Source organism: Ostrinia furnacalis, unplaced genomic scaffold (genome assembly GCF_004193835.3).
Source record: "Ostrinia furnacalis isolate ACB-3 unplaced genomic scaffold, ASM419383v2 OfSCF2966, whole genome shotgun sequence".
Taxonomy (NCBI): Eukaryota; Metazoa; Arthropoda; class Insecta; order Lepidoptera; family Crambidae; genus Ostrinia; species Ostrinia furnacalis.
The window spans coordinates 32,611-176,789 of NW_021133205.1; the positions used below are offsets into that span (position 1 = coordinate 32,611).

Below are 144,179 nucleotides of genomic sequence, written 5' to 3' on the forward strand. Positions count from 1 at the left end.
CGCAATTACCCGGTCTGGCCCGGGCGCGACCTTTCGCGTTTACCCTTACGTGTTACTCATTTTGGGCTGTTAGGTTCCTTAGCAGTTTTTGCTAGGGAACCGCTTGTTCTTATTTGCTTTGGGCTGGCTTATTATGTGCAAGAATTTTGTATTTTGATGAGATTATGAAGAATGGTCCTTGTCATGTTTGATAACATTACTAATAATCCCGTTAAACCCTCGTGGTAAGTTAAAATATGCTGGTGTCACATCACAATATTTAGTCGAGCGGCGGCGATCGGCGAAAAAATATGATCGATACAGTAATTGTACGTTATCTGAAATAACATCTATTTCCTTTTTTATTTCTGTTTAATTCAATAAGACTGAAAATAAGAAATGAAATGTGGCTTTGTCGGTCTTGTCTGTTATTCATTAAATATTAAACTATTTAAAAAATTCTTAACTTAACAGCCAGTGAACATGACATAGTAAAACTTATAAGAATTTGTTCTGTTTGTTATCTACCGAGGATAAGCAGATACCCTATCACGCGAAAAGATAAATACTACCTGAATTATGTTTTTTATAATATCCTACTTTATTCATTAACTAGGTATTTAGCAAAGAATTCTCCTATTTTCCGCTTTTAACCAAATATGCTAGTTATCTCGACCAACCGTTGCAATGTTAAAGTTCATGTTAATTTGTTAATTGGTAGCCATCTGCAAAAAATCTTGAAGGTAGAGTCATGTAATAACATCTGTTTTAAAGAACTTTATTTAAAAATATTTTGCTCATCTTTTATATTTTATTCTGCAGATGAGGCCCAACTTATTAATGTAGAATTTATTTAACTAACGATGACTTTACTATAATCCTTTTGGGCTTTAATAAATTAGCCCATAAGTTTTGTGTTACACAATCTGTGAAAATTCAATTGTAATCAGGTTTGAGTCTTCAATAAATAAATAAGGAATCACCGTCATAAAAACATGCTTTGTAAGTACACAAAATTATACCAATAAGTAGTTTACTCTGAAGGCATTTTACTTAGTTGACAATTTAGTCGCCTTTTCTTTGTCAACGTTTCATCAATGAAGTTCACGGAAAGAGTCGCAAGTGATGGAGGTCTTATGAAAGGAGAGAACCCTTATGTCGGTGTGGTCCAGGAAGCTGTTACCAGCTTACCACAGATTATCGCTTATTTGCCAAAAAGGGGCGTTCAAATGGACAGTGTGTACGGTATTTAAGATGCCGCCAAAAGAAGACAAAAGAAGGGAAGAAAAATGAAGCTATGTTACATTGTATATTGGGTAATGCTATTAATAACATCATCCAGACAACTGAAATAAATGATTCCAATTCTTCTTCATTAAATTCGCTGGTAGGGCCCAAAAGATAAGGAGACATGTAAAGTGCCCCATAAGGGCTACCTTTTCTTTTTTTTATTATTTTCTATTGACGTTCATAAGTGCCACTTGTGGTCTAAACTGAATAAATATTTTTGATTAGATTTGATAAATATCTTTTTGGAGGAAGTCCAGATTAATTTCATCATTGAGCCGACTACAAGTTACGATTATTTATTAAGATGAAATTTAGTAACTAATTGAGATAAAATACTATCGTGGGTAGCCTCAATGATAATTCCATTCAGGTAATTAACGTTCGAACAAGTTTACCGTAGAACTATTTCATATCTTACAACCAACAAACTGTCTCTATAACTTTAACATTACAGCACTAACTAAGCAAACTTATAGACTTCAAACCGATAAAAAGTTCAACGACGACTACAAATTGCGGTTAAAAATGCAAATTTCATTTTTTCTATGCACCAGTTTGCTGCATAAAGTAGGTACATTGTTTAGCGCCGAGGCTGGTACTTCGCTAGTGAAGCTTGACAGTGAAAGGTCAAGCAGCCCTTCCATTTCACAGTCGATTTGACGGTGGCCGTGATTGCGCTGCACCTGTCCGTCACGGCGCGCGAACCCACTTACGCAACTCTTCTTCACAAAAAACAAACCATTTCTCCAGTTCCTTCACTTTTACTCGGCTCAAAAACCAAAGGATTCTTGCATTCTCATTCAAATAACAAAAATAATTACACGTTTCATTTCTCTAATCATCCCTAATTAGAAAGCGGAATACTGCTTCCATTTACTCGAAGGCAATTATAAGGAATGGTTGCTATTACAGAAGGCTTTTAAGGACTACCTGCAGGATTTAAGATGGATGGAATAGGTTAAAGCTTTCTCATCGCAACTATTCTAGAATACCGTTGTAGAACAACGTTAATTTTAAACTTATCACTCTCGTACAAGTGTATTGTATTTCATTTTCTAAATTTACACAAACACGTCTGCCACCTTTTATTATACCTCGCAGTAGTCTTAACGCAGCTCTACCTATCTCAGTGGAAAAAAGAGATTTATTCTATTACTTCGATATGCCATCCATTATAATTTAACTCACGTGTCAGCAGCCGCTCCTTCCGACAACACTCTCCCTTTTTTGTGAAACCTTGCAAACTTACCTGAAACAGAAAAAAACGCCATTAAACATCACAATAGGCTTTAGAAAAGGTCGCACACCGACCTACCAGATGGTGGATCTATAAAACCTATCTATATATGACACGAGAAAGGTGCACAAATCGATAGAAAGGGAATCCGCAACTGTATAATTTTGAGCACAAACATAAATTTAGAATTGTTGTCTCAAAAAATTCTCCAATTTGGATCATATTCCCTCAACTTAAGGGACACGTTAACTTTTTATCACAGGTTATGTTAATAGTTAATTGGAAAATAGACAAGGTAGTAACGGTATTGTTAGTGGCGCAAGATGTCTGACGATGCCATAAGCCCACATTATACTATAATTAAACGTTTTTTGCAATCGATACTTTTGCACGTGTATTCGATGTAGGTATGGTGGTTAAGAGCGTGTTTGAATAAGCACTGAAAAATGCTGAATTTTTTACCTTCGTATTTTTTTCTGTTTCGAGTTGTTGAACATGATAAAGTTCGGCTTGGATTTGCGATTCAAATCGGAACAGCGTATTGAGAAATTGAATTATTTTTTACAAGGAGATCATAGTTACGATTCTTATGACGTAAAACCAAACACGCGTGCGGTTCATTGGCATATCATTAAATCAGATTCAGGAGCATGTTCCGACATGAGCACACCTTGCCGCGTATCGTTTGTTCAATCATAACCAACTCTTAGGGAGCTTACGACTAAATATAATTCTATAGACACCCTCTTCCTGCCAAATATGTACTCTCAACTTACAATGTTAATTTTCAGTCACCAAGACCGTATCTCGAAGGAATAAAGTCTATGTTTAATGATATAGAACGGTGAGCGTGAACGTCTGGCAGTGCAGGTGTGCCACAAGGGTCCGTTTTAGGACCGCATTTATTTTAGATTCACGGAGTCGACACGTGGCGAGGGGTGAGTCTTGCAGAAAAACTATCGCAGCTTTCGACTTCCGTACGGCACAAATATAAACAGAATTAGATCGCCATAATGTTTTTCCGGCTTTGTGAGTTTGTATTGCTGATTTAGTAGAGTTCGTAAGTGGGCTTGTGCCAAATATACTTGAGGTCTCGGTCAAGATGTTTTTGGGGTTGACAGGGAAGTTTCGGTTCCTTAAAGTAAATAATAGCCTTTATTCGTATTACATATTTGTGTACTGTAACAACAACCTAGTAACTTGCAAACAAGCATGTTGATTTAAAAGTAACGTGTGAAATTAATGAAATGGGTCACGAATACTCCGAATGGTTAGAATTTCAGGTATTTGAACGATAACTGATTGAGAATGTTTAAAGCATTCCTTTGCTTCTTTTATTTAAATAGTTGTAACTAAAGCAATTATTGTTTCCTTTTAAAAATTGATACATTCTGAAATAACTTAGCAATGCTTTGAATTCAATCATTACATTGTGTGTAACCCTAACCATGCATAACCCTCCTTCTGGTGCAGTCGGGTAATAAAGTAATGCCCCCAACTTATCAGATTCTATTGGTCAATGTAGGTTAATCGTCATAATTATATCAAAAGCTTTCCTACGATTGCATGTTCAAAGGAGCCTAAAAAGCAAACAATTTCATAAACCAGGCCACAATTGAATTATGAACACAAAACCTTACGTTAGGAGAAAATTTCCTGATGAATATAAAGTTCTTTAGCCTCATTAGAGATTGTGATCACCAAATTCTGGTTTAATGGAAAACAGAAAAATGTCGCGTGCGGGTTTTTACCTTTTGCCGTAAATCAAAGGTATTATTCAAAGGGTAGGTTGGGGGGTAAGGCAAGCGGCTTACGTTGTGCGGCGATTTTATAGTGCCGGGACTTGCTATTCACCTAGTCAGGGTTTGATGGAGACCCCTTTAGTGCGTTTGCACAATATTGGTAGCTTTGAAAGTTATTGTGGCTATAATGTCAGCTAACGTGCCATTATGTCAGTTATCTCCATCAAACTTGCAAAGTCAATAATGGTAGGTCTCAATTATTTTCGTCTTATGTCTCATTTCCTAGTAGAGTTAATAAACCACATTAGTTTGCTGGATAAAGGTAAATAAATGCCGACAATAATGTATAAATTTCAAAGTCTCATCGTTATCATTAATTAGGTAGAGTTAATTAACTACTTTAATGTTTACTAGCGGCCGCCCGCGACTTCGTACGCGTGGACCTCGTTTTACTCCATTAGGGGTGGAGTTTCGTAAAATCCGCTCTTAGCATCTATAGCGCATACATTTAAAATTTTAACTCTCTTACTTTAAACACATAGGACTTTCATAATATAAACTTCCAACCCTCTTTTTATCTCCTTNAAAATCTTTTTTTCTTTTTAAACCATACTTTTCCGCCGCTTACCGCAGTGAATCTCAAGCTTTTACCACCTCTAATGCTTTACTAAGTCAATTTCCTCTCTGGAAATCTTCCTTACCCAAACTCTCGGTATCTACAAAAAATTAACATTAATAAATTTTCTGTTTCAACCGTACCCACAAAAAATGTTTCAACCGTCCCCAACCCCACTTTTGGTAAAATATACTTTATAGTTTCGACACTAATGATAACACATTAAAAATAGTTACTGGCCCTTATTCTACATGCTTCATTATAATCGCAAACGCACACTCGATACATTCACATAAAAAGAACAGGTAGTATAAGCGTTAATTTCTGAAGAAAAATACTTACTTTTGGGCAGTAAAAAACAATATGGCGTTTTGCACACAACGTCAACGCCTTAGGAAGTTTTAGGCACTAAATTCGTGTTCAGACCTGTTGTCCGCTTCTTTTTCCCCTAGGACCCCTAACTCCCCGTGGAACCGTTTACGAGATATTTGCTCTGTTTCAACCGTCCTTTGTTTCAACCGTACCCAGTCTCCCCTACAACATTTGCACCTATGAAATTCATGCCTCAAACATTGAAATGTTTCGCGAAGTGGTCGAAGAAATTTAGTATATAATTAACTTCTTAAAAGTTTGGTTGAGTTTAACCATAAATTAATTAAAGTACCATAAATATTTTTACGAAATGTTTTTAAAATCTCTTAAAATTAAACTTACTCTAAATCAAGATTTTTATCGATAACACTTTACACGAATCAGTAATACGCTTTTTGTACAACACCATAAAACTTTTAAATCGCGTTTTATGTAAATAATACATTAAAATACCTATTAATATTTTATTATTCAGGTCGGCACGCGCTCAGTGCCGCATTGCCTTCTCTATTATCGACCTTATGTCTTCCGTATGAATATATCAGCCTTAATCGCCTGCAAACACATTCGCAAGATGCGAGCCACCATTCAGAATAGTACTCAAAATTGCCGTAAAATTTTCAAGTCACTATGTCAATAAACGTAGGGGCTAATTTTGTGCGTTTTTTGGTGAAAAAGCGGCAAACTCAAAGGCATGCTGTTGCTACGGGGTGCGCCAACAAAAAAAGCTTTTTTCTTAAGTGCGTGCAACAGATGGCAGGGCATTGACTCCTCAAATATATTTCCCGTTCAAACGCGACCCCTAAACGCGGCGGGCATTACACCGGTCGGTTTAATTTGTTTTAAGTACCCCCATTGTGGTCCAGAGCGATTTTCTTGTTCGCCTCGCGCCGCTATTTTTTGGCCTTTTTACCAAAGAGTAAGATGTGTGTAATTTGAAAGCTAGCGTTAGTACCGTAAAAGATGGATCGCCTTACAAAAGTAATTTGGCATTTTTCCAGACTCACGGAATACTTAAACACTTTTTTACTACTAATTGGGCACAATTAGCCGCTGTTATAAACAGGTAACAATACCATAAATATAGAGAAAAAGAGCAATTATCAAATTAATAATATTTCGACGATGATGTATGGCGCAACGGATATTTTTGTATTTCATGATATCTCAATGTCGGTTCCATTGAAAACGCTGTTATACAGCTGGTTGCGTTTTTTTAATTAATTGCCTACATAGTTTCTTAATCGCTCGTCTTATGAAAACAAGCTACGATCTAGATACACATTGTTTGATTGAGTCTTCAAATGCAATTTGCTCTTTTGGTAGAGCTGTGCAAATGTTTAATATTAATTGAATTATTCTTTCAAGTTACAGGCTCTCAAGGTAGTATTGTATAAGTACTAAGGAGAATACGCTGCAAAACAAAAGAAGCCTAGTTGAAAAGTGGTCAAAACAATGTCTGCAACTGGAGCGACGCGTGCGCCGCGTGCTCACCTGCCAGTCGCGTGCGCAAGATGGTATGGCTCGTCTTTTTGCGTTTCATCTCACATCACAAGGTACGCCCTAGACCTCTAAATACAGACTTTAACTTTTACTTTGTTTTATCGTATTTTAGGTTTAAGAAACGCCTAGAGCTGTTTACGTACATCGTGGCAAGAAAACTTATTACTTTGTAAAGTGAGAACAAAATCTTTTGATATTCACAATTTCTGTATGCTCGCTCAACACTAATAAATTAAGTGAATCAGCTTGCATTAATTTCAGGCGATGATTATAAAATATGCAAAATATAAAACCTTATTGAAAATGCTGAAATTCAATTTCTTCGAAGTTGTTTCGTTAATACTTTTCGTAATATTCAAAGCACGCTGATTATACCCAACTCAACAAGACCAAAACTTACAATTTGCGAACTATTTCTCATTAAAACACTTCACATTTAAAATGCCTAAGATACCTAAGCAATTTGGTGTTTTTCCGTAATTTGGGGATCAGAACATCTCGTGCCGGGCGATGGGCGATCGCCCGCATTACGCCGCCGGCGGCTTTCGCGATATAAGGCAGTAGGTATGTAGTAGTCTTAATTTAGGTCTAAAAAGAGAACAATCAACGGAATTGTATAATTTATGTAGGGTGCCTAATCCAAACAAATAGAATAAGGATAATTTGTTTTACTGAAATGTAGTAAAATATCTCTTTCTATTTTAGTTTTATTGACTAACGCCCGATTCCCATATTCAATCCTTGTCCAAATCCGGATTACAACTGTCAAATTGAATTCAGTTTTAGATTATATTTCCAAAATTTTCGATGCATTTACACTTTAATATTGTTTAAATAGTCTTATAAACAATATAAAAATGTAAAAACATCAAAAACCGCAGTTATTTTGGCCAAAAACATATAAAAATTTGACAGTTGACAATCCAAATCCGTATAATTTGGATTAGGATTGAATATAGAAATCCAGCAAAGTAGATTGATCTTCAATTAAAAGTAATACTTATTAAAAAAAAATATGATATCATACCGTGATTGAGATGGGTATCCAAAACACATCTTACTTTGCACGAAAGGGAGGTTTGTTGTGGATCTATCACATCTTTGTTGTGAAATTGCTATTGAAAATTTTCCCTGAAAATAAACTTTCAGTGCAATATTACTCAAACAGATATTGTTTTTCAGTCATCAGTATATTCACTATCAGCATCTATGTTAGGGCGTGCGGTACATATAAGGCAGTTTATGTGGGGAGGTTTACTAGTGATATGAAAGTTTTAAATAAATAGTATACCTATGATATTGCTACATTGATAGTTGATACCCACTTATAAAACTTTAATACATATCCCCACCACTAATCTACCTGCATTTGCAAAACTCTCCCCTCAAAAACACTTGATGTATCAGTCTACATATTGATTCCTTCAATAACACGCATTCGGAACTTTGAAAGGTATCGAACACGAAACTTTAAAAGCAACAAAACTTTTAAGAAAGCTCGTGCACGTCGCTCCGACCTCAGCCAGCCCTCAGCACACTTATGTAACACACGCAATCCAATCACGAAAACAATACTTTTTATAATAATTCCAAACTTATTTTCACGGAACCTTACGTTTCGGTTAACTGTAGTAATTTAAACGCCATTTTTACGGCATGCTAAGATGTTTTGAAAACATACTAATGAGTCAATTTATTGCAAATGGGTTTTAAAATGCAGCCTTTAAACGGTTAACTTGACGTTGACAAATAAGCACTATACTTTAATTATAATCATTTTATCAGAGGAAATAAAGTTAAGACTTAGTGCACTATAAATTACACTACGGTTATTGATTGCGACTAAACCGTAAGGTGGAAGTAATGAAAAAGCATGTTCACAATGTTTTTAATCTCAATTAGAGCATAGGTGATTAGACAGAAACATTATAACAAAACAATTTATAAATTAATGACTTGCAATAATTCAGATTGTTTTAATAGTGTGAAAAACTGAAATCTCTCTCATAGAAAACCAATAGTGTGTCTATTTTAGTCTTTAATACCCACATGGTTACTGAGTATATAGTAATTAACGATGATTAAGTTTATGTTCGAATAATGAGTGGGTATAGAGACACTTGTTAAGGCTACTTATTGTTTATTTGAACTGTTATAAAAGTTAAATTGAGAAATGCTGAGGAAACTTTTAGCAGGCTATCCTACTAGCTAAATGAATAAGACATTGCATTTAATAACACGTTCTGTGAAGAACCAGAAACCAGCTGAGTACAGTAAGGTGCAAGCACGCGAATATGACACACTTTTACATCTTTTTGCGTCTAGTTTTGAACAAAAGGTGTTGACTTTTTTGCACCTGACCAATTGACCATGCCTAGGAGTTAACGAAGGTTTAAGTAATATACTAAAACAAAATTAGATAAAGAAACAATAATAATATACCCACAAATATTTACAAGTAACCAACAAATTAAAATAAAATATCCACGTGCTCTAGTTAAGTCTTGCCTATTAAAATAATTACTTGTAATGAGTACAATGTACACAAGAAATGAACGCCCTTAATGTAGTCAATTTAAAAACTAAAATGTTGCTAGTCCTATATCCCTTGCTTGTACTCGTACGTGTAATTCGCGTTTTGTTAGTCGATGGCAAATTACAGCAAATGTGAAACCATTCGGCTGTAAACGCACGAGCCTTCTTTTGTAGATGAAGATGTAAGCTATAATCTATGGGCATTAGTAAACGATGTGTTTGAACGAGACGTGGATGTGTAATAAATAAGTGCTAATGCAGTTTTATAAAAAAATGCACCTACTTGACTACAGTTAAACCACTTGCAACGTAATATAAAATTATACGTAAGCAAGGAAAATTTCAAGGAAAAGCTTGAGGTTTTCAAAGAATTTGGGGTTTTTGGATAGAGTTCTACATAGTGTTGATCAGCATCAGTTTCGTTTATCTTCCAACAGATAATACGATTACAACCGTACCAGAGCCACCAAACTAATCAACCTGATTTTCCGATAAGAAAAGTTTGTATCACACCCCACTCCCAAGAGTTAGAATTTTAGTTTCGGTGACAGGACTGTGTCACTTGTGGTCATAAGTGCCACTTGTGGTCTAAACTGAATAAATAATTTTGATTAAACCACGTCGGTCTTAAACCACGTGACTCGCTTAGAGAAGTTTTTAAAGAAATCAATATATTGACTGTGGCTTCGCAATACATATTTGATAACATTATGTATGTCCGTAAACATATACATTTATTTACTAAGAAAAGTGACGTCCACTCATTTAACACGAGACATAAGAATAAACTTGCTGTTCCATCATTTAGGTTGCATAAGATAGGTAATTCATTCTTGGGGAAATGTATTACCATATTTAACAAAATACCACACAACCTTGTCGAATTGCCAATAAACAAATTTAAGATACATATAAAAAATACCCTTATGTCCAAAGGGTACTACAAGGTTCGAGACTATATTGATGACAAGGATGCGTGGTCAGTTCAGTCTGCACATATTTGATGTACTTAAATTTGACTATTCTTACCGTTAGATAATTCCTGGCAATAAGTGGTGGTGGTGGTGGTCTCGAAGCGCTGGTAGGGCCCAAAAGATAAGGAGACATGTAAAGTGCCCCATAAGGGCTACCTTTTTCTTTTTTTATTATTTTCTATTGACGTTCATAAGTGCCACTTGTGGTCTAAACTGAATAAATATTTTTTTGATTTTGATTTTTGATTTTGATTTTGTGGTACAATCCACGAGAAAGAGAATCAGAAGATTCTTTACTTGAGAACTGATTATACTCTATTTCACCTTGTCTAAAGATTTATGTTTGCATAAGCTACAATTCTAATCTCTCTTTCTCCTCCCATCTATCTTTACCATTGTATCAGCGGTTATAGTACTTTATTTATTAGGTACGGATAAAACTTTAAAGAGAGCAAATTTCTGAATCTTTGCGTCGCGGTCCTGAGTACATATCGGTCTCGTCCCGCCACCTGGCGGGTACAGTTAGCGCAGATGCCGCGCTCGCAGCTGCGGGTTTTTGCGGCTCGCGTGCCGCTTGACACATTTGCATGTGAGAGACACATGCTGCACAACCTTTTTGTAGGTCGCTGATAAGATAAGATGAGTCTAGGACAGTGCGTATGCGCTTAGGTCCCTACAGGTTTTGGGTTGAGGGAAGAGCTTACACATTCTTTCCGAAAAAGCAGTACTTAAATGGGTAGACTACTGTTATCTAGCTCATTTTTGTGGCTTAACCTGTCCTCTACAACACTGATGCGTTCCAATTGGAAATCGCACCCAATACCTGGAGAGCGTGAAGCTATTCTGGGCTAAATTAATTCAACCCGGTGTGCATTACCGTCTCTCCTGGCCAAAAAAATCTTAGCCACAACAAAAACAATAACTGGAAGCTAAGTGGAGCTTGAAATTCGTCCAGAGCGCGTGCGCAGGGCCGCATCTGCCGCGAAACCTGACACGCTCCTTACCATATGAATTATGCCACTTCCGAAAAAAATACGAAAAACCACCCCCAAACTAATTTTAATCTTCAACCCATAACATACGACTTATAATCGCACCATTACCTTAATTTTTTTACAATCAAAAAGATTATCAAAATTGAATTCTAATGGTAAATATTTAGGGACGAATTTTGAATATTACTTGGGCGCGCACAGTGCTCAGCAAGCAAGTCATCTGGACTAAAAGACATGTGTATATTTCGCCAAGGCACCAGATGTCGGTCTAGTCGAATTTGAGATGTCATACACGATGCTGTTTTTATTATACGTAGCGGTTTATCTGATCGGAAAAAATATCATTGTACTGTTACTTGAGTGAGTTTACAAATAAAGTTGGGTCTATTTTTCTTTCGGATACTCGTACCGGGCTTATGGTGTGCGAGTATAAAGGAATTGGGTTCGATCGAGTTTATTTTTGATACGAATTGGTTTATTAAAGTTTTAAACAAATATTGACACAGTTCAAGTCGTACCTATGTTCACCAAATTATAAGAATTATTGTACAGCTATTTTCGGTTCATACAAAAGATGCAATTTTGTTAGGTACTTTATATTGATAAGACAACGCATCGAAAGGTCTAAAAAATCTCCATATAACAGCCATAGGTATACCATATAACACCAGTTATTAAAATATTTTTTCGATCCTTTGGCATAGATTTGTTATGAACTGACGAGGCACATTTCGTGTGTGGGTTCGTAACAGTAAAATCAATTATTGTTAATTTGTATTCCGTATTCGACGCGAGATCGTGTCACTACGCTTTCCGTTTGATTCCATATTGCTTTCGAAAAAATAGATGATCTAATCGTAATTCCACTAAAACAATAAGACGTCAGAAATGGAAAAGGTCTTTCATTATAATATTTAACCGTTACTCATTTATATTTATGTAAAACACATTATGATGTGTCAGCAGATAATGAACTTTCAAGGTAAAAATCTATGAATGGACATATTTATAGAGTGGATGAAGCAAAATGAGCCGTAAACTATAAAAGCTGAATAAAGCAAATATGAAACAGCCGATAAGTAATTAGAACGCCCACGGCTATTTCAGTCCGTCCGCGATTTCCTTAAAGAAAACGCGCCGTAACCTTCTTTTGTGTCTGCACTAAAATAGCCACGCACAGTGGTGCAACTTACGAGCGATAATATGTTAAGAATATAAAATAAAAAAGTAATTTTTCAGAATTAATTACTTATGATTTTCCAAAATTTTTCCTAAAGTTTTCAATTAATTGATTTTTTCCTAATGTTAATGCAGAAAATACCATTAACATTCCTACATTCGAGTCCTACATTTGAATAAACTTCAATTGGAAAATAAAATCCTTTTGAAAACCAAGAAGAGGGTTTTAATTAATAGGGGTAGATTAACTTTCTTTAAAGGTTCGTTTAGGTATCGCTTAAGCTTGTAACATAAATTCAAAGTTCTTTGACTGTATCCTAACTCGGGCGCATGTTCCACGGCTTTGTCGCAATTTTTGAAGAAGTAAGTTGAACCACCTGACGATTTTCAGTCGAAAGTGCCTTAGGTCATGTACCTAGTGGAACATGACATGACATGGTGGTGGTGTAATGCTTTTTTGTTATAATTTCTTTTGATGAAAAAGTTCATTAAGAAAGTATTTTTGGAACACTGTTTGAAAGAGTGTGTATGTAGGTAGCAACTGAATTAAAAGAAGGATTAGTTGAGTTGACAAGTGACATTAGTATGTTCAGAGTTGGATCGGAAGAAAATAAGTGTAGTATACTTTTGCAGGAATGAATTCCAAGCGAGGTATATTTTTTAAATTAAAAAGCATTGTCAGCGTTAACAAAATTTACGAACCTCATGGAAATTGACGATTGTTAAGACAACATGTAGATAATTAATTAAAAATAGAAAAAAGAAATAAAAAGGAAGCTTCTATGAGAATTTCAGCAATTTCATGGGTATTAACAATAGTTAACAAATTAATAAACAAAGATGATTCACTGCGTTTCAATGCTGAGACCTGCGTTCTAAAATTAGTACGTAATAGGCTCACAAAGAAACTGCTAACATGACAAGGAACAAACAAGACCGAATGGTTCTGTATAAATTACTCATCGAAGCCGACATAGTCGGATCGATCATTCATGAATATGATTTGATTCAATTATGCGGTGCATACGATTGTAGGCGCCGTGGAAAGAAGGGGGCAGGGGAGGGGAGGCGGGGCAGGAGTACGTCGAGACGTCGTCTGCGCATCCCGTCGAAGACCCGCTTTGATCTGCAAGCGCAGCCCAGGAACGTTTAGACACGCCGAGATATTTGGCTACCGCGCGGATGCAATTGGGTATTTGCGTGTGAAGTTCAACAACTTAGTGGAGTTATTTACTGAAATAAATGTTCCTCCTAATTATAGAAGATCACTGCACTCATTCTTAACATTGTTCTAGTTGGGACGATTGGATAGAATTTAAAACTGAGAAACCCCGCATTCACATGTTTCTGTTATGTATGCAAGTAACAATCTTGCAAGTTAGATTAATTTTCTACTTGTATAATACTTAGTAACAATCACATTTTTTAAGAACATAATTCAATAAATTAAATAAAATGACACGCAGAATTCGAATGCAATAGATTCTTGTGTCTGCGCGCGCCCAGTCTGTTGGGGGCCGCTGCGCCGGCGCAGTTTATTTGCCAGCGCTAAAAGCCGCCGCGTTTAGTGGAGTATCGAATGCTGACGCCGCCGGAATCACTTGCATGAGAATAGCGACACAAAGTAGCTATATTACCTAATAGGGTATTTAAGATTGCGAGACTGGAATGAGTCATTCCGTGTCGTTTTAAATATCTAAATAGAGCATCAAAGAATTCAAAATAGGTTACAGTTTGAAACAGCCCCTAATGTGATTAGAATCTATTGAAACTAAAATTGGATTAGTTAGATTTTTAAATTAACCCATTTTGTGATCATATCCGCATTTAAAAAAAATATATAGAAACATTTAACAAACTGTAGTGGGACAATCAAAGTTCTAGAATTGGAATAAATAGCCGCTTATCTGACATTGTAATAGGTAACGGTCAGAGTAATATTAAATTTTCCATTCCATATTTCCAGACATCAAAAATACAATATCAACTAAGTTAAACAGTTATTCCTTTAAATAGCTTCAAAGCACGAGAAATCATCATCAAAAATGTAAAGAGAGCAATAATTTTCTTTATAGAAGTAATTTATTTTACAAAAGTCGTAATTTAAGGGCTTTTTCTTGTAATTATTTTTAATTCTTCCACGGAACATCGAGATCGTGCCATAAAGATACAATGACAATCCCTTCGCACACGCAGGGCGTCACATACAAATACAACAACGAAATTAATTTCGCTTTAATCGTGTGAAGAAGATGCATATCTACGTTTCAACTGTTGTTTTATAATAAAACGTTAAATAAACTTTCTGACGAATGTTGTTTTAATTATTTTTTGTCCGGTTCTTTGAGGGCAGCCGCGCACTGTGCGAATGAAATAATTTTTTAACGACAATGAATTTAATTTCAGTTTTTCAATTGTTCTGTTCTGCAATTCCTAATTTCTTACATTTTCCTGAATGTGAGGACTGTCACTTACTTTTTCCTAAATAAAATGATTGTAAATGCATTAGTTTAATAATATTAATTAAATATTTATTAAATAAATATCAATAAAAATAAATTGTAAACAGAAACAATTACATCAATACCTATACATAATAAGCAATAGGGATGATACAAGTTACCTACTTTCACCTACGCAATTCCTGTTTTAAAACTTCAAACTTTTTAAATACCCCCTTTAAAATTCTGTCAATTTTCTTTTACAGGATTATTGTCTCGATTGATCGAGTGCTGAAAGTAGACATAACTTAGTCTAGACTTGGCGGGCAGACGGCCGACGCTCGGCGGACAGACGGGCATACATCAGCGTAAGTCGGCCGCGCGGCATTCAAGCGCCTTATTTAGGCGCGTATCTTTAGAATAGCTTAATTTTAGCGGCAATTTATAAAGTCACGCGACTGACGACATTTTTAACACTTGTATTTTCTGTCGCGGAATTGCTTTTGATGATAACTTTTTTATGACTGATAAAAAGTTACTATCAAGAAAACTATCACCTAATTAAAATTTAAGAACAGCAATACTTAATATGTAAGTTCTTTTATGAGAGCTCTCAATACACCTTGTTGTGGTAACTGACTCTACCACCACTTTGCAACAACGTCGTGTCAGCCAGCTAGTGAAGAGACAGTATTGTCAGTTGATGGCTACATGGAAGTACCTACAGCTAATTTTCATCATTTATACAACTATAAAAGCTCACATTCAAAGCTTCGCAGTGTCAGTATGAACCTGAAATTTCGTACGTCTAATCTGCTTCGTAAAATAACTACAATCGAACAGAAAAATAATGTTTCCGACATCAAAAAACTATACTTTATGGTCTCTCACTCACTCAGCATTTCCAATATTTCCCTACTCGTGTAATATCATGTCTATTCATACAGACTCGCCACAATCGCGGCGTCATCGGCCGGCCATCCTTCAGGCCGGACGGGAGAGTTATGTCTCATTGCCCCATGTCCGTATCCCGACAGAAGGCATATTCCTCACAATACGACGGAAAAGTTTCACGAAAATATGTTATGGCCCATTTCTTTGCTGGAAAACGTCTGCTCATTCTATTCCGAGTACAAAGATGTTGGAACTGCCTCACAAATATGTTTAGGCACATTTTGGACATGAAAAGATAGATACTTTTATCGCAAACCACACTAAAGTTGACAAAATATACAAGTTGAAAAGAACAATTTAAGTGATCATAACTAAAGGATAGCTAGTGATATCTTCCAGACTACTCAGGGAGAGCATAATGAGTTTGTGTCCTCTTTTTCGATACCTGCCTACCATATGATTGAAAAGGTAAGACAAAACGTCCCGATTACAACTTATGACCAATTTTTGATAAAATCATAAGAGAATTTGCTCATAACAGTAAAAAAATCATACCTAGAAACTAAAAAGAAAATTATGTTTTGTATGGTAGAGTCAATCAAATTATTGTAATTATCGATATAACATAAAATTATATGGAAGTCAATACGATCGGCCTTGATATTATCTTGTTATCATTGATAGAGACGTATTTACTATAATCACATCCCATACATCGGTAATGACATCTTGGAGAGTCTCAAGGCCGCATGCTGGGTTCAAGCACCCGCGGCAGACAATAATCGCCATAATATATGTTTTGGCAACAATTTTTCGGTTGTCGCGTATTTTCTTGAATAAATAACTTGGGCAGTTGTAGGCGCCTCTTTTGATCGGTAGAGATGTGGAAGATTTTACTCGATATCGATAAGAGAAGAGCACACAAAAGTCGAATCGTACTAATATTATAAATGCGGAGGTTTAAATGTCTGGATGATTGTTACTCTTTCACGCAAAAACCACTGAACGAATTTTGATGAAACTTTACAGTATTATTGTTTATAACCCAGAACCCATATAGGCTATAATAATTATGACGATCTCTGAAAAATTTCACGCGGGTGAAGCCGCGGGCAAAAGCTAGTGATTCATGTTTTTTTAAAGTAAATTACTACCTTTGGAAATGAAAATCTGACAATTTATCCTGATGCTTCTGAAATTGATCTCAATCAGTTGTTTTAGACCAAGTCTACAATAGACGATTATGATAATCTTGCATGATTCCAACCAAGTGCAAGTTGAGACATAGGCCTCAATACTGAAGAATCTTCATATAATGTCGAAGAAGAAAATCAAATCGATAATCGCGACAATGACATCGACTATTGCACCTCCCTACAAGGAAAAGGAACTACAAAGTGGAAGCTGCAATCGTCTGCCAAGGCCAAGTTGGAATGGGCCCAAGCGCAGTGTCGAGGACCGCGCTACGGCTTGGCACTTGGCAGCCCGCGCGCCATAAACCACTCGTTACAGCCTCGCCGACCCATCGGGGAAATGTGTTAGGTCGGATTGGTGAAGTCTGTTGCTATGCAAGCAAGTAACTAAAGTGTCTCCAGTTTATATCTCCGTGTCCAATGTTCCCTAATTTTGCTTAACTTACGAGTATCTAAAGCAATCAGTTGGTAAGGTAATGTGTCAGGGCTTATTGCTCGTGCACTCTGACACAAAGTTTGAGTAGAAGCAAGCTTGCCACTAAGGGCTCCCTGAACTACCTATTTGTTTTGGCTATTTTCTACTTGATCACTAACTACTAGCTGTTGATTTTTGGAAAAATATTCAGCAAAAACCTGGTTGAAGAAAAGCTCTACTTTGGGAATAAAAAATTGGGAAAATTATTGAAAAAAGAATCACTTACCACCACAGTTACAAAAAGTTACCGCCCACGTCACTTTAAAACAGTGTTCAACTGGGGTGTAACTTTTTATTAATAAGGGGGTTAGTGTCAATGTGAAAGTTCCTAGACTGGTTGGGTTCGAGTAAGCTTTGTAAAAGCTTAACTTAAGATGTAGTGCGGTGTAGACCGGCGGGGTGAACGCCAGCCGTGGGCGGCCGCTCGTCTGCTTTGATCATCGAGAGCCTTTTTGGACAATTGCAATTAAAGCTTGATTTGTAAACCGTAGTAGGCAGTGATAGCTGTAACTGACGCTGAGCAAACTTGAATGAAGCGCATGACTTAATAGCAGATTCAAATTTATAGTTGCAAGTCTGGCAATCTGGCTACAGGGATAACAGTTGTTGAATACTGTTAAAGGGGTTAAGAAGGCAACTTTATTGAATTATCTACCTTATATCACAATTTTTTAACTTTAACAATTAATCATCTAAAGAAAAATTGTAAAAGCATGGCAAGAAAAAACTTAAAATTAGGAAGATTTGGTAACATACATGTATAAAAATTATTAAAATATCTGATAAAATTGATAGATAAGCGATTTACCAAAAAAAAGGACTTAAACCTAATTTAAATTTTTAACAAAATGTACTTATAACGCTCTACAATCAATAAATTGAAAGCTAAATTGCCCAGTAAATTCATCCCCATCACGTCATTAGCATTTAATTACAAGAACTACGTGTCAACAGCGTTTCCACCCTTAGCGATCGTGAACAAATAATCGCTCATGCATTATTCAAGCTTCAAATTGATTGGCCGCACAAAAAGCTAATGTCAAATACAGTATTCCATTTTTTGTGACGTCGGTAACATAGACCAACTGGGGCATGGTCGCTTAGCGTGGTAGGTCTAATAAATATGTTGTCTGCAATCGGTAAATAAGGGTCAGAATCAATTACAGAATGTTTCATTCACGCTTGATAGTGTTTTAATGCGTTTCCTAACATTTTTTACCTCATTTTTCGCATCGGTTCAGTTTATCAAAGGGACACTTTCCAACTGTTTGTAAAATGTTTAATGACACAATAATTAGTGTTCTACCACCCTTTAGCGTTTTTGCGACTAATTCTTCGGTCATTAGTACCTACTCGCAATCGCAACCAATTTTGGGCAAAATTATCAGCAATCATAATTGGTTATACAGAATTTATAATTACTTATTTAAGTAACAATGCCCAAAATCGTGCAGTGGCAGTGACAGTATGTAGGTAATCATTTATGAATAAGTTATCAAATAAAATTGTCGGCCTGATAGCGAATGGAATGAGTTAAGTACCCGCAAGTTTTCGTCAATTACATAAAAACTGTCTACTTACTGTCTGGCTAACCATAAGAAACTTTCTTCGAAGAAAATGGATACAATTGTTAATGGAAAATATACCGATATACGTACCATTTACATACTGTAAAGTTTTAAGTTTTCATGGGATTTCTACCTCTATCGCCTAAGACTATTTCCCACCGCGGCTGTGAGTGTCAACAACTGTAAAACAAATATAAATAATGGCTGAACACAACCCTTTTCACGCGTAAATCAATCAACGACTCAAACCGGCCCAACACTTCGTAAAAGGGATATAACTCAATAAAAAACGAACAACGAATTAGAAAGTGCTAATCCTGCTGCGCCATTAATTAACTATGTTTAAGAAAGTTAAAAATACCTTCGACACCCTCTTGCGGTTATAAAATACATATAAAGAAACCAGTCGCAGTAAATTTTGAAAAAGAGACACGCGGCCCGACTTCGAAAGGAGACAAAAAACGGACGCTGTGCTACCCTAGCGCCTGTTTTTAACACCATGAAATTAATGTATGAACTGACATGATATGATATTTAAAATTATGTTAGGCGAAATTAAAAAAGAAATTCTGAAAAACAGAAGAAAAGTTTAAAAAATCATACTAATAAAAGACCTCATTGGACACTGCATTAAAAGGCACTTTAAAAAGTAAAAAAATGTGTCAGTGTTTAACAAAACCTCTTTATTCACTCTTCCAATCAGAATATTTAATTTCAGTCCAAATAATACCGGCTTGCTTTTTTTTACAATACGCTACTGGCCACCAACAATACCACTGCACTAAAAGAAAAAAAATAAACAAAAACCGCGTAATGTGTTCCTCGCCATATTTGAATTTCGAAATCGGATGTCAAAAAAATCCTGCGCAATGTGCGCACGCGCGAGCGCCATATGCGCTCTTGAGGAGAAAAAAAAGTTTTTTTATTCATCAAACGCCCTGATAAGTAAAAAAAAAGAAACATAAGCATAATATTAGTAGACGGTAAGTTAAATAAAAACGCCGGCAAAAACTCCTGAGGTTAAATAGAGGATGTACAGGCGCTTGCGACAGGGCTGCGCGAAATGAATTTATTTAATTAATTTCATATTTACGAAGTATTCTCACGACACATTCTGCAGTCGACAATACTTAGGTAAATTAGCAACATTATAAAATACTTCATCTACTCTACTGTTACCGCACCGTTCTGAAAACTATAGGTAAAGTAAGTATGTAATTTGAAAAGAATGTAGATTTGAAAAAAATATAGGTACCCACTTAAAATTAATTAAAAATACATGAGCACATGAAGAAACATGAAACTGCTTAATTACACAAAATTCCACCCAAATGAAGTCCGTTAAATAATTTACAGTACGATGGCTTTAACATTCATAAAATATTTACTCCAACAGACTGCATCCAAGAATATAAATGTTAGTCTTTTAGTTATGAATTAGTTTTAAATCAAACTTGCATCGCGTGAGGCACCCCTGACTGATATTAAGGCGCTTGCGCACGAGTCACGACATCTGTCGCGGAGAAATTTGTTCGTCACTAGCGGGCGACGTTTATTAATAGATTATTGGGTAATGATTACTGATATTATACACATCAATTATTTAATACAACAACACTAGGGAAATTTGAAATTCTGATGCCTTATAATATAAACGAGGCAAAACGAGGACGGACATACAAGTATGAATGGACAGTCGGTGCTTTGAAGATTTGAATTAGAAAGAAAACTATCTGACAGAAAAGTAAATAATAATTCTTGTCAAATAAGAATAAAATACTGAAGGTTTATTGAGACTGACTTGGTAACTCCTAACTGAACAGGTCGCCAGGTCGGTCGCATCTTGATAGAGTTTGGAATAATCAACATGATTTTTTTGCTGTTGTAGCGCATAAAAGAGAGCATTTCCCCTAATCTCCCACTGATGAAAACCACCCAAAATACTTTTGTCCCAAAAAAGCTAAAACCAAACTACATCGGTGCTCTACTTACATCCAAATGAGGAAGATGTAAATCAAAATTTATTCCCCTTTTTCAGCCCTAACAAAAACTTTAAGCTAAAATAAGACTAACTGTAAAAAAAATTTGTTGATATCACGAAAATTGAATATTTTATAAGCAAATCAATATGGGAACGCGCGAAAACTGATAGCACCCCTGGAATACGGGCGATGACGTCACACCGCTCGTTGGGCAACGACGGACGGGCGGCGCGGGTGCTAGCTGCGCTCTGTAAACTTATTTTCGTTCATTTCGATACATTTTTTATTTATATTAACCGTATCTGATGCCAACCAAATAATCTTCCGAAAGTAGATTTACTTATGGTTGTGGATACTTTCAGAAAACATGCAAAGTACCTTTATTATTGCAGAAATCCAAGGGCTAAAACTTGCAAGGTAAGTGAACCTATTATTATGGATGCAATAAATAATTGAGTATTTAGTATTTACGCTTTTTGTAGTATTTGAGGTAGATTATAAAAGTTCTATCTAGTTTAAAAGTAAAAGTACTAGTGCTGTCAGTCAGATTGCTGTGGGTTATCGATAAAAAATAATACCCATCAATAATTTAGCAACGTTATGTCTTAATATTTTATTTTTACAGAGTTGGACGATCACGTCCAGTCGTGTTATAGACTAACTATCCAACTATCGAATTATGGACATAATGTAATACTCGTAGGGTAAGTTCATTTGAAAAGACTATATCCGCAGTGTACAGTAAAAACAAGAGTTACTACACCTGAACACAAAGTTAGAGCTACGGCATATCATTGTACATTTGTTTGTGCTGAAGATAACGAATAAATTGGAAAATCTGGAATGCGGAGTTTGTGCAGCAAGCAATGAAGAATGCAAACATACAATGGCATTAATTGGTTTTAAGGTTATATGTATAGACGTAGTGAAGATCCCGCTTGTACCGAAGTAGCGTGCTATTGGAGGAAACCAAAACTGTTGTGCAAGTTGGATCTCAGTTAAAATTTGAACTAAACAAGGCAGTATAAAAATATGTATGTGTCAGTAGTACTACCACCATAACTATCTGACACAAAGATCAGTCCATCGGGCTTGATGATTTTTTCGTTTACTTTAAAAAGTTATTACTTTGTAACTTTCTATGGAATCAGCACAGATATAGATATCTATATCTGTGGGAATCAGTGTACGATCATGAATCGCAAGTAAGGTACAGTCAGTTTTGTCACAGTTAAAACTGGTTTCTAACTCTATCGAGAGTCGTCAACGTTTTTCCTGATTTTTATAGTTTGAGTCTGTTACGTCTTTCTTTTTCTGTTCTACTTGAATCTTCGTATCTCTCGTCTTTATTTCTATTGCAGATAACTCTATTCGGCGTACTACGCTACGTGCCCTAGCTGCCCATTGCCATTTCAGCTTGCTAATCCGTCGGGCTATTAATCGTTTGTCTAAGGTAGACAATACTTGTCAACAATCTCGAGAATCAAGCTCCGAAACGAAACTGAGTAGGGCGCAGTTCGACATAAGCTTCATTTTGTTCGTATTCATCCGAATGCCTACCTGTTCCGATATATTCGATTAAGGACTTTGAGCATTGTGCCGAGGTCTTCCAGCAACTCTGCCATGAGTGCCATGACCACAATATCGTCAGCAACGGTAGCGATAATTAATATGGCACCGCTGGAGAGACTGCAGCACTGCCCAAGTTTCGATCGAATCGAAGGCCTTCTTCTCATATTCCACGAACGTCAAGCATAGTGGCAAGTTATACTCCTTCCTTAGTTTTCTGTATAACCTGCCGCAGCTCTGCCCCAGGCAGAAAGGTTCTGGAGTGGAGGCCACGTACCGGAAAACACAGCGTAGGACGTCCACCCACAAGGTGGACCGACGACCTGATAAAGATAGCAGGGAGGCGCTGGATGCAGGCCTCTACCAACTGTGCGATATTATGTGGAAGTTATTGAAGGAGGCTATGTTCAGCAGTGGACGTCCTGTGGCTGAGATGACGATGATGATGACGATAACTCTATTCTAGAGTATTATTATCTCTTTGACTTCCACAGGCGGATTGTCACAAGAATGAGAAGTATGTGTTAATACATTTTGTTCGTATAGATTTTTATCGATAACTCGATGAAGCGACAACATTATTTTACCACCATAAAACATAGTCAATAACAAGGGATAAAGTAGGTAGAGAGTTTTTAGTATTGTCTTATTGTCTTTAAAGTTTCAAAGGATTCAATTTACTTTAAGTAACCCATCTGCGTGCGTACCTCGTGTTTTGTTTCTCTATTTTTTGTCCACTGTTTCAAATAAAATGCCACTAAAATACTTTATAAAAAATGTGTAATGAAAAATATACAATGGTAGGTGTTTTGTCTTTAGGTAGGTACTCGCATTAAAATGATCTTTGCAATAATATCGACTGGTTTTTGTAGATAACGCTTTCTCCCTTTTCGTTAACTTACACCATTTATGTATTTCTCAACTTTTCTTAGCTTTAAAAGTATTTTTCTGGGGCACTAACCATTGTATTAGTATAAAAGGGTTATTGTACAATATCTGCATGGTATTTTTTTCTCCATAATTCTATAAAACTCGAAATGACTGCACGAGTCTATGAGCGCGCGAAGGAGCAATGCCATCCCGGCGGAGGTAACGGGCGGTGTGACGTCACGCGCTAAACGGTCAAGTGCGAGTTGATTTTTAAAACATCCAACTTTGAATGCCCATAGAAAATTCAGTTTTTGAGATATCGAAAAAATTCTTTTACTAATATTTTTTATATTTTATGTTTGATCTTTTTACATTATAAAATAATTACACTCATCTTCCTCATTGCGTCGGCGCAACTCAAAGGTAGACACAAAAAACATGGCCGCGCTTTAGAAAAAGCTTAAAGCACCATGTACAAGGACGAAATTAGGCCTGATTACCAGGATTATGCGAAACTGCATCTGGATCGATAGCCGAAAGTAACTCGATAACCAAAATAATCGTGAACAGGCTTAAATTGATTCGGTTCAAATATTTTGTAGATACTCGTAGGTAAGTTAATAAACAAAACAACTTGGTCAAGTATTGAGTTTGTCTTCTACATTAACTACGTGTTACAAGAAATAGTCAATTTTAATTTAAAAATTTCTTAAAGTTTGTTACTTGTTAGGCTGATCCAACTCTGAAGTTATAAATGCATTGTAACAGAACTGAATGGTAAGAAACACGTGCTAGGCCCTCATTGTACATTTAATTTTCTTTTTTTATAGCCGCCATGGTAAGCATGAGGCTGTACTTTTGGGGAGCTTTTTCACAGTCAAGCTGTTGTCAAAAACTGGCGTTTTTTCCCCTCCGAGGCAGGTGTGTGAGGGCTTCTACCTCACAATTTGAATAAGATTTTTTTATCCGGAAAAAACACGACACGGGTGTATTTTTTTAAAACAGTGGGCTTTTTGTTGGGCTTATTTAATTTGGGGACGCATCAATATAGTTAATAGATAACTGATAAGTTTAATCGCTTTTATTATGGCTCGGAAGTTTCATGTAATGGGGATTATTGATAGTATGTAAAAGTTGTGTCAAGTTTGTTACTATTTTGTTAATTTTGTTCAGCGTTCAGTCAGTTCAGTCTAGATAATATTGGGTTAATAAATAAAGTAAGATTGAGCATATTTTATAATCTAAATTGGTAGTTTGATTACGGGTTAGTTACAATTAGTATAGATCGGTAAGCGTCTGTCCTAATATTTGGTCGAACCTACGGTGCTTTGCTTTCTTCCGTTCCTACAATGTAACCAAGACATCAATTTCCCTAAATCTCTGTGCACTAAAGTTAATTTAACCCTATACTTGGCAAAGACGGTTTTGGTTAATATTTGTGATTTACACTATAAATATTGGATTTAGGACGAGTAAAAATCATGTAAAAAATACGAAAAAAAATCTAAGGTATGTAGTTTTGGAAATATAGTATGTATCTTTAAGTGCACATTGCCAGCTTTGTAGTAAACTAAAAAATGGTTTAATTGTTAGTAAAAAATAGTTATTTAAATGAAAATTACTACAAAACCTTAAGCTATTCCTTATTTGAGAAATAAAAAATAAGTATATTTTACAAAAAACTGAAAACAAAGTAAAAATCCCACTTCAAAGTCTGTAACGCCTTGCAAGTAGGTATAGCTGCATTTGGATGTATGAGAACCACTCCATCAGCGTCGTTGGAGTACCTCCTGAACCTCACACCCTTCTTACCATCCAGGAGAAGCAAATGCAGAAAGGACACATAGGAATCCTGCAAGAGCATTAAAAAAATACGAGGGGTATTGATGCCAACTGGTACCGAACTGTGTTCATGTCTTCGATTGAAGATAATTTGATACCCAACTTACAGTGGAAACGCAAGATAGCGGAAAGGGATCTCTGGAACTCTCTGGGAAACTATGCAGCAGTCGAACTGGCTGAAATTCTTCAATCACCAGCTTTATAACCAGAAGCATGCAGCAGCCTGCATAGGCTGCTCGCTTTTTGGGGGTGATCTGGGTTGTTTGGAGTAGGAAGATAACCACCCAAGAGAATCAGGAGGCTAAGTGCGGCTTCTAATTCATCAGCTGAAGTGTCACCGCCACTAACTTTCGATCTGGTTCCAGATTTTGGAACCAGAACCAGCATTTTGCGCGCCTGATTTTGTTGCTGCAGCACAAAGTTGTCCAAAAAACAACATTCATTATTACATGAATTAAAACTCACATCGGCATATAATTTACAGCTTTAAATATTACTAACTAATAACATGATCCCTTTTTTATGCGATAAAATCTATGAAAAAAATCATAAAATAAAGTCGACGAGAACCTGGCAATGTGTCTTTAAAGATACATTCAAAATTGAAAGTAAATTATTACGTATCTGACAGTGTGCATTTAGAGATACATTCGGACAATCCGCATCGTACAAGAATAATTATACAAGTTTTGGGATGAAAAAACAGCACTATCATCAAGAAACCTTTATTTACTATCCATATTACTACAAATAATCACCAATATTCTTTAAAAATAACACCGAAAATAATTAAAATTATTAGCCGGTGCGTAGACGCCTGTCAATGGTCTGACATTTTGTATATTACTGATAAATCTGTGCAACCTGTAGCGATTCTATACTGTGTAACATAATCTGTAGTATTTGGGCTAATGTTATATTAAAAAAACAATTAAAAATAGTTTTTGGTTTCTCGCCCATATTTTTGTTTTGGTCAACGTATCTTTAAATGCACAATGCCAAGAAAAGGGATAAACTACCTTCGGGCACTGGCCATTGTTTTTCGAAGTTAAATGTATCAGAATCATCTCCGTTAAAACAAAAACAGTTTCTTCGTAACTACTGTCAGTTGTACGTCCCATTTTATAGCAGTCCTTCTTTGTTCTACACTAATAAAACGCCCGGCGCTGCCCATTGATGAGGCGTTATGAATGAACCGGGCTAAATTTAGACGTTACCGGGAACGCCAACAGTAAAGTGAGGAATCCAGCATTCCACAGCCACGGGAAGGTTGTGAAATATTGGATTGATATGGCCGGAGCGTAACTAAGACAATATTGCAGGTACCTACTTTCGGGTTTGACAAATCCATCAAGCTTCGTCATTGCGCAAATAGTAAGTATGCAAGTAAGTATATAATATTATTAATAAGGCCCACCTGTGCTGTGACTATTAACTTTCAGTGAATGTTGTATCTGTTAGATAGGTAACCACTTGTTTAAAAACTGAAATTGCTCCTTGAAGTGATCATGACTTCAAGTTTAGTTAAGAGAAGTCGAAGTCAAGCTTAGTTTAAGACCTCTTCTCAAATGTAAGACATACCTACTTACAACTTGCTCATCTGATTTTCATTTTTGTGCTTGGTTGGACCAGAATTAGGTTTTTATAGCTGCCCATTGTTAATTGGAGTCATAAACAAATGAACGCGAAAAATCATGATCCCTGACCATGAGAAGATTACGAAATCGACAACTGACCATTTAACAAGTAGCCCGCCGTACTCATTGCGTTAAACGACAGTTAAGCCATAAAGGGGTCATAAAGACCACAGACCGTCCGTTATCTAAGAGATGCGTAAGAAACGCGTCGGGGCAGCGTCTTTCCGTTCTATACATAGCCAGAACGCAAGGGTGTGAAACTAATCGAGTATAGTTTGGAGATGACTTTTTTTACTAAGCTCCTCCAAACTATACACGACCAGTACGCATATGCTGCGTACTGCTCGCGTATACTTTGTAGTGACTTAGGGCAAATATCTTACTCCAAAATATACATCGCCAGTACGCATACGGACTAATAAGTGCGTGATTACAATTTATACGCGAGTAGTTGCATGCTAGTCATTTTGTCTTATTGACCTCTCTTTCTATTACATATTAATTAACATTAGAGTACACGCGTGGCCTACTAGAGTAGACCAGGGTAACATTTTACGCTATAACTTTTTAAGAACTTGCGCCAGAGAGCTGGCATTCCAGGAAAGCCTCGTTTACTAAATTGCCAATAAGCCAGTAAAGCTTGGGTCGCTAGGCGTCTACGCACTTTTCTAAAATTGGCCGTCAAAACTGCGGATCTACACAAAATCCCGAAATCACTCACGAAAAAAATTATGGAAGACTTGCAAAAAATGTATTTACCCCATGTACCAGGCAGTAGAAAGTCTTGAATACTATGACAGATAAAAAACAAATCATATTTTTTCAATATATTTTTTTTTGCTAGCATGGATCTCAGAGTGCAATTTTGGTCCAAAAAATTTAAAATTTTTTAATCTGTTTATAATGTTTTATCCCAAATAGTTATACAAAGAAACTTTGATTATAAAAGAACTATAATAAACACTTTTATCATTTACATAGTCATTTTATTCATAAATTGTTTACAAACTGATTTACAGTGATTTTAAATTGGCTTACCAGAGTAGGCCGCGCGTGTATTGGTGTAAAAAAAGAGGCGCGTGTACTGCAGTGTTAATATCTGCGTGTCTACTTTAAACATTGAATCATCTTTCGACACGTATTCTGCCATAGAAAAAATATTTGTTTTGGGGCTGATATTTAATTTTCACCAATTCTCGAATAACTCTTAAATTAAGAATTATGTAGGCATGGAAATATGTCACAATGATTTTGTTCTTGAGATAAAAGTTAATAAATAAAATAAATAATAAATAAATATCCTTAGACATTTTACACTGCGCTTCTAGTCCCAAACTAAGCAAAGCTTGTACATGATACTAAGTATTAAACATACATACTTAAATACTTTTTTTTTTGTAAATACATACTATACATAGAAAACACCCAGTCCAATACAAACAAATATGTTCATGCACACAAATGTTTGTACTGTGCGGGAATCGAACCCGCTACCTCCGGAATAGTAGTCCGTTTCGAACCACTACACCAAACGGCCGATAATACAAACCTAGCATTTAAAGTCTCGCATAATGTATTAATAATGCACGTTGAACTTTCTTCTCTCACTCTCTCTCATTTTAAATGAATTTATGATTACACTAATAATTGTTATTTAATTTGAAATCTACCTAATCCATTTAATTTCAAAAACCACTTACAATAGTGTTAAAAATCTAGATTTATTATAGTTAGATTTAGTAAAATAATAATAATTTATGTAATAATATCGAATAAAAGCAATTTTAAATATAATTCCATATTTTACTAAATCAATATCAACTAAACACACTCTAGTCAAGTGTAAGTGGTGTAGTAGAAACTAATCGAGTATAGTTTGGATATGACTTTTTTTACTAAGCTCTTCCAAACTATACACGATCAGTACGCAAAATTCGTGTATAGTTTGGAGTCACAGATTTACAAACGGGCACTACAAAATATACACGAGCAGTTTCCTATGGGTGCGTTCTGGCCATGTATAGAACGGAAAGACGCGTCGGGGCAGAGTGGGCCAAACCTGTCCCAGTGATGCAAGCGGGCAGCCACAATAGCATCGTACACTTTACGACCATTCTACAACCACTATAATCTCCTACGAATAAATGAACGCCCGTTCTCACGCCCAAACAACAGAAAGGAAAAAAATCTAAGAACAAAAATCATTTTCACACCTTCGCGGAAAGGTCTCAAGTTGCTTTTTATTACGAATGTAAATTAATAATGCGTTTAACTTTCATTTAGATTTTTTCATACTAGGAGCGACATCTATCTTGTGACTTGAGAACTATTATAAAATACAGCGACATCTGTATTATGTAACTTGAACTAAAATGAGTGCAGCGCCATCTAGTAGTTTAGAGCAAAACGAAGTACAATTCCGCTGGTTTGCTTTTTGAAGCAAATCAGCATGGTGATAGTTCCTATGCATGTTACACAGATGGCAGCACCATACAAGATATGGTGATAGTTCTTGTGAATTTACAACAGATGGCAGCACTGTACAAGTTTTTCTACAAGGACGGAAAACTTGTGAAAAAGTAGTTTTTCCTAGGTATGTCAATTAAAATTATTTTTTTGGGGACACTTACTCAATATACTCACATGAAGAGTGGTACACATTTCAAGAGAGGAATTAAACATTTTGATATTTATAAAACACATAAAACATCGCGTAAAAAGCGTGTGTCTTGTTTACGATACTACAAGTGAAATGGAAAGCCGCGGCAGTTTATATCAATTTATTTACTTTTTCCAAGAAAAATCATCAGTGGTAATACATATAACGGTTTGTAGAAATGAAAGTGAAAATCAACTCTGCGGTAGTGGTTTATAAAATTACTTAGAGATACGGAGTAAATAGTTGGCAATGATTAGAAAATCGGCATTAATTTCGGCATTTCTCCAGCACAATGACATGACAGGTAGGTAAATAAATAATATTTGGGTAGAGGCACTAAAAAGTAGCGATCGTATCGCATTTATCTCTTGTTTTGAGAAAATATTGCAGGTAAAAGTATCTTCCAATATCATGATTTATCTACTTTCCTGCTGTACCTACTAAATTCATATTCTACCATTTCCCAAAACAAAACAAACAGCATTCCCAAAGTCTCGATAAGTGCCTACCGTGCAAAACACTTAACCAAAAACGCCAACAGTTATTCCCACTCACAAAAACAATAAACGGGCCGTTTATTAAGCGTTAACTCATGTTCGACGCGTAATAAATCCTCCTTGCAATAAACAAGTGGCGCCATCTGTCGCTTGCTCATTACTCGCGATAAATCACGCGCGGCCGACAGATGGCGCTGAACTTGCGCCGTATATCTTTCGGAGGAAAAGTCGGGAAACCGGGAAAGATTGTGTTTATGACGCAAAGTTCTGAGGTGCAGGTGCGAAGTAATGGGTTGTGCACGAGGTAAACGATGGATTTTATGGTAGTGACAGGATAATTTGGTAATACGGGACTATTCCCACCTCTCGCTCTCGTTCGAGAAAAGCAACCTGAATTTTCTATTTAAATGAAGAATAACGTCCATAGTGAATGAACTTTTGAAACATTACTTTTTAACAGTGAGTAGGCACTAACAAGTTTTACCTACATAATTAACGTATGTAACGTAAACAGAGAGATTAATGAGGGTTTTCGCGATTGAAAAATCCGCCAGATGGCAATACGTAGACGCGAGGTCCAAATGCTGCATGATTGGTTATTTTTGACATGACATTGACAGATATATCAAAATCCACCAATCACGCAGCATTTGGCCCTCGCGTCTACGTATTGCCATCTGGCGGATTTTTCAATCGCGAAAACCCTCATTGGTTCACAGTCCTATTACCTTTATGAGACATTGAAACAAAACAAACGCTGCCAACTTAATCCATTTAAGTAACATTTAACAACGGCCATAACAGGCAACACCTCTTCTTACTTAATTAACAATAAAGCGCCAGAAAACTAATCCTATCTCTTCCATGCGACGTCTTTGTGTTGCTGTCGTTGGAGAATTTGGACGTTCTACGATATGACTAAAGGAAAAATATTTAAAATAAACTCGTTGATTACACTAGTTTACAAGGTTTTTTACCCAGAGATGAAACTGATATGTATCAGTAGAGTTATTAACCCTTACTTAAAAACTGAACTTAGAAAAAATTTAGGACGTCATATTTTGTAAATATTAATTATATACATTTTTATCATTTTTATAAATGTATCTCTAAAAACAATCAAAAATGAGTCGTGTTACTCCTTCTTTTATACTGATTAGTATCAGTTTCCCTTATTATAGACCAACAGCAATCCGCTGACATATTTTTATCCCAAATTCCTTGATATCTTTCCTCAAAAACCTTCTAATCCTGGTGAAAACTTTCGCCATGCTCAATACTCACGCTTCCCAGGTGCTCAAGAAAAAAATCCTGGTGATAATGTAAAAAATGAATTTTTAACGACTTATTCACACCCATTCTTTGGTAATTCTTCAATAATTTGGAAATAATTTCTGCATAAATTCTCAGATAAAATAGTTTCCCAGAAAACTTTTCACTACTGCTTTAAATTAATACCAAGCATCTTTCCCTTACTGGAATTGCTGGGTAATGACGGATAAAGAACTCCTTCAGATTGTAGCACAGGTTTTGTGACTGATGCAACATCAGGATATTGTATGTTCTTGGTTTTTGTTGTTAAAACCTGTACTTTTAGTGCAGCAGAAGTAACAGTCATTAGTTTGATTTGTTGGTTCTCTCCATGACATTGGGGTGCCGAATCGTATATGTTTTCTTTTTCCTGCAGCCTAGTACAATAATATACTTCTCAAATTTTCGCACACTACACGAGGAACACATTTTTTATCAGGTTTGTTACCGAGATTTGAAAGTAATAGAAATAGGCCCGTTTTACGGCCTCAGTGATTGGTCTTTTCTTTTTTGACAATACAATTTGACCACAAACTCAGCAAAAGTTATTTGGGCTTAATTTACACTGCCTTGGTGATATTTTAAAACAAGCGAAAAAGTTAAAATAATACTTAAACGCAATTAAAATAAAGTAGAAACTCCGACACGGCTAACAAGACAGCTTACTTAGGTTACTGTGGATATCTCAAAAACTTGACGTGATAAAAATATGAGACATATATTTTTGTAATAAGGGGACTGGTAGAAAACACATCCAATTTGAATTATCTTTGGGTAAAAGAAAAACTTTTTTTTTGTAAACTAGTGATATTATAAATAAAATATATAAAACTAGCTTTCCGCCCGCGGCTTCGCCCGCGTGGAATTTTGTCTGTCACAGAAAAACTTTATCGCGCGCGTCCCTGTTTCAAAAACCGGGATAAAAACTATCCTATGTTCTTTCCCGGGACTCAAACTATCTCTATGCCAAATTTCATCAAAATCGGTTGCGAGGTTTAAGCGGGAAAGCGTAACAGACAGACAGACAGACAGACAGACAGACAGAGTTACTTTCGCATTTATAATATTAGTTGGGATGCTCTTGGGATACTAAAATATATAAAATGGTCATTTCCGCGCGGATTGTGAATGAGTTTTGAAGAACTATTAAACTACATTTAAGATAATCTGCTGTCAATCACACTCGTACACTATGTAGTTAGAAGCAAAACGTTACCTACATAGGTAGTAACTTGGTAATTTAAAATACCCTAACAAGGAGCATATGTGCTGAAACACGATAGCGGAAAATTATTTGAAGTTCTATTAGAATTTTTCTTTGAACTAAACCAAAGCTGTACCTAAAACTACGCCAGAAAAGTCTTGTTAGCGTTTACCAAACTCCCGTGTTATACTGCAACACCACAGATGTAGTGTAAACCACGCAGACATACATCACGGCTCCGGATTACGGCGGATAAAATGGCTGATTAGCATGAGAATAGTCGAGAAATTCAACAGGGAACTTACACTTGAATCCGAATTGCCGGAATAACCCAGCAGGTGGCGCTGCAGTTAATGAACATTTGATGGTAATCTATGTTTGTTATTCTGCTACGTTTTGTGTGAGCAAGTATTATAGCAGTGGTTTTATGAGCCCTCTTACAAACGTCTTAGGGGGTGCTGCCAAAATAGCTGAGGGCATTTTTATACCTTCCTATTGACGGATGGATGAGTCTTTAAGTTGTGTGGAAAGCACTTTGCAATTAAATGGACAATCAAGTGTACCTACCATTTAATTAATACTTAGCCAAGTGGTCACCACCAAATAGTAGACCTAGCTGTTTAAAATATTGACATCCATGAAAAGATAGATCAGTCATCACTCCTAATAATTAATTTGCCATTTAAAGATATTTAAATGAAAACATATCTTTGCTAGTTTGTTGTTCTTAATGCTGGATTTACACTATGCGGAAATTAGCCGAGTCAAGTCCAAAAAACAGAGGAGTGGGGATAAAATTCATTCATTTTTCATCCCCACCGCACTGTTTTTTTTTATTTGACTTGGCAAAGAAGAACGGTCATCTGTGACCCAGGCCCGACAGAAACGAGACATACCTCAGTATTTTTGTCATGTCTTAATTAGTTAAATTATATATTTTTTATATTCGAAATCTATGTATAACACCAAAATATTACCCTTTGTTTTTGTTTAGGCGTTATACAAAAACTAATACAAAATGCCTATTTATCACCAAAATTGGTAAATGTATGTACCTAAATGTCTATTACAGCTGCTATGGAATGTATCTAGGTGACCTGGAGATACAGCCATAATCCGGCTGTATCTCAGGGTGGAAAAAATAATAAGTTACAAAATCCAAAAATTCAATGTTACCAGCTTCCATAATCAGTACCCTATTATTGGTACCATTTGAAAGAGCTTGTGAAGCACTTTCAGAATCAGTAACTAGTTTTTCGATATCTTGTATAGTTTAGAAATAATCGAGTGAGATCACTTATCGTTTCATATGTATAACCATCCTGTATAATCCGGTTGTATCTCCAGGTCACCTAGATACATTCCATAGCAGCTGTAATAGACATTTAGGTACATACATTTACCAATTTTGGTGATAAATAAGCATTTTGTATTAGTTTTTGTATAACGCCTAAATAAAAACAAAGGGTAATATTTTGGTGTTATACATAGATTTCGAATATAATAAATATATAATTTAACTAATTAAGAGATGACAAAAAAACTGAGGTATGTCTCGTTTCTGTCGGGTCTGGGTTTTTTTGTATGGGGCGTGACCGTTCTTCTTTCCGCGCAGTGTAAAAGCAGCAGTAGATTGTATATTTATTTATTTACAGTTCAGCACGCTTAATTAGACTAAACGGTCGTAATGAAACACAAAGCATGCATTAGTATAATGAAGACCACTCCCTGACACTAACCACACACGTTACTGTATGCTCTACGACGGCGATTCCCAAACTTTTTGAGAGCAAACCCCAAAATTATTAACTGTTGTAGTTTCTTAGTAAAAGAGTACCTATCTACCTATTATGTCAAGGTATGTATAGCACACAAATAGTAACGTAGCAAACCGACCACAAACTCAAATGATAGATAATTGTATTGTGTACCACAGAATTTATTTCAGCAAAATTTTCCTACGTTTCCCATAGGAAACCGTAGACCAAAATAATGTTCAGCGATTCTAAATGAGCTGTTCGACTGCTTTAATATTATTTATAAATTAAAGGTCATAAAAATAATCACTATTTTCGGTAAGGTGTTGACTCTACTTCGGTTTCAGAATCGGGAACATTTTTAACAAACTTCTATGATTACCCCAGAGATTTGTGGACCCCAGATTGAAAGCCGCTGGTCTACTGAAATCAACATAAATGTTGTGAGCACACACCAACACCACCTGTTTGACTCATGCGTCATGAACGCACTTTATGACGTCACGGGAACTTTATGATTGCGCGAAAAATGGCGAACATTATTACGGAGAGGCGAAAATATGGAGAGGGGTTGGTATCTGGGGTTTATGTTATTTCGCAGATGTAACATATTTTACTATAGATTAACATGGTAACTATTCCCCTTTACTTAGCTTCACATAAAGCATTTCAATTAGAATATTTATAGTGAAATTACTGTAGAATAAGGCTTGCGAGAAAATGTTGTGCAAAGTGAATAATTTGGCAACAATAATTATTCTAAATTGCCTTTCAGGGTGCTTGTCTGAGAGCAGTGAAATACCTACTTGAGACTAAGTGTATAAGGGAACCAGATTTCTGAAGTTATAGATTTTTTTATTAGGTAAACAAACAGTAGGATATTATAGAAGCTTATTATTTAATCTTTGGAGAAAAAAAAAACAAACTGTTTGAAAATAGTTTAGATTTTACGATTTGGTTTGCGAGACGTACGGATTAAGACCAAACTATGTAATGGGAGCTAGTATATTTACAAATCTATATTCCATCCTGCTTGAACCCTTCGATTTTCCATACATTTCGCCCACTAAACTTTCCTTTCATTTCGGAGTGGACTATTAATTTCGAGTGGCAGTCTGCCTCAAAAAGGCAGAGGGTCGTTTGAGGCTCTCCGCGAGTGAACTCGGCCAAAGATCCTCGCGGTCTCATTAAAACCACTCTGCCGGTACTGACTGAGGATTTCAAGCACTCTTCAGCGAAACTGTGTCCAGTGTAACACGATATTTCATATAGACTTTTCAGTTTTCGTGTCAGTCACGTGTAAAAGGTGGAATTGCGATGACTTTTCTGAAAAAAGTAGATAGAGTCCACCTATCTACTCTTTTAGGTAAATATTTTACTGTTTTTGACCGATCTGTACAACAACTGTACTGTCGCTAATTAAGTACAAAAAAAATAATATTACAAAATATTTTACTATCTGTATTATGAGGCTTTATTTGAAGTCTCTACTTACTGAACTAAAAAATATCGCTGCCAATGGTTTTGTTTTGACGTTAAAGTAAGACAAGTGTAAGTTCCCGTCTGAAAGGCGTGTAATGGAAACACACAGCCCAAACCAAAGAGTGCAGCGGCAGACGACAATTGTGGACTAAAAGTGTTTCCACTACATTAATCGCTAATTGCCCGCGGGGTGCTGCCCCCCACCCTATCGGAATTTTGATGCTTTCATTTTAATAACCGCGCGTTTAATTTCACGCTGCGGTTGGTAGTGGAATGGCCGTCAGTTTTACGGCAGTTTTAAGTAAACTTTGCTTTATGGTGAAGGCGGAATGTAATGAGAATTAAGTTTCTGAGGAGTCGGATGATATCGATTTTTATGTAATATTAAATGAGAACTGACATTATGATGGAACTAGCAGTCTAGCTTCTCTGCTTGACCATGCGTATATGCTTTCAATTAGATGAAGAGGCACCAAAGTTAATGGGTATTTTGATTTAAAATTTAGCAGGCTTATCGAAGCTTGATTTCATTTTTATCACCCATAGAATCTCTAAGTAATGATATTACGAGTAGCTATTATTTAACTACATTGCATAATATCAAGTACTAAATTTTGAAAGTTTTAATAAGTAAATAATGACACCTGGGTAAAGCTCCCCCGCTCAGACGTGCCCTGAGGACATCGTATTCCGCCAACAACTTTACAAAGCTTTTAATTTTTAACTCTTTGGTGGTTGAAGTGAAAAGTTTTGAAAGCCAAGCTGCAGGTAGATGTACTTATGCTGAAATTTTCGTACAGATTCAAAAGTTTGTCATTTCTGAATTTTCTATTTTGTGTTTGAAGTTTTTGATTTGATAAAAAGTTAGTCTCTTCTAATTTTTGCTGTTTTACGGCACGTCAATCACACAGTGGGTTACAAAACACCAACTAGTTTTATGTTAGTGGCTAAATGGTTTTGCAACAAAAATTTAGTGTCTAAAGTGCCGTCAACCGGTATTATATTGCAAACCTATGAAACTTTGTGCAAACAATTTCACCCCACAAGAACTTAGAAACGATTCTTTCCTTCCTTAATTACTTAAGACTTTAATGGGCATATTTAATTTCATTGCTCTCCTTAATGAAACGCGTCCGGGACTCGAACCCCGGACGTCTGATCGCTCAAGTTTTATTGGAGGCGATTACTGCAAAATTTTACGCTTTTGTTAATTAGTGAAAAAAATTGATGACTCAAGTTCGTCTCTGGAGACGAGTTAATTTTTATAACGATGAAAAACGAGAGGTAAAAATTAAAATACTTTGATTAAAATTTACCGTTTTATTAGGGTACTTTATACCTACAGTCAAACTTATTTTTATTGAAGTATTTATTGATTGAAAAACGACAATTTGGTTCAGTAAACTTCTAACAAGATAAATTAAATTCTTTTGATGCCGTATTTGTTTAGATCTTTTTAAAAGAAGGTACCTATCTGAATTGAACCATAAGTTAAAAAATCCGCAGAGTAACCCCAAATATTCATACATTCCAATCCAATTTAAACAAAACCGCCAAAACCGTGTGTTCCAGACAAGGAAATACTACCGCATTAAATCTTTCCCTTCGATCCTGTCCCGAAATGCCGACTAGACAACGGTGGGTAGAAAAATGTTGTGTATCAATTGCAGACGGCGGGGGACTGTATGATTTATGTCCAGGGGAATTAAAATGTTACGGCGGGGTTGCAGGATGGTGACGAGCGGAGCGATCTGAGGGCATAGTGTGAGTTTACATCAAACGCCGTCACTAGCGAGCGCGTTAAAATGTATGAAAATTTTAGTTCTTGAACGTTTCCGCAAGGGGCGCTGTATAATCCTTCATACATTTAATGTTACTTTTTTACGCAGTCACTAGTGAAGACATTTGATGGAAACTCACTCAAAGCCCACTGACCGACGAACTAGAATCTAATTTATACAAAAAAACATAAAAGGAGAGGGATAGTGGGGATAGAATCCTCTTTACCCAAAGATTTTATAGGAGAGTGATAGCGATAAGGAAGATCCTCTGTACCAACTAGTTACTAGAGATTATACTGGAAAGTGTAAAAAAATATTACTCTATGTCTTTTATCAGCAAATCATTTAGTTAATTGCCATAGCTTCTGCTGTCAGAGGATTATTATAGGTAAATAGCTAAAATGTTAACAGAATGTATATTGTATTGGCTCTACAGTAATAACCTACAAACATGTTATTTTCAAATATTTTTGATACTTCTAAGCTATCCAGAAACGCTTTCCGCCTTTGCAAGCTTCAAGGTCGCACCCTTACATGATAGGGTGCAAATAAAAGAGTGCGAAGTTAACACAATATACAGGGCGCGTAAACAAATTACGCGGCTCGCACTCGACGGTCTATTAGAAACTTGACGGATGACCGACCCGTTCGAATATGCACCTGACTGTTAATTTATGTTGTTGGAATGTAAAGTAAGTAACTTCAAAAAAGTTTTCAAGCTATAATAAGAATGAGACTGGCCACTCTACAAATAAACTGTAAGAAACGTAAGTAAGTTTTATTTTCAGGATTCATTATTTGAGTTGATTCACGTTAGTTGCAATTGTTATTTCAATATATCGATGTTTTCTAAAATGTAATGTAAGCAATACAGCAAAATCAGTTTAACCAATAGTAATAATATTTAAATTATTTTCCTGATTTTGGCGGGCAAACCAATGATTTTCATCAACACCCACAATACGAGAACTATTAATTCAGATAATATGAACCGCACGCCCTTGCTGTCGATATTGCTGCAATATCACCAAAGAAGCCATTAAAGGACCTAAGATTAAACTAACGTCATATTGAATTGAATCCATCATGAATTAATAGTTTTAGATAGAAAAGAAAAACAAAAGACAAACCGTCCCGAGTTGATTTTTGAAATAAGAGTCTAAAAACAAAAGATAAAGAGCAGCTCGCAAAGAAAACAAAAGACTGCCTGCCCAATCATGTTCCTGAAACTTCCCGCCAAACTTCTGTCTAATTTAATAATCGAATTGCCCAACTAATCCCTATTCGCTACGTTTTCATTACCCTCCTTGGCACTCTCCTCACGTCCCGGCGTCAGTAACTCCATCGAGGGAGATGCGGTTAAAGTCATTCTGAACCGCGTCACGTAGAGCCAGCAATATGGATCATTATTGACGACATTTGTATAGCGCTGCCGCTGTAATGGCGGGAATAAATGTGGAAGATATTATTCTTGATAATAAGGAGACGCGTTTGACTACGAAACAGTTTATTTTGCAAACACGTAGCTCATCTGCTGGAAACTTTGTTCATTTCCTGGATTAATGTCCCAAGACAACGCTCAAAATTTGATTCAATCTTAGTTATTGCCTTGTTATTGATCTTTAATGCCAAATCTAGGAGCCTAGGAGGTAAACGTAGCTTTCTATTTTGTGAAACAAAAAATATTGGGATTGTATAGTTTGTCACCTATGAAATTGTAACTATGTACTACGTATTTTAATGCGATAACATTTCTCTGCTTGACCTGTGGTTGACTGATAGAGAATGCCACCTGGCTTTAAGTCCGCCACTATACCTACATCACTTTTATGTGCAAAAGTTTAAATAAAAAAACTGAGAGAGAGAGAGTTGATTTTTAGTAAAATTCGTTGCGCATGAAAATATGATGGCCACCGCAAACCTGGAATGGCAAAACTTGACAGCTTTGTTTACGTCTTATGTCACACCCCTCTTGCACCTAGGACTACTCGGTTTATGCGCTAGGCACACCTATAGTAAGCAGGGCCGTGTTTAACCTTCTAGGCGCCCTGGGCACACCTTATCATCTGGAAAAAGGTCTATTGAGCAGACGGGGGGTCCTGGGCAAGTGAGCAAAGTGCCCAGTGGGAAAGAGGGGCCTGGTAGTAAGCTGCGTGTTGTTTCAACGTGTCAAATGAAATCCACAATATTTACATAAGCAGTAGGGTACAAATTAGTTGACCACTCCTCACCCGCTCGCAGGGCGCCGGTGCATGCAAGCTGCCTCTTGCACCTAAAACTACTTAAGTAGTTTATACGTTAGGTACACCTAGTAGTGTTTTGTTTCATCATGTCAATAAAATCCACACTATTTCCATAAGCAATAGGGTACAAATTGACTTACCCGCTCGCACGGCGCCGGCGCATGCAGCTGACGCGCCTGACCGCGGCCCAGCGCCTCTCTCTTGCGCTGCGCACTGAACAGCCGCAGCTCCTTGCGCTCCTCGTCCGACAGCGCGTGGCAGTAGCGCACCTGGAAATATAAGGTGACGCGTGAGGAATATAAACAATGTAACAATTCAAATAGAAAAGGATATGAAACTGTTTTAAATAACTTGGAAAAATCGAACTGCCTCAGGCGGGAATCGAACCCACGACCTTTCGCTTGCCGCGCGACTGCTCTTCCATCTGAGCTAAGCTGAGCAGCCGGCCAGCGAAAGGTCGTGGTTAGTTTGAGTAGCAACTTCAAATGAAAATGTTCGTTTGGTAAACGGACGCAACGATTTAACGTGCCTTCCGAAGCTCTTAAGCTATTGGCCACCTGTGATTTGTGTTGTACAACAGAGGTGACTACCCTACAGCCCTGGTTTCTGTAAGGGGCGACTGTAAAAGGTTGTTGAATGATGATGAATAGTGATGTTAAGCTTCAACCACACCAACGCGGCAACGCGTGCAGGTCGCCATCGCCGCCGCGATCATAATCAAATGACAGGTCGCGCGACCCATGACAGTCCGCGCGACCCATGACAGTCCGCGCGACCCATGATAGTCCGCGCGACTTGGCATTTGCATGTGATCGTGCCGGCGATGGCGACCTGCACGCGTTGTTGTGGTTGAAGCATTCGTTCGTTTCAGCCAAATGACGTTCACAGCTGGACAAAGGCCTCCCCCAAGGTTTTCCACAATGAACGGTCCTGCGCTGCCCGCATCCAGGCTCTTTCCGCGACCCTTACCAGTTCGTCGGTTCACCTAGTAGGAGGCCTGCCCACGCTACGTCTTCGAACCCGTAGTCGCCACTCGTGGTGGTGGTTGAAGCAGTAGTAAAGAATGAAACTTACCTCATTGTCCTGCGGAGGCAGCTGCTGCAGCAACTGCTTGAGCCGGTAGCGCTCGCCCACGCTGTTCACGTACGGGACCTTGTCCTCCGGCAGCGCGGAGAAGTACAGGTGCACCTGGAATAGTTGACATAACTGGTTAGATACTTTAGAAAACACGGAGGGAATACGATGTAAAAGGTTTGGGCTAAAGAAAATTGACAGGCTATTAACTCCCGTATTCACAAACATTAATATGAGGTCTCATAGTGCACGTAGACGCCCAGGGTGACACACGAACCAATCACAGAGCTCTATTCAATGCTGTGCATTCGATTTGCTGCGTCACTTAAGCAATCGTCGTTTATGAATATGGACGTTAGTAAGTATCATACATACATTATCATGGGGTCATTTAGTTTCTATTGCAGGAGCACGATGGATATCACAATCACACCTATATAACTGGAGCTGGCTTTATTATAAAAACTAGGTGTACCTACGTAGGACAGACGACAGCACTTCAAGCTAAACACTGTCACCTTATTACAAAAAGTTAATACCGCGACGAATACCGGTTTAAAATCATTATTTCCATACTAAATGTCAATTTAAACCAGAGTTCAACCGGAGTCTAACTTCTTGTAATAAGGGAATTTGTAATACTTAATCATAATGTTAATAGTACATCGATCAAGTTTGTGAGTGAAAATTTTGCGAAACACCTACCCCAAAAATGCGCGTCCAATCCAATCACAAAATATCACAACAAAAACGAAAGCCGAACTAAACGAGACTTATTAAACGTAAGTCCCGGACACGAACTACATAAATACAATAACCAGTAATCCTCCCCATCCATCACGGAGGATCGCCCCGGTAACGAACCCTGGACATCGCCGATACGGGAATTAGTGGCCTCGTACTTACGTACGTACGTACGTAACTTCATTTTGGAAGATTTGGGGCTAATTTCAGAGCTTCTAAGATAAAGTAATTGAGGTACGAGTAAATTCTTATTTCACTTTCACTTTTTGTAGGTAATTTTGGCTTTAATTAATGCTGTCAACTTTTACACAGTCATAATTAATTTTGCACGATAACGTTTCGTATCTTATCTATAAAAGCGAAAGGTCACTGACTTACTCACTCAATCACGAAATTTCAGAAACTACAAGTGCTAGGAATCTCAAGTTTTGCATGGGAGTTCGTTTTAAAACGTAGGTGCTCACTAAAAACGGATTTTACGAAACTCCACCCATAAGGAGGTAAAACGGGATCCACGCGTACGAAGTCGCGGGCGGCCGCTAGTTTCACTATACAACGCAAACATGGCTGTTAAAGAGGTCAAAGTTAGCAAAAGAATTGTACTTATTTTGCTTATTAATACGTTTCACTTTACACCACGTAGGCATTTTACAGGAATTTTCAAAAGACTTACCCATTTTCCTAAGTATTGGAGTATTTGTTAAAACACTACTACTCGTAATTCAGAGAACACTCGACGCGCACTGTGCCACTGACAAAATTATACTGTTACGTTTGCGAATCAAGTGCGGATTCCACCGCGCCCATTAATTTTACAACTACCCGCACATTAACAATATTTTTTAACCGACTTCATTACATCTATTCCGAGCGAAATTAGGACCGGATCACACTACACCAGATTGACATTATTATTAATGGTGTATTGAATGACTTTAACTAATTTGTTTAAAATATCCCAGTTAGTTATAATTTTATTTTTCCAGCTTTACTTAAATATTTTATGTTTGTTATTTAAAAAGTTATTTTATTTCAAATATGGCACCATGGGATTAAAAAGTGGAAAATCGTAAAAAAAATCTTAAGTGATTGCACCAATACAAAGTTAATAGTACTAGTATTTGGTTGACTAAGTACTTCTGTAGTAGGTAAAGGTATCTCGAATGTAATAATTAAGACATTATATAAATTCCTCCATATCTTCAAATATTAATAAACCGACCTCGTAATTCGAGGTTATAAAAGTAAATACGGGCCATAAACTAGCAGTAAACAGGCCGTTGGCTTACACATGTATTTAATATAGCTCGTAATGAAGCGCCGACGCGCGCGGAATACATACAGTGTGATCATAGCCTTATTACAGAAGCGTGGGACTATACATACATAATATAGTGCAGTGGTAGGACTGGAGCGTGATGGTGATGGCACAGTGATGGCGCCTCACAAATAAAAATACACAGATTATTTGATTTTTTGTTCGTTTGTTTCAAAAGAATTCCGTTAACTACTGGACATGTTTTAATTTCAATACCTATGGTATTAATCACATTCGAATAGGAAAAAATTGTTGGGAAAATAATTTTCCAATACTTATCAAAAGAAAAATTTATTTGCCTATTCAAGTAAATGCAAGCAAACATAGTATTTTTCTAATCACCTAATAGTATTAATTTAACGTCGAGGGTATTCTTTTCATTCCATTTAGTGATTGATACCAACTTACAAGGTTATCAACATTCACAGCCATTTCAATACTTAAATAAATCATACAATTTACACCATGATGAACGGAGAAAGTCTACAAACACTTACCTATATGTCAAAAGCTTTTTGTTAACGTTAAAAACTCTATTAAATGTTAGAAATCTTCGACTAGACAAGCTAACTTTTACTTTATGACACGCTATTATCCATTATACTTATACTTACGTGGTTTGTGATCATTAAAACGTTTATTTTAGTTCCTTTGGCATGTCAATCACAATAGGAGTAGGAAGCCTTATTAAGAAAAGATATAACAGCTTCCTACTCCAATTGTGAAAAATTCTTAGCTTAAAATTTCCGCTTAGTGACGCCAGTGACGCCGCGGCGCCGGCACGAGTACCCAACCAGTAACCACACTACCCGCGCCCACCGACTATGTTATAGTACAAGTATAGCGGTACTTCTTGCATTTGCTTGTACTATAACATAGTGGTTGGGTACTTGTGCCGGCGTCACTAAGAGGAAATTTTAAGCTAAGTAATTGAAGGGTTGAATGGACAAAGGTCTTAACTAACAGAATGAGTTATGAGTGTTTGAGAATGTTAATCTGCTCATTTGAATCCTGAAATGTATGAATGCTTGTCAGATAATACCTTTATTAAGGTTTGACACGTACTACCAAATTTGCGTGTTTTGAGCTCATTAGTCGATTTTATCATCACTTAAAAAACCTATGTTCATGCAAAAAAGTCAATTCTTTAGTTTTGTCAGATAACACCTTTGTCCACTTACCCCTTCAATTTTGTCTTTTTAATATCTAAGGATTTCAGCAAAGTAACGCCTGACACTATTAATTATATGGATAGCTTTACCAATTTAATTAATAAATCAAATTAAACCACTCTAGCTATACTTAGTTGAAATTTTGAGAACATAATTTACTGAAAGTAAGTTACTTTTAGCTAAGGTTCATTAAGATTCGTCCTGAAAGAATCTCCGAAATGAGAGCCAGAATCAGTTTTAACCCTCACAGTCATTAAAACCGCGAGCAAACTAAGAAAATACGCTGAAAGAAAGGCCAATTCTTAATTCGTCTCATTTCCAAAAGATACCTGAGGCCGATGTTCAAAACCGCTAAAGTTAAAAATTTTAAAAATTTGCACCGTTTAATTTTTCAGACAATGTTTCTCGTGAAAATCGCAAAAGAGGTATTTTTGTTCTTTGTTTTATATGCAAAATGTATGAAATATTCATAATGCGATGTGATAAGGACATGTACTTAATTGAATAACATACCTAATTAATTTTGGTGTTTCGAAACGAATTATTTATTATTTTGATAAAAAGGCAATATTTTATGATTATAGTTGTGACTCATGAAGTTTTACCCCTGGGTCGTTACACCCTGATTATAAGTAGGAGACGATTTTTACGAGTTGTAGATTGTAGACTATCTAGAATAGCTCAAGATTATTGCCTGCCTACCCTTATTTTAAGGACGTTAGGTATAAATCGTCATGGCCGGTAAGCTTTGGTGGGAGCACATTATGAATACTAGTCAGTGAATTTAGATATTTTCTGAGCTTACTCGACCGGAAATCGAACTTGAGACAAGGGGTCTCGAGTTCGATTTCCGGTCGAGTCGATTCCGGTGTTCGATTGTGAAATTTGCGTCATGCACCACTGCGCCGATCGGGATTGTCTTTGATCAAGTCATGCTTGATGAAGTTGTCATAACATGTCCTTCTTGATACATACGATACATGAACTCAATACAAGATTGTCTTTTGTGAAAGTCGTCATTGTACTAAATCAATATGATCAGCATTTTTTCCTCCTTTAAATTATGAATAATTTCGAAATATTTACATAGGCGGTTTTGCCGCTCGGCAGCCATATCTCAAACCCCGCGTCTAGGGGTGGCGATGCCTTGAAGGGCCATTTTAATTTTTTGCTCCGTTGGTTCCGTCTCTTAATACTTTATTTTTGTTGTAATTATAAACGCCGCGTAACTCGGCGGTCGCTATGGGAAATGGCCGCGCATATAAATCGTGGCTGCCGAGCATTTTGAATTTAAATTCGGCCTTTTATTGTGTTTGTTTTAATTCCTTTTGTATTTAAAGGAACCTTGAACAGGTTGAATGAAGAGTCGATTTTAATTTGGTGTTTTAATGTAGGCAAACAATTTTCTAGGACTAGGTAGATAATATTTTGGGTTAGATCAAAGCTGAAACAGAATAATGAAATTGACAGAGGGGCGCCAGTGGTTCCGATTTTTACCATGTTGAAAACCATATAGTTGAACGATGGTAGCGCCCTCCTGTCATTGAGTTTGGTGGGACAATTCAGCGTGGGTCATCTATATGTTTGTGCTATTCAATAATAATCATAATCATTTTCTGACATTTTCATGACATTCAATTAATAATGATACTACTTTTTATATTAAAAACATAACCATATTTTTTGTAATTTTTTGTAATATTTGCACATCGTATGTACTCGTACGATAGAATATGTTGGAAACTTCTCTCTCTCTTTATAACCATTTGTAACCGTATTCTGGCAAATAAATGATTTATTTATTTAGTTAAGCAAAACAACTTTTAGTGGGTAGGTAAGTATAGTTTTGAAATCAGTGTTGGTTCATAAACATTTACGTGCACGTTAATATTCTTATCCTCATTTCAAAAGTTCAGTGATACATTATTACAAAACATCGCTAAACGATTCAGAGAAACTCAAAAAGTACAATTTTGAGTAACTACCGGAACAAAGCGGTAATGCACAAATAATGACCGAGAACTAAACTACTGCAAAACGATTTCTTTGGTAAGTTCTATCCATCTTTGTCAATCATGCCTGTATGTCAGAATGAGAGAGAGAGACAAAGTAGTGCGATATCGAAATCTGCCTTGATTCGTAAATTGATGTCATTTGGGATTTTTTCGTAGTAATGCGACGACTTAAACTCGGTAATTATTGTGTGATACGGTTTTTCTCTTTTGTACACAAGCGAGTTGATAATGGTCGTATAACCTATTATGTAATTTTTCACTTAAAAATGGTATAGATTTGCGAGGTTCTTATAGCTCAAGTACTCTCAAATTACAAAGAAGCTTATTTTACGAGTAAATGTTCTTATATGTCACTTAGGTCGTTCTGAAAAGTGAAAAACATTTTCTTTTAAAGTTCGTTCCTTCGTTCGTTTCAGCCAAATAACTTCTATTGCTGGACAAAGGCCTCCCCAAAGGCTTTTCTTTTAGATAAGGCAGAAAGAACATTATTGAAATAATTATCTATAACTTGAAATAATTTATCTTCCTGCACTTTATCTATGGTATGCCTATGATCTGCCCGGCATGGAATCTGGGCCTTCCGAGCCGTCCGGACATCGGGCCGAAGATCGCGACCACGATACTACGCGGCGAACGCTAAAGTAAACTTGTACTTCTCAATATCCCAATTTTATCTCGGTTAGACTTCCGTGTTGCCTACATTGCTTTTATTAATCAATTGTTTATAGATTTTTGTAAGAGAGAGAGTTTAGCTGTAAATAAGTACTCAAGAAAAAATAAAAAGTGATATAAATTAAAAAATTATGACCAGTATGAATTTTAATAGCAGATTATCAACATTTAAACTACAATTTTCTCCAATAAAGTCTTAAGTTTTTAGCACTTGTCCTACCTAATAACGTATTTTTTAAACCTGTTGTAACATACACACGTTCATACGTAAAGTACGTTCTTTTTGGAATTTTAAAACAGTCATCCATTTTTACCAGTTTTTTTTCATGAGTATAAAAGTAGAAAAATGGCATCAAAGCCACAACAGTCCAGTCCATTAACTCTTCCTAAACGCGACGTTTCATTTCACATAACGACAACTCCACATCAAACTGCGCCCTTTAAAAAAACAAGCGTGCGCGACGTAAAACCAGCAATCTCTTAAAACGCGCTATTTGCGGGTAGAAATAAAAGTCCGCCAACAATGAGTCAAAAATGACCAAAACGCCGAACAATGCTGTCCACCACAATGCCTGGAAAGTCTGTGGTTTGTATCGACAGACGAACAAGACTATAATGGTGGCTTAAAAATGGGTTTTACTCAATTTTGTTGAGTGGAATGGAAACGAGAGAATATTTTAATACGCATGAAAATAAAAAATCCCCAATTTACAGTAGTAACTTAATTGAACTGCACATAACTATATTTCGAGGGTAGTCAATGTGTTGGGTGTAAGATTCATTTGAATAAATTTCCATTAATATTAAAAAGCATTTTGCAACATAAATGAAAAGTCTGATCTGCTGCTGACTGTCTAATATTTTATTAATAACCGACTTCTAGAGACTAAGTGCGTTTGAATGAATGTCATTTGATGTGAAATGATACTGAAGGTGCTACCAGTAACTATCCGGTAAGAAATTAATAATAGAATGTCAAATTCCTCACCTGTTCAGGCCTTAACCCCGGCGGCACCCAGGTGTACTCCTCGAGCGCGCAGCCCGAGTCATCATCGCTCTGGGAGTGCCGGTGCGGGTCTCCTGGCTTCATGAGTCTCTCCGCGTGCTCCAGCAGGCCCCTCAACTTCCCCTGGGGCACAGGGTGGGGAGACAGCGACATAGCAGACTGGGGTGACTGGGGCGACTGGTAACTTTGCCCTGGCTGGGCTATTTGGGACACGCTGTGGCTGTGCAGGAGATTGTAGTCGGGGTAGTTCCCTTGAACGGGCTGACTTCTTCTGAAGTTCGGGTAGGAATATGGATGGGGCGAGTTCGACTGGCTGGGCGCTGAGGAGCCGCTATGGCTGGGCTGGGGGGAGGGGAGGGAGGGCAAGAGGCGGGGGGAGGAGATGGGGGAGGAGGGTGCAGGCGGCGGCGGCGATGACGGGTGCTCGTGGAGTGGTGGTGGCGATGATCCGGTTGGAGATACCACGCAGTTTCTGCAGACTGGTCTGGAAAGAAGAGACGGTTCTGAATTAGTAAAAGAAAATATTTATTTCGTTCCTAATAATAGTTAATGAGTATAAAATAACATCTCGTTGTACGATTTCGTCAGAATCCAGAAGAATTATGTGTATGTTTCTTTAAAAATCGGTTACCATTATATCGGAGGTTTTATTTGATATTAAATTTTACTACTTGAATGCGTGATAAATTGAAAATAATCGCAAATGATCATACAGCAAAATTCTTATTACCAGACCTTCGAACGAACACTTTCTAGCTGGGTCCATAATTGAACAATTAATCACAGCCATAACTGGCTATCGCGCCATAAATCATTTGCTATGCGCCGTAGAGCCCGTAGATCAATCCGCAACGATACGCGGACGTGTCACGAACGCGGTTGGATCGGACCCGGTACGTTGGTTAATTCCGATAGGTATGTGGGCGGACTGATTTCTTCATTGTTTCGTTGTTTGTCAATCGCTGATTGCTTTAGTAATCCAGCGAAACTAATGCCTTACCAATACTTTTGCTTGTGAAATAGTGTATGTACTCGTATGTAGATTCATATCATATTTGACGGCTGCTAGGCGAGGCTGTGGTTGCAGTTCGTATCCTTTTTAGGTCAAATGTTAGTCACGAGCATAATTATATTATTATTATTTATTTATTTATTTGGCCTACACTCCCCACACGGCCAGACGGGTTTGTGAGGTCCCGGAGTCTAGTCGTTTCTAATTTCTGTGTAGGTACCTACTCAAATAATACCGAATACAGACGAAATCACATTTAACTAAACACTGAGGCAATATCATTATTTAGTTGATTATGTGTAAGTCTGCTCTACCCAAGATACAATATAATTATTACATAGACTCGACGCAAAGAGTCGTGGCAGGCGGGACCATGGAACAGAGATGCACATTCGCCAATATTTCTGATGTGTGTGATGTCACCCATAACCAATGTAAGTGCGGGAGAAAACGTGATATGCACAGCTTATTACGGGTTACACCACCTGCGTACTTATTGTATAACATGTGTACAACCTCTACTTGGTAATTTGTGTGATAGGTAAAACATCATAATAATCAAGTCAAGTTATTTTTATAAAACTTGTTGGACGAGTAATTTTTTGCAAGATTTATAAAGTGTTAATGTGTCATAAGCCAGATATGTGTGCGGCTCAAACGAAGGGCCGGTTGAGCCGATCAGTTAATTTGCCGTCGACAGGGCTATATGCATGCTAATCGCCTGTTTACTAACGCTTGTACTATTCAGTGATACAATGTGGGTACAGTGTATCAGAGATACAGGTTTAATTATTTTACTGACCTTTGAGATGTGCATTACTCAAGCTTTTAGAGTAAACTAAGTGTGTAAATAATGTTCTTTGGGAATGTTCTTCCCTGAGGAATCCTCAATATCAATCCAAATTATACAACTCAAAGGTGACTGACTGACTGACTGACTGACATAGTGATGTATCAACGCACAGTCCAAACCACTGGACGGTACGGGCTGAAATTTGGCATGCATGTAGATGTTATGACGTAGGCATCCGATAAGAAAGGATTTTGCGAAACTCCACCCCTAAGGGGGTAAAACGGGATCCAAGCGTACTGTTATGACGGGATATTAAAATGTCTTTTTAAAAAACAATTATTTTTTATTAACTGAAATACGTTTACTTTTAACACAGAATTTTACTTTGAATATCCGAACTGACTCTATTTTGAATGCCCGAAAGTTAGAGGTCCTTACTGGATGGATGCCCGGTCTGAACTGCGCCTCCGAACTGGAGGTTCAGGCTCGCTGCATCGTGAAAATGCTGACTCTGCAGGTTAGGATGGCAATACAGCAGTTTAGCCAACATTTTCAAGGTGTAACAGCCCCCCGTTTAAGATGAAACTTANAGTACGAAGTCGCCCAGAACCATAAAAGCTATATTCAACTTTTAACCTTATTTTAATTTCCTACAGAAGCATTTATGTTATCAAGACACGTTAACCCGTTCACGGCCGTCAAACCAAGCCGCCCCGATCCTGAGCCACAAGTCCATAACTCAATTAGCTGCACAAAGCCACAAAGCTATCCCGGCATTAGGCGCGCGCGCAGCTACAAAGGATCGCGGATCAATCCCAGTGGCATTCTGCTTTTTATCAATAAATCGGCATCTGTTGGGCAATTACATGCCTACAGCGGTTCTCAACATTCGTGAGAAATAAGGTAATACAGTTGCTACTTGTTGCAGTTGATGTTAGTTGCTGACGCTTTCTTTCGTTATGGGAAGAAAAACATTTTGTAACGATATAAAATAAAATTAGTAAACATTTTTTAGATTTTCTTAAATTCTGCAAGCAGCCTATAGATTCAAACAGTGTCAAATAATAAAATTTATTAGTGTCAAATAACTGTATAAAACGCCCACATTATTTCTATTGGTAATAAAAGAAATGTGGAGCATCTCTGACAGTTAGTTGAAACATTCCCTTTCCAAAAAGATTGACAACCGTACCATTGGATGATGTATCGATAGTATCGCTTGACGATCGGCCGATCGTGTAGATCGATCGATAGCGGTCGCCGAGACCGCCAGAGACGATGGCAATGAGTCACGCGGGGTTAACAGAATTACTTTTTTTAATTGAGGCAGATTGAGGCAAAGACAAAAATCAACAAAATGCTTGATTGAAAATTATGATGGTAAAAATGAAGGAAATTTAAATCATTATTTATTTCCTAACACAATAATAAAATCTATATAGGTATATAAAGGAAAGTCGTGTTAGTTACTTCGCTTATAACTCAAGAACGGCTGAACCGATTTAGCTGAAAATTGTCAGGGAGGTAGTTTAGAGCCAGGAGAAGGACATAGGATACTTTTTATCCCGTTCGAAATTAAAAAAAAAGTCTGCTTATTTATTGCCATTAAGGCGGAACAAAGTTCGCCGGGTCAGCTAGTAATGTATAAAATTACAATTACAGTTTGTACTCAAATTACGTTAACCCTGTTTCCGCGGTGTGCACCTCCAAAAGTATTGTGGTGTCGGTCCGACCCGCTACCGGCCGGTTCCGCCATCATCGGTTATCTCCACTTGTTAAACGTTAATTAATTCAGTGGCGATTCGTTCTACAATAACTCGTGAGATCGGATAGCGGTCCGACAGAAAAGAGCAGCCAGGTAATTCACTGATTGTACTGCGATTTCCCAAAGATTGTTATTGCGATTGTGTAGCTTAATACTCTAAAATGTAACCAAATTTTTCTATCAACAAGTTTATTATGTATTTATTTAATAACACAATCAACATAAAACTCTTTTTTTTTGCAAATAGGCTTTTAAAAAGCACTTACAATATACAACAGATGAACAGACATACACTAAAATAATCTTTACAACGTTTTGGAATCTTAATCAAAGTGCTGCCTTAAATATAATATAGGTTGCTCCGTCTATGCATGACTTAACGATAGGTATGTGTTATGAATATCACTTGAGTCTTCCAGTGGCTTAGCCCACTTTTAGCTTGGCCCACGGGCCAAGTCACTGGTTTGATTTTTAAATAGTTTTTCTTCCAGTGACTGGGCCAAGTCACTAGAAGACTCAACATTGCAGTCTGCAACTTCTAAATATATTTTTTGCAATTTTGCCTGATTTCTCTGCGCTATCATTGTGGTCTGCGGGTAGGGCCAATAAACTGATGTAGGAGCGCGGGTGCCGAAGGTATTTACGACCAGCAGCGCTGGAGGGTTATAAAGGTGCTCGAGGAATGGCATGCGAAATAAACAGGTGACTTGTATTGTGATTTGGCAGATTTAGATCGAGATTGTAGGTAGAAATCTTAATTAGTTGATTCGATATAGACATTCAGTCTAGAGACTGAAATTTTATGGATGTTATAATTTAGGGTTGGGAAACTGTATAATAGATATTTTGCTTTTAACTTAGTCTGAGTGAGTTGTAAGTTGTAACACTAAGCCTTTGTCCAGCAGTGGACGTCGATTTGGCTGAAACGAATGAACGAACGAGTTTTAATTTTACAAACTCGTCGTACTTAACCATAGTAGACTGTAAGAGCTGACATAAGTTTCTGGCATGGCTCAACAGGAACGATATGCCTGATCAAGATTCGAATTCACCTTTTCCGTCATAAATTATTTCTAGATCAAGAAGCTACGGCGCTGTTGCGGTTTACAATAGGTACAAATACTTTTCCTACCATTACAAACTGGGTAGATTTCGTGCTTTCTCCTCACTTTCGATGTCCTGGGAATAGAAGCCGAAGGCTCGTAATGTAATAAGTAGTAATCGTAAATAGCCAAGCCTAACAATACACGTAGCGGACAAACAGAGCGTAGCCTGACAGTTGACGCGGACAGGGCGTGTCCGGAGCCATTGTCTCCGAGTCCGGACGCGCCCCTCAAAACAAAGTGGACTTAACTATTTTCTTTTTAATATTGACAGTTTCTGTAATCTTCTAATAGTGTGGGTTGAGACAATTGTCTGGCTGAATGAATCACCATAGGTTTCTGAAATGGCTCAATATGGACTATGCCCGTTTAAAGCTCAGTAGCATAGAATCATTTTGTTAGTTTATTATGGTGGATAACATGTATAGCGTAATGTATACCTAATTAAAGATAACACGTATGTATACCTAATTAAAGTAGAAGTTGAATAGCCAAGTCTCCTGGAAATCTAAACGGTTTGAATTTTTTATTTTTTTTTTTTTTTTNTGATCAGGCCGAAGGTGGAAGCGAGCTCCCCCGGAATCCTCAACCACGGAGGAACTGGCTATCTTACCTCTAACTGCCGGAACACAACAATGCTGTTAACATTGTTGTTATGGCGACAGACTTAGGTAAGATGGTGGTAGCTAGCCAGGCGGACTTAGAACAAGCCCTACCACCAACCAAACCGAACAGAAAAATCTGCCCCCACTGGGAATCGAACCCGAGACCTCTGCGTCTGAAGCAGGTGGTCTTACCACTAGACCACAGAGGCGGTTGAATGACTACAAATTGAGGCTACTAATAGTTGCATTGCTGTGACATCAAGGTTTCGCCCCCAAGTATGAATAAATAACGTTCATTATACGAAATAGAACTTAAAAACATCTCTTAACTTCATACCTATGAATTTCACTTTGAAATAGGAAAAAACCATCTGAATTTTAAACAGTATTTTTTTTATTAAAGCCTCACATCCTGGTCAAAAGTTCACAGCTAGGAGCATCCATTAAGCATGTAGGCGCAGCGTGTACGCATCTGTCAGTGCGCAGCATGCGTAATGCGCGCTCGCGAGTCGGCGCACGCGCACAATATGCGTCGGTATGTCTGCGTGGCTTTGATGGGAAATGTAAACTGAACTTGACAATAGAGAGATTTACATGCCATAATAGTGTTTTGACAAGAACGCTTTAGGCAAGCAATTTAAAGTTACTGGTACTAAGATTAAGAAGTACTAAGATTTGCTAAAGAAAAATCCCTGTAGAAATATCCATGTGAATGGTATATTTAAGAAGTACTAAGATTTGCTAAAGAAGAATCCCTGTAAAAATATCCTTGGGAATGGATAAGATACTGCAGTTTTTGAAATAAACGGGGTGATAAGGTCATTGTTTTTATTTTTATGAATAATAGGATTAGGAGAAAATAAATTACAAGAGAGTCACTAACAGTAAGATAAGATGCATCACACAATTTCATATTTCATTCCATAAGAGATATGCTACATTCCCACTGTGACAAACTGGAACCCCGCAAGGCCGCGAACTATCGCTTAGAAAACAAAATGTTCATTTTCTATTCCAATAACCGAGTGATTTTCTCCTTGTCACATCTTAACAAACGGCCGTTCCAATATCGTTTGGGCTATTCCAACGACAAGCCACCAAATGGTTTTTGTATGTAAATCCATCTCCAATCGGTTCTTAGTTTCTTACCGATGGCGGTAAAGATCGGTTTGTCGGTCCGATGCACGGTCGACGAACTCCAGTAAAATGTGTTTTATTGGGCTGCCGTAATTAGTTCTTAATCAAGATGGCTGTAAAAGCTTGAAATTGTTGTGATGGGTCAATTTGATTTGGTTTATCTACTGTGAGGAAACTGCGGCTCGGCAAGCACAGAGGCAGCGTCGGGCTTTCTTTACAAGTTCCTAACTCACCGAAATTTCTTGCTTATTTAGTAAATTGTGCCATGGAAACAAAATGGCAGGCCTACCACTAGGTGGACCGATGATCTGGTGACGGTCAGAAGAGCAGGACCGGTCGTTATGGAAATCCTTGGGGGAGGCCTTTGTCCAGCAGTGGACGTCATTTGGCTGAAACGAACGAACGAACATAATGGGTGGCTATTTTGAAAATAACTTTAAAATAACTTGATTCCTTTTTCGTTTTTGATGATTTATTATCCAGATTTCCCTTTCTTGGAATTATTATTATGATTAACAATTCCAATATCACTTTCAATAGGTTCCCAATATTATATTCTCTTTATAGCCCGGTCGTCATAAATCGGACGTTTACTGCGTGCGCTATTATACCGAATTGTATTGCGCTAACGAAGCCAATTCAAGCCGGCTGCATATTCTTGACCATCATAAAGTAAACTTTCATTTTATAATATGAGCTTAGTGCTGTGGGTCTAGTTACAATAGTCAAGATTTAAACAGCTGTTTTTCTTTGAGCTTTCGTGGAGAGGTTTGTGAATGGGTTGACGTGTTAAGTTATGGTGGCGGGTAATATCTTGAGAGCCTTACCTAATTGTTATTTACAGGTGTTTTCACCAGTGATTTAGATAGAAAGCGATTTATGAGTCACAATACTCGGGCCGTTAACGTTTATGGTCGTCAGCCCTTCGATACTCACTTCATTAGTCAGTTTTATTTGGTCTTTTCAAGGCGGATGGCGCAATGTGTTTTGAATACACGCGATGGATTTATTTTCTTTACCTCCCCTTAAAGTTAAGAAATTCCCTTCTATAAACTATTCATGCAGTTCCTATTTAACAATGATTGTCACTACGACTGACTATGTCAACTAACTGAACAGGCAACTATACCATATCATATTTCCCAAAACAAAACTCAAAATCCAAATTCTTTATTACTATTCCACACGTAAGTTACATAAGACCACTAAAATAATATAGGTCAGTATATGTACCCTGTCGGGAAATGATGGGTATATTTCGATCATAATAATATTTGGCTGTAAACTCATGCTTTGTCATAATTATATCAAACCAGATTACCGTCATTTAATCTCAAAGTATTCCCATATCTCCACTCATAACACTTTTGGTAGAAGAACATTCCCAACACTTCAAACTACAAATTAATATCATCTTTACCGTAACTTATACTGCCTAATTTACTTTTATTGCCCCTAATTGCATTCCTAAGAGAAATAAAATTACCTGCTCTAATTAGTTAGGGAAATCACGGCGATTCTCTACTGTGTTAACGAGGACCAGTCTTGTCTATGTTTTATGGTCCCATAACTGCATAACTTATATCAGAACAGGATTGATTTTAACCTAGATCTGGTTTTATTTATTAAACCTGTAGAATATTATGCCTGTCTGCTTATTTGCTCTAATTCTAATGCTTGTTTTTCTACTTTCAAACAAGTTATAATATTTTATGGTGTACTTTTATTGACTGTCGAACGTTTTCTTATGAAATTAACATAAAGATAATAATAATACGTTTTCAACATTAAATAATACAGGTACCAATAAAGACCCTTGCGTAGTACCACATAAAACTATCATGGTCCATTTAAAATCAATTGAAGCCTTTTTACAGCTTTTGCATTGCATGCATTAGCTTTTAAAGAACATAAACAGCTTAGCGACTTTTATGGAAGCTGATGATATCGTACGCTCTAATCAAGTTATTTTTCATGATCTCGACTGATAATAATTGAAGTCTAAGGAACTAAAAGTTGTTTTGTAGCTAAAGATATAAATAATTTTGCAACAAAATAACTATATACTCTCGCCTTGATTTAATTTTCATAACATATTGCTACTCTTTGCCACTTACTTTAATAGCTGGAAGCGGTTAACTTTAATGCAATTCAAAATACACCTCAACCGCTTCTCTTATGATACTATTTACCATGTGCTGGTTCTTCGATTAAAACCGTAACATTTCTATGTCGTATAACAAAACAACACCCACGGGCAAAACAATGGCAACTTTGAAATTTATCGCCAATTCAATTTGTATTTTAATAGCCTGTAATAGAGTGAGATTTACATAAAATGTGTTGGTCAGATCTAATATATCAGAATCGTCGTTGGGCCCAGATGTTTATCTCTAATTAAAATAGTTTGTATACAAATAAGTTTTTTATTGATGGATACCAAATATGGCCTTCTTAAGATAATATTTGTAATATAGCTTTGAGCAAAAGATTGGTAATTTTAGTGTAGGAAGAATTAGGCCTGATGGAATGATACGCGTAGTCTTGAGAAGTAGATGCTTGTAAAACATTGTTTTTATTTCGTAGTTAAAGAGTAAATGTTGAGAGCAACGGACGAGCCTAATCCCAACTAATATTATAAATGCGAAAGTAACTCTGTCTGTCTGTCTGTCTGTCTGTCTGTCTGTCTGTCTGTCTGTCTGTTACGCTTTCCCGCTTAAACCTCGCAACCGATTTTGATGAAATTTGGCATAGAGATAGTTTGAGTCCCGGGAAAGAACATAGGATAGTTTTTATCCCGGTTTTTGAAACAGGGACGCGCGCGATAAAGTTTTTCTGTGACAGACAAAATTCCACGCGGGCGAAGCCGCGGGCGGAAAGCTAGTAATTTTATAACCGTGAAAGACTGGGTGGATAGATGAAAACATATTGGAAATCGATAAATCTCTACAGCTTATATTTCAAGATTTTTGACCTCACGCGAAAGTAGTTAACGGCGTCAGTGGTCTGCATTCTCGCAGAATACTTTTATGATGTATGAATGTGCGCTGGTCATAAACTTTAGAGGTGCTAAATATTTCGTGGTAAGTACCATAGAAACCAAAAAACATAGAGCGTAGTCTACTCTAGAAAATCTTATAAAATTCTCACCGGATACGGTTCTCCGTGTCATACAAGTGTTGGTATACTGATTTATTAAATAAACACTAACTAGAAACATCAAGAAATTTCTCCTCCATAACTGTAAACGTCATTTCTACATTTCCTAGCCTATAAAGCAAGGTGTCGACACCTTATGGGGCGGTCGTAAACCTTAATCCGAAGGATATAAAGTCCATAACTGAGCTTTTTGTTTTTTAATAACCTCTTAATATGTCATTACTGTACCATTAGGTGTAGCGTCGTTGGTGCCTGCTTTTATAGCGACAGGTAACTGTTAGTTTAAGCCAGGGACATCTCTCTCACGTCAAAGACAGAAGTAACATTATTTATGAAGTAATTATTGAAGTGGGTTACCGACTACCGTTCTATTTGTCTTTACTACCTGTCTGTCTTTGCTGCCTTTACGTTTTTATTGAATTAGGTACTATTGTCACTCCTCGTATGGTTTAGCTCAACGCTAAAACTAAATTTTCTCATCGAATTAAATTTGCTATTTGTCTCGGCTGTTTCGCTTTTGACAGTGAAAACTTCTGCCAATTATTGTCCGTCAGCAGCTACCCTGATCAAACTGTCTTCTCGCTCGCACCAATTAATTTGAACTGTTCCTGCCGAGTCAATTAAAATACCAACTTGTTTATACGTGATTACTGACTAAGCAAAATGCTTCTCAGGGGTTCCGTATGACCGACAGATGAGATGTTTTTTATTTTATTAATTAATGGGTTTTCAACTGGGACATGAATTAGGGTGACGTAAAATGAAAGACTGTTTTTAGGCGCGAAATCAACTTAAATAATTCAAGGATTTAAGGAATTTTCTGTCTATCATTCTCCAAGCCAGAAACTCGTGAGCCCTCATCCCACATGACCTCAGACCTGCCAGCAATCCCGCACCGTCCGGTATTACAAACGTACTAAAAATGTTGCGCACATACAGGTCCATAGACGTTGCGTTTTGATAAATCGGGTAATAAATAACGCGACGCCATATTTCAAGATGGCGTCGCGATTTGCCGCCATTGCCGCCTCCGTGCGCCCGCGCCGCGGGCGGGGCCGCGCGCCTCTGCTAGTCTACAGGTGTTATTAAGATTTTTGGTGGCTTGGGCTGAAATTGAAAAACGGTGGCATGATATGATAGCCTTCAGGACGCGCCTGTTCCATTCGAATAATTTGATAATGATTAACAATGGACTCAACATAGGATTTAAATTTTCGCAGTATCTTCATTAAGAGCGTTTACGCGAAGCGCGGCGTTTCAAGGGGCATCATTGGAAATGATTCGCGCGCGGCGTTTTTTAATAGTTTTCAAATGTTTATAGCAAAACAATAACAATGAATTAAATATCGTTTCAAAGTAAATATTTTAAAGAAGACGTTGTTTTATTATATTAAGCTATTTTTATGTTGAATAAAGGAAGAATATTGGTGAAAAAATCACTTTGATTTTTGGGTATTTCACGTTCTTTTAATTTGTGATTTCTTATTGTAAAATGCTTAAATCTAAAAATTTTCTCAGATAACAATTTGCCCAAGGATCTATGCTATAGGATATAAATGTTTTTTAAATCGTTTTCACAGTATTTTTATAAAAAATTCAGCTTGTAAACTGACGCTAAAGTGAAAATTTACAAAACCTGTGTGGACTTATCTTGATAGAATTCTTAAATACTAAACTAATCGCAATATTTTCTCAATTAACTATTTAGACGACAAAATTGCCTAACTATTTATGCCTATAACATATTTGTAGTATTACTGGTTAATGATTGTAGCGAGTTGAAAAAGTACTGTTTTTGCGCCAAACGGCGTAAACGCTCTTAATGTTTGTAGATTTATTTCTTTGCAAGATTATTGATTACCATTGGGGTTGATGGCGAAATGTATTTCAAGATTTTAGAAGGCTATTGTCTACTTTATTAGCACAGCCGTGAAAATTACTCGCCCACCGTAGATTTCTGACTTGTTTAACATAGTTTAACTTTGGTAACTAACAAATATAGTACCGCATAGTGCAGATCAATGTCAGCATTTGAATTTACATAAATTTATTTAATATACAGAACAGTCAACCGCACACGGTTCACTCCCGTCGATTTTTTCCATCAGGCGTACAATGTTAATTACGTGGGTTTGCGTAAGGCGCGTGGGCTCCAGCAACAAATCGCGCTCAGGCGCAGCCCTCTCATCTCGCTCGAGTTAATGTTATTGCGATCTGGTACCGGTCGCTATCCTTTTTTATTGCAAACTCTGTATCTAGTGTAATTTGCTGGCAGATAAGTATATATCGAAATAGATAAATGGTAACGAGTTTTAAATCGATGAAATTATCGTAAACACGATGCGAAATAAAATTTCGTTGCTAAGGTCACGTCTTTATGATACGAACCGATTCAGCTATGGCTGAAAACTCTACATTCTATTTTAATAATAATAATAATAATAACCGTAGCTGATCTTATATTACCAGCCCTTAAAGCTGAGATAAAAAACACAAACATAAAAATAATAATGTCTTTATTGTGAATCACAGGTTATATACATACAGGTCACATAATATTACAATTATTTTGTATCCAATTTTACAAAGTGCTTAATACTTGTGTTCATAGCTGCATAGGTATTCGAAGTTTTGCTACTAAGGAGTTTTATTGAATGATTTCTGATTTGATTAGGGAAATCTGTAAACCTTTTAAGATCTGTAATTTCTTGAATCTTTGGGAACATTTTTAGACGCTAATTTTTGTATCACACCCGTATACGTAGAAATGCGGAAATGGATTGGAATCACCAATGTTTACTAATGAATCATCAGTAGTGTTTGCCCTGCCTAATAAGGCCTTCCTCTCACCTCTATGTGACTTGAGCAGCACAGAATTTCCATAATTTCCCCTTTATTAATTCATAATTAATTATTTTACATACCAAAGGACGGGTTTTACATAAATTAGTAATTTAAAGTGTACAGTCGTTAGATTTAATGTCAGAACCTCAATAATCAGGTGAGTTATTGGGCATCAATTTATAAGCATGTGTAGAAATGTTCATACATACTAAATCGATGTAATCTATCTTCAAAAGCCTAAGCCATGTTTGTTAATTTAGTTAAGATTGTTTTTTGATCATTAGTTTTAATAATATGCGAAAAAATTGATAGAAAGAGAAATATGTCGTCAGATATGATTTGAATACGTTTGTCATAATAAAATATAGGTAGGATTATGAATATAAATGGCTGTCGACAGCCCGCGGCACCGTTTACATAAGTTTTGGGTAAAAAATGTCACGGAACTCTCCAATAATAATTTAAAATATTTGATGGATAGATTTGCAAGTTTTTTTGATTCCACTGACACAGTTGACAACAGTAGTTTAATTTAACTGGCGAACAGTTTTTTTACTTTAAATGAGTCATTTTATCAATTTTGCGATAGCACAGAGCGAAATGCCTTAAAAGTCTGTTTGAAATTGTTTTATTACGTGGTACCCTGATTTGTAACAGCTCACGAAGACACCGTGTTAACATCCAAACCACCAAAACTATCACGCTTCATGCCTCGCGTCACGCCACGCGTCACGCCACACGTCATGTCACGCCATTCCGCTTGTCATATTCGGTTACCACCTTGTCCATATGGTTGTCTTCATGTTACGAGTTGCTGTGGATAGAGTAACACTTCCGACGGTTTTGTTGTGGTCTGATTGTTAGAAAGGGTGTATGATATCTGACACTTACATTGTTACATGTAAGTGATAGTATACATAGTTCATTATAATAGTTGTTTGAGTTGTTTTGTGGCATTGTTCATTGTGATGTAATCAAATAGGTAAAATTATAACTCCGAGTGATTTGATGCCAAAATTGGAACGAGGTTCGAATCACATTTTCTGAGGATCTCCAATGGAAAGTACCCATAATTTATACATAACTTATTTAAAGCATATAATAATTATAAGTTCAAGATAACAACAAAAGTCATGTTATCAGTGTCAGGAACTACAACCATCGTGTCCACTTAACGAGGTCCCAGAGTCAGCAGACAAGGTTACTGCCGCTTCTCAGCACAGCCTCGGGACGAATCTCAAGTTATTCCTGAAACATACCCAGGAAATCCTGCACATACACGCTCCAGGCACAGTCTAATCACTGGATACTAAAACCATGTTTACTTTAGAAATTGACGCAAACTCCGATTAGGAGCGATCGAACCGTTTAATGGAGCATTACCCCAAGATGTCCGACAAAAAGTACGATCATGCGTAAGCGCACGGAATAGTTTTGCATTTTTGATGGCGCATAAACTGCGCCTCTTTATGATACGCCGCGAAGCCATTAAAATATAATTACACAAGCATCGGCCGGAGTAAGGCTGTTTTAGATAAAAGCTCGAAATTGGATAAAGGTCCATTAAATGTTCGTTCGTTTCAGCCAAATGACGTCCACTGCTGGACAAAGGCTTGCCCCAAGGATTTCTGCCCGCATCTAGGTACTTCCCGCGACCTTCACCAGTTCGACATGACCAGATCAGAGCCCCGATTACGGTAACTTTTAACGTCAACAATCCAGACACGCTTCTCGATTCTGCGATACGATTGGTCGTTCAACAGCCTACGTCAGCTGTTTTGACCAATCGTATCGCAGAATCGAGAAGCGTGTCTGGATTGTTGACGTTAAAATTTACCGTAATCGGGGCTCAGATTCACATGAAATGTAATCGATTTAATTGCAAGCGAACGTTAAATGATAAAATTAAATGCATCCTATACGTTGAATTACACAAGATCAATTTGGCATTCAAGAATTTCAGAATGCTATTTCGTTTGATGCACCGACAATGACTGCTAATGTATGACAAACAATTAAGCACGTACATGTAGCGTTCTTCGTTAGCCCGCATAGCCCGGAGATGTTTAACCTTTTAGCTGGCCTATTAAGATAAGCTAAGTCTACGGCTACTTGAAATTGCTAAAAAACTACTTATACAGTTTTGCTTCGGGTCTCTACTGATATAAAGTGTACTATGTTACGAGCATGTACATTTGAGTCGTATTTGCATTTCTTAAGTAGATCTGCTTAAGTGTGTACTAACTACTCGTTTTGCTGGTAGTTAATGAATCGTGGAATAATGAAGATAATGTGTTTACATCAAGATGTTTTTAAACGTTAGGGATCCTTATTGATTCAGAAGAAGCTCTTTATATTAACCAAGTATTCTATACAATTTGAATAATTTTTAAATCAAGATGCGTAAAGAATTAAAGAATGAGCGAAAAATAGTTTGGCACATTTAGACAGTTCAGGATGGTTAAAATTTTCAATTTTATACTTTAGTTAAAGATATCCGACGGTTGAAAAATCTGCCTTTAACTGGTTTAATTATAGCGATAAATTAATTCGCGTGTAAGATGACTGGATGCTGTAAAGATGATGGCCCTTGAGAAAAACCTATATCCATCATGGAACAAGTTCCAGCTAATTTTATTAACATTTAATTAATAACAACACGGCACACACATTAAGAAGGGCAATTATTGGACGAGCTAATATGCCGGGTGGAGGTTACGTTAATTATTTGATTGATTTTGATTGGTACCCGGTTCCGGTTACAAGGGATGGCCGTGTCGGTAATTATTGCACGCGTCGTGTCGCCTATGGCTGTACATAGCCAGAGCTAACACATTCCCTTACACTATCTGGTGGTGGCTAGAGTATTGCTCATGTAGAACGAACTTTATGTAGGTAGTATAGTATAAAAACTTTTTTTTTTCATATTTACAATGGTTAACAGGATTTCGTTTGTGGTATAGTTGAACTCAGACAACGGCCTAACCTAGTAGGTGTGTTGGAATCGGCAACAAAGTTGATCCAATTTTCCACCCGCTGTGGTATCAGATCAGGCTCTAGGCTATGTGTATCGGCAATTTGTTTTGCGGGTGCATTAATTTATTTAATGTACTTTAAGACAATGCAGTGCCTTCACTTTGTTACTGTTTCAATCTAATACACACAGTTTAGACACACATTATGGCTATAATAACAGATGCTAGGCCATTCTTTTTTGCTACCCTTGAAAGCCCCTGTGAACATATTGCTTTGGTCCTTGGCCAATATGTTTTTCTCATGACCAGGTTTAGCAAGGTTTCAGAACCTGAAGAACAATAGTAATCGGTATCACGATACTCGCGTCAAACTATTGGCATTTCAGTGGAATGTAAGAGAGATCTAATGCTAAGTATTTGGCAATTTGGCGCGAAGATATATATCATATCTCATAATATTTTTTTTTCTGTACTGATTGCCAAATGCGTATAAGCCAGTAAATCATTACTAAAGTTTCATCTTTCTTATACTTAGTTTAGTGATTTAGTAATCTTGTTTGATCCCAGCATTAGATAAAAATTCACGCCCATGCCTCTCAGACTTCCTATTTGCAGCTTGATGAAGTGAAAATTAAACCAATTAGTTAATAAAACAATAACTTTATCACCCATCTCTTGTACGCCGTAATTATGAACATTGCGCTGTGCATGAAAAACGGTAAAGAGCTTTTCAATATTCTTTAATCTCGGGCAAAAATAGGGCAAGATTATTCAAGAGCATACTCGGCTGTATCCGCTAAGGTACACGACAAAAATCCATTGCAGCGAGCAATAATTTGTTCCATTTTAATGAACCGCGGCCATGCAAATGGCTGCATGGAATGCATCGACGGGCCACCATGCAGCCCGTGTAATACTTGTATGCAAACATGCGAGCTTATCTTATACGCTTTGAGATTGCCGCAAGAAAAATCTGGAATAGAAGGATATTGAAGGTCCAAATAGATTATTTAATAGTAGGAGTAAATGGATTGCTAATACATACTACTCGTAGTTGGAACAATGCAGATAATATGCAAGAAAAATAAAGTAAATCTACATAATGAAAAACTCTGAAATAACTCAATGTTTGGCATCTTGAAATCTCATTTTTCATCCATCATGATACAGGGTCCAATATCAATATTTTCAATTCCTTCTAATGTCAAAATGAAGTGAAGTAACAGTGTTGATGATACCAATCAATACTGGAACAACTTTTATGAGATTTCAATACAGGGTGTTATTAAAATAATGAATATAAACCATCTGTCCCTGCTGCAGCCAAGATTCCTTAGTCGGTGCTATGATCTCCACAGTCTAACATTCTAAGCTTCTGCGTGACTTAGACACAAATCATCGTCGCTTCAGACTTTTATACATTTTTATTTAAAATACCACTACTGTTGTTTAAACACCAGAATCATCTAAATAATTAATGTAAATACTGACCTAAAGAAAAAGATCAATTTTTCTGCGCTTAAACGAGCATTGGCCTCCGTTTACTTTATACACGCCCTGTATATCCCAGATCGCCTAAGGCTCCGTTGGGATATGAGTGAAATACGAGTGGATAAATTAAGAAACTAATAAACCTTTAATTTATGCCATCTTCAGGCAAACTTCTTTATGGTAACTTTTTTTAATCATAGAGGTCATTAAAACATGGCTACGGGTGGTCCCCTCGCCTTACTTAATGTGCCTTAACTAAGTTTGGATTACGGACATTAATAAGCATAATACTAAATATATAATTTAATAATTATAAAATTAATTTTAATTTGATTAAAAGTTTTATACGTTTCTAAAATGGTCATATCAAGCTAAATCCTGTTGATGGCCTAGCTAGAATATTTCGAATTATCGACTGCCGCATTATGGAAGTTTTTTTTCAAAAGCTTTAATGTAGCTCAACCAATACCTATGTATCATTCTTTAATTTGAATTTGATCTGAAGTTTCGCACACCATGTAATGCAATACAATATATTGCATATTATATCAGCCACTATTAGTTAGAAAGCTTATTAGTAAGAAAAAAATAAACCAAACGAGGGATGCCAATGCCCTGGAAACGAGAATCAGGCTAAGTGGCGTGAATTGGGACAATCTTAACCAGCTGTGGAGCGCCAAAGGCTGATTGAGATCATATCAAAATATTACCACATCTGAAGCCTCGCTCCTTTTTCGAATTAAGTATTCTCAAGTGTTCTGACTTAATTGCCTGCGTAGGAGTTTCCATCCAGAAACACCTAAAGATATGCATTAAAATAACCCACCGATACTTTAAAGTACAGGCGTGCATGTTCCTCGGTTTTATTGTTTTAAAAACCTTTAAAATAACTGCACCGAAAAACAAAACTACATCCCATATCTCCGGCCGATCGCTCTGTATAAGGCTACCGTAGTTGTAAACGACTTTCGCCTTTACCACAAACAAAATAAGGCGTAAAAAACACCGAAAAATCTACTTAATGATTATTTTTTCGTCTCTATCTCTCTTGTTTGTTATTAAAATTTTTATCTCGTTTTCTCGCGATCAGACTCGGTCAGCTGAATTCGATCAAAACTTGGATATCAGGTTTTGCCATTTGTGCTCTTAATCAAAATTCTTCGGCAGATGTTTTTGTCAAAAAATCGCGCAAATGAGCGAAAAAGCAAATTGAGAATGACATGAAAGGGAGGTATCGTTATACATACGAGTTGTGGTATCGTGAATTACCCCAATTTCTTTACTCACACCTCGCTGGGACGTGTAAAAGCGCTTTTCAAAAGCTTTTGGAGAGAGTAAAAGTCTTTTTGCGAGAGATATAATTACAGTAATTGTAGTAAACATTTTAGTGTCAATGATCGATCACTTGACTCGCAATAGATTTATGAGAGGCACAAAATAGGTAAAATTACTTACAATGTAAAATTTAAACTAGTCTTTCAGGGGTTCTTTTTTATTTTCTCAACACCAGCAATTGTTATTTATGATGCCCTAGTAGGGCTTATTTATGACATGTTAAGAAGAGCCCTGAAAAGGGCCTTATAAAGGATTGCAATTAGAGTTTTGCATGAAGAGATATAGCACTTTGTTCACTTTTCTAGATTTTACCTAGAATTGGTACTATCTCGGTGTGTACCTAAGTACACGGCTCGGGAATGGGACAATGGGCAGTTTGGACAATAAATAACCTCAGCCTGGCACCGAACCCACGCCTGACCGACAGGGCTGCAACTGCAACTGCGACACTACACTGATGCAATTGAGAATTGTGGGAATTACTTTTGGTCACTGTCATGATACCTCCATGGACCAGTAGTTAGAAAATTGGAGTCTGGCGACACAGAACTCTAGCATTTTGATTGTGTATTTGTGATACATGTAGAGTAGGTAAAACCACTGAGTAATCACCACCTGGTAGGGTAAAAAGATTATGAGACATGTAGATGCTCCTTAAGAGCATATGACGATTTGTAAGAACTATTTATTAGTCTAAACAAATAAAGAAATTTTGACTTTGACTTTGACTTTGAGTATTTATTCTGATTTTTTTTTTCAGATAATTGAGATTTGGTCTTTGGGAGATTTTCCTAGATTTCATTAGGCACTTCCTATGGTGGTTAATGACTACAGTCACCACATAGCTTCAAATGTAGAGCTGACGTGGGATTTGCATCTCTTACCTACATTATTTAAATGTACTGGTTTCAAATATGTCAGAGGTGACAATCCTACGTCACCTGTCAGGGCACGTCGCGTGCCGATGCGACTGATAGACGGTGCGCGGGCGCCTACGCGGCGTGCCAACATAGGACAAGTACTAAATCCACGAATCGAATGGATTTGAGCGCAAAATGTTGCAACTTTGTGCATTCTACTTGCTCGTTAAGCTCTTGTAAAGGACTTTTGTTCAAAACTAGTAGTGCAGTGCCCTACATCTAGAGCTTTCAGAGTCAAATAAAGCTCATATTCAAGGTAATCTAATCTCAAATCGAATTTGGAGACGAAAATATTATGCTTAATAGCTTAAGGTAAACTTAGCGGGCTGGAAGACGTAGCGTGGGACCGACGATCTGGTGAAGGTCGCGGGATGAGCCTGGATGCGGGTAGCGCAGGACCGTGCATTGTGGAAAACCTTGGAGGAGGCCTTTGTCCAGCTGTGGACGTCATTCGGCTGAATCGAACGAACGAAACTTAGAAACCGGCTGAATAAGTTTTAAAATGAAATTTTGGAACGACATGAATAAAATTCTGCATTCTGATGAGATTCGAGTCTCGAAAATTCAGCACAAAACTCTTTTAAAGAAATCGAACATTCGTAGTATGTTTTTGTGCATAACTGTACCTTGAAAATAAATGGCTCTGACTTTGGGAACGATTCCTTAATCCTAGACTAATCCTAGGCCACAAAAACTGACACACGATCCTAATGAAATTATCAATCATCTCAATTACTAGGTCTGACGTCGCGCCTAGATATTGCCTCATTTGTCTCTACATTAGCATATCTCGTCATCTGCCGTCGCCATGTCACGTGACCAGTCCATCAGACACGCTACCGATTTCACTGTGCCGGACTTTGTACGGAACAGTGGTTTTGTATCAAATGATCGCGGTGATGATACTTTTGTCCGTGAGAAAATTGTTGTAACCTATTAAATGGTTTAGATAAGTTGCGAGATTAAAATAATAGAGCGCGTTCGAAATTGTTTGGGACGATCTAAGTTCAGTTTTCAATGTCGCTCAAACTATGTAGATGGATATGATTAGATAGAATCCACTTCATAATTATACAAGTATGTATAGAGAAAAATCAAATAAGTAAGTGTAATTTTATTCACAACAGAACTGACGCTGTGTGTACCATAAACGCGTTTAATTTAGGTTAACTTTAGCGTTTGTTTGTGTGCAAATAATACCTTATGCCATTTTAATGATGGCTGAGTGGTTCATCATTGACTGCACAGGTGTTATCTGTAATCTACTTAAACGGTGCAACTGTTACACTTCATATGCAACAAAATGATGAAATTCCCCAACATATTTCGAACTTTTTATCTTAAGAATCAAGTTTAATATTGAACGGTGGAAATTGACATTCTGTCGTTAGGTCGATGTGCATAACTATGCAATTAATCCTAAGTAGGTATATCTAATTTTCCCGATTAAAAACCGGGAACTAAGTGTGTTAGCTCATTGAATATCAATTTGCCCGACACGACCGCTCTCGTCCGTCACTGTACAACACATCGCAATCTGCATAACATTTCTCGGGCGGAAGTAATAATTAGAATATTTAAAATCTAGTCCTTTAAGTACATCTAGTAATTACCTTCTAATAGAAATACTGGGCTAGTGGGAGTAGGACTCGCGCGCCGAGGGTTCCGTACCCACCTGTTTAGGATTTCAAATAAGAGTCCTTTTTACATAAGGATTAGTTTAATCTTCATATGTGCTGCGTTTACAATGGTAAAATGTAGAAAAATATACGAGCTACGCGCTCGAGGATTAGATCCCAAGGTAAAGATGGCCGGACGACGCCGCTAGTGATGTTCTTTACTTCCTGTTTGGAGGCATTGGCGATAGTGACGTCCGGCGCGGGGTGAAAAAAGGTTGTAAGCGCACTGCGCGAACATCTTCGGGGGCGTTGAAAGCAGGTGCCGCTTTCAACTTGATNAAAAGTTTAGGAGGGGATATAGAAGGAATAGGGCTACTTCCCGGTTGGAACGACCTCCCAAATATTCAGCAGGCTCCGAAGCAGTCTCCTTTTATCCCATTGCACCCAAACAGAAGTTGCTTGCAAGTTGCTTGTTCATCTTTTCTTGGAGTTCATAACTTGTTCATTTCTTCATTTCGTCACGGTCGCCAAAATCCATGTTTAGGATTTCAAATAAGAGTCCTTTTTACATAAGGATTAGTTTAATCTTCATATGTGCTGCGTTTACAATGGTAAAATGTAGAAAAATATACGAGCTACGCGCTCGAGGATTAGATCCCAAGGTAAAGATGGCCGGACGACGCCGCTAGTGATGTTCTTTACTTCCTGTTTGGAGGCATTGGCGATAGTGACGTCCGGCGCGGGGTGAAAAAAGGTTGTAAGCGCACTGCGCGAACACCACCTATGTAGGATAGGTACCTACTTTCGTTTATGACGTCTTGTAATGATTATACACGATTGTACTACTCAAACACAACTATTATTTCTAGAACCAATATCTAATTCTCATAAAAAGAACTTCAGTCTCCATACTACGAGTAAAATGACTGATGTTGATGACAATTTGTACGAAAAGCTTTTTTTCCTCATTTGAACTTCGGTCCCTTGGGAAAAGTTGTTGTTTGAGTACTAGAAGCAATCCTTTTTCTATGACAATTAGTGTTAGTCACACTCTACACGTAAGTTTGGAATTATTTTGATTTAGATTTAACGAACAAAGAAAAGGATCTTTAAGGGTTCAGGTTCTCCTTCTTGAAGTAAGGATCCCTAATCAAATCCTGAACGTATGCAGGACCGGCTTTTCACGTTATTCTAAACACTGAAACCACTTTCATTATGTGATGAATTTTCTAAGTATAGTGTACCTATTTATTATTTCTAGCCTTACTTATTATGAGCTATTATGAGACCAGACAAACGAGATTATAAAATCATGTAAGTTGTAATTCAAAAGAAGTGAAATTTAAAAATTGTTCTAACATGTTTTTTTATGAAATAGGCAGACTCAATTATTATTCGGCCGACTCAAATATTATTATTTATGTCGGCCGTTTGGTGTAGTGGTTCAGAACGGACTACTATGCCGAGAGGTCCCGGGTTCGATTCCCGGCCGGGCAGAAATTGAAATGATGAATTTTAATTTCTGTGACGGGTCTGGGTGTAAATATGTATAATATGTATGTATTCAATAAAAAAAAAGAAAAGTATATAAGTAGTATATCCGTTAAGCTAGCACCCATAACACAAGCATTGAGTTGCTTACTTTGGGGCTAGCTGGCGCTGTGTGAAATTGTCCAAAGATTTATTATTATTATTATTATTATTCAGTCAGGAAACCTATTTCTAAAGCATGCCATAAGAATCTGCACGATTCGTTATTAGTAAGAATAGCGATAGTAAGTTTATCCATCGTATTTATTCAAACTTTGAACTATCGATCAAGTATGTCAGACAATTACCTACTTGTAATTACCAAAACATATTGAAGAAAATGATAGTTGTTTAGTGACAGGATTGCTTTTTCGAGAAATCAAGAAACTTTGATGAAGAATCGCTAAGATCTGTGTTATATCCATCGCGATTAACGATTTGCGTTTCAAAAAATAGTTACTTTTAATCAAACTCCTCGCAAAAGGAATTTCCAATAAGTAAGAGTCCTCAAAACGCTTTATCTCTCGCTCCTCATAATTTACACGGCTAATACTCGTAGTATTTATTTATTGTCGTTTTAATTCGCCATGTATGTATAATCAGATTGCAACTGTCAGCGCGTCGCTCATCGCCGCCTCGAATTAAGTCTTTGGCCGTCGCATTTAAAGGATTCTCGGTTTAGGAATCCGTATTAAAACAACTGATATTCTGCTGTATAACTCAAAGTCTAGGCAATAAGACGCCGTTTAATATCATCTGTGCCATTTGCTGGCCCTGTCTGTGGCTATACCGGGAGACAGGTTCACAGATCTGCAAATTGGAAATAACAGCTCACTGAAGAGACAAGGTTAACTTAACTGAACACTAGTATTATATTATCTGTGACTGAACTAAGCTAGTAATCAAATAATATTTATCTAATACATACGAGTAAGTTGGCAGCTTGATATCTAAAACTAAACATCTCAAAATAATTCAATTTTTCATACGGAACTACATTGCTCGTTGAGCAACACGCGTAACCGTCTTTTTGCAATGTTATACAAATTAAGGAGGATTATTAATCCTTGAATTATGCTTCATATTTTCAGTTCGAATACCGGTGGGATATAGGTACAAAGTAGATGAAAAATAACTAGCAAGCTTTGTGATGTTCCATAATTTAGTAGGTACTTATTACCGTAAATTATACAAAGCTTCATAAATTAATGCAATTTTTACACAAACGAAATGTTTAACCCCAAAATTAAAAGTCACCTAACCTATGTACATAAATTATCAAGACAGAAAGGTCCATTTCAGCCTGAAGAAACGCGAGTAACGTCAAAAAATATATGTACTTTAGTAGCACTCAAACAAAAGCACCATTGTATTAGCCTAACTGCCCAAAAAGAAGGCGACTAGCCCTAAATGCGTCCATAGCCCGTACATTACCGTCAGAGACCTTATCTACGATCACAATCGGTCCATTAGAGGATTTGTCCGACCGTGTGTCAGCCGAGAAACGAGATTAGCTTGATGGCTTCTTTACGAACTCATTTCTCTAGGGGTTCCTTAACTTGAAAAGAAAAATGGGACCAATAAAGAATCACAAAGTTGTCCCTGTCTTCATGGTAAAATGAATCAAATCAAATAGTATATTCAGGACTTAGGTCATTCTCAGGGTGCTTTACACTGGGCTGGTGCTGAGAAGAAGTGGCGGAAGAAACTCAGTCACCTATGTCAGCCTCTTTTTCGATCAAATACAGCAAATATTATTTACAACTTAGAAAGAAGAAAGAAAATACATTTATTTGGCACACCAGAACAACAAATTACAGAAAATTAATACGATAAAAAATTAATTTAATTTTTTCTTTAACTTACATGACTAGACAGGTAAAGTCCAGTCCAGGCACTCTTGTCATTTAATTTAAATAATCATTTACTTTATAGAATCATTTTTTATATTTTTCAGGTGGCAAGATAAGGTCTACGCCCAAAACGCTAACCCGATTTTGGGTTAAAGTGACATGCTAAAAAAACTTTGCACATTCTGTAATTAATAAATTATAATGTACAAATAAATAAGTATTAATTAACTATCGCATGCTGGCAAGCTATAAACTGTTGAGCGACGAGTTCTCGTGTGAAGACCGCCTTTTTAGGAGGTTAAGATGATTCATTATAAATGTAAACATTTATTATTATGATTTATATCGATGTGATACGAAGCCGTTTCTGCTCTCGTCTGGGTATGTGTTTAGTATAACTGGATTTTTTTGTTGGCTCGCTGCAGTTTTTTCTAGCATTAACGGGTTATGTTTATTTTTATTGGTTTTTAAGGTGTGTCGCTTGCAATAGATCTTTTTGTCTGCTTCTGTAATTGCCGGATTTTTATATTAGCCAGGTTCACTTTCTGGTAACAGTTTATACCTGGAACTGCTTTGTTACCGCAAAAGAAATTTATTCTTCATAGACAACCGATCGACTGAAGCAATTTTAAGAAATAATGTAACAATTATTATGTTACCTACTCATACATAGAAAATTAATGTTGAATGTTTAAACATCCAATTTCATGCTTACAGAATCAAACTGATTGAAATCATTCCCCATAAGGCTTTCACTAATGTAGCTAATATAAAGTTGGTAATACTAAGTAGCGTAGAAACCTCGTTGAAAGATCATCTCAAAGCCTCGCAAACCAGTCAAGATATAATCGCTTACGATAATCCATTAGTTTCTCAATTAACATTCCGAAAGTACTGGTATAAAACCAGCATGCATGAGCCATGGAATTATTTAAAAAACATAAAAAATGTAGAGAAGCAAGTGTAATCTGTGGTCGATGGGCGGCAGAATCAAAACGCCCGCGGCCGTAGATTAAAAATAAAAAAGTCATTGCATGTCGTGCCAATGCTTCTGTGAGTGCAGGGCTGAGAAACCGAAAAATTTACGTTACAATGCTTTGTAAATGTACAAAGAACTAATGATTGAAATTCAAATTATCTATCCCATTTTAAATCCACCGGGTACATTGCACACTAATGAACTAGAATATCGATAGGATACGAGTAAATCAGATTGTACATATATGACACATCGAAATTTTATAACTTGAGAGAATATTTTCCTTAGTACCTCCGTATTCTTACCGTGAAAAGCTTTAACAGAATCAAGTAGAGTTTATCGCGAACGTAAATTATTCCAATTGTAAAATAAAATTTATTTTTCTAGGGTAAGAAAGCATTTTAAGTCATAAAAACGGCTTCCAACGATATAAAAGGCACTTAAATTCAATATGTAGGTACTTAATAATTTATTAACGCATAAGTTTGCAAATGGAAGACAAGTATAAGTTTGATGGCGACTTTTAATTACAATTTATGTTGCAGCTTGTAATGGTTTATATCTGACTAGTTTGTTTTAAAATGCAGTAAAATTATAAGGAAAAAGTAGCGAAAAATAGTGTTATGTGTTTTTATAAAATGCACGAGTGATAAAACTTAAATGTTTATCGAAAACCTTAAAAAATATTTTATCATTAGATTTATGATTAATTTTAGTCGTCATGTAGGTAGGTAGACATTTGCGTCTGCTAAAACGATTTTATGGTAGCCATTATTTAAAAGCTGGCTGTTTCTGTGTAGTATGTACAGATTATTTTACTAAATAAAATGTTTTTCAGTTGCTGAAATGTTGTTCAGCCCTGGCCGATGGGATCAGCGTTAAATTGAGAGCTTACCGTCGGGTGTCGTGCGCGCTGCGCGTGCGACTGGCGGTTGCCGAGATGGGTGACCACGATTATGTGGGTAATGGTTATTTAAACGCTGGAACCACTATTTTGCAGTTATTATGTTACCCAAAACTATAGGGTTACATTTATATTTTGATTTGATACAGAGACGAGAGACGTAATCAAGAGGTTGGGATTTTGACACAAAATGACATTCCTCTTCTGATACTCATAGATTCAATTCTGTGAGCGATTCGCTAAGTTTTTGTTTTTTGTTTCGTCTCAAGAATTTATAATATGACTGCGAGTTATCTGATATTAATTAAGTGAATTCTTTTTTGTTTTTTACTTAATGAAAATAAGTTTAATATAATTCTGCATGTCAAAAGGTGGAAGGTAGAGCACAGAATTAGTAAGATCCTAAAAAACTTGTAACACCTACTGTATGTAAACCCATGTTCGCAAATAAAAATGATTTGATTTGAAAGATTTTCTACAGGCATCGCACGTTTTACTTATGTAGAGCATCTTTTAATTTGATTTGAAGAGGCCGTAGCTTGATTTTTACTTTAAAATAGTAACGAACCACACTGTCAACGTCTTAAAAATTAATAACTATCAAAATAAAACATGAAAAAAATCCTATCGCGTGGTCTCACTCGACCTCCTCAACAGTCAAGCTATGTATATGACTTCGTAAATAGATTAATATATCTTAGCTTAATTTAAACTAATACTCTTACATTAACCATCTATCAGTATATTTAAATTAGTTAAAGTGGTTTTTAATTAACTTTTTATGTAAATGAGCGGCGGCCGTTTAGACAAATAATTCAGTGGTTGTCACAATTCATTAATTTTCACTTAACTAACTAAAAAAAGCATTGCGCAAGATCATATGCGTAGAAATAGCTATTTTGCTAACAGATTAAAGTTTTTGCATGGTCTTTTTTATTTTTATACCAAGACTTTGATGTTACAATCAAGCTATTCATAAAAACCTTCTTTTGTACTTACTTTAATCTAAGAAAATTAAATTTATCTAATTTTAATTGAAGTTGAAACTAAAAAAGTGATGGACATCTGATGAACTCTATTATTTTTAATTACTTTTTAAAAGTTTATTAACGCTTTTTATTGAAGTTAATTAACAAATATTGCCGTACAATCTTATTTTAATTAAACCGCAATTGATTTTTGATGGATCTAACAAAAAACATATTAAAATATGTCCGAACTTTATTTTGGTAGATGACAATATTGTTCCAATGTTGGTCACGACACGATTTCCAAAGTTATGAAATCATTTCAGTGTATTTTTTCAGATTTCAGAATTTAAGCTTATAACTTTGATTGATAATAATTATATTCAAAGTAGGTACCAAGAGTGGAAGGAATTTCATTGTTTAGTTATTATTTTAATACTATCAAAAATATTATGGTAACACTGGACGATCAAAGATTTGTTGATAAATAAATCGATTAATTTACTTTGCTAGTAACTAATAAAATAAAAATAACTGAAATAAATTACAGTTTACATCTATTGCAACAACTCAAAAATTCGGATTACTTATGTTTGGCCAAAAAACGTTTCCCAAATTATCACATCGCAAACAACGTTTCGCAAATTTTTATTTGGCAAATTCTTATTTGGCAAAACAACTTATAGCAAACTTTTAATTCGCAAATGTCGTTTTTGGCATATTATTGTTTAGCAAATTATTGTTTGGCAAAGTATGTTTTGCCAAATGTTTCATTTGGCAAAAATATTTCACGATAAACTATTTACAAAACAATTTGATTGGTGCATAGAATGGAATAAAAATTAGCTAGTGGTTATTATTTTGTTTAGTGGGTAGTTAATATAAAAGGATGATGGGCACTTTTCTATGGAACCTGGGCGTAAAACCAACAGTAATGTAACTACTATTATTTGTTAGGACTTAATATCAGAAATATATTTTCATATAAATAACTACCAAAAACTCCCGGGTTTGCTTGGAAATTGACATAATGTGTAATAATAAGTAATAGGTGCTTTATGGCGCAAACAAAAAATATTATTAATTAATATACTTAAATACTTACATTTTAAATACATTAAGTTATTTATCCATTATTATGTCCAACAGTTCAGGAGTGGGGCCAATCAATGGTATATTTAAACAATGTTCTACATTATAAGCGGAGGACCATACCTAGGTACCATTTAGAGAAGTGACATGAACACAGTCATGTTTCAATGGAATTTCTACCAGTTAAGTTGTAGTGTTGTCGCATAAAAGATCACGGATCGATTATTTATCGATATTGCCAAATAACGATTTAACGATTAACAATTCGATTAATCGATTTTATTGATTACCATCATTATTGTCATTTGATTGTTAATTCAATTCCTTATTTTCAGCAATATAATCGATTATTGCAATCGAATAATCGATTATGATTTATTCGGTATACATACTTACTGAATCGATAGAATCGACAGTAAGATATGATACAATACTCTCAATATGATCGATAAAAGCAATCTAATTAGATTGCTTTTATCGATCATATAGGTCAATTGACCTAATACTATTTTTATTACCCTAATGTGATGTGAAATACTATGGAAACTTGGCATATTCAACGACCTCTATCTCCGTATCCCCGCGTATTTCAGGATTGTTGTCATACTATGAAATAAAGTACTAGTATTAAGCTTTAATTTAGTATACTTTTTGTTTCTGTTGGTTTAACGCCCAATATGCCCATCATCCTTTGTTATAAATTAATTTTCATAATTTCATTCTTTTTATCGAAATTTCCAAATTATTTATTAACAATAGAGGTGATTCTAGCGCTCGGCGGCCGCTGCCGCGGCACGCTTCGCTGTTCTAACCTAACCTAACCTACTATTTTCTGCAATACCTATTTTCTGCAACCATACTGTTTTCTGCAATCTCTTTGTTTTACATAAAATTCTTGTGAAAACCACGATCATGTGCCTTCTGCTTTGATTTGTGGGTAACGGTGGGTATGTGAAGTGTCAATTTGACCAAACAAATTATTTGGGATATAATATTTGGCAAAATAAAACATTTGCTATACAAACATTTGCCAAGTAAAATTTTGCCAAATGATAATTTGACCAAATGAATTAGTTGCGAAAAGTACATTTGCTAAAAGTTCATTTGGGAAATGAAACTTTGGCGATAAGTTGTTTGCGAAGTGAAATTTGGCGAAAAGTAATTTGGCCAAACGGAAGGATACCCAAAAATTCATTTCTTTTCTCTTCTGATTTCATTTCATTTAAGTCACCAAAAGTCGTCCGACAATGGATTCATACGTAACGGTACCGTACCATCAATCAACATGGAGGCAGCGGTGTCCGTACTTCATTTCCACCGGTTTTTATAATCATTCATTATTTTTGAACAGATGATGCCCAAATTGTACCATTATCAGGTTATTGGGGTTATTTTAATTTAGTTCGAGATTTTGTTCTGGTCGGTGATAGAAAAAAGTAGGTGACAGTCAAATGGACTAATTTATATTCTTAAAATGACTCTACCTATAGGTAGCAAAAACGTGTTTGACTAACTCTCTTACGAATAACCTGTATCTATTAAAACTTACAAAATCTCCAGTCGAATTATCCTTCGAAGTATTACTCACCTGAAACAAAAGAAAAGGTAAATTAGTTAAAGAGTAGGTTATAATATTATGAAGTTTAATTATATCATAAAGATTACATGTCAAGAGCCTGGATGCGGGCAGCGCAGGACCGTTCAACCGTTCATTGTGGAAAACCTTGGGGGAGGCCTTTATCCAGCAGTGGACGTCATTTGGCTGAAACGAACGAACGATTACATGTAAAAGTTATTTAGATCTGTCTGTCACCTTGTAAAAGCTGAACACATTGGCAAACATTGTGCCCAAAACAAAAGTATTAAATCAATAGGTCTTCCTCAGAATTGAACTTACGACCTGCGGATTCCTAAGATTATAATACAAGACAATCCACTTTTTAGCCGCATGAATCGATAGCTTTTGCATACATTTTGTATTTATTAATCAACGAGGAAAAATTCAGTAGAAAGTCAATCCGATTTACATAGTACGGCTATTTGTAGGTGTTAATAATAAGTTATTGAGCAGATTGAGACATCAATAGGATCTCATTTCGTATGCGAAACTTAAAAACGTTTGTTGTGTCGTAAAATAAGTTGTTAGGGTTGTCAATAATAAAGTTTTGAACATGTAAACACATCTTCATCAGGCATAACAATGTTGATGACTTTTTTACTTCAGCATTATAGCTAATTTTGCAGTGCCACTGGTGATATTATAATTAATCTAACCACCACTAACGTGTAAAGATCGTTATTGTTTTAGATTTTGGATTAGTTACAGTGGTAAGATATGTGGCACTGGATCCGTGAAATTATTTGTCTATGTAATATTGAGTAATGGCACCCTGTCCTTACAGAAACGCTACTAGAATGATTTATTAGGATCGATCAAGAACATAAAAGGAAGCCTCAGTATATCGCGTAAGCTCGTCACACTGAAATTTGTTGGTCCTATAGCTTCTCTAGAATTTTTGCAATACTATAACATCTAATACAAGTATTCAATGGGCTTAATTATCTTTGTCCATTTTACTAATTACTTTGATATCAAATTACCATCCAGGGTAAATAAAGGCGGCATATAATTACTGTGTCCACAGCGCGTGACGTCACAGATTCGCTCTACAGCGCCTATTATTCTGCGAAATGACGTCATGCCGACCGTAGCGCCTCATTTACTTTACTATGCTTTCAATGGATGAGATGGGAAAATGCGTGCGTTAAATGAGAGGTTACATCATAAAATATGATGTCGGTACTGATATTTTCTAGGTTTTGCAATAAAGGCATGGATAAAGTAGATTTCGAGTATTTTTTACTCGACAGTTTTTTTTTGTTATTATTAAGTAACAATAGGATCCCTCGACACTTTTGGAGAAGGTTTAACGTAAGGTAAGTATTATAATAGAGCATTTCTATGTTACGTAACCTTCTTGCGAATGGTACAATACGGGTAAAATGTAATATCACGTTTGGTTCGTAATAGGGTGATAAAAATCGACATAGAGCGGCTAGTTGTTCTGTTATAATTAAATGCTTCACCTTTAATTGATTATTTATTTTAATTTGATCTCTGTATACAATTAAAAAAGCTTTTTTATCTGTGTTCAACGCCACAGTAAGTACAAGTTAGTACCTACAAATGTCGGCAGCCCTAAGAACAACAAGTGTTCATTATAAAGCAATTAAAATAAAACCGCTTCGTATTTATTACTTTTATTGGGGGTTCCGTTAGTCGTAAACCGCGGTCGTAAATAAAATATGTTATGAGAGACTCCTCACGTCGTTATTTTTGGAAGTTAACTTGTCGGTAATGAGGACGGGTAGTAAGGAAATGTACTTACCGTTTTTAAAGGCTTTGACACACTCAATTGACACATCAGAGTGGTGAGTCAGAAGTTATGCAAATAAAGAAATTAAATGATCTTTTATAGTTTTTTTTTTATTTACTGCAGACTGAACGCCACTTTCTATCTGAATTTAAAGAGTGATAAAAATGCAAGAATGTTCCGATTGATTCAACCGAGCTTGCAAGCCCGGTGACTATTTTTATGAGCCGCTATAGGCTTTCTACATGGCTCAATCAGGCTGATCCATTGATTTATTTAAAGATAGTCAGGAATACATATATAATACACAATCCAAACACAAATTAAAAATAAACCACCCAAAATGGAGGCCCCCCACTAGGTGGACCGACGATCCGCTGAAGGTCGCTGGAGATGCCTGGATGCGGGCGGCGCAAGACCGATCGTTGTGGAAATCCTTGCCTTTGTCCAGCAGTGAACGTCATTTGGCTAAACGAACTCAAAATGGAACTCTGAAACTAAGAGAGGCGAGAGAGTTCAATTTTAAACACTGAAAATCAGCGTCGTGGTCTTCCCCACCGTAGGCCACGGCATATGCTGAGTGGAGTCCCATTGCGATGGCATCGATGTTGCGACAGGATAGCACTGCTCAGTTCACTTTTTTATTTCCTTGTAATATTTATGTGCTATTTCTGTCTTTTTTTCTGTATACGTTCTCTGTCTATGTATAAGTGATGTTCATCGTAATAAATGTTTTTTTCTTTCAAACACTAGACCACAATGGCGCTATGTTTATGGCTACCTTTACAACCCTTATCTAAATCGGTGCCCGTTGATTAGTGATGGACGCGCTTCCGTCCGCTCACGGCCGCGTCGCCACGGAAGCGTGTCGGTCACGCCAGCGCCACGTACGTGAGCCGCTACGTCACTTTATTTAATTACACGCAAAATTATACACGAACTGTTAATATTTTTACGCGAAGACTGACGATTCAGCAGAGTATATTTAAATGTGACGATGCCGATGTTAAAAGCAAACTTCAAAATTAGATAAACTTTGCAAATCAAAATTTTCGTAATCTAACCTAACTTTTCTCAATACCTAGAAAATATTTAAAGCGACGACTGAAGTAGGTAGGTAAAACTAAAAAAGTTTTATGAGTAACAAGAAAGATACAGGAAAAACAAACATCGCCCACAATATTTAAAAAAATACTACAAAAACTTGAAAAACGGCTCAAAAAACGAAAACTAGAAGCTTTCAAAGAAATTACAGCGTAACTATAAAATGATGTAAGAAAAATAACAGTTAGGGTTGTCCACTGTTTACTATTGGGATCAAATGTAATTGAAAATTGTATGAATGAAAAATGTGGATAAGTAATTTTGTCATTAGGTAGGTAAAGAGTACAATAGAATATCTACATCGGCAACATATTAATTTGTGACAAAGGAGTAACAAATCCTTTCGACATATTCAATGTGTTGTGTGGCAGCCCTAACTATGACAGTTAAAACAGCAGGCATGTTACTATTACACTTGTAATGGCCGGGTCACGATCTACAACTACGATCTACAAAAAGCTAACACTATCTAACAAGCAAAGAATCCGGTCTAACTTGATCATAGGTGTCAGGATTATGAGTAAGCAGATATTCCGGAATTATATTTGCAAGTTCTAAGAAATAAAAATATAACATTTCTGCAAATTGGTAACGGTGATTGACTAAAATAACGTGATTGTTTAGTCATAATTCAAAGCCAAAGATGATCCTACCTACGCAGACAGGTTTTAAAAAAATAACTTTTGATTTATGGTTCCCATAGAACGTTTAATTGCTGCGCAAACGTAGAAAGCTTTTGTGGTATACAAGCCACCAGAAAAATATTTTAATAATCAACAAGAAATCAGTCACTTCCTACGCAAACGTCAACAGTTTGTGTTCAGCTACATATTTCCACTTGACACCATAATAATATGACTCCTGGCTTCCTATGACACTGTGCCGTTTGCGAAGCCCCTAGTTTCCAGCATTAGTGAAACTGCAGTCTTCAATACTAGTACTTAAAATTATAAATACACGTTTTCTCGTTAAACCACTCGTAGGACATCTTTTTACTCCAATAAACAGTGGCTCAGCATTGCGGATGACATTATCTGCGCGTATTTGAATGCGCCATTAAACCTGCGCGCGCGCCGGCTACGTCAATTAGTACTAATGCTTCAACTCAGGCATCTACCTGGTGGGCTTTAAACTATTGATATCAAAATGCTAGATAACTGCGAATCTTAGAGGAAACGTGTGTTATGGTGGACGGGGAGCTTTATTCTCAAATAGATGAATCATGTTACACACGCGCGTTTGCGTTGCCGCCTGGATTTAGAGCTAAGCGCCGAGACTGAGGGAAATGTGGGGTAAGAGCCTACCAAATACTACTTCGAAGGTATACAGTATAAGTATTCTAGTTCAGCATAAAAGTGGCATAAAAGTTACATCACTGGCTTACTCCGGTTATGTAGGTACATTACTGTATTGATATGTAAAAATGAAGGTGATTCAGAAATACAAAAAAGATATGGACGTTCATAATCTTGGAAGTTTATTGTTCAGCTTAATTATTTTCATCAATAAGTACTTGTCTTTTATTTAATTTCCTAGATATTTTTATAGTATATTTCAGGTTATTTTTGCTTAGCAATGAACGACTAAGTATGTAATTTTCATTCTAGAACCATTACATAATGAGAGCCCTATACAGGGTGAATACGGGATCTCACACGGAAGCAGCGTCCAGAATAACCGCGGCTGCGATCACGTACTCAACCGCGGACCTGTTTAGCGGAGATAATATCCACCTCATGTACATACGTTTATACCTTATCTTCGTATATTTAAAGTTCATTTTGTTACTCAAAAGCCTCTACCTCATTAGTTTGCCCTCGCATCACTGATATTACCAATGTCATGATGAATGCAGCAGCGCGGATTGTCTATAATTTGATATAGAGATAAATAATTAATTAATGCTTTATACGCCGATGATTTGCCGTGATTTAACGGTTTAATACAGCAAGGTAATTAATGTGCTGGGAAAATTATGAAAGTCAAACAAAAATAGTAAGGAAAGACTATTACATGCTTCAGTAAAAACTAAGTAGAGACTGTAAGCAATGACTGCAAGATGTCATTATTTTATGGAAAAAGCATAAATTTCTATTATAACCATTGTCTTTATCTCTTAAGTATTTAAAATTATCAGCAGAAATTCATAAAATAACATTATTTTTATTTACATTGCCTGTAATGTACATGTTGTACATGCTGGCGTGAATGAGCTTGCGAAATCAATTTAAAGAGTCAAGCCATGTTGAAAATAAAAATAGAATGCGCTTATAGTCCCGTGGGCTTCGTAATTAATACCGTGTACCAACTTAACCAATAAATCAGGCTGCGGTTTATACCTAATTAACAGTTTATTGGACTTGCCGCGATCGCTGCAAGCACCCTACTGCGATGTTAGGGCTCAAGCACACTTAAACGCATTTAGCCATTTATGGAACTTGCTGCGATCTGAGAACATTATGACTGTGACAACGGACTGGCGAGATTTGACCGTGACCCTTTAAATTAACGTCAGATGGGTTAAAGAGAATTTCGCGTAAGGATGAGTATACACTAGAGCATTTACTTGTAACAGAATAACGGGCCGCTCTATGAAATTTTCTAGTGGCAGTGTCAGTGGCAACCTTTCTCGAACTAAACATCGTATATTTTGACAACCTGTATTGTAGGTACCATTCGTAAAAATGTTACATTACATAAAGATGCTGTAGTCAATACTCACGAGTAGGCTACATCATGCTTGCTGTGTTAAAGTTTAGTTGTACTTGCAGTATGTTGATACTGAGTATCAGCATTTGGGCTACTAGTTTTCCAAACATACGTTTATATTTTGAGGACTGACTTAACTTTAACTGGATATAGTATTTAATGCGTACAGCGTCATGGCCGAACGCGTTTTTCAGCCCATTCATGTGGAGTTGTTTATTTAAAAATTACTTACACAAACATGGAATAAACATGCTATTATTAATTGCATCAATTTGTAAGGGTAATTTACCGCAATCAAAATTATTAATCGTGTTGTTCTTGTATGTTGTATAGTTTTTTTTATTATTATAGTAAATAAACCGTGAAAACTGCTCCTTTGGTGTTTGTAAATGACAGTTGAGCTTTTGAAACTTAGGCGACTGTCACTTGTCTTAGGAGAGACAAATAGTGGCTTACTCTTCTCCTAGGCTCCATTTATCTTTGTAAAAAATTGACTGAGATCTACCGTAACAAACGGACAGACTTACTTTCGCGTTTATAATATTAGTATGCTATTTTTAAAAGGCTTGTTATTAGTATGTAATTTTTAAAAGGCTTGAGAACATTGTAAAACCTAACATCCTCATCCTACGTTTGAAGGAAATAAAGTTATTCTTATGGATTTACCCTAGCATGTTGAACCTGCTGTTAAACCCATGTGAGATGGTTTATGTGCAGTACCTACCTGCTGGAATATAATCGTCGATGTTAAAACTATTTACCGAGTAGTCTCTCAGCTTGAGTACTTTTAATTTCATTCCATAAATGCAATTTTACGGTCAACCTTTAATAAATGCTTTTAACAGATATTAGCCGCTACATATAAGGGTTTCATTGCAATAAAAGTCATATTCTATGTTTACGAGTGTATCGTAATACATTTAAATTACGAGTTGTAAAAGTTCATCAATTATTTTTATCTATACGAATGCGAAGGATCGATATGAACTACAGCCTCCAAGTCTAGTTTAATCAATGTAATTATTATTAATGAAATATTCAATTTAATTAAACTGTTCTTCCTCTTCTTTGTAATAGATGATACACTCGTAGTTGTTTGGAACTAGGTAGATACAGGTGTATTTTTGACACCAAGCCGCACGATAAAGATTGTGTGGAAAAACCGTAAGCTATTATACTCGTACGCAAAGTCGTGACCGGAATCTAGTTTTAGGCCACAGCCTATTTAGGAAGCACTTGAGCCACAAAAGCCATGTCGCACATTGACTAGCCCGTGGGCTAATTAGTAGCCCAATTAGTGGAATGAGCACGACGCCGACGTGTCGCCGGGTTTATTCAGCCGTTAGTACACTACAAGTACTAGCCTTCACAGGCTGATAGGGTGACCGTGGGGAAGTTATATTTGAAGACGCAATGAAATCACAGATTTCTTTAGCATCGTCTGAACTCAAAAACTGCAAAGATTTACTTCAATTTTATTTTTATTTTGTTTATGCATAACAAGGAGATAAGTATTTGACCGCAATTGCACCTGGTGTTAAGTGAGATGCAGTCTAGGATGGTACAATCTGCCCAGTAAGTAAGTGCCTATTCACTCTCGCCTTGAAAAGGCCCGGATTGTACTTAGTGTTTGGGAAAGACAGTAGCCAGCAGGCAGTGAATCATATCATCGACAACAATATGAATCATAATTTAAATATTTCTCTAATAAGTAACCCAAGCGGAAAAAGATTTAACGTATGTAAAACATATTTCTAGTTAATCCCACGTCATGAATGCATATTAAATGAGTTTCACTAATTGGTGATAACTCCATTTGGCGCAGCCATTGAGAAAAACCTGGTTACTACGGAGGTTTAACTTACATTCCTTTTTACATTTGTATATTTTCTGTCAAAAGGTTTCTGTTTATTTCTGTGTTTGATGTTGCAAAATTTTAATTAATAAATAAAAAAATATATTATCTTCAAATCATATCATATGTACATTAAGTATATTTAGTTACATAAGAATGTAATAGGTACGTTGTCTGCTATCAAAGCAGTACGTCTTCAGAATTTTATTGATTTCTGCAGTGTCCCCATAATCCATACGTTTGTGGAGACCCTACTTATTGGTATTTAGGGTTAAGTATTTCCAAGAGCGTGCTATGGCGTTACATGCTTTCTAATTAACTAACATATACTCGTACATATACATACATATACCTTAGCTACACTTTTATCTGCTACCGACGACGGCAAACCGTCTGATTATTCAAATTAATACGATGACCTAATAACAAAGAGTGATTCATCTTACTTGCAAATTGGCAGATAAGTCCTACGTTATCTCCAAAAAAACTGTTTAACACTAAAACACACACTTAATAAATCACACTTAGTTAAAGTACTTTAGTTGAAAAAACTATGCTGATTGCAGTAAACTGGTCAAAACTTTTGCATTTATACTTATAAGTTGCTAAGTATACGACTTAAAAATAACATAGTGCCGTATTTTTGTGACATTGAAATATCAGTTTCCTTCGTTTACTTAGGACTCTACCTGCCAGAAAAGCCAGTCCTACTCACTTAAAATATGACGGTGCGCTTAAATCGAGAGTCATGTTACATGACTAAGTAAGTTGGAAATAAGCATTATTATATCATCAGAAAAAGCAAAACTAGGTATTCATGAGAACTCACTCATTTGATACTGAATAGACAGAACATTTTGCTTTAAATTAAAAGTATCAACCTTTTGAAACATCTTGCAAAGCATGAAAAAGCGATTTATCTCGCGTTTCAAAAGCACAATGTATGCGCGGTCATTTTTCTCCGCTAAAAGGCTATATAGCTCAGAGCCAAAGCACACAATGCGTTGCAGTAGCGGTGCGACGGAACGGTGTCGTTACGTCGTCTTACATATAAATTCTGTAGCGGGCACACGACATTTTTTTTTCTCACGCATGGAGCTACTCGTACCCTTCATACTATATTAGTTAAACAAAGGGAGGTATACTAAACACAATACACATTTTTATTTATTTATTTCTGACATTAAGATTCTATGGTATGGGAGCTTCATTTTCAGACCACTGTGCGGCGCCGCGTCGCGGGATACGGCGAAATCGTTGCGGTGCGGCGCTGCAACACATCGTGTGTTTTGGCTCTTAGTACGCTTCCGTGCTTGTGGCGCATAAATCTTGCTCGATAAAGGCGCGCGCGCAGATGCGCGGACGCGGCGCGAATCGTTTATTGAGATCAGAAAATTGAAATCGTGTTCTTGTCGGCTGATGAGGAGGAGTTTAATTTAAACATTTGATGATATCAATGAATTCCAGCTGAATGATGAAAGCTGATTACTACCTGTACATTATGTTACTTAAGTTATGAAGTTATATCATGGTGTTATTATTGAAAGTTTCGCTTTGTAAAACTTATTGAAAGTGTTTTTATATTGGATTACGTATCACACATATTTTTAACCTGTGATTTAGATGAAAATCTTACTTTATCACTTTAGATTATTTTAAAGAAGTTCAATCTGTTCAATAAATGAATGTATTTGGCTATGTAAAAAGCTCTCTTTCATTTTTCAGGTAACACAAAGTTAGCAGATCATTCTTGGGAAAATTCATTTCATTTTAAAGTATAGTGTGTGGAAATCTAGAACAGAAATGATTACGGTAGATACATATGTACATATGTACATAGGTAAATTCTTTAAAAGGTCTTATGAAGAAGGAATGCCCTGAAAAGGGCTTACAAAAAAGTTCACCTATTGGCTCTGTGCACGATTACAGCGCCAACTAGCGTCCACAACTTTGTGGGCTCTGTCACATTGACATTTAGGTCGTATATTTGTGAAAAAATATCGAAATGAAAAAATAACAAAATATTTTCGACTAATAAATTGATGTGATACCACGATTTGAGTGGAAAAAAGGTTTTGAAATCATTTTGGTCATTCAAATCAAATGAGGTAAGTCCAAAAAGTGTGTTTAATTTTGATTGTGTCAGGGTTTGTTTACTTCATTTATAGTTGTAGTTTTACAGTAAAACAAAAAGAAAAAGCTACTTTAACGGTTTCATTATATAACAGTAAATATATTTAAATATTCCTTTATCGCTAGTAATAAATTAAATATCGTTTTCAGATCGAAACGAGTATTGTTTTGAAGACCGGGTTTGTGAGTGTTACAATATCAAATTCCAACCACAAACCGTATTTAAAGGAAAGTTGTTAGTATTGGCTGGACAAGTCCGAGATGTAGAAGAATTAAGAACAAAACAAGGGCAGAGTTCAATAATTCATGCTCTCATCACAAGGCAAACATCTGTGCACAACAACTACTGTGACTCATTTTTGTACTACCACGTTGTATAGTCTAGTTATTTCCAAATTGTAAACGGCTAATAAACCAGCCCTATCGAAATACAGTCCACTCTTTTATTTAAGTTCCCAGTAGGACCCTTTTCATGCGATTAATTAATGATATTAAAATGTATTAAGTAGAATCGCTTTGCCATTGACAGAAACATCTGATGACAGAGCTTACATTATTTCTACTTTTGACCACCATGAGCGCTGCGATAGATTATGTTACCCCCACCTAGTACTTCGCACCCAGCGAATACACGACGGTATCACCGACGGAAGCGCACTCAAGACACACTCAACTCTGCTGAGAAAATTATGAATAAATAACATTACGAAATCAACTATACTTTACAACGCCCCGTGAATAATGACTATTGAGTATTGACTTCCCAATATTATTCTTACAACCATAACTTTCTATGAAGCTGTACCAATACGTTTTCTAGAAACGGGTGCTCACGACTGTTTGTTCACACTTTTTTAGGTCTTCCCTCTCTTTTGTACAGACCACTTTTACTGAAGCAAGAGAGGGATAGAGCGACGTAAAATATCGCAGTAGCATGCGATGTTGTTATTTGTCAAGCTCTCGACTCTGTTAGCGGTTCTCACTAGTGATGGGACAACGTAGTAAGTGACAGTTATTCATAAAAAGTCAACTAATTAAAATTCGCTTTTAAAGATTCCAACTGATCGATGAACAAGATAAAGATAAATATCTTGTTAATTAGTTTCTAACAAGGTAAACATAAAATGTTATTATCTCGTTTACCCTATTATTTCGTCTAGTTATACATGATTGCGATCAGACTGTTTTAAATTACATAGTTTTACGACTTTCCCATGAAAAGAAACGAGTAAAAATATAAAAATTTACAGTTAAGAAAGTATGCACTAAAACTAATTTTTAATAAAAATACTCGTAGTTTTGATTTTGTTCCATTCAATTTATTCTGTTTTTATTAACATATCTTTTGAAGATGGGTCTGTCCGAAATCATCTGTCCCTCAATAATGGGGACTACAATCATGAAGGTATCATTAATATGTATGTTATCGATTTTCCCGGTTACCGGTTGTCGCATCACTAGTACCGATCAAATCGATGTGCGCACACGCAGGTGGTGCTTCAGAACTCTTCTGAGGTTGAGTGCTATTGTTAACTTTAGCTGCTTTCGTTTGGAAATGTGATAGACTTTTAAGGTTTGTCCGTCCGAAGCGCTGAAGCGCGACGCTTGCAGGCGCAGCGACATTTTGTAGACAAGTGCAATAGATAGGAACACCGTGTTGCGCTAGCATTTTTTATCATATTTTTTATGTGACAGGATGACGATGTTTTGACGACAAAAAAGGTAGATATTTGGAAAATTTTTGGAGCTTAAAAACATTAAAGCATGACGGAATTGACGGATTCTTAAAATGAACTTTAGTTCTAAAAATAAAAGCCTTAAAAATACCTAATTTTAAATATTCATCTGTAGTTAAGAACTTAGTAATTTAACTAACCTCATGTAAAATGGAGATCAAGATCAAGAAAATAAAGATATTAAGAACTTGTTGAAATCATTGATCGGTATGTTTTGAAAACCAACATCATATCAAAGCTATGTAAATGAGTTTTAAGCTAGTTAGTATCTGTCGCACCAATCGCTCCGTTATCTTAACCCGGCTTAGCCAACGTCTCGGATTAAATTAAATCGGCCATGATGAATGGACCGGACGCTATTAGCTGCTGATTAATTGTAAACTCCTAGTCTAGATTGGCCTAGGCCAATGTGTGTCGCGCTGTCTAGACGCGGGTCTGTTCATACTAACATACAAACTCAAACTTCAAAATATATTGAGTATTTTCAGAGTAATTGTACCGAATAGAGTCTGATTGCGTAGGTGTTTTGGACTATAAAATCAGTAGTAGTAACACATCATCTTCTTAGACCAAATTGATTTAGAATTAAATAAGAAAAACTTACCTACTACTTATTATATCAATTTGGAACACGATTTCGATTGAAAAGAGCTTCAGTGGGTCTGGAGACTTCAAATTCAGTCCTAAAGAGGATGACAAGTGCATGCAGGAGGATGCAGTGAAGTAATTAGTAATGAGAAGAAACAGAAGAATATTTGATAGAACCCTAAAAGCTTTTTCAAGAGAAAAATCATGTTTCAGGATATCATATTCAAAATTGAAGTACGAGTATTTATACAAGCTAATAAACATAATGATCTCACAGTTCACGGGCCTATAAATAATACCACGGTCCACGACCCACAAGGTCAACTAGACTTTCGAAACACAAAATCGATGCATAAATAAACATTATTGCATTGATATTCATACTATTCGCTGGATGCGGGCCAAACATTACTCTCCCTTGCGCAGTCGGTCCACGGGGGGCGCCGGCGCATCGGAACTCGCGTTATGGGAGAAATTAATGCTGCGACGGATTATTGATGTGACTAGCGAGTGAGTTATGGACACGTTTGGTGGGTTAATACCAAATTATAAGGATAAAAAAGTAAGTAAGTACTTGTTCTTTTTGCCTATAAAAAGCTTAGATGTAAGTATTTATCATCGCTACTCAACGAGAGTTCAGCTTTTGAATCTTGCCGTGTTACTATATATGTTTTTGGAGATAATTCACATTGAGTTGTTTAGTCACAAATTACATACTTAACCTTAATACGTTGGCTTTCAGAAAGCTCTACATTTCCATAAAATTGAGCTAATTCGACGTAAAAGAAATACGTGTATGTCTGAAAAAGACACAAATAGGCATAAATAACTACAAATTGGTAAGTATTATAGCAACCCAAGACATACAATTCTAAGTTTGATTAGTAATCAAACAAAAAATGCAGGTATTGTTTGACGCTTACCGGGAGCGTTTAAAACAATTGCTGATCGATGAAAGCGTAGTCATCGACTATAAAGTTATAGTTCACCATTACCATATTAGGTACTAGGTATTTATGATTCTATTCTTTACCATCACAAGAATGGGTGGAAGCAGGTCTATTTGCGATCGTAAAAGTGCCATCAAGGGACTTTTACAATCTAAAATAGTGCAAGTCTGTCAATAAAAAGCTACTTACAAAGTATGTTTTATTGCTCTACCAAGCGCGTATGACTCGTTTGTTTATTTTGTTTAGAAATTGTATGACAACTGAAAGAATGATGTGCAAGTTAACTTTTGAATATGTAGTGGAAAATGGAAAGTGGCATTGTCACCCAGTACACTTGAAAGCTCGTGCTAGAGTAACAAAGAAAACTTTCGAGACGGTTTCTGAAGTTGAATTACAAATCGCATAGGTACTTCATGAATTTCATGAGGATTACTATTTTTACGCATACTTCATGAATTTCATGAGGATTTTATTTCATGAGGAATACTATTTAGTAGATTCTACAACCAAATACTGTATGCTTACTTTAATTGGTTAAAAAAATATCATTGTCCAAGAGTTTAAAAATGAAAAACACACGGACAAAGGTCAAATTAAAAGCAAAGAGCGATTTTAAAATATCTCATCTAGACGTTGTCAAAATGAAAATAATCGTATGTATCGTAATTCCGGTACTTTTGGTACATAGCACTAATAAATATTTTGGTTCTAAAATGCGTCTCTCAGTTATTCAACACCTGTCACCCCACAGCTATCCGCTGCCTGGTAACCCAACAACCACCAATATTGTCCATTGTCGAGCGCGAGCGCATGTTGTAACAACCTCTCGAGGAATTTCGCGTAGCCCGCGGATGTACTATCGGGGACTCGAACGCCTTGACACCTTAAGGGCCTAAATTGTTTGCACACACACGCTCGATTTTGCTTCGCCCCCGTTCATTCATGTTTCGAGTCTAAGCAGTGTCGGCGCACCACTGTAGATGTTTGCCCTAGCAAACCAAGCTCTATGTAAAGCACTTAGGACTGAGTATTGCTTATTACCCGCATCCGTAGCGCTCGTTTGGCAACGTCGCATTTTAGTCAATTTGAAACCCAATTAAGAATCGCTACAAAATATTATATGAGGCTTCGTGTAAAATTTGAACTAGCGATTGCCCGCTCGGGTCACAAAATTGCTATCGCACATTCCGAGGTAACTATGCAATTTCCCGAGAAAAAAGTAGCCAAAACACAATATTAAAAAAAATACATATCTATTTGTTTGTAACCAAATTCTATTATTAAAATTCTAAGGCTCAGTTGCACCATCTTACTTTAACTTTAACAAACGTCAAAATTCTGTCAAACTCCATACAAAAAGCACCGGTTACCGTTATAGTTACGGTCAAAGTTAGATGGTGCAACTCAGCCTAAAACTAAGAAAGATTGAAGAAAAAGAAACATTTCGTTTTAAACCTTAACCCTATGACAATAAAGTGCACAATGGTATTTCGTATTGCAACCTAAGCCCTGATTGTCTCTTATTGGTCGTAGTAAAAATATAGTAAAATGCGTAACCAATTAGAGACGGGGTGAGCACGTGACCGGAGCGATGCGCTTACGCTAAAATTTCTACAAAGTGGTCAGGCGGAAGAGTCCCCGATAGTACAAAAAAAAAAAAAAAAAAAAAAAAAAAAAAACATACGGGTCGAATTGAGAACCTCCTCCTTTTTTTGAAGTCGGTTGAAAATATAGTAAAATGCGTAACCAATTAGAGACGGGGTGAGCACGTGACCGGAGCGATGCGCTTACGCTAAAATTTCTACAAAGTGGTCAGGCGGAAGAGTCCCCGATAGTACAAGCCGTGAAAATGGCCCGATTAATATTATAATTGCAATTTTTGTACACACGCGTTTTCATGTTCTCTTTCTTGTTTGCCTTGTATACTTAATTCAGAAATCGATCGAGATCTCTGCACATAATCTAATATATTAAGTTACTTGTACTCATACACTCATTTAAATATCGTTAAATTTTATTTCTGTTAATTAAAAAAATTAAATAAATAATTTATGGAATTAATTTACGTTATGGGTAAGTGCAAACTTAAAAAATAATTCTGCTGTCAAAACCTACTTCTTTTTAAATAATCGGTAGCAAAGAAAATTCAGAGAAGTGCAATATGACACAAACAACAGCCGATGAGATGTGTCATTGCTTGCCACCATTGTTTGATTTGCTTGGTCTGCAAATGACACGTTATTCAGCGACAAAAGTATATGCTCCCTGATGATTTTCAGTTCATACTATGATGTTGTTTCATGAAAACCTGTGACAAGTAAGTAGCCCAAGATAATTTAGTCCATTAGAATACCACAAGATAATATACAAAAATAAAGCTTACTAGACGTATCCTACATAGTTATCTCGTACGCATCATCAACCATCATTGTAGAGTTAGTAAAAGTGCCTCTTTAGATCCCACATTACTTGCTATCGTTTTTTCCCACGTTAAAAGAGTTGGCTAAGCATTCAAAATATTCGAATTCTAATCGCAGATCTGTAGATCGAAACCAATAGATAAAATGATCCACTTTGTTCTACGTATTAGGTCGGAAGGCTTTTGTTTAAAAATCATAGATAGTCAGCGTTTTTTCTCTCTATTCTCTATATCCAGTATAAATAAGTGAAACTTGATATATTTATCGACAAAACAAGGCAGGTCATAAAGGTGGGGTACAAACCTACAAATTCACCGGACGATACTATAACTACTGCATCGACTAATTTTGCAGAACAAAACTTACAAAACTAATGGTAATCCTAAGAAGTTAAGATGACGGGAAACGACAACAAGCGTCGTAGTACCAGTAGTAAAAACTATGACAATGGCAATTGTAGGTTAGTGCAGGCAAAGCCAGGACAGTTAGCTTTTATGGGCCATTAGCTGGAACGATGGGAAACCAGGCACATGTTTAGCTGCATAAGATATAGGCGTCAGAAGTTTTTGTACTGTTTACGAGATGATATATTATGAAGAGAAGTGAGAGCTTTTATCAACGAAAGCTTTTCTTTTTGATTGTTATCAATCTGCCGTTTGGCTGTTACATGACTCATGTTAGGCGCCTCCTATCCCAGTCAGGTCATCAAGCCTTATGGCAAGATTATGTACACGGACAAAAAGATAAGTTTATTAAAGTTTTACAAACCAAAGCTTAAGAATCAAAAGGATGTAAAACGTAAAGTTGCCAGTGAGTCAACTGCAATAAAGTAACATCATTATCCAAAAAACTTAATTAAAAGTCATAAAACGAAAAAAATATCTCCTCTTACGCATCCCAAAAGAAGTCATGTTCCAATTCCTTACATTAATCGCTGCGATCAACACGAACGAATCGGCAAATGAACAATGTATCTCGTACCCACAATTTAATCCGCGCGGCTTCACGACAGTCGCTTCCTTTGCTTGCGGCCGAGAAAAAATAAAAAGTCAGCCGCAAAAAGAAAAAAAATGGCGGCGGAGGGAAGCGACAGGTTTCAAGTTGGGCTACTGTTTGCAGATATTATCGAGGATATTATGCGAGATTGATGAATTGACTAACTCTTTTGTCGATTTTATTAATGATTTAACTGATTTAGTTATACCAGTCAGTCAAAATATGCACAAACGTCATATAAACTTTGATTGAAACTAAATGAAACGAGGTTTTGGATTACCACTTCATTTATATATCTTCATATTTTTTTTGTTATAACGTTATTCATGCCTTCATTTTAATTCAACTTTGCTTGCTCAAGGCTTTTCACATAAATGATAATATTAAAAACGTCCATAACTCCATTTGTCTTCAATATCAAGAGTCGTTATTCTAGAGCGCTGTCATAAGAAGAAATAAATCAATAAGTGGCCGCATTAGGAAGGAAAAACTATCAGTCAACGTTGAATCTAGGATTAGAAGCAATAACTTCAAGAAATGGCCGCGTGATGAGAAAAACATAAGGGATACGTTTGTGGACCAGACAAACGAACCACGTGCTAGATTTTTATAGTTCATTTTGTTTTTGCTAGTTTGAAGAGAGCGGACAAGTGTAGTTTATATCAAAAGTTACACACACCCATATTCTTCGGTAAAATAAAAAAACCTGCCTTAAACTTAGTAACTTTTCGCGGTGTGGCTTCTTTGCATCCTTCCCGTGAATCAGAACTTCACAGAAAGGGAATACCTCTAACAGATTAAAAACTTCTTTTGGTTGGAAAATAAACTTTTTATCTCACGAAATTCCTTAACGAGTGTCAATTTTGCTATTCATGAGGTAACCGTCAAGATAATAAGTCAAACTCTATTGGCACACTTCCATCGTCGCATAAACCGGTTATGGTTTTAAATTTCATGTAAAAAGCTATTTAAAATTTGCTTCTGTTGTGGTTCCCACAAATATGTAATTTGGTTCCATTATCCCCACCACCGGCTCTCAGGCGGTCGGCGACCAGGAACTTGTCCTGTAATGACCGAAACCTTTTACCCTACAGCGAGACAAAAATTTGACTAATTTTTAACGAAATTTCCTTTTTGTCAGCAGACGAATCCTTGCTGTCAACATCTCATTAAAATATTACATTCTTAAGTTTTACATTGAACGCACTCAAAATCTTACTTTAATAACATGCAAATCTGATCTAAACCAACAGTTGAGACAAGTTGGAAGAAGTGTGAAGTGAAAGATGTATCACGAACGGTAAGTAACCTGTCGTTTCTCTTAAAATATTGGTATTTAATTCAGCATTTATTTATAGCTGCGCCAGTCACGACCGAAACTTACGAGTGTTTAGACCAAGCCAGCGCGCTGAGCATTCTGCGAGGTCTATTCAGAAAATGCGTGAATGAACACATTTGTCGTTAGACCACTAGCCACGGCACTTATTCTTTTTACAAATACCAATGAATACCAGAACTTTTTAACCATACATCTTCTTTTAGAGAATGGGTTGTGATAATTGAGGTCACAACCCTATTGTTAGATATAATGAACCGCCATAAGCATTATGTTGGTAAGCTTATGTTATGCCCACCGAAGCATGTAATCATGTATCTTTTTCGGACAGTCAGATTCATAATTCAAGGCTACAATGTCCTAATTTGAACTTATTCACAAGTGATTTAACTTAACATAGTGTGTTACTTCATCTAAGAGGAGTTTCTTAATGTGTACATTACAGTACCTACAGGGTTAAAGCTTGTATCTTATGGCTTAAGATACAATACAAGCCGATCAGTCTCAAATTATAGAAAAACATAAGCTACTCACTCATTACAGCAGGTCACTGACGTCTGCGACACCGTCACCAGGGTCGTGGTGGTGGTCGTCACCTTGTCGCCGACGCACTTCTTCCTCGAGCACTCGTCTAACACTGCATCCTCCTTCAAAGGCTGCAGCACCTCCTTCATCTTATTCGGACCCGTCTTCACCGTCGACCTTTGGAACTTGAAATTAGCTGTCGTCTTCCCATCGGTAGAAATCTCAGATTCCTCCGTTATTATCGCCCCTTTTCTAGTCCGACACACAGTTTTGGACGTCTTCCCAAAAGTATTACCATTCCTAAGAATCTCTTCTTTTGAGTCCAATAATTGAGGTTTGGACTTCGATTGTAGAGGTAGCCCGTTCTCTAACATACTCTTTATACTATCTGAACTTAAACTTGTACCTAAGATTTGGTCTAGATCTGCTGTGTTCATGTATTCGTCATAGTTTTGTTGGATCGGTTGCCGTCTTTGGTCTTTCTGCCACGTGGTTTGGATGTCGAATCCGTATATTGGTTCGGATTCAACACCAAATGTGTATTTTTCTTCTGTTTTTGCTCCTTCATCGGGAGCAGGTTCTATTTCTGGATTCAAATTATCTTCAAAAAAATCGTCAGTGAGTTCAGTTATCTGAGCGCCGGGTCTTTTGACGTCCATAGTATCGAAGTTTAGGAAGTTTGTGTTGATGTTGTTTATTTTTCTTTTGCCATAGAGTTGTCTGTAGTACTTCTCCTGGTCGCCGTGCATCCAGCAGACCTTCCACCATTGCTTGCACATCAGGATGTTGGCGGAATTAGATGCCTTCACATGCCTGGTAGCCGTGGCCGACATCTCTGCTACAAAAACATGTTTGTGAATATCAATACAACAATCGACCATTTGATTTATTGCTGCTACTCATTAGATGAGATTGCAAATATCTGTTTGCTTTTTACGAGACCAATCATTGGGACAAAATTGGCTTTTAAAATGAGTTGTTACTAACTATACTGTCGTGGTAATGGATTCAATTTATGATAATAATAAAGTACGCCACTTGATGTTGATGCACTTCGGGATTTTATTGATTTTAGTCATTATCGGTTGTAAGGTAATAATAAAAATACTTATTATCTGTCATTTACTACTCGATTTTGAATAAAGTACGATTATTTGATGAATAGATATACATATACATATAACATACTTAGCCAATAAAATAATTTTGTTAAGGTCAAAAAACTCCTAGCATGAACTAACTGGTATCTAAAAATAGACACATAGAAACCTATAAATAGACACACAAAAACGGAAACCAATCATAAAATTATTTGTTAATATTTGACTGACATGAGAGCATAATGGAGCAAGACTTATTTTAATACCCACTCATATAAATTCATGATTGATGACACTACTCGTATAATCATGACCCATACGGCTTTTATACACGGTATAAAATGCATGAAATATTATGAAAAATTATGAAGCATTAGTAGCACTAAGAAACTTTTTGTTAAAATTGGCAACACCTGAAGTCTCCATGATGATGTTGCATAAATCACAATACAAATTATTAATGTTATTACTGATTATAATTTGTGGGTAAGTTTCTAGTATAATGCAGACCTTGAACATTAAATTTCATGTCTGCACGTCTTACATTACCTTCAGTAAATAAAATTACAGGACTAAAACGAAACACTTCTAGTGGATAAGATGATGAGCGAATCCAGACCCGATATTACTCGTGTAATCTTCGCTGCGGAACTAGATCTAGCCTTTATTTAGCTAACAGTAAACTCTTTCGACGATGCTTCATAGGAAATTATAGTTCTATTGTACGCAACACTGTAGAGGCGGCCCTCCGCCACGCTTGGACGCCTTGAATACGCGCTTGGAGAAAATTTGTAAGCACAACCGCACAACATAGGTTTTACAATATCATTACTGACTTTACCATGAAAATCTTGCGAATCTAATGAAAGTTTAACATTCACCCGGGACAAACTTGATCTTCATTGGTTGAGTTTTTATTGGCGGTCAAGCTGTAGATCCTGGCTACACAGGAATTGCAGCAGTGGGATCCAGAGGTGGGAATAGCATCGTTGTAACCGCAATAAAAACGATATAAATGATTAACTGTGTTTATCTTTTAAAAAATTGACATGAGAAAGTTTCACAAATCAGTACTAGCATTCAGGACATGAATATAAATTGCAAATGGCCTCAATTTTTCATAAATCACAGTGACAGAATAATAAAGGCGAAGAAAACAGAAAATGCAATTTTAGTGAGGTGGTAAAAAATTCAAAAAATCCATTTTTCTGCATCGTCAAGGCAAGGTCCGGCAAGCAGCGCGAGTAGCGAGCCTGAATTTATATTCTATACACGAGATTTATATTGAACCTGTTTTGTAGTATGTCAGTTGAATTTAAACGTTCACTTGGACTTACAAGTGTAATCTTTAAGGAACGCTTATTCTCATAAACTGCTAGAATCAAGCTTAGAATTTATAAAATGTTGTCATTTTAACCATCTTTTCTTCAAGATCGTGTACAAAGTTCTTTGAAAGATGATTTATTATGCAAGTAGTAATTTTCTATTCTACTTATTGTTTTCTTACGTCTTATAACAATGCCATCCTATCTTATAAACTCGATTGACGATTGAATATTGTAGCATCACTATAAAGTATACCACCCCTAATATACTCGTATGTATGTGTGTACACTGTAGGTACAGTTCAAATTAACCAAGTTCTTGGCCACTGCAATTGTGCCACCCTGTATAACGTCGGGTCGCTGTGCGGCTGTCCGCGGGTAGGTAGCCAATTACGAGTGCACCACAATTGTGGGATAATTCGCTTCTGCGGTTAGATCCTATTACACCGGACCGCAGGCATGCCACAGAGATGCAACTCATAACAATTAACAATTACTCTTGTTAAAGTTTCAAGTTCACTGTCATAAATGATAAATAAGTAATTGCAATTATGTAAGATAGAGATAATAAGATGAGGACCAGGCGCGGATCCACCGTTGTGGGCACTGTGGGCATGCCCACAACCCTAATTTGCTTGTTTTTATTATGATCTATTGATAAGATCCATAGGTGATTAAAACGGCTGACTGACGAACCTTTAAAAAATCGAGCGTGATTTGGAACACAGCCGTTCCATTAAAACGCCGCCGCCAGCCACCGACCACTTGGCTCTCACTTTGCAAATTTTGGTGGCAGTGCCCACAACCTTTTTTGAGGGCTGGATCCGCGCCTGATGAAGACTCGTGTTAAAAATCTTTTTTATTACATTTGACAGTGCTCTCTACATACTTTCAGCTGGTAAATAATTGAAACGAAATACTATTATTTCAATCAATTCACGAGTACTGAAACGAGTATGATGTTTTCAAACTTAAACCAATATAAAAATGAAAATGTAGAGATGATGATTATGAGTAATTAAGAAGTAAAAGCATTATGTATCATGAAATATTACAGTCGTTCTTACTCGTAGTAACACCAAGACATCAATAAATATTTTATGTAAGCTTTGTTCTTGATAATCTGAAGTATCTGTGTGGCGCCCGCAGCTTCACAGCGGTAAGGGCCTATTTATCCACGCTTTCTTCATCCACCACGTGATTTACTGGTTAATTGTAATTCTAGAGGTTGATTAAATTTTAATTAGAATCTCTGTAATTTTGCGAGCGTTTAATCGGGCGTTATTATCTTGTGCACTCTAAACTGTGATTTTAATTATTTTTGATGCCCTCACGATAACTCGCTGATAGAATCATAAATCTACACTGATAATAAAGAGGAAAGTTTTGATTGTTTATTTGTATTAAATAGGCTCCGAAATTTCTGAATTGATTTAAAAAAATCTTTCAACATTACAATCCGATATTATTTCCGATGAAACTTATTACCATCATATGGGTAGCACAAAAAGTGTAAAGAGTTTATTTTCCAGCAAATTTACAACTCTAGTTACAGCTTGATTTTAAGCTTGCAAGCTGCATTACATGTTAAATGGCTCTTCAACTAGTATGTAGTTACACAACTCATTCAGAACGTACGTACTTATTTTCAAACGTCAAGAAGGTTGTATTAAATTCGAGATAACAATCGTGCGCGCGCAGAGGGCAACGTTTCGAGCTAATTGCGCCTGTGCCCGACGCAATTATCGATACTATCGACTGTCGATACGCGCGTGCATCACTATTATCGGCTTATAGGTACACAACTCAAATATTAATTGTAGTTCATAAGTTAAAAGTGAAGTTTGTAGCAATTACATTGAACCGCAAAGAAAAAGGGTCAGACAATTTTCAATATCTTTAAAATTACGTGACCTATGCCCGTTTTCACCATCAATTCCTAATTTATAAGTGACCACTTTGACAACAAACTTCCTGTTATTTGTTACCATAGAGGTCACTTAAAAATTAGGGATTAATGGTGAAAACGGGCATCAGACAATTTTCAATATCTTTAAAATTAGGTGACCTAGTTTCATAAAGCTTTCTAACTGACCAGAGTTAAAAACTTCCTTATTCATTCAAACCCCCATCAAAGTAATGTAAAACAAGTGAAAAATATTTAAATGGTAAAATAAAAAAACACTTTCAAAAAGTTTTTGCGTCTTCTTTTACGATCCGACGAGATAAAACTTAAGTGGAACAGATAAAAAAATAAACAAGTGAAATTCGAAGATCGTTTCGCGAAGTTTTTATTGTTTCGAATTATTGTTTTTAATTAAGTGAAGTTAATATGGAAAATTATTGTTTTGTGCCAGTTTCATAAAAAGTTTAACATCTTAATACATTTTGATAAATTAATGAGTCGTAAATGTGATGTTTTAATAAGTTTTACAATATTTTACAAATTTCAGGCCAGGGATAATTTTGGTTTTCAACCGACTTCAAAAAAGGAGGAGGTTCTCAATTCGACCCGTATGTTTTTTTTTTTCTATGTTTGTTACGCGATAACTCCGCCAATTATGAACCGATTTGAACAAATCTTTTTTCTGCGTATAGGTAATACCTCAAGGGTGGTCCCATTTAAATTTAATAATAGAAAAATAAACCCCCAAGGGTGGAAAATTGGGGATGAACTTTTTTATACGCAATATCTCCGCCGATTATGAATCAATTTGAACGATTATTTTTTTGTCGAATAGGTATTATCAAAAGGGTGGTTTCATGCGAATTTGAAGAAAATATTTCACCCCCAAGGGTGGAAAATTGGGGATGAACTTTTTTATACGCAATATTTTCAATTTTTAGTTTTTTTTTGTGTTCATTTGAAGTCGGTTTTATTTTTTTTTTAAAGTTATTCGATGTAAATGTTAAGGTCAAAATAATGTCTACCACATTATTTCTTCAATTTATTAGTTTTGAATTTCATTACTTACTCAAGATACTCGTACATCTGTTTCGAAATTCATTAGCACCAGTACAGTAAATTGTTATAGGCTGCTCGCGTCCGTAGATTATGGTTTGTAATAGCGTTAGATCAGTCTTTATAATGATTTTTTCATGCCAACAGGGCTCATAATAACATGTCAGCCTATTAAATCATTAACTCAATGCATTCAAGTGGCTAAACTTGTATCTTGTACTCGAGAACATGCAAATCAAACATAACATTTATTCATAGCTCATCGATCATCACAGACAATCTTGAGAAACGATTTTTTCTAAAACGGAATGTAATACACTAGACCAATTTGTGTATGCAAAATATTATCTGGGGGCACGGCAGTGCCCCCACCAAGTCGAGCAAAAAAGCGGCACGGCCGTACCATCCTTTTCTCGAAGCAATTCAGGCCATTTTCGACTGCCTGTAACTTCGTTGTGGATAAAACTAGAAGGCTGAATTTTCATTAGCTATGCAGGCATTGTAAAGACACGGTATATTTAAAATTTCATTCAATTTGAACCAGTAGTTTAAGAATTATAACGGGTCAAAGTTACTTAATTTTGTCACTCACTGACTNTTTAACGTTTTACATAAATATATTGACTTGGCCATCGCATGAAAGCACGTGTAAATTAAATTTGATTATTTAGTGCGATGGCCAAATCAATATATTTATGTAAAACGTTAAAGATTTCCTGGCCTGGACTTGGTATTACATGGATCTCACAACTTTTTACCGTAGAACAACTGAGTTGCGAGACTTGGTTTTTTTGACAAGTATTGTTTTTGATGGGATTACATATATTTCACGGAGCCCACAGCCCGCGAACCGTTAAGGTATTTATAAATCGCCATATTAAATTCTACAAGCGAACTGCGCTTACGCATTATGTTGCATGCATGCAAAGTGGCTGGCGAAAATCGACCGTTGCTGCTGTCTTTGTCTTGCCAGCTTTTTCATGAAGAAGAAAAAGAGACAGCTATAGATCTCTCAGTTCAAGACGGGATGATGGGGAATTTCGCGGCTACCGGAGGGAATTTTTGATGGTGAGGTAGATTCAGGGTATTAGGACATTAATGATACAGCCGATGGGTATGTGAGGATGGAAATTATGTTTCTGGAAACGCGTTTTGCTAATGGGATAAAAATGTGTATAAAACAAGGATGGATGGATTTTATGCACATCCTGCGATTATGGTTCTAGAGGTGTCCAAAGTTTTAGATTTGACGGACACGCAAATGTAATTATTTTTATTTGCATTTGGAGTGTGCATATTGGACTTCGTCTGAGTTGTAGCATGACTTCTTTTTCTGTACACAGTCCTGTGCATATTGTGATAATAGGTCTAGAGTGACTGGACAATTGATTGGAAAACTAGTTCCACTAGAACTAATGTAATTATTATAAGTTATACCAACTTGAGGCTAGTCAATCTTACCAATAATTAAATACATACCCCGTATAATTCCCAATTCAAATCGCGTATCGATTAGAATAATCGATTGTCGATTTGGATCGCTTGTCAATCAATGCTCTGAACGAATCGAATCGGCTGATCGTCAGACGGCTTGTCAACTCGACGGCCGGTCAAACCGATAAAATGTAAGGAAACTCATTTGTGATTACAATCAGACATGAATTTTAATGGTAGGTAAACGATTCGGAGGCAGCTTTCGTAAACAAGTCCTTGGTGATTAAAATGCAGTACCTTATTATTACTGCCGATAAGCTGTCCCGTCATTCTTAATCTTTGTGGAACGTTTTGAAAAATACAATACAGTAACATTGATAAAATTGTCGAATGAACGTGTACATCCTTATAGTTTAGGGCTCTATTCTCATCATTACCTAGTAATAGAACTTTATTTGGTAATCCTAACTTTAAATAACCATTGAGAAATTAATTCTGTACTGTGGAATCATTACCTCCACCTTTATACGCACATGTTTCTCAACAAAATAGTTGAGGCTAATATAATTTGAACTCTACGAGTAGGATTATAAAAAGATTTTATACGTAGCTAGTTGGTAAAAACTAATTTAACAAGCTATGGTTTGAAATCATTAAAATGATGGAATGCCACATTTATAAGCCAACATTAATAAAACTCATCGCTTCATCTGTATTCGTAACCGAAACTACTCCATTAGAGCTCATTATAAATCAATTATCCAAGAAGAACTAAATTCTAGGCTACACAAGCCGCGAGCAAACCCAGGTCTCGGTACTAGCTTTAGTACACCAATGTCAACTTTATCACAGTGTGTTAAGATCTTCAAACAAGAATTATAGTTTGATATTTTGTCAGGGAAACGTCAACTCTAATTCCGGTTAGTAAGGTATACATCTGCGCGTAATTGGCTGGGACGCTAATGACGGCCTGGGGGTAGGACTACAAATTATGGTGCGGAGCCTGTGGTTTAGCTGAAGGTAAAAAATGCTGCGGTCACGCGAGCTTCTGGGATGTCAGTGGGTCTGGCCGGCGGCGGTTGGGCAAGTATTAAATGTGAGGGCAGACGTTTGTTGGAGCTTCGTTTGTATCTCTTTTGAGTGGGCATGACTCGTGTCAGTCATATTTATGATAGAGTTTTAGGTTTATTTGCTTTGAACAATGCCCGAATACTACTTAAGGCATTTATGGGAGTGAAATAATAATATTGTGTAGACTCTACCCTGTATAAGCTGGCAGAGTTAAGAATTCAGGCGCTTTACATGGCACCTAACCTATCTGGTAAACGGTGTTTTATTTACGAAAATCATGGATTTGAACAAGTTTATCGCAAAAATGTAACCAAATAAGCAGAACCCAGCCAAATCCAGATCGCCTGGACAACCCGTGGCCAATGACACAACTTTAAACAATATTTTTACTGAAACATTTAATCATTTATCACTCTCGCTGACATTTTACGGTCAATAAGCGTTAGAAACAATCTTGGCAAAGACCACATGCCACAATGCTCAACTAATATAATGTACGAATAGTACGTGTCATTAAAATTATGTTAATGATCTAATACATGTTAATAAATAATTCTGCATCAACTTCTAGTCAAATAAACTACATCTCTATTCCAACAGAATGAGAAGTTCTGTATTAAGGGCACAATAGAAGTATGTGAACGCGGCCTATCCTAAGGCGCGGGTCATCGGTCACCGCGTGCACCTGGCGCAGTAGCACCTGCTTTCGCACTCGTGGCGACCTGTTTCCTGACAACACAGGGCTGTCACTTGTTTCCTAGTTCTTAGATCGATAAGAAACTTTATTTAGGTTAAGAAAATTTGTAACTAAAAAGGTTAGCGATGTGACTATAGCAGACCTCGAAAAAAATAAACAAAAATGTAATAAAATAGAGAACACGGGTCTTAACTCAGCATAGTCGCCGAAACGTCAAGCCGTCAAAAATGTCACGTTGAGACCCGTGTTTCTCTATTTTAGTTGAAATGGAACGCGAAAGTTTAAAATCTTATAAAAAAGTAATAAGTTGTAAATACTCGTAACAAGGCCAAATCAAGAGTATCCTCCAAAGTTTCATATTCAACCGATCCCTATAAGTTTGTTGTTATTAGAGATCTCTTAGGCTGAGTTGCACCAACCAACTTTGACCGTAACTTTGACGATAACCGGTGCTTTTTGTATGGATTTTGACAGATTTTTGACGTTTGTCAAAGTTAATCTAAGATGGTGCAATCCAGCCTTAGAATATTGCATAAATAGCACTATGATTTCTGAAAGAAATATTACAGAGAAATCTTAAAAAGCTACTTTTGTCAATATATTTTTCCATGTCATTTTATTATTTTTCAGGTAAACTGATTTTTAGTTTTAAAATGACTATTATAAAACCTTATTTTTAATAGCTACTTAGAAGCTGCTCCATTAAGTCCACGTCAGCAACCCTACTCCACCCCCGAGCAAAGAGCGCATCGCCGACGCAACTCTTCGGCGATACCTCTGCAGTATTTGCAGTGGCCGCGCAATTTTACTTCATCGTATAATTACCCGCACTTCCAAAGATATTATTGAAGCCTGCAGACGTTGACCTAGTCATTGACCTATTTGTCGATGTCAATGGCTCCGATACATCAGGAACTAAGATTAACATCAGCGGGTATAAATGATTACGCTCGCGAAGCTACCGTAACTAGTGTCATTTTGTAAAGAGAATCCAGAATCGCAACACGAGTTTTTATTTTTCAAGGTTCATTTCAGCAGCTATTTATTTGTCATCTACAGAAGTATATGATACTCGTATATGACTCTGGTTGAACTCTGGTTTAAATTGACATTTAGTATGGAAATGTCATTGTTCGTCCCGGGTTTAACTTTTTTGTAATAAGGGGGTAAATGACAACACACTCGTATTTTTCCTCGGATGAGGGTGACGTAAAGGGCACTAGAGCAGCTTTGAACTCTGTGTACTTTAGATTATTGTCAGCTGTAGGTATTTAGTCTATTTTACCATGTCCTTTTTCATAGTTAACATTTTAAATTAATCTAAACAGCTGTCGAAGTACCTACGCTTTAAGAATTCTTTTAGTACTAGGCCTATTGAATCAGACTTTATTTACTTTCCCTTCTTTATTATACACTGTAACACACTTTACGACTCGATATTAGAATCTGAAAAGCTCTTTAGCGAATTTTTCCCATGCCACCTCTTTTAAAATGTGCCTATTCAGTTCTAATAAACATAATGCTGCCGCTAAGTAACCTAAGGTGGTCTAGAAATTCCAGATCATATCGGCCATCAATTCATTAGGCATGTTCCAAGAACGTCCCAGTTACCACACACATCCTTCCAATGCGTGCGCGTCGCATTCCGCGCCTTTTGCGGCGCACGCGCATTACGTAACGTGGTAGGGGTGAGGCTGGTCTATTTAGGTCCCATTTAGATGCGAGATCTAACAAATTGAATACTGGTTATAATCTAGCGCTGAATGCACGGAAATAGTAAATTCCTAATAATCCAATTTGTCTAAACTTTTCATGAAATTCATTATTTATGGGGCCGTCCATATATTACGTCATTCAAAATTAGGGGGGGGGGGGTTGGTCTGTGGATGACGGTAAATGACAGATAGGGGGGGGGTATGACTTATGACTATGACCTATATTTTCCATCCCAATAGTACGCCGGCTGCGCTCGATTCGGGTATAGTGACGTCACGCAGCCCTGCGTACGTTGACTTTTAGCGGCAAAAACGGCCTGTGTTTATTACTTAATATCTTCGTAAGTAATGGTCCGATTTGGATAATTCAAAAAGATATAGCTTTCTTATGTCTTAAAGATTAACGTAGTTTTATTGAATTTTCTACAACAGTACTGATCCTCATTGTCCAAAGATTTATTTTTATATTTTTTTTATTATTTATTTATAGTTTATTGTTCACGTACAAAAAGATTTTTTTTAAATTTATTTCTAAAAAGAAATTTCTTCCAGCACACCTAGTAAGTGAGACTCCAAATGTGAGAGGCGGCTAAGGCGCGTATAATACTAAAATAACTCATAATAAACATACAAAAAAAATAATAAAAAGTGATTCTATAACCAAGTGTTTTAATCATATTTTATATTATAATACCCTATTTTTCTCAAATCTGCAATGTTTTAATTTTGTCAAACTGGTAATGACGTCAATTTTGGGAGAGGGGGGGGGGGGTCATCAAGAAATGACGATAGGATGATTGTAGGGGGGGGGGTCTAAAATCTGAAAAAATCGATGACGTAATTTATGGACGGCCCCTATTAGAATTTAGGTCAACTGCAGACTTTTTCTATTACAGTTTTGTCGTTCATAACGGGTATCAGTTATTTGTCTCTTAGTGAGTCAACAAGATACATTTGCAGGAGGCATCACGAAATTTACATTATTTTCAGTTATATTTTTAACGTTCTCATCGAAGGTGTCTATGAAATGGCAGTTAAATTACGTTGAACTATCAATATGTATTCCCAACCCGTCTGGCCAACGCGAAGATTAGCCATTTGGCAGAATCGATTAAAACAATGTGTCGATAGGACAATCAATATTATCCTCTCAGTCTGCAGTGTCGAAAATCAAAATAATGTTCAGCATTCACACCGTATATGCAGTGAGCCAATCACATTTAAAGCGAACTGGCTTTAGGCTCACGTTGCCACAGTTCATATATTAAAACGGCCACAATAACTTCCTCGAAGCGCCTTTGTCCAGGCTGCATTGTACGCGGTCCGTACACTAATGGATAGTAAATAATAACTGTGTGACTAATGACGCATGCGCAGACGGGAACGCACTTTTCTTCCAGCAAGGTTCTTGGTAAAAGTTGCAAGCGAAAAATAAAATTATAAACAATCAAGTTAAGCATGCAACTAAAACTCAAGAAACTGGAAAGCTATTACCCGACTATTCGAGTAGAAAATAAAAACTTTTTTGTATCTCACTGCTGAAAATATCCCAGGGAAACATTATGAGGTATGGCTGTTGTAAATCATTGATTGTTTTATACTTGTTAAACATTATAGCTTTCAGGCATACCTTTGAACGTCTTGACCCTATTCAGCTTCAACCGAAGCAGACATAGAATCAATTCTACTCGCCTATTCGTGTTTAAATAAATATTAGACTGCTAAACTAACGACCCGAGGCGTCCGGGCAGCCATTACCACCACAGCTGGCGATCGCCTCAGGAATGTCGAGTGAGACGTCGCAATTTGTGGTAACGGCACTGCAGTACTGGTTCCAGGCTGAAAGACTGCCTGTTTCCACTCGTCATGGGAAGATCGGATGTGCTGACTGTTTAGATCCGAGTCATAGGCAGGTAGCATATTAACATTATGTAGGACGTTATGTGCTAACTTGCCTGTGGCTGTGCAGGTGAGATATCGTTTTTAACGGAGAAAGAAGATTACTCAATGTGTTTACCAAATTGTATGTAAATAACCTTATGGATTAATTTCAAGTGTCTTTCACTTTTAAGCTCTTTTTACGGGAAAAAGAAGAATTTTCTTTTCCACTTCCATCATCAAGTCAGTATTTTCAGGTGCCTTTTCCCATTTTTAGGGGAGTGACATTATTTTTATGCCACAAAACAAAATATATTTTGAGAAAATACCTATGATTTAACTTTTAAAACAGTAATCACGACTTTTCTTCGGATGAGACATGACATAAAATATCGGGAACGCGTTCTAACACCTCTAATAAGACGGCTGGCTGGGCTGCAGTGATTGGGAGTGATTTATACCGCGTGCTGAGTTGTAATAGATGAGCAAGGAGCTTTTTCAAAGGAAACTCTGGAACATTCATTACTTCATTTCTCATTAGATAAGAAATACATTTGTATTAAGTGCTAAGCAGGATTCCATCAGTGTGCCGACTTCTTTTCGATTTTAAAAAGTAATTTCAGCTGAATACCAATTATTATGACATCAAGTTTACACGTTAAACAACGGCTCAATCTATTTAAACTTTTACTATATTTTTCTACATTCCAGATTCAAAATCCTAAAAAAGCAATCTAGTTGCTATGAGTATAAATCTCCGGCGTTTTCCTTCTATTGGTAGCATAGTATATTGCCTTATACGCTCATTGCAAGAAGCCTTGTTTTTGCTCCACTGTCGCTTATTGTTACCTAACTGTATTATGCGGACGCGTAATTTCTCTTTCCATTTCAGTAAGAGAGGAAAAAGCTTGTATGAAGTAAAGTAATATTGTAAATATAGACTGAACAAGAACACCCATCATACATTATAAGATTTTCAAATCAAATTCCTTATATTTCTTGGGCAATCTTAGTAGCTAGTGTCATTAAATATGTTTAGGAAACCTGTTACACTTGCCTTTTTTATTTTCACTGTCAAATAATAAACTTTTCACGAATATGAAAAACTTTAGGCCCCATTACAGAACCCTGAGAAGCTCTTCGCGAAACAATTCAGTTTTAATGTTTTGAAACAACAATACTTTTTCGACTGCCATTATACTTATTTGATTTACTTTCACAAATCAGTGATTTTGGCAAAGATATCAGTGGAAAATGTAGGTTACAAATAAGTAATAATAAATTACCGAACATTAAAAACTAAATGATTGAGTATTAAGTAGTAATTCTATAATATTATGAGGGAACGATTGCGCAATGAGGAAGTTGCTATACATATTTTCGAAGACAAATACTGTGTGACCTTCAGTTACCTCAATGCCAGGCTACAAATTACGAATACATGACACAGTTAGTTCACTCGTGTTTAATAACAATTAAAGGCTTTTTGTGGGAGTGGTTTATTATTGTATTAACATTTTAGTACTACTATCATACGAATACCTACACTGTACAAAGACTTTTCCAGAAATACAGTAGAATATAATAAAAATAGAAAGAAAGTACTACAAAGTACTCTGGTACTCGTAACTTTATAATTTGTACTAAGTAGGTACTACAACCTCCCTTGAAACGTCACTACTTGCAAACATTTATTAAGGAAGCTAATTGAAATCTGATCGACTAAAATGTTATCCCGAAGCTGGAAACATTGAATTTTCGGATAGATTCAATTTATTCTGTAACCCATTATTGGTAGGTACCGTTTGAAAGAGCTCGTGAAGCACTTTCAGGATCTTGATAGAGTTTAGAAATAATCAAATGAGATCACTTATCGTTTCCACCCTGTATATTAGAAAGAAGAATTAGTTTAAGTCGTAGAATAAGATAGTTAAGTTGAATGAAAAGTGTGATTAATTTGACAATATGATGCTCCCATAGTAACCGTTTCTGTGTAATATTTTCTATAACTGCTCTATATTTTCTACCTTTTGTGTAGCTACAATACCGTTTCTTCTACCTCGTGGGCTGTAATAAATCTGTCAGACTTACGAGACGATAAGCACTGATTTAATGTGTTTATACTTGTAATTAATAATTAGCGATTTTATAACAATGCTAATAGCTTTCCCCGCCATTGTTGAAGCAGTTCGTTGTAATTAATCAGGAAATACTTTCTCAACATAACAGGGGAAAATTGCACGTTTGTCATGAAATGACAACTTTGTGGTCTAGTGGTAATTTAAGACCATCTGTCTCAGACCCAGAGTCGTCGGGTTCGATTCCCAGTGGAGGCAAAGTTTTTTGCTAACTTTGGTTGGTGTTAGAGCTTGTTTAAAGTTCATCTGCCTAGGTAGTATCACCATCTTATCTAAATCTGTCCCCATAACAACAACGGCATTGTTGATTTTGTCTTTAACCCTTAAATGTACACGTTGCGACCAGTGAATGTGTTGTAATGTTATGTAATCAGGGTGTGTGTTTGGTGCATATTTATGAAGTTTTGTTTACTACATATCTATTCTCATACAATTTTCTATTTCAGTCAGATGCATAATACTTTTGCTACCCATATTATTCTTAATTTATTTGCGTTTCGTCTCAAGGAGCATTATTACAGGCAGGGTATTATTACAGGCAGAGCACCGATGACTGTGGTTTCATGCCTCTTGACAATTGAAAAACATTGAAACCCAATTGTCTCGGCCTTCACAAAGGACCGTACATCAGCAAGCTTGCAACAAGTGTGCATGCCTACTCATTTTCTCATAACCGTACTGGGGTATCGGTTAAGTGCTACGAGGAAACTCTTTTTATTGTTTGTAAAATATGTTAAACTGCGTTAAAGTTTTCTTTGACTTTGACTTTGAAAAATTTTACTTTGTTACACTTAGGTAAATTATAATTTAGAGTAAAAAAAAACTTCGAAAACTGAGTGCATTAAATTTCTCATCATCGGTTCAAATAATAATATTACTCAGTCAGTTAATCAGTCTGTGACCACGGTCGAAACGTCTGGCAAATACTGGTAATATTTAATTATGTATCTAACCGGGTATCGCGTTAATGTCTGTTAAAATTAATTAAATAATGTTATTTTTGTCACTCGGACAGCTAATAACATATATCTTTAAAGGGCTTAAGATGAACACCGTGATCCATCAGTATTCTAGTGCACTTTTCTTTACTCTACACAGTAGCTATTATATTTTGAACCTTACTAACTTCCCTCAAAGTCGCATAACAATAAAAAATACCTGTCACGGCGCATAAAGGGTTAAGTATCATCGACAGGATTCCCTTAGGCCATCACAGCAACGAGTTCTAGATGTAATCTGCAAATTGTTTCATTAAAACTCGTACATTGTATGTAATACAATGGTTGTGCCTATAAATAAATAAATAAATAAATAAATAAATAAATAAATAATAGTGACATGTGCGAGGTAGCTTGGAATCTAAATTAAAGTCACGAGAGCTTTTCATAACCGGTGTTTTTGAAATGTGGCTTATTCAGATAGGTCTAAAAAGCTAACGACTAAAAAGACGTACAAAAACGTGATGCAAATACATTATCGTAAGTAAGTATGAAGGACTACATTTTTGAAAAGAAAATTAAAAGTTGTAAATATTGTCAGTTTGAATAGTCAATCAGAGAAAAAGACAACATTAACGAACTTACGCTTCTTACTTACATCCTACCAACAAAAGTACATGACTTACATTTCATTACAAAAAACCTTTACTTAAAGAACAACATAGTGATGGACTTTTTTTTTTTTGGTTGTTTGTAGAGAGGGCAAAAACTAATATTTATAATCTCGAAAAATACTTCACTTTCATTTTAATCGAATTGTACGAGTATAGTAGCACATAGCTTATTTGGAATGCTTCTCTTCTCAAACCCTCTTTCTTTCCCAGAACTTTACACAAAGTTTGTCTACTACTTCAAAACAATGTTACGGGCTACTGGGCAGTGGAAAATGCAAATAAGCCAATTGAATGGCTTTCATACACTTTCTAACAAACGGACCGGATAATCAATAATTTCCATTTTCCAATGTCTGCTGGAGGCAGCCATTATCAAAATGGAAATGAGCGGGAATAGCGGCGTATAATGAGACAGGTATCATATCGCATTATGCACCGGAAGCGGCGAAAGTGCCGGCCCTAGGTTTTCTCCAAGGCTCCAATTAACAAGTGAGAACTTTACTTAAGTACCGAGTTTAATGGATGGTAGAGATCGTTTTAGATTTGAATAAAGTCTGGCTTTATTTCTACGCTAGACGTTCGAGTAGCGTTTACATTCAATCCATCCATGCTGATGCTTACCTATTTATTAATGCGAAAGTATAACTTTGCCTGTATCTTTATTTGTTGTCTTTTCAAGAGTCTTCTGATCCAATTTTAACTTATTTTGGCATAGAGGACGTTGGAGGAGGATCGGGAAACACTAAAGATATGTTTTTTTTGTTGAGAAAACGTATTAGTACAATCAAAAAACCCAAACGGGTACTAGGAAATCAAGAGGCATTTTGGTTAATCTAACTAAATAACTATAAGTTAATGTCTCAAGAGACCCAAATTATCAATCTTCAGTTACTTATTGATTGACGTACCTAATTACTTATTAGAAACTTTTAATTATGGTCTCATCAGTTTGTCTGTCAACCATTTCGAGTTCTGATAGATTACTTTGAGTATGGGAGGTCAACTTGGTGATTTATTAATGATTTTCTTAAAGAAGATTGATACCTACTCGATTACTTCCGCCAGTATCATCTTAGATCTCATTGGAAAGTTTTGCAAAATTCAGGCTGTCGCTTTCGATCAATAACGAAACTATGTTTTTTCTTCATTAAATTCGTAGCTACAAAAAAACGAACGGACTGGCTTGGACCTCGCGTTTAAATTTAAACCGTATTATGCAAACCATGCAAAAGATTATGCCAATTATAGGTTTGCGTGTCATTTCATAGGAGATACCTTCGTAATGTGAATGCAGAACCAATATCCATGTTTATCAATGAACTTTTTTTTAAAAACCATTTGGACTTCCTATCAAATAACTGTAGGACCGGTCCCAAACAAATTGCGTGCATTCGATATGCAAACTTTAATCGGAAGAAACAAATTTGAATTCCAATTTGGATATCAAATTAAAGCAATACGATCTTGAAAATGCAACCCACTTTTTTAAAAGCGTGTGACTGTGTTAATAAAGGTACGCTATATAATCACTTAACTTATAAGATACAAACACGTTTTATAATAATAGTGTGCTTTTAGCTTTTACAAAAATTAAAGTTCTACCCATTTTCAACAATCAAAAATTAGCTAAATTCAATATAGGCCTACATAAACATGTTATAAATTATCATACAAATACGTGAGTAGGTCTTAGAAAGCTTCCTGCAAATGTCAAATGTGTCAAACATAATAATACGCAATTAGAAAACTGACCATTTGTAGATGACAAGTTAGTCTATAAAAGCCAATTTAGTCCCGACATAGATGCACCTTGTCCGCAGGTGAGGCCAGAAAATGAAAATAAAATGCTAAACAAACGATAATTACTTAGATAACAGTATTGCAATCTCATCGGAGAGTAGCTTCGAACATAACCATTCTAATTTACCTATTACAATGCTGTTCTCACGTGTTTTCCAACAATATTAATCACTGTAATCCTTTGTGATGAAATCACTTTCTTCACTAGAAAATCACATCACTTGCACACACCAATCCATCACAATGGGCACTGATACAGATTTGAAACCTCCATGCAGGTAACAACGGATAATCCAATTCGAAAATGGAACACAAACTGGCAACGTTGAAACTACAACGCGCGAAAATTTATTCGAAATTCAAAGGCGGTTGCTTCCCGCTGACGCGTATGCGCAACTGACGGACACGGAGGCAGCCAAGCGATGAGCGCAGAACCTCCGAAAGCGAGACAGAATACGTGAAGCTCAACGGGTGCGAGCAGGACGTGCAGAGACAAAACCATCCCTTTACTAGAGTAGCTATTCAAATTTGAGTTGTTCTTTTACAAGCTTTTTATTAATTTATGCCATTAATTGAAACAGGTTCCCAGCAAATATGTCACTCAATCGATGTGAGGTGTCATAAATAAGATGCGGGTTCCCAGTTTAATTAGCTCGAGATGAGAAAGTGTTCGATAAAATTAATCGATATTGCGAATTTACGACATCGTTAATCGTGGAATGATGGGAAATGAGAAGTATGATGCTACATTTAGATTTAGCACGCACAAGAAATGAGACGTGTCTGCTGCGTGCTAAGTCATTTCATCTGTAAATAGAATCTGCAAGATTGTATTCTAGTGCAAAATTGAACGGTGGAATTCCAGGTTTTTACAATTATCTTCATAAGGAGTGTCCATAAAAAGTTATTTTATTTATATTAAGCAGAATCTTTAGCGTTCCAACTGGTATTTTCATCGACAAAAGGTCAGTACGTTTACGAAGCAAATTGAAAGTTATAAAACAGCAAATCAACAGTTACCTTATTTACATTTACACCAAAATCCGTTTCTACAACTGGATCTTATCACAAACAATTAGATAAATTGTATCTAATTTCCTCCAATAACTTTACAGTTACGTTTCTCATTCGAATAGTTAAATCAAAAGTGTGTCAGTAGTGTGTTATCTATAAACTCAAAAGGGTACACTTGATGAATCCAGTTTATTAATTGGACCGGAGACATACCTAATGCAGCTATGGCTTTTGAATACGGAAACTATACATCAAATGAAGCTGAATCGATAGCCCCAATGAGTGCTTTCTAATGCTTTTAATGTAAGTCCGATTAGTGCTAGATCAGCTGCGAGATAATGCAGTAAAATCAGTTTTAATTAAACTGACGCGGCTGAGGAGAAATCAGCATTGTGTGATATTTCACAAGAGAGTAGAGGCTATAAATCGCGAAGGGTATGCCTGGAATGATGATTCGGAAACACTCTGTCAGTTGGAAACTTACAAAGTTAAATACTGGTTTTGTTATACACAAAGTAAGCTTGGGAACTGCAAATGAGAAGCATTACAAAGCTATTAATGGGAACTTAATCCAAGCAGTTCAAATAAAAATTAATATATAGCTAAGTCCTTTTCAAATTAAAAATCTAATTGCTATTATCAACATTAATAACCTTGAATAGTATTAAAAAGTTTTCATAGCAGTTGTATAAGTTCCTTATCAAACTTTCTAGGTACCTAAAATTATTGCTATAAGCAGAGATAAACTTGAAAAAGCTATCACTTGTGAAGAAGTACAAAGGCCCGAGGAATGCTTGCAGGAAGAGCCGCGTTGTTTAGGGCCGGGTATCATTTGCTACCGCAATCAACGTAATAGCTGCGCCGGAGTTGATTCGATGAGCGCAGCGTTACCACTGGCTTGATGCTCAAACCACTGAGTTTGTGAAAGGTTTAAACAGTGGTTTGGTTATATTCCCGGTTTCTGAAATGAGATGTTACAGTAGACAATGAGCAATTTCAACTATCATCTTATTCAGAAACCGGGCAATTATAAATAAACACCCAAAAGTAAACTGGCCACATGTCAAAACATGAAAAGATCGTGTCGATGTGACAGTTTTCATTTCGATTTACTGGAGATTTGAGACATTTTCAGGGTCAAACTCTGTAAAAGACTTTTAGTAAAAACTGAAAATTATTTTAAAGGTTTGCTACTTCATTTAAACTATATTCCAGAACCATAAACCGATTTTGGTCCTAAAACCTTGGTAGCGCTGTACCGTGCGCACGCGCTTCTTTCGTAACTGATTTTATCGCTGCACGAATTTCATCTCTTCCGCTTTGATTTAGAGCTTCATTTTCTTAATCATTTCTCGGATCTGTTCCACAATTTTAGAGTTATATCAATCGGCAATATCTTTTTTAATTTAAGACCTTCTGATCTGGATAATTAGGTTTACATTCCGATGTGGCTCGTCAGACAGGTGGTTATACATTTTTCTATAAACTGAATTACGGGTAGACGTGATTATAAAAGGATTTATGAATAAGCGGTTCATGTTGCGGTTGTGTTTTAATTTCAGGACATTAATTTTATTAGTTAATCAAAGAAAGTACCGAGATGCTTAACGTTAAGCAGGCTAAGACCACAGAAAAGTTATGAGATTAAACTTTTGTTTAAACATACACAATTTTTTTTTAACACGATTGGGAATCACAAAACTGTTGGGATATGATCTCACTTCAAAATATTTAGCAGAGACTTCACCAGATATTGGTAGTGTTGTGGTGCAAAATTTATTATTTGATTCACAGTCATGTTAAATCAAAAGCCTAGATAGGGAAGGGATACGAGCATCTGCCAGTGCAGACAATGGCCATGATTTACGGGAATCCCCATCAGCTGCGGTGCGGTAACGGTAGCCACCATCTTGGGAATACAGGCACTTATGTGACAGGGTACCTAGCCAGATCATGCACTACGAAGTACCTACACACGATAAAGTACATTGATGTAAGTAAACGTAAAATTTCCAAAAATAACATAGCCTAATAAATGTTCAGTCATTTACAAGTTATATCCTGAAAATAAGCTATCAACAGGAACAACTTGAATATACGGAAACTGTACACCTACATACGAACCACTTTGCCTCTATAATATAAGCGAAGACAAACAAAACTGACCTTACGACTTTTCCGTTAAGCGAGACAGGGGCATCCAACCTTCACCTGCTTATTAGTAAAAAAAGTGGCTCCACCTCTTCGGAGGCGGTTAACGTGCCCTCAGGAAGCAATTAGTACAGGTTCTTAACTTTTTAGACCCTCTTTGAATCTTATAAAGCAAAATAGCTTTTAAAAACACCACTGTACAGCTTAAAGTGCTAAGTGGCCCATTCAAAGCGGTCATCCTCAAACCCGGCGTTATAAAATGACCAGTTTTAGCTGGAGTGTAACAAATTGTTTTATGTTTTCGTCTTATCTACAACTATGTTAAAGTTAACTTGTCGTTTTTCTTTGTAAGCCCTACTTTTTATGTTGGGGATGCCAGTTTTTTTAACAAAAATAGTCAAGATATGTAAGAGATTGGTGGATATTGTGGATAATGTTACGTTTGCTTCATGGAAAGTGTACTTCAGTAAGTTCTGTTCATTTGAACTGAAGACGTTGCCCATTATACACTTTATGCTACTTTTAGTGATATTATAATCCCCTCAAAAATATGAATATAATATGTATGACTTTTAAAAGATACCTATTAGTATGCTGAATTGTAACGAAATCTATTAATAAATTAATATTGCAAAAAGGGCAAACTACCTACAACGGATTATACTAATTATTATTAACGCAATGAATATATATCACTATAAATTAAAACAAATTTAATGTCACCTGTTAAATTTGTGTGAAACCCAATAAAAATAGAGATCTAATTCCAACAATAATGCCTCAATACCTAATTCAAGTTATATGGGTTACTATAAAAGGTGCTTCTAAAAGTAGGCGAAGACGTCAGAAGCGATGAAACTAAAATTACATTGAAATTGAGACCTTTCTGCGTTGACATAAGGAGCAGCATGTGTTAAGAGTACAGTATTCTTTCACGATTGCCCGTATAAGGCTCAAGACGCCTTTATCGACACTTTTAAAACCACCGATTAAGGGATATTTCCTAATATCGCTTTTATTGCCTGTGTGAAAAGCCTTTTAACATTGTTCTTTTGTCCTGAAGTAGTCTGGCAGATAACTTGTTTATTAAGTTAGTAAGTTCTTAGAAAATCGAACTCTCGATTCGGAAAATTTGAATACTCTTCAATTGACCCGAATAGTATTTACAAGACGATACCATCTTTTGATGTTGTTGGATTTGTGTAGACTCGTTCGTAATGTTAAATTCTACTGAAGATTACGTTTTTATACTATACTAGCAAAAAACTCTGTTACTTGTCTTTCTAAAAAAGATAAGTGATTACAATGAGATGACGAAATTCTCTTATAAGATATTGTCTTGCACGAACATGCAGGTTTAAAGTCACCTGATTGTCACACCATATCTGATACAAACACAACATACACAGAATATCATAGTTAACTAGGTGCATGTCTAAAACAATAATTATTCAATTCTATTCTACAATGACGTGCAATCCTCGGTGTCAAGTGCTGATTCAAATTATAGTCTATCAATATTTACCTGTTAACAGCTAAAGCAATCATGGCTACGAAACTTACCCCGGTCTTGGCCTGCTAATAACAATCTGTCAATATCATGATGATAATGACGTGAATGGTTGATGAGGCTCATGTCAAAATCAAACTCTCATCAGTTTCATAGATGATTGTGTAGCGTTGACAGTAAAAACTGGAGGTAAGCAGGTCCATAATTATTGAGTAATTTTACGTCGAGGTGGATTTTTAAATGTCATAAAATGAGCTGCCAAAACGCACTTAGAAACAAAGCGTTCTTCTCAATAGTAACTTTCTAGTAAAAGGCAGAATTTCTGTACTCGATATCGATCTAACTCACGTTACGTAAGATTTATCCATGCGTTACCTACTTTTCACACATTTTTTACGCAGTGTGTTACGTATTACGTTGATTCCCTTCTGAAAAGGATTAGAAGCTTAGTCACGGACTATTATTTCCTTTTCTTTATCGTGTCTATTATTTCCCGAATAAAAGACACTGGTGCCAACCACAATTCGTTTTGGGCCAATCTCAATCTAACTCCGCTGTAATCAAGCGAACGTGTTGCTACAATTTGCTCGATAAGTATAACAAAAAGCAATGTGGGACTCGAATGAATTCTGAGAACCGTATTAAATTATTATTCGTATCGACAACAATTGGTTTTGAATTATATGGAAATGAAAGAACGATTACCTTCAATTGAAACCGTAATGTGGCTTGAGGTTGCGAAGTATACCGGTGTAACAGTCGTAACCTCTTAAAATATTGCGTTCGTAAGTAAAAGTAATGGTTGAATAGAAATTGAAAAGAAAATCTTAATGTAAAACTTACTTACACCCATGGTCAAGATCATAGCATAGTTCTCTGTCACGTACCTGCAACAACAAACAAAAAGTTTCATTGGATATTGGTGTTTTAATTCACACTTTTTCACATTATAAGGGTCAGCATTTACTTAATAAGCAATAATTTATAACAAAGTAAAACAACCAACCACACAGTTTTAATAAATAGATTTAGCAATACGCTTTTTCACAAAGGTTATATTTTAGACCCTTTTAATCGAAAGTAACTTATAGTAATTTATTCTAAGAATGATGTTTGTACACAATGCTGATCAATAGGTGTACAATAGGCCAATTAACTAAATAACACCGTGACAAACAAAACGCGTGTTATAGAGGTCGCTGTCATAGGTCATGACTTTGCCGAATTAGGACGAGAAACGCTTCGTCTCTATTATTATAATAAAACAGGTTATCATGCCATCTTATTATCTCGTATCGAACGTATCAAAGTATTTTTGCATTTTGAATAGGTATTGAGTTCATTGTTGAACGAATAGGATCACCAAACTCAAGCACACAAAGCTTCAAAGGTATGAGGCAATGCTTATGGGATTCAAAAGGCTGTGTAGCTCATACCGAGCTCATTTTGAGGTGTCCTCCGAAGTATGTGATCATTATATCTTTTCAAGAAATCATGATTATTGAAGCCTGAAATGTCTTTATGAGGAAACCAGGAACATTTTCGCAATTACATTTTCTATTTTGGATGTCCTCTCCAGAAATCAAACATGAACCACCGGGTCACGTAAACTCTGTAAGCACGAAGGGTTTTTTGTACATTCGTTTCAGAAAAAAATGATGTCCACCTGCTGTACGTCTTTGAAGAGTTTATTCTGCCCTTAACAATCACGAACTTCACACCTATCATGCGACATCAAATCATTAACATTATTATTATGATTTTATCAGCTTATCGCACTTGTCCCTCGACATCACGCCCTGTCCTTGTCTTATCGATTGACATACAAGCCTCAGAAGAACATTCATAAAAATAGACATTATTCATATGACATCAAGTGTGTGCCTCAGGTGTGGATGACTGTACAATTTCTTCTAGAGGTTTATTATAGTTTCTTCGTAACTAAGGTGACCGTGGAAAATCGCAGGTGTTCGTTATGCTGATTAAAGTTTCATAAATATTTTAATTTATTAAATGTAATGGAATAAGTAACAAGAATAATAAAGAAAATAACAATGCTCAGGCTTTGTAAAGGAAAAAAAGGTGTAATAATAAAAACTTAAATGTCAAGCTAAGTGGTTAAATAAATACTGACGTGAGAAAGCTATAAAAAACATTTACATATGGAATTACAAAAGTAAAATAATAAAGCTTGGCTTGGGAGAGTCCTCTAAAAATGGTTCTGTGTAAGTAATGGTCTGATTAATTATTATTGGTATACCTACCTATGATTTACGTAAAAAGCCCTACTTTTTGACAAATTGTCATTACTGTGACAATTTCCCATAGTCAGCCTGCTACGGCTCAAATTAATGAGTGAGCACGGCAATTTGCGGATAACCATGGCTTATGTACAGTCCGACACAAAAACTCTCGTATTGCGTGTCAAGCCAACGATTGCCCGGGGACAGTCCGCACGCAAAAAACAACTCTACTTGTTACGGGTTCAACAAAACGCAGGGACATACTTGGGACTAAAAACTCGATTTATACTCTAGATTTGAATCTGTGATTTGGCCCTGGGTTTTATTCTAAATTCAAGGATGTCCTATGCCCGTTTTTAGCATCATTCCCTAATTTTTAACAGACCCCTATGGTAACAAATAACAGGAATTTTGTTTTCAAAAGGGTCACTTAAAAATTAGGGATTGATGGTGAAAACGGGGCACATGTGTCTCAAATAGGCCATTTTATTTTCTAACTAGAATTTAGCGGACTTGTTGCCTTAGATACGTCAGAGAGCTTTTAAAGTAAAGGCTTGTAAGTGGCAAAACAAGCTTACATTGCCAGCTTGTAATTTAATTAGGAAATAATTACTTTGTAGAGCGACTTTTTTGCTTGTAAAAAGTATATTTTATCGAGCGACCTATTAAATACCTACACTAAAAAACTCAGCTGATATTAGCTCTTGAATTGTAAATAAGTAATGTATTCGACTCCATCCCTGTTTTTAATACGTTTATTGCCTTCAATAATGACTTTAGTTAAAAAATAACAGAGCAGCGACTTTGGATAGTAATTACAGCAATGGTCACGTTTTTGCCGCGGATTCGCAAACGGATGGACGCAATTATATTCTGTTAGTTTTACAGAATCATAACGGTTTCCGAATGGGTTGCTTTACACATTAAAAAGGAATATAAGATTTATTGCCAATGAAATTAAATGGACTCGAAATGACCGCCAACCATCTTTGTCCTGCTCGAATGGCCAAATAGATTTTATGGAAGAAATTAATGGTTGGGGTGAGTTGTGTAAAGTTTCAGCCAAACCAACGCGATCACACGCGATCAGCCGGCGTGCAGCGATGGCGATCAGACTTAAATGCATTGAACGCCATCGCTGCACGCTGGCTGATCGCGTCGGTTTGACCGAACCTTAAGTATGTGACGTGACACGCTTTAAGTTGTTGAAATTAAAAAAGTCCTGAAAATATTCAAGATAGGTATATGGTAGAGCCAAAGACTGCAAGTTTGCTCTTCCGTACGTACAATGATGATACCTATCATCGGAATTTCTGCCTATTCCTATCCACTACTAAACACAACACAGGCCTCTCCATTTACTTCAATGAGCTCCCCGATCCTCAGTTAAATTGTCAGTCAATCGTTGATTTTTTGTGTTCCCTGCTCACGGAACATGTAAATAACCTTTACCACTTACAATACATTACCCCATCAGATACTCTCACGGAAGCCGACACGAGGCTAAATGAAGGCGTAACGCGCGCCGAATCACTCGCGATCGCATCGAGTTGCGTGCGCGCAGGACGGGCGAAGCTTTTGCGAGCATTCAGCGTTTTGTTTTACTTGGGTAAGTTGGGAGATTGAGCTTTTTATTTGTGGGCAATTTGAATACCTAATAACTCTGAACAAAGGAAGGTGTACAGTTAGAAGGATTTTGGAAGGTTGAAAAAGGGATAGTTACATAATAGTAGTAAATAAAATTATTCTTGGATATTCGTACTTTAAATCAATTCATCATTCATTCATCATCATTTCAGCCACAGGACCTCCACTGCAGAATAAGGGCCTCCTCCAATGATTTGAATTTGTCCAGTTGGTAGCGGATCATAACAGAGCTCAACAAATTAAAATTCTTTATTGCTAAGTGCATAATTTAATGGTGATTTTAGGAGTATGTTTCGATTGCAGACATGATGGCAGATGAGATGTATTACCATCAGAATATTAAGTTATTACTATAAGCCCCATTTTCTAGGAATTATTTATTATATTCATAAATGATAAACATTTATTCCTGGAACGAAAGCTAGTTATTATCCCGGAAATGCCCAGTTACTGAAGGGTTCCCTCTTTATAATTTATTCGCCGTAATATTAGAGATGCCCACTATTACTTGGATGTATTACTATGCGCTGATCACATCAGCTTGCGTGCGCAGACTTGGTATTCTAGAATAAGCTGTGTAATAATATTGTGTAGACGCCGAGCTTGATAGGGCTAACATGTTCGCTGACACGCTAATTGTGCGTTATATTTATATTTCACAGTCTGTGCTCTTCTTTTTTTCTGATAGGCACTAGGTAGTTGTATAATCATGTTGTATAATAATCATCCTAGACTGCATCTTACTTAACACCAGGTGCGATTGCGGTCAAATACGCCTTGCCTTGCATAAAAAAATGTAGGTACCTTCCTACCTTCTTAATATTCTGTGGTACTGTACTACCTAGTACTACGTGTAGTGTAGAACAAGTTAAGATCGCTTCTTTCGCGTGATTTTCAGTTTTATTGTAATGATAGTCGACTCCTTTCTCTTGGTGGTATCCAGCATTGTGGTACTATGTGGTACCCCTAAAACATGGGCTACACCAGAGCTATACTGAACAAGGCAAGGCATGTACTAAACAAGGACCAAGAGGCTATTCATCTGTATGTTTTGCGACGGCTTTGCGTGAGTTCTGTAGCACGTAGACGATTAATCATCAGGAACACAACTACCAAATAATAAGGACCACAATCAAAAATCAATTACCTTTGTAATTCGGAGTAAGTATTAGATTTTTTGTCTAATTTAGACAAACAAAAAACATCTAATGATAATAATGATTCGTGTCGACAGTCGTGCGCTATGGCACTCATAATCTCTGATTTGGAGCTGGAACTAACGTGCTACAAAATAATAATTTTCATGCACACCTCCTTATTCTGAATATACCGTTATTTTCTATTTCTTAACTCTCATGATTGATATAACAAAGTTTTTCTAATTACATATTTTCATGTTGACGTCAAGAATAAAAGTACATGCCAGCAGGTAAATATTATGCGGCTTGTAAACAAGCTTTATGATTAAGTAAAAAGAAAAGATAGAGCTAATAAGTACATGTAAAAAGAAGAAGTTTAGAATTGCGTAAACTGAACTAATAAATTTAAATAATATCATGTCTGCAACACTGATCGAATATAGTGTGATTCAAATAATTATAAGCTGTATGTGACATATTTGTTTTCTGAAAAACTTCAACGTTTTTAGGCTCTACAGTGTTAAAGGGCAGCGCCGGACCGTTCATTATGAAAAGCCTTGAATGAGGCCTTTGTCCAGCAGTGGACGTCATTTGGCTGAAACGAACGAACGAACAGTGTCAAATCTCAGTGACTACGACATCGTTGCGACTTCTCTCCAGCTTCTCGAATACGGTTTCGTCGAGCTGCGCGCGCGCATCTATCACGCATTGTTTACGCTTGTCGCCGCGAAGTGATTTACGTAATAACTTATTTAATTATATTTTAATATCACGTCTTTGAAATTACTGTTAGAATGCTTCGTATTTCTACTCGTAGTACGTGGAAGGGTATAGTATACTTATTTACTGGTAAGAATGGAACTTCTAAGTTGAAGTTTCAATATGCCCCAAAATCTAGAGGCAAAAGTGAGGTTGTAAGACTTTCACAATTCAGTGTTAAAATTGTATGCCTATTTTTATGAATAAATCCTTGAACTCTATCAGTGACCCGCAATCATAATCTACTTATGCATTAACGAAATATCTATGAGAAACCCACAATGACAGCGATTTATGGCCTCAATTGTTTTACATAACTCACGGGAGAGTAATTGTTTCAACACCACCATCAGAGATAGACAGCGTTTACCGCCTTCCGCTTTGAAAACCCGTGGCGGGTGAGACCATTCGAGTTTAAGAGTTCCGTACTAACATTAAGTGTAACTTATATTAAGTAAATATCGAATATCTTATGCTACTGAAGCGATTTCAATGATTACAAAATTTTATTATTTGAAATGTTTCCAACCTGGATGTGGTGGGAGGCGACTAAGGGAGATTGTAAAAACGAACATGTCTGGCCAGCGTAAAGAGTGTAGCCTAATCCTCGGGGCAAATGGCCTCTGGTAAATTAGACAAGGTTGTCCTCCTACAGTAGAGACAAAATGACTTGATGATGTTCTTACGAGTATCTTTAGTTGTTGAAGTACCTACTTACCTCATCTTTCAACTTCAGCAATAACAGTTTATAAATATTTAACTAGTTTTCAACTAGCACTCATTGAGATTGAAACCAAGATAAAGCTTTCGCAACACCGTCGATCAAATGATCCCTAAAGAATCTGTAGACTCCCACACTGTTATAAATTTGGATCGCCGTTTGTTCGTAATAGCTCATAATTTCGGGGTCCGGAACCAGCCAAATTGGAGCAGGTAGAGGCCCAAGAATCCGGGGTTAGAACTGAATTAGAGCTGGGACGCCACGAGATGGGTGTTATTAACTATTGGCCCCATGGCAGACGTATGGTATGACTATGCTTGACTTTTTTATGCAGGACAAGGCAGGTGACCGTAATCACACAAGATGTTAAGAGAGATGCAATCTAAGATGGATACCTACTTGATCTGTAAATGCATATTCACTCACTTTGAAGAGGTCCGGATTATACGCAGACAGCGATTTCCAATCCCTAGCTGTTCGCTTAAGAAAGAGTTAACGAAACGCTTAAATCATCTCGATTGTCTAACATCTGACTAACCTTAAGATTACATTTAAAATGTACCCAATACTTAACACAAAGCCTCAAGACACAGTTTCAGCGAAAAGGCATGTGCAAAAGATACATAAATCTTTTCCCTAGGTTACACCTTGGTTAGTCAACTAACAAGTTTGTGAGTTAGGGACTCCCACTGGATGCCTGGTTCAGGCTGATCTAACAGATAAATGAAGCCACTAAGCGGCTCGTCACGTATGCGCGCGCGACACACACTTTATTAGCCAGTTAATCGCAAACTGGGGTGCATACTAAGTAATTGGTCAAATAGATTAAAAATAGATGTAATTTCTAAATTAAAACATTACTATTTAAAAATAAATAATAGTCTAACTTAACTTGGATAGAGTTGAATCACCATTCATACCATGAACTATTGAATATCAATTGGGCTCAATGATTTTTTCAGAAGGTTAATAAAGATTTAAAAGTTCCGAGATGAAAACTTTCGGCCCACAGGTAAGTATTTAACAGGGAATGTTAATAATTAAAACTAAAGTTCTTATTGTGGACATCCTCTGTTTACTTACAACTAACATGGATTTTGTTATCCTCCTCTACAATTTTATCCCACTGTGCAATTGCAAAACATGTAGAATGCGATAGAAAGCGGTCCTTGCCACATGCAAGAGTACACATTAGCCTTATAAGCTGCGCACACGCATAATAAGCCGACACTTGCCTCCATTACAGTTGTAATTAGGCCCCATGAATTCACGTGCACTGCTCAATGTGCAGTAAATTTTATGACTGTGATTTAATATTAAAAACTGTAGCTAAATTGCTTTATAAGTCCTAATGATCGGCAATATGTCTGTATATTGATCGATATCAGCATAAATCATAAAATGATAGCATCATCAGAACGAAATACGATTTCTTCCTGTCATGTCACATGCCTATGGAGGTTAATAAAATCTGACGCTAAAGTTGTTACAACCAGCATGATATAAGAAGAAAAACCTTAATGCCCTTCAGAGAATGGTGTATCTCTTAGTTGGATGCTCATATCATAGAAGGGAAGATGAAGGGAGGATGGTAGCATATCAATATAACTTCTCAGGACCAGCCCATATGTTGTCCCGCAGTGGTGGTAGGGCCAGCTATATTTAGGACGTGTACAAATGCCCTGGAAAGGGCCTAGGTACTGAATAAATATTTTGATTTTATTTTAACGTTTATAATTATCAGGAAATCCAATCTCTAGCCATATCTTAACCACTAGACTGCATTAGCCTTATAGGCCAACTTGCGCGTGTTTCGAAGAGCTATAAACTAACACTTGAAGCGATAAACGGGACTTTACAATTGTAATTAGGTCCAATCGTGTTAGTTGCATTAGCTGGTGTTGAAATCGCATTTGATTTACATTGGTTAAACATTTATTTTTATACTCTTGTCTAGGGTCTAGTTGAGCACTAAAAGACTGCGTTTGATCAAAATCGCACCTGTTGGTTCTTAAGTGAAAATGATAAGATGGAGAATAGTTGGTTACGATTCAGCAATCAGGTTGTTACATAAAAGAGGGTTTACAAAGTGTTCCGTACATTAGGCTTATTTTGTCTATGGCAGATGCCAGCATGTTTATCCTTTATGACCTAATGGTAGAGCCATTACCACTGTCCATGGTCATCTGCAAAATCAAGGTAATTACTACCAACCATCGTTTTTTAACATTAAAAACTTATGGAAGAAACATTCAAACAAATTTTTCATCAACTTTCGGCCGGTTTGGACTGATTTTTCTAATAAAATTAATATCAACCGGTCTAGTACTTAACCTAAACTTAATTAATTATAGCTACCGTATAAAACTGTGCCCTGTTTAAGCTTGAATTCTCGTTCGATATGAAAATTTTAATGAGCACCATTAACATCGAATACCGCCAAAGCTAACGCGCTTTGCCAATAGCGCATGTCGCTCTGTCCGGTATTTAGCAGTGTTCCAGACAGAATTTCTAAGCAGACATTTTCAAATAATACCCATTTTACACGATATTACTTATCTCTCAAAATAGTTTTGGAAAGATGACCTTACAAATGTTACAGGAAAAGGCTTCCAACTTAGCAGTAGACGTCCTGTGGCTGAAATTATGAAGTAGGTAATTTTAATGCATTTTAGAAACAACTTTGGGCGAAATCAATAAGGAAATTAGTTATTCCTTGCACCAATTCAAAGTTGTATGATAGGTACTTATGGCTTTATTGAATGACACAGTTTAAATTGATTCTGATACCACTTCAGAATCGATTCCAGAACCTCTGAATTTTTAAACAGTTCCACGAAGGCGTTGTGACTCAATCTTGTAAAATGGCCTCCATAATGTGTTATTTTAATGGCTTGGAGTAAATAAAGCAGCAGTAAAGAAATATTTTTATGTACAGAATAAGTAGGTAAGTTTACATTTATGTTTAATGCCCTTCATGAAAAGTTAAGAGAGCGCCTGTTTGTCAAAATGTAGATTCACTGATAGAGTTAGACATGAAGTTAAGTAATAAAGCAGTTTCAGTTAAAATAAGGGTAAAATACAAGTACAATAAAATAATTACATCTGTCCTTTCTTCTTTATGCGTTTTCTTTTTCTTCCATACAGACAGAAAGAGGTCGTACTGCAATATCTATAAAGTAATCTGTATTGTCTATTCATTTATAAATTTTTTCATTGCCTATTTTGTTAGCAAAATAAAGAGTATAATATTGATATTTATGTCAGAATGTCCAACTTCGCAGTCTCCCCGCAGCATCGGATCTATGTTAATGCGTCCAGAGCGCCGTACAGGGACTAATCGCTGCGCCGGCGCAGTGTTTATGCGCCCGATTACAGACACATTTGTATACCCGTATTCATTTCATTCCAAATGATAAGAATGTTAAATATCCTCGCCCATTCCGAAAATACCTTGGACGACGTGACGAAGGTCTCCACGAGCAATTCGAACAAGAAAATTTCAAAGCTTTGGTTTGAAATGGAAGGCTTCGGAGATCCATTCCACTGATAAGGGTGAACCTACTGCACCATGAAAGCTACACAAACTTGTATTTGATTTTGAGGCAGCTAGGAATGGGTTGAAGGGTTAGTTTTCATCATACCTTGAGTCATGAGGTATTTTTTTTATGTTAAACGGTCAATATATCGTGGAACCTACAAAAAATCAATCTGAAATGCCCGTTGAACTGACTCTACCTATCTACTTCAATCTACCCACATAAACAACTACATAGCAGTTGCTATAGCAGCTTTTAAATATTTATATGAACCCTCCAATACAAAGCCTCAATTTGCCATTATTTCAATTAAAATACGTTGCATTTACAAAACCCAGCCAATTGTAAGAATAAGAATAATAAGAATAAATTTATTACTTAATAAAACTTAGCCTAGATACATTTGATTTCACTTACNATAGCAATGGGGCGATAATTATTGACGCAGTTTTTATCTCCATTTTTATGTATAGGACGAATTAGTGCCCTTTTCAATACATGAGGAAACGTTCCTGTAGACAGACATTTATTGAAAATATATGTAAGCGGAGGAATAAGATGCTTTTTGAATTGTTTAAGAAATGAGCAAGATATGTTATCAATTCCTGTGGCACAGTCATTTCTCAGAGACATGATGAGTTGTTCAACTTCGGCTTCGTCAGTGTCAAGTAGGGCAAATGAGTTCAAAACAGGTAATTTAGGAAGATACTTGGTGTAGGAAATAGGTTGAGTGAGACTGCTTTTAGCTTTTTCCTGCGAATTGTGAAAGCCTGCCATTATTTTTAACTGCCAGCGCCGCAGCGGTTGATAGCCGAACTAACCACCGTGTGGTTCGAACTGCCGTCCAGAGATGGCGTTATTAACCACTTTCGAATTTCGCAGATTAAAATTAACTGCCGTGCACCCCCGTATTTTAATTTGTCTTTTATTGGCGGCCGTTTTGGTTATTCGTAACGATGCAATATCGGTTCGGGCGGTGCAATAATATTAACTTTCATTGTTATTGGTCATTTAATCCGTCTGGGGTCCTACTACGCGAAACGTTTTCGTGAAACGACTATATTCGTCCCCTTTATTCACCACCGGGATGCTGGTAGGTATAGACGAAAGAACCGAAAATTATTACAAGTTTGTTCGCCCAATATTTGGATTAGAATTATTATAAATCTTGTTTATTTTACATAAACAATAACAATTAATTAACATTGGTATTCTCATTGTGATAAAAATCATTCATTTTGTCCTAATTATCCCATTTTCCAGAGTAGTCCCCTTCGCGTATGCCCCCAGGTGTTATGGTATTATTGCTAATTTCTCAATAAAGCTTAATGGCCTCCGCTATCGTAATAACATCCAGCAATAATGCGAAGTTATACATGGCGAGTGAACAAAACATGCAAAATTAAACAATCATTATTATACTAAACACTGAACATGTAAAATAACCGTAACAAGCACTACCTATTTAAATATAATTAAACAATTTATAACGTTAACCTATTTCATATGAAAATACTTACATAAAAGTGCAGTTGCAGTTACAGTAAGAAGTTTTTCTCTTTCAAAACTACACTCGGCATCAAATAAATCGCACCTACCGCGACAAGCACTTATCAAACGTATGCATCCCCACTTCCCACCAACATTGGTACCATTTGAAAGCCTAGTTCTAAACTTCATTTCATTAAAGGAAAGGTTTTTACCACAAAAATGTGTCTTTATAAGGATCCAGAGTCACTTCTTCAAAAAATAGGTAGTTACGCTATAGCCATTTTTTATGACTATAAAACTGTTAAGTTGGGATTAATCGCTATCCATCTGTTAAAGAGGACACGTGAGATCTTTATTTGGTTTTATAACCATAAAAATTGGTCTAATTGATCCCAGAGGTGAGCCCAAAGTGAGGTCTATTTTCAAGTCACATTTATGGTAGATATATGTTAATCATTTATTTAGAAATGAAATTTATTTTTCTTTAAGGATATTTATTGGGCTTTCAAATAACACCAATATTGTTGGGGTACCATGATTGTGTCTGAAGAAAATCTTTAAAAGTTCGCGTCGCGGAAGGTGCGATTTATTTGATGTTGAGTGTATGTTGACATAACATATGCATAAGCGATTATACAAGAATTTAGGTAAGTGTTGCGGCAATGAATCCGCGGGATAGTAAAAAAAAAAGAATAAGCGTAATAATGTTTTCTTTCCACATGATACCCGAAACATTCCTCAGAGTACCATACTTATAATGAAAGTAAGTACCTATAGGAACCCAAATACGAGTATGGTAGAACGATCTTTTTTTTTTTCAATTTATCTCAAATTGCACAGGAAATTAGACGAAATTTCAAAGAAATTGTCAGTTTCCTTCGCCGCTTACACACAAATCTGTAATTTTCCACAACAGATCCCAACGCGTAAACCACACAGATTCCATGAACGACGTAAAGGCACTCATTCACTGGGGAAGTCAGGTGGATCTAATGAAAAGTGTACGATTCAGTTTGTAGGAGATTCATAAGAAAGAACATTTTGGTTACACGTGAACGCTCCTGGTGAATAGGTTATACCTTTATATAACAATTTAATTTTGTCACACTGTACATTAATGTAATTTTCTTAATGGTCTTAGGATAGTTTTGTCTAGAGAATTTTTTACATAACCACGTTACGGTGATTAACACGATACACGATAGAGTACATAATTAAGATTTTTGAAACAGATTTCATCATAATACTGTCTGATAATACTTCACAAGCTCGTAGGACCTTTCTGAATCATGAATATAAGGTAAAATAAAAATTGACCTACTTATAGCTAGCCATGTTAACGTCCCACTTTTGGTTATATTAAACGCGCACAATCAACTAATGGATGGGAAATTCCCTTAGACTAATTCCATCATGAAGTTTCTATTCTGGCGTTTTCGTGTATATTGTTAAAACCACTCCTTTACGGTAGCTAGGAATTATTAGTTACTTCTAAAATACTCAAGGCAATCGCTTGCAAGTGATATTGCCTTGAGATCATAAATAGGCGTCACCAGAACTTACATACTTAAATCCTAATGTAAAACTGCATTTTATCTTGAAAGAATGTAGCTAGAAGGCTGGAATATAACCGGCTTGTAATGTTTGTTTTTTCATAAGTAATTAAGAATTAAAACCACATGCAAAGCTTTTCTAAAACAAGTTGTGTAGTTTAATCTGTTCTGCGTATCTCGGTACTAAGTTAATGTAGACGGCTAAGCTTTTCTAAAACAAGTTGTGTAGTTTAATCTGTTCTGCGTATCTCGGTACTAAGTTAATGTAGACGGCTTATTTATGTTAATTTTAAAGATAATTTTACCCTGCTTATTAATGCCCTTCAAAAGCAACATTGGTTATTTTGATGAACACATTGAGCACACCTACCTCGTTATGTCGTGTCACAAACAAATGACTCTCGCACGGAACAGTTTTAGTTTACGTAACTCCTAACAATATTAAGCACACAATAAATATTTACGTGACACTTGTTGCTGTATGATTTTGATCAGGAGCATCATTACTCATTCTTCACGGTTTGACCATGAGTTTAATAATTAATACTGACCATGGTCGTGACATTTTATTGTAGCTTTAAGCTAGCAAAGAAAATGTTTACTTAATTTCCATTAAAATGTAAAAATATTATTTAATGGCCTTATTTCAATATTTTATGATAAGCTACATACTCAATGCGTTTATGGACAGCGGCACATAAAATAAAGCCTCATTGGTTCGGTATTCGTAGTTGGTCTCTCTCAACTCAGAGGTTCTGGGTTCGATTCCGTAGGTCATGGACCTATAAAAAAAGGCGGACGGAACTCGCGCTACAACAAAACTGTGACGCAAAATTTTGGCGTTTGTCTATTGTGTGAGTGAATTTAGGGATGCCATGTTAGCCAAAACATTTTACCCATTTATTTTAAGAAAAACATAGATCGGCAGATGTTACTTGGAAATGTAGACAGAATTATTCCGTGCCATTTTAAAAGGATGAAAGGTGTATGCGTTGAGGTAGGCGCGAAATTTTCAATGTTCAAATTTTCTTACATTGTTTGCAAGTCAGTGTGTCAGTGACGTATTATTTTTTCGAGTGAATGACGTTTGATTTCAATTAATTTCAATATTTTAATGTCGGGAAATAAGTGATTGGATTATTATTTTACCTGTGAAATGTGATTCCTTAATTTTTGTTTGTTCGAACAGAACGGTTTTTACACAATTTCATCACACAAGACATGTCGTATTCGTGTTGTTTTTTCGCTGCTTAAATGTGTCAACTGTGTGAAGTTTGCTCTCGAAGTGGTGTAACAGGGTGTGAATGTGTGCGTGCCGGCCTGTACGTACAGGCAAGCTGGTGTATCCTAATGTCACAGTATTTTGTTGATGAGACTCCGTCCGACTTTTTTTATAGGTCCATGCCGTAGGTACTGCAAAATCACATTGTGTATTCATTCATACATTGCATTCTTGTATCAATAATAATATTCTGGATTCTGATTATGATCGCGTGCTTCGGATGTCACGTCAACTCGTAATGCCGTGTTGAGGTCCGATTGAGCTACCAAGTCAGACTCTGGCCATTCATAATGTCCAATACTAATGTGACCTCAGCTCAGTTGTTAGAACCCACACGATAGTAAAAGTCTGATAAACATCTACTGAATACTACTGCGTGATCGAATCAGAAATGAGGAGATCCGCAGGAGAACCAAAGTGACCGACATAGCTCGCAGAATTGCTAAAACCAAGTGGCAGTGGGCGGGGCACATAGCTCGTAGAGACGATGGCCGTTGGGGCAGAAAAGTTCTCGAGTGGCGACCACGGGCTGGAAGACGTAGCGTGGGCAGGCCTCCTACTAGGTGGACCGACGATCTCGTAAAGGTCGCGGGAAGAGCCTGGATGCGGGCAGCGCAGGACCGTGCATTGTGGAAAGCCTTGGAGGAGGCCTTTGTCCAGCAGTGGACGTCATTTGGCTGAAACGAACGAACGAACGAATACTACTGATTTATCTCAATTAATGAAAAACTAGACAAGATTTTATCCTGTGACATAAAATATTCTGTGACTATCGACACGTTTACCAGCGAAGATAAGAAAATAAAAAAAAACTTAATCTAAGGCATACATACATTAGTAAAGCTGTTTATACAGTCTGATAGACTAATTTAGATGACGTATAAAAAAGTACGAGTAAGTAATTATAAAAAATAGTGATTACTTAAATTCTGTTTATCCTGTGAGTTTGTCAATTGATTGTTTATCGAGTCGTCAATATTGACCTACCCGCAATACACAAAACGTGGTGTCTAGTATGATGGATGACACGTTGACACTCCACGGGTCGAAGGACGGACACATGTACAGGCGACAGCATATAAACGGAACCTTTTGTAGTAAAATAACACCTATTACTGCTACATAAAATACCATAGTGTTAACTTGGTAAACTGTCGTTTGTACTTGAGGATGGAATGGATATCCATCAATTCCAATGAACAACCAGATCAATGAACACTGGGCGTGTCTGACTAAATATCTATCAAGTCTATACTATCAAGGTTACATTACCAATTTCCAATACAAATTGCCAATAGCTTTTAGCAATCTTCTCTAACATGACCTTAGTAATTTGAGTAGACCCTAGGTAAATTTTAATGCATAGTGGAGTGGATTGCTAAGAAAATTCATTAAGTTTCGGGAGAATTTACCATAATATAACTCATTAAAAAAATTGCCAAAGTAAATAAAGCCACGGTGTGCTGTACAACATTATGTATTCTGTGCTACAACGCTCTGCAGTTACGGGTTCGAATACTAGTCGGGGAAAATTATAGCAACTTTGCTTTGCTTGCTACACTGGATTGTAATAAAATTGGATTGTAATAGGTTTTGGTGCCAAGGTAAGTAGTATGAATAATTTATTTGTTCATTATTTTATACATTACAAAGCCATTTATCGTTGTCGCTTATCAACTGTAGCTGGCATAAGTAAGCAATCTACAAAGTAGCCATTTCCTTCGCTATTCAATTACTGATTGTTACAATTTTATCACTGACTGTAAAACGGTAATACCCATGTCTAAATACCCAGTATTCCGTTCCCGCTATAATAAGTAACTCCTGGAAACGCAAACAATGTGGCATTGTAAACAAAAACAATCACTGTAAACAATAAATTCTTTCGTCGATCACGAAGTGTGCGCGCCGCAGTGTGACACGGCGGACCGGCAGGTTGACATTCCGAGCAGGTGTAAACATTTATCTACAATAATTATAATCAAATCAAATCAACTACAGGAAAATCGTATTCCTTGTTTAGCAAAGTCAGTAAAAACAGACGTTAATCCATAAAAAGTAAAGGTCATTCGATTGAAAAAGAAAATTAAATTCAAATCGATGGATTGAATGCTATCAACGACGCGGATGAAGAAGCTTCAAAAGATGCAATGACATCAGCCAATGTAACTGATGATCTCTGCAAGATATGTGACGGCCGAATCGAGTGCGCTCCCACGGCGATACTGCTCATATCCCTGGTCCATACATTGTATGGTCACATTGGTCCTGAGCCGGACTACTTTGGGCAGAATAAGGACAAGTTGTTAAGTTCTGCGGATAAGGATACGCCAAATATAGGCAGCGAGGAGTATGTCATCCCGAAGTACCGGCCGTTCGCGTACTTCGACAAGGCGCAGAGGGAGGAGGCGCGGGTTCAAGACGGCGACAATGACACTGCTGTGGAATACGACTTCATCGTGGTGGGTGGAGGGACGGCGGGCTGCGTGGTCGCCAGCAGACTGTCGGAGAATAGGAAATGGAAGGTACAAAGTTCATTATTATTAAATTAAAATTTACCTGCCATAAGCAATAAGGCATAGAACAATCAGATTGAATTCTTAATTCTTCTGTCGCCGTGGTAAACTGATAAGCGTACCAATAATATTTCTTGACACTACCAAAATATTGTGTGAAACGAAATGAGTAAATAATTGTGAAGGATGTACGTAATTAATGTTTATCTATCTACAAGCTCTACTTACTTTAGGTTCATTTACATAAATTTTATAGTTAAAGTTAGGACTACTAACTACTAGAGCAGACGGCTCAATTGTTCTAATTATACTAGTACAATAAATTCCGATGAACGTAAGAATGTACACAATGAAAAGTGTTGGATATCTTCCAAAGTATTAGTCACCAGTTTTTTTTATAGCAAGTCCCTTCCGAATTATGGGAATAGTTTTCTAATGTTTAGTTAATTGAAAATTACAGTCACGCTAAATACTCGTATTGCATAATAATATGAATGTGGCATGCATAATAGCAGTGTAGATAGATGCGTGGAACTAATCAGTTATTCTACGCACATCTTTTCAGGTTTTGCTGATAGAAGCCGGCCCTGAGGAGCCGAAGATCGCGCTCATCCCAAGTCTCACCAGCGAGTTTAAGGACTCATCCCTCGACTGGCAGTACGGAATGCGGCCTAAGAAGGGGTGAGTGTACCATCCGTCGGCGCCACGCAATCGGCAGTATTTGTCATTTACTGTGCAGTTTTATTTTTCAGATTCTGCCAGAATCGTCTGGAAAAAGGATGTGAAGTAGTACAGGGCAGGGTCCTCGGGGGGACGTCGACTATCAATGACATGGCGTACATGAGAGGAAGCCCAGCTGACTACGATGAGTGGGCTCTCAATGGCAACGACGGATGGAGCTTCGCTTCCGTGCTGCCCTACTTCAAATATTCTGAAGGAAATTATGACAAGGACATTTACAAAAACAAATTCTTTCACTCAACGCAAGGACCTTTAGACGTCGGGAGATATCCTTATGTTGACGACAATGTTGATGTACTTTTAAGCGCTTTTAATGAATTAGGTTACAACTACACTGATGTAAATGGAAGAAACCAGCTTGGTTTCATGAGAATACAAACAATGTCATATTTTGGCGAGAGAGTCAGCGCGTACACAGCATTCCTTGAGCCTATAAGAAAGTTAAGGTCTAATTTAGATATAATAACAGAAGCTTTAGTTACTAAGATTATTTTTGAAGAACATAGAGAAGCTATTAAAGCATTAGGAGTAGTGTATATTAAAAATGGAACAAAAGTTACCATAAGAGCGTCTAAAGAAGTTATTTTAACGGCAGGCGCAATTAACTCGCCCAAGTTGCTAATGCAGTCGGGAATAGGTCCTAAGGAATACTTAGAATATTTAAATATCAAGGCCGTGTATGATTTGCCAATCGGAGCAAACTTCCAAGATCACTTATCTGTGTGCTTGCCAGTTATAAAGCTGGCAAAAACATCGACGATGTGCAAGTTTCCAGAAAAACTAAAAGACATTACAACTTATTACTCAAAAGGAATCGGTCCGTTATCAGCTAACTTTCAAGTTGTGGCTTTTATTGAAACTAACCTATCGGAAATTCTAGGCACGCCAGACATAGAAGTAAGATTTAAAGGACACAATTCCAACATGTACTACGATAAGATTGACATGTGTTTATCTCTGCTAACTCCTAAAAGTCGAGGTCAAGTAGTACTGAACGCAACTGACCCTATTTTTGGAAAACCACTCATCTACCCAAACTTTCTGAAAGATCCCTCAGATGAGAAGAAACTGTTGGAGGGTATACAAGAAGTAGTGAAATTGTTTGATACGGAAGTTTTCAAGACTGCTGAATTTGAATTTGACCCGCGACCTATACTGAATAACGACTGCAAAAACCACGAAAGAGTTTCCGAGGAATTTTGGTCTTGCATCATCAGGCATTTTTCTACCCCTTTACATAACTATGCCGGAACTTGCAAAATGGGTCCACCTAAAGATCCGGAATCGGTTGTGGATAATACCTTGAAGGTGTATGGATCTACAAATCTTCGAGTGGCCGACGCATCAATCATGCCAAAATTAACAAGAGGGTCTACTGCTGCACCCGTCATCATGATTGCAGAAAAAGCTAGTGATATAATAAAAACAACATGGTACTGACTTAGATATTTTATTTATAATAATTATCGTCACCTATCATTGTATAAACCATTGCTTTCCTTCCAGTCTTTAAGTATCATTTTGGAGGCTTTCTCGGCAATCATCATTGTTGGTGCAAAGATTCCTCCTCGTACATGCGTGGGCATCACTGAAGCATCTACTATCCTCAGTCGCTCTACACCATGAACTCTTAGGTTGAAATCTACCACAGAATCCGTAGCATTTTCTCCCATTCGGCATGTCCCTATAGGGTTACCTACAGCTTTAGTATAATGTCTCGTGATACAGTTCCACTGATCTCTATTAGCTAGCCTGTCACACGGAAACACGTCGAGCGGTGCTAATTTTATTTCAGCTCTTTTCATTTCCTTAGTCTGTAACAACTGCAACGCTATGTCTATGCTATCAACTAAAGTATCTAAATCTTCCGTTTCCTTCAGAAGATTTGCTTGTATTATCGGTCTACCATAATTCGGATTTCGTTTGTTCAGCATCACTTTGCCTTTGCTCTTCGGTCTTAGTAATATTGGGTATATATTTACTAAATTGTAATAGGGCAAAGGAAGGTTCGTTTCTTCCGCTGCGTGCACACTTATGTTTGTCAGCATAAATTTATCACTTCTGATGAAGTTTCCACGTCAGGGGCATTGACACTTTCATATAGTTGTAAAAAGGCTGAGACCTGACCGACACCTCTGGAAGCTAAAGGGCCGTTACGATTTTGAAACCACGTCTTAAAATCATTGATAACTTGACTTTCACTGACTGGCGCGATATCATTTATGGTAAACGACAGACCACCAGTACTGACTTGGTCTTGATAATTTAAACCGACGGGAAGATCAACAATAGTCGTTATGTTATGTTTTTTCAATTCTGCTTTTGGTCCAATGCCAGACAAGTGTAAAAGCTTAACGTTGTTGAAGGCTCCAGTAGTGAGAATTGTTTCACGTTTTGCATAAGCAGGCTTCTCTTTACCTTTCTCGAATTCGTACATTACACCGTCGACAGTTTTTTCTTGCTTGTCAATCATGATTTTAGTGACCGTTGCTCCGGTCATGATTGTTAAGTTTTTTCTATGCTTAACTGGCTTGAGGAATGCACTGTTAGTGCTGAGTCTTGTGTTATTGGCCATGGCAAATTGGTGATTGACAATAGCTTCTGCGGCATTGGTGTTTATGTCGACGGTACGAAGGCCCATTTCTGAGAACGCAGTGGTGAACACTTCCGTGTATCTGTCGATGTTTTTAAACCTCTGTACTCGCATTTCGCCTCCCCTCGCGTGGTATAATGAGTTTACTAGTGTGTCGTAGTCACCTTGAACAAAAAAACGACGAATAATTTTTCTATTTTGACATTATTGCTGAGTAAATAATGTTGTGCAACTGTATTATAATAATGTATGTATAGCTGAAAAGCGTTCTTATGTAATACCTATATTTGGATTGTGTATTTTACTTACATCAAATGATGACCCGTTTGTTGTTACTTTACTGGCGAGTTCCAAAGTGATTTTAACTCAGTGCTGTACGATTTCAATTTTATTGAAATGGCGTGTCTGGTTTATATTCCTGAATTCTTATTGCTGTGTCTTGTTCGTGTGTTGTCTTTAGTAACTCACCATTATCTTCTGAAGCTTTAAAATAGTCTATCAAATTGCCAAACTTCCAGTCCAGTGATCCCAATGCCCCTAAAAGTAAATAGGAATTATTTTATTCAAAAATTAGTCATACCTTTTGCACGTATTAATGTAAGTTAAAGTCTGCATCAATAGAATACAATGACAATATGGTGCCTGCGCACCATAATAGTATTGTTATTTTGGTAAGGTTCCATTAATGGCACCTACCTAAATTTTGAACCTAAACAATAAGCTAAATTTAATACTGTAGCATCTTGAGTAGTTATAATAGGTGCTATTTTGCAACAAAAAACTTATCTTTTATTCTGCATTGAATTGCAAATTATCTGTTAAACAAACCTGCGCTATGCCACCCATCATAGTCCACTTTATGTCCTCTCGTATACTTCATGTCGTTGGTCACGCTGGACCCTCCAAGCACCTTCCCAGTCCGGACCTCGCAACTGCCTCCAGGTCGCGACAGGCAGGAGAACCCGTTCCTCTCGGTGCGGTAGTTCCAGAGTATAGGCCGGTAGTCTTTGGTCGGAACTCCTGGGATGTCGTAGTCTACGTTTTCCTCGTCCCCTGCCTCGATGAGGAGGACCTGGTTTGTTAGACAGATGGAATCATGATTAACTATTTTGTATCGGTATCGTGCTCAGAAAGACGGCCAATAGGTATCCATAATGTTTATAAATAAAACAGATTCAAAATTTTCCTCATGGAACTGAAATGGAATTTAAGAACCCTTTTGTTTTTTTTTTCAATTCAGAATTGTATTGACATAGTAATAGTAAGATTATTCTTTTATTATTTTGTTATTATTAGTATTATTGTGCCTAAAGCAGCTAAGATAAATTAGGAAATCTGAAACAGACTCCGTCTTGACTGGCGGTTTGGTAAATAATCTTGTTGCAACGTTCAGAGCAAAATATACCATAAGATACATAATAATTAGGTCATAATTCCTGAAAAGTGTAACTGTGGCGGTGGTTTGGTGAATCTTGTGCAACTTTCAGCCCTATAATAGGCCATTTGCCTATGATTCTACCTTCCAATCGTGCGCAGCTGACAGCCTGTTAGCGAGCACGCAGCCAGCAGTGCCGCCGCCGACGATGATGAAGTCGAACACGCTGTTCCGCAGGTCCCGCTCGTCGGCCTTGGTCCTGGTGGCCTTGGAGAACAAGTCCGCCCGCGACCCTGACGCGAGGAGCAGCAGAAGCAGGCTTCTGGAGGAGCCAACATGGATAATGAGTACTCGGAACTATCGAGTTTTTTTTTATCTGATGCCATCTTTTGAAAAAAGGAGCAACCTTTCTCCCATAACTTTTTTTGACGCTCACACGATTGCACCTGATGCAGTATTAGGGCAATGAATAACTTTGAGCGAAGTTCAAGATTTCTGGGTTTAATTTATCTAAATTCTAAAAGAATACTAATTGACAATAATTATCATACAAGTAAAATATATTATTATCTAGTAGATCAGTTAAAAAAGACGTTGTTTTACTTAGCCGATGCAAGCTAGTTAAATTAAATTTGACTTAAGTCATTACCTACTGACAAACTTACTAGTCCAGTCAATAAAGCATTATAGATGGAAAACTGTAGAACACAATTTCTGACTTCAGGACTTTATTTAGACTAGTTAGGAGGTGAACATAGCAAAAGTCCCCGCCCTTAGCCCTTGAGCCGACGGGGAGAGGGGGGTTTAAAGGTGCCACTTTTCGGTTTTTCGCTTAATCCTCGGAAACTATGCGTCCTAGTGACATGACTACTTTAAACCAAAAAAAGCATATTCAATTTGCTACAGATGAGATGGACAAGTTTTTCTATAAATTGTATAGTTTTCGCAGAATCTGCTCTAGAAGGTCTGTAATATTGGAAATTTTATTTTTGTCTTACATGTTCCTTATATTGGAATGCCATGAAGCGCTCCAAGACATTGCAGCTGTAAATGGAGTTACCCTACAATGGATCAAAGGGCACAGTAACTCTTTAGGCAACGACGCAGCGGATGAACTGGCAAAAAGAGGTTCGGACACAACAGTATTTGGCCCGGAACCAATACTGCCGATACCACAAGCACAGATCAGGAACTGGCTGCGTTCCAAAACAGAAGAAAAACACCACACAGAATGGAAAAATAGCGAAGGATGCAGGCAAACAAAAGATGCGGTTCCGGACGTATCGAAAAAGTTCTCCCGCAGCCTCATCAGACTAAACAGGGACAGCATCCGCAAGGTTTTAAGTGTCATAACAGGACACTGTATGCTAAACAAGCACCTATACAACATAGGTGTCACAGACAGCCCACTGTGCAGGGGGTGCATGGAGGCAGAGGAAACACCGCAGCATGTGCTCATGGAGTGCAGTAGCGTGGAAGAACAACGGGCTCAATTTCTTCGATCACCGTCGTCGCTACAGGAAGCTTGCAGCAGCCTGGACGGGCTGCTCGCCTTCTGGGGGGATCTGGGGTGGTTGGAGTAGGAAGATAAACCACAAATCGCGCACAATGGCCCTATCATGAGGCTAAGTGCGGTATTCGATTGCCCTGCAAAACTAACTAACTAACTAACTAAATTCGACACAGAAATAGGGCTCAAATGTAATAATTACGTAGTAATTCAGGGTGTCTGATGTGTTTTGAAAAAAATAAATAGGAATAAAATAAATACAAAATATTTTTGTAATAATTTTATAAAAAAATAAGTTTTTTTATTTTACTTTATTATAAAGCCAGAAATTTTCGTTTTATTTCATTTTGTGTTTAAAATATGCATAAAACATCTATTTAATGTCCAATTAGTGTAAGTTTTTGGTTCCCACAATAACTTTTAAAGATTTTTCTAGAAGACCATTGTGGAGACTATTGGTTGCCAATGACAAATTATTTGTTTTTTGTTATGATTGATTTAAGGTGTTTCTTTACGCTAGATAGACGTTCTTTTAAAGCAATCGTATAATTCAGTGAGTCCATTAATACATTGTAAATCACAAAATTAAATTGATTTGAAATATTTAATTAAAAATTTTCAATTTCCGTTTGGGGTAATTTTTTGCCCCAGGGTGTTCAAAGTGTAACCAAAAATAAGGATGTTACTTAAGGGTTAAAAACTGGTTATTTAATTGTTATTATACAGAGTGTTTGGCGGAAGGGTAGACAAACTTCGTGGGTTTATAGATAGGGACGACGCGGGCACAACTAGTTCGTTTATAAACATTTTTGTGCCTGACTGTACATATAATTAAAAATTGCTTCAAATCAAATTTCACTGACCGGGGGCGTCGACCACGGGTGCGTCGAATACTGCGGGACTCGGCCACGGACCCTAGCAGACGGGTCTACCTACTGCGAGAGGTCGCTGATTGGATTCCCAAATGATAAAAACATGAGTGCATGAACTATGTAATGTAGGTCATTGTAGGTATCTTGATTTGACAATTGAAAATGAAAATGAAAAAATGAAAAATATTTTATTGACACTTAGTACGAATGTTACAAGTAGTTGAGGAATTCCTCTCTTTAAGTTTAAGTAACCTAAACCAATTATGCAATACGAGTAATATTTATAGGTAGAATAATGTTTTTTTTAATGTAACCACATATTGCGTACTTTAGATATGAAATAATAATTTGAAATGGAAGGAATCTACGAGCCAACCGAAATTATTTCCTTGTTTGTAACGTTGTTTAGTTTTTTAAGTTATTAGGTTGTAGCAAACGCACCACGATTAAAAGGCGATTGGTGGCTTCCTGCTACACCTGGATCAAACCGTAGAAGGCTTGCCGGTAAAAAGGGATCGATGTTCTGTACGAGCAGTACGCAATGACAAAATACTATGCACTCACGTACCTTGAGCAGATCGTTGACAGTTCCACCTCGAATATGGGCAGCAGCAGTTGGGAATTCCTTCGGTTTCTAGCACATTTGGGCGTGTAGATGATGAGGTAAGTTGAGATCACATGGGAGGGTGACTAGCACACGCGTCGACGGGCCCGTTGGATACGAATAGCAGATGGCGATGTGACCGGTGCGGCCTCCAAAGCGTGACTGCCCTCAAGTTGTCAATAAAAATCCAACTCGAAGGACGGAGCGCATAAGCAGCCTAGTTTGACTGCGTTTTGTCACTACATTGATACTTATGCAGAGACATCGATACCCGCGATTATTATGAAAATTTAANTGGCTCTAATTGGTTCGTCTAAATATACGCACGGTGTAGTCCCCTCCATGGAACTAGGCTTAACATGCTCCCGCATGTCTATAGTGTTTGCTCAATGTTGATTTAGTCGATTTTCTCCTGAAAGGAACATGTAAGACAACAATAAAATTTCCAATTTTACAGACCTTCTAGAGCAGATGCCGCAAAAACTATACAAGATATAGAAAAAATTGACGGTCTCACCTGTAGCAAATTGAATAAGCTTTTTTTGGTTCATAGTAGTTATGTCACTAGGACGCATAGTTTCCGAGGATTAAGCGAAAAACCGAAAAGTGGTACCTTTAAACCCCCCTCTTCCCGCCGGCTCAAGGGCTAAGGGCGGGGACTTTTGCTATGTTCACCTCCTAACTAGGCTAAATAAAGTCCCGAGGTCAGAAATTGTGTTCGACGGATTTCTCTCTACACCGTCGTTAAGGCATTCATTGACTGGACTATACAGAAAACTTCTACTTTTTGCGTAAACATGTAATAAACGAGTAGATACTTAAATGAATATGTTTAAATAAACTTCTTCATTTATCGATGAAAGAAATCGGGCATCGGCCGTGAAAGCGTGAAAGTAAATTAAGATTATATTGAATTATTTATACCAACGTCGATATGCTTGTAAGCTAAAATAGAATATCAATAATAATTGTTCAGTCGCTTAATAGTTGCAGGACATTATCATTATACAACATTACTTCGACGTCAGGCAGAGGTAGAGAAAGATTCATTGATCGTGAGAAACTATACATACAAATAGATTTATAATTAATTATCGTTTCATCCAATAAATTAGTTAGAGTAAGGACATACTATGAGACGATAAGTAGCTTAGGGGTTTTCAATTTTCCAGCAATATTTTTTGATCATCCTCCTCTATGATTTGTCGACCGTTTAGTGTAGTGGTTTTAAAACGGACTAGTAAGCCGAGAGGTCCCGGGTTCGATTCCCGGCCGGGCAGAAATTGAAATGATGAATTTCAATTTCTGTGACGGGTCTGGGTGTTACTATGTATAATGTGTATGTATTTAAAAACTATATTATTATGTATGTAGTATATCCGTTAAACTACCACCCATAACACAAACATATTAATTGCTTATTTTGGGGCTAGATAGCGCTGATTTAACAGTTGCATTTGCGAGCGATAACTGATTTTAACTACCGGTAGCATTTAATATCGTAATTAAAAAACATTTCCCAATCGTTCTGCAAAATTTTATCCGGAGG

The 144,179-nt window shown here is 36.6% G+C and overlaps 3 protein-coding genes across 3 annotated transcripts in view; 1 reads left to right on the forward strand and 2 right to left on the reverse strand.

The window, feature by feature from the left end:
• Positions 1-38,857: 38,857 nt before the first annotated feature.
• Positions 38,858-113,752, reverse strand: LOC114356821 (protein prickle-like). Its single transcript, XM_028310183.1, has 6 exons — positions 113,498-113,752; positions 95,648-96,476; positions 47,811-48,312; positions 40,902-41,015; positions 39,968-40,096; positions 38,858-39,019 (listed from the first exon to the last, which is right to left on the reverse strand). The coding sequence occupies exons 2-6, from the start codon at positions 96,469-96,471 to the stop codon at positions 38,858-38,860; spliced, it is 1,731 nt and encodes a 576-aa protein (XP_028165984.1). The 5' UTR covers positions 96,472-96,476; positions 113,498-113,752.
• Positions 113,753-134,344: 20,592 nt separating this feature from the next.
• LOC114356823 (glucose dehydrogenase [FAD, quinone]) lies at positions 134,345-137,116 on the forward strand. Its single transcript, XM_028310185.1, has 3 exons — positions 134,345-134,944; positions 135,501-135,616; positions 135,688-137,116. Exons 1-3 carry the CDS (start codon positions 134,570-134,572, stop codon positions 137,114-137,116), a joined length of 1,920 nt encoding a protein of 639 aa, XP_028165986.1. The 5' UTR covers positions 134,345-134,569.
• A 2-nt stretch (positions 137,117-137,118) lies between these two features.
• Positions 137,119-144,179, reverse strand: part of LOC114356825 (glucose dehydrogenase [FAD, quinone]) — a 10,908-nt gene continuing 3,847 nt past the window's right edge. The window contains 5 exon segments of the mRNA XM_083287607.1: positions 137,119-137,753; positions 137,756-138,433; positions 138,738-138,806; positions 139,098-139,341; positions 139,789-139,966. Of these exon segments, the coding sequence (XP_083143733.1) occupies positions 137,146-137,753; positions 137,756-138,433; positions 138,738-138,806; positions 139,098-139,341; positions 139,789-139,966 (1,777 nt within the window). The 3' untranslated portion in view covers positions 137,119-137,145.

Bases quoted from the DNA above. Each gene is read 5' to 3' on its own strand.
- LOC114356821 (XM_028310183.1), bottom strand. From the start codon at position 96,471: ATGTCGGCCACGGCTACCAGGCATGTGAAGGCATCTAATTCCGCCAAC. The intron at 48,313-95,647 runs GTGAGTAGCTTA...TCTTCTTTCCAG, and splicing joins TCAGTGACCTGCTGTAATGA to ACCAGTCTGCAGAAACTGCG. The intron at 41,016-47,810 runs GTGAGGAATTTG...CAACTATTCCAG, and splicing joins CGGGGTTAAGGCCTGAACAG to GTGCACCTGTACTTCTCCGC.
- LOC114356823 (XM_028310185.1), top strand. From the start codon at position 134,570: ATGACATCAGCCAATGTAACTGATGATCTCTGCAAGATATGTGACGGC. The intron at 134,945-135,500 runs GTACAAAGTTCA...ACATCTTTTCAG, and splicing joins CGGAGAATAGGAAATGGAAG to GTTTTGCTGATAGAAGCCGG. The intron at 135,617-135,687 runs GTGAGTGTACCA...TTTATTTTTCAG, and splicing joins GGAATGCGGCCTAAGAAGGG to ATTCTGCCAGAATCGTCTGG.